At 39.9% G+C, this 127,113-nt stretch overlaps 1 protein-coding gene and 1 long non-coding RNA gene across 2 annotated transcripts; both read right to left on the reverse strand.

The window, feature by feature from the left end:
• Positions 1 to 33,723: 33,723 nt before the first annotated feature.
• THOC3 (THO complex subunit 3) lies at positions 33,724 to 43,451 on the reverse strand. Its single transcript, XM_059919654.1, has 6 exons — positions 43,128 to 43,451; positions 42,173 to 42,329; positions 40,558 to 40,762; positions 36,958 to 37,119; positions 36,738 to 36,838; positions 33,724 to 34,312 (listed from the first exon to the last, which is right to left on the reverse strand). Exons 1-6 carry the CDS (start codon positions 43,392 to 43,394, stop codon positions 34,149 to 34,151), a joined length of 1,056 nt encoding a protein of 351 aa, XP_059775637.1. The 5' UTR covers positions 43,395 to 43,451; the 3' UTR covers positions 33,724 to 34,148.
• An 11,486-nt stretch (positions 43,452 to 54,937) lies between these two features.
• LOC132363936 (uncharacterized) lies at positions 54,938 to 101,186 on the reverse strand. Its single transcript, XR_009502676.1, has 5 exons — positions 101,098 to 101,186; positions 57,981 to 58,089; positions 57,377 to 57,650; positions 55,850 to 55,902; positions 54,938 to 55,191 (listed from the first exon to the last, which is right to left on the reverse strand). It is a non-coding gene; the product is annotated as an uncharacterized LOC132363936 (long non-coding RNA).
• Positions 101,187 to 127,113: the final 25,927 nt, after the last annotated feature.

Here is a 127,113-nt window from a genome sequence, read left to right on the forward strand (position 1 = left end):
ATGAAAAGATGTTCAATATCACTAATCAGTAGGGAAATGAAAATTAAAACCACAATGAGATACCACCTCATACCTCTTAGGATGACTACTATAAAAAAATATAGAAAATTACAAATGTTGGTGAGAATATGGAGAAATTGGAACCCCTGTGCACTGTTGGTGGGAGTATAAAGTGGTATAGTTGCTATGGAAAACAGCATTGTGGTTTCTTAAAAATTAAAAATAGAACTACCATATGATCCAGCAATTTCACTTCTGGGTATATACCCAAAAGAATTGAAAGCAGTGTCTCGAGGAGATATTTGTATACTCATGTTCACAGTAACATTATTCGCAATAGCCAAAAGGTGGAAACAACCCAAGTGTCCATTGACAGATGAATGGATAAAGAAAATGTACTGTAGACATAAAATGGAATATTATTTTGCCTTAAATAGGAGAGAAATTCTGACACTTGCTACAACATGATGAACCTAGAGGACATTATGCTAAATGAAATAAGCCAGTCACAAAAGGACAAATACTGTATGATTCTACTTATATGGGGAGCTTAGAGTAGTCAAATTCATAGAGATGGGAAGTAGAACAATGGTTACCAGGGGCTGGGAGAAGGGGAGAACGAAGAGTTATTTTTTAACGAATATCAAGTTTATGTTTGGCAACATATAAATAGTTCTGGAGATCTGTTGCACAATGATGTGAATGTCCTTAACATTACTGTACTATACACTTAAAAATAGTTCAGATGGCAAATTTTATGTTATACATTTTATTACAATTAAAAATTTTAACTTAAATACAAATTTTGAAAAAAATATATAAAACAACAGTTTTTAAGGCACTGGATATCAGGCGGCAAAGGACAGTGATTTCTGAGAGACTGGAAATAAACAAGATGAGCCCTATGAGTGTCCCAGCATATTGTATTTTGAATAGACAGAGACTCCAGGCCATGGCACAGGGAGGGGTAACTAAAGCCAACCCCAGCTGACTCTCTGAGTTGAGGAGATAGAACTATCAGTCCAGGGAGACCAAGGCAGCTAGAGCTGCTAGACTAAAGTATCAGAGAAGAGAGAGCTTCCCAGAGAAAGAACACCACAAATATGCAGAGGATCCCCCTCAAGTACACAACAGAGTAGTGATCAGCTCATACATACAAGGAAAATACCTGCGGCTGTGGAAAGAACCATTTAAAATGATGGGAATGAACAGGGCCTGGCAATCATGAAAGGCTGGGAACAATGCCTCTTGGCTAAATATTCACATGGAGCATTAGGTAGAGCAATCATAATGGTCTTCCCTCAGTTATGGAGAACAACTCATCCTAGATTAAGCATTGCTGTAGACCTTCCTAATAAATCATAAAAGCAAGAACCAAAAAGATCAAGCTGTTTCTGAGTAAGTTAACTGCATTCTATATCAAAGATTAAGAAGATTTATAGGTATACAAAAATATCCAGCACCCAACATTCAAAGAGGCAGGAAAACACAAACCATAATGAGGAGAACAGTTAATATATCAAAACTGACCAAGAATTGACACTAACGCAAAGAAATACATTAAAAGTTATATAAAAGAAATACATAAAAGTATTAGCAAAGAAATACAATAGAAGTTATTATAACTGTACTTCACATTTCAAAATGTAGAGATACAGAAGACATAAAAAAAAATACCTAAGTCAAACTTCTAGAAATAAAAATTACAATGTTTGAGATTTTAAAAACACACAGGATAGGATTAACAGCAAATAAAATATTTCAGAAGAAAAGATTAGTAAACTTGAAGACATTGCAATAGAAACTACTCGAAAGAAAAGGGGAAAAAATTAAGAGTATCAGCAAATCTGTGCCCACAAATCTGATAACCCAGATGAAATGCACCAATTCCTTGAAAGACACAATCAACCTTAACTCACTCAAACAGAAGTAGATAACCTGAATAGGTCCAGGGGGCTAATATGCATATAATTTAAGTCACCAAAGGACTGCAAGGTGAGAGGAAACAGAAAAAAATTTTTGAAGAAACAACAATCACTTTTTTCCAAACTTGATAAAAACTGTAAAACCACAGATCCAAGAGGCTCAAAGAGCTCAAACACATACACACACACACACACACACACACACACACACACACACTTACCACCTCTGAAGAAAACTGCACCAATGCATATTATAATAAAATTTATCAAAACCAGTAAACAAGAGAACTATTTAAAGCAACTAGAGAAAAAAAGGCATGTCACGTTGAGAGGAACAAAGATAAGATGACATAGATTTCTAATCAAAATTAAGGCAATTAAGAAGACAGCAGAGCAACATCATTAAAGCAATTGCAGAAAACCCTGTCTATACCCAGTGAAAATATTTTTCAAAACCTAAGATGAATTAAAGACAAAGGCTGAAGGAATTCATCCCAGCAGACCTACACTACAAGAAAAGTTAAAGGAAGGCTTTTAGGCAGGGAGAAATAATACCAGATGGAAATCTGAATTTACACAAAGGAATGAAGAGCAACAGAAATGATAATTATATGGGTAAGTACAAATGATTTTTTTCTTATTTTTTGAAAATCCTTAATAGATATTTTACTATTTAAACAATAATACTAATATACTCTGGAGTTTAAAACATAAGCAAAAGTAAGATGCATGATACTAATAACATAAAAAATAGGAGAGAAAAAATGGAAGAACATTATTGTAAACTTTTTATACTATACATGAAGTGGTGTAATAGTACTTGAAGATAGACTGTGATAAGTTAAAGATGTGTATTATACACCCTAAAACAACTACTAAAGTAACAAAACAAAATGTATAGCTAATAGCCAACTAATGTGAATGATATAATTCATTCATTCACATTAGTGAATTATTTAAAAATTTATCCAAAACAAGTCAGAAAAAAAACAAAAAAGGAAAAAAAGAACAGATGAAAAACAGAACACAAAGAGCAAGATGATGAACTCACATGTAACCACATTAATAAACACATTAAATGTAAGTGGTCTAACATTAACATTCAGGGATTGTCAGATTGCATTTTGTAAAAAGGCAGACTAGACTATATATACTATTTACAAAAAACACACTTTAAACATGAAGACAAGGCCACCATCACCCTGATACCAAACCCAGACAAAGATGTCACAAAGAAAGAAAACTACAGGCCAATATCACTGATGAACATAGATGCAAAAATCCTCAACAAAATACTAGCAAACAGAATCCAACAGCACATTAAAAGGATCATACACCATGATCAAGTGGGGTTTATCCCAGGAATGCAAGGATTCTTCAATATATGCAAATCAATCAATGTGATACACCATATTAACATATTGAAGGAGAAAAACCATATGATCATCTCAATAGATGCAGAGAAAGCTTTTGACAAAATTCAACACCAATTTACGATAAAAACCCTCCAGAAAGTAGGCATACAGGGAACTTTCCTCAACATAATAAAGGCCAAATATGACAAACCCACAGCCAACATCGTCCTCAATGGTGAAAAACTGAAACCATTTCCACTAAGATCAGGAACAAGACAAGTTTGCCCACTCTCACCACTATTATTCAACACAGTTTTGGAAGTTTTAGCCACAGCAATCAGAGAAGAAAAAGAAATAAGAGGAATCCAAATTGGAAAAGAAGAAGTAAAGCTGTCACTGTTTGCAGATGACATGACACTATACATAGAGAATCCTAAAGATGCTACCAGAAAACTACTAGAGCTAATCAATGAATTTGGTAAAGTAGCAGGATACAAAATTAATGCACAGAAATCTCTTGCATTCCTATACACTAATGATGAAAACTCTGAAAGTGAAATTAAGGAAACACTCTCATTTACCATTGCAACAAAAAGAATACAATATCTAGGAATAAACCTACCTAAGGAGACAAAAGACCTGTGTGCAGAAAATTATAAGACACTGATGAAAAAAATTAAAGATGATACAAGTACATGGAGAGATATACCATATTCTTGGATTGGAAGAATCAACATTGTGAAAATGACTATACTACCCAAAGCAATCTACAGATTCAATGCACTCCCTATCAAACTACCACTGGCATTTTTCACAGAACTAGAACAAAAAATTTCACAATTTGTATGGAAACACAAAAGACCCCGAATAGCCAAAGCAATCTTGAGAAAGAAAAATGGAGTTGGAGAAATCAGGTTCCCTGACTTCAGACTATACTATAAAGCTACAGTAATCAAGACAGTATGGTACTGGCACAAAAACAGAAACATAGATCAATGGAACAAGATAGAAAGCCCAGAGATAAACCCACGCACCTATGGTCAACTAATCTATGACAAAGGAGGCAAAGATATACAATGGAGAAAAGACAGTCTCTTCAATAAGTGGTGCTGGGAAAACTGGACAGCTACATGTAAAAGAATGAAATTAGAACACTCCCTAACACCATACACAAAAATAAACGCAAAATGGATTAAAGACCTAAATGTAAGACCGGACACTATAAAACTCTTAGAGGAAAACATAGGAAGAACACTCTTTGACATAAATCACAGCAAGATCTTTTTTGATCCACCTCCTAGAGTAATGGAAATAAAAACAAAAATAAACAAATGGGACCTAATGAAACTTCAAAGCTTTTGCACAGCAAAGGAAACCATAAACAAGACGAAAAGACAACCCTCAGAATGGGAGAAAATATTCGCAAACGAATCAACGGACAAAGGATTAATCTCCAAAATATATAAACAGCTCATGCAGCTCAATATTAAAGAAACTAACAACCCAATCCAAAAATAGGCAGAAGACCTAAAAAGACATTTCTCCAAAGAAGACATACAGATGGCCAAGAAACACATGAAAAGCTGCTCAACATCACTAATTATTAGAGAAATGCAAATCAAAACTACAATGAGGTATCACCTCACACCAGTTAGAATGGGCATCATCAGAAAATCTACAAACAACAAATGCTGGAGAGGGTGCGGAGAAAAGGGAACCCTCCTGAACTGTTGGTGGGAATGTAAATTGATACAGCCACGATGGAGAACAGTATGGAGGTTCCTTTAAAAACTAAAAATAGAATTACCATATGATCCAGCAATCCCACTACTGGGCATATACCCAAGAAAACCATAATTCAAAAAGATACATGTACCCCAATGTTCATTGCAGCACTATTTACAATAGCCAGGTCATGGAAGCAACCTAAATGCCCATCGACAGACTAATGGATAAAGAAGTTGTGGTACATATATACGATGGAATATTACTCAGCCATAGAAAGGAATGAAATTTAGTCATTTGTTGAAGACGTGGATGGATCTAGAGACTGTCATACAGAGTGAAGTAAGTCAGAAAGAGAAAAACAAATATCGTATATTAACGCATGTATGTGGAACCTAGAAAAATGGTACAGATGAACTGGTTTGCAGGGCAGAAGCTGAGACAGAGATGTAGAGAACAAACGTATGGACACCAAGGGGGGAAAACTGCAGTTGGGTGGGGATGGTGGTGTGCTGAATTGGGCGATTGGGATTGACATGTATACACTGATGTGTATAAAATTGATGACTAATAAGAACCTGCATTATAAAAAAACAAACAAACAAACAAAAAACAACTAATACTAAACTTTCTTTGGGTTATTTGTATGGAAATATGTTAATATAAATGTTTCAGACATTACATGAAATTTCTAAAAATCTTATATGTTCTGGTATAATGTTATAAGTCATAATTCTAGTTATTACTTTAAAATGTATATCTCAGAAATATCTAAATTTCCTTGTCAATTGCATTATTATGAACTTTCATCAAATCTTTAACTGTGGTCATTTTTAAGTCTTTTGTCATTTACAGACAGTTCTGGGTGTACTCTGATGCTTTCGCAAAAATGTTCCTATACAAGGGTTTCATCTTCAAGGAATTCATGGAAAAGACTGACAAGTACAGGTTTCTGGTAACTGACTATACTGCTGAACTGAATGAATAAGCATTTTCAGAACTCTAATGGAAAACTGATGAATTCATAAAAGTGCTAACAAAAGATCAAGATGGAAAAAAAAATTAATTACATGGGACTGAGTGAACTGATGAGGATGATTTTAATTTTTGTGACTTTCTGTTTGAATAAAAAAAAAAAAGAAATTCCCACAAGGACTCAGAGGCAAAAAATATACAAAGCAATATTCACTGCAAAGTAAAGGAGCTGTTACAGTGGAGGATTACTGGACTGAATGTCAATATTATGACATAGTATGAGTGTGTTTCGTGTTTGGTAATTGCAATCTTTGTTGCTTTTGTTGTGGTCATCCCTTTACAGTGCTTGGTGTCAGTTTACTTATCTCTTGTAAAAATAAAATACAGTCTGTGAGTGTGAGTTGTGAAAAAAAAATGCAAAATGCAAAAAAAAAAAAAAAAGACAGTATGGTACTGGCACAAAAACAGAAACATAGATCAATGGAACAGGATAGAAAGCCCAGAGATGAACCCACGCACATATGGTCACCTTATCTTTCATAAAGGATGCAAGAATATACAGTGGAGAAAAGACAGCCTCTTCAATAAGTGGTGCTGGGAAAACTGGACAGCTACATGTAAAAGAATGAAATTAGAACACTCCGTAACACCATACACAAAAATAAACTCAAAATGGATTGGAGACCTAAATGTAAGGCCAGACACTATAAAACTCTTAGAGGAAAACATAGGCAGAACACTCTATGACATAAATCACAGCAAGATCCTTTTTGACCCACTTCTTAGAGAAATGGAAATAAAAACAAAAATAAACAAATGGGACCTAATGAAACTTAAAAGCTTTTGCACAGCAAAGGAAACCATAAACATGACGAAAAAACAACCCTCAGAATGGGAGAAAATATTTGCAAATGAAGCAACTGACAAAGGATGAATCTCCAAAATTTACAAGCAGCTCATGCAGCTCAATATCAAAAAAACAAAAAACCCAATCCAAAAATGGGCAGAAGACCTAAATAGACATTTCTCCAAAGAAGATATACAGATTGCCAACAAACACAGAATGCTCAACATCAGTAATCATTAGAGAAATGCAAATCAAAACTACAATGAGATATCATCTCACACCAGTCAGAATGGCCATCATCAAAAAATCTACAAACAATAATGCTGGAGAGGGTGTGGAGAAAAGGGAACCCTCTTGCTCTGTTGGTGGGAATGTAAATTGATACAGCCACTATGGAGAACAGTATGGAGGTTCCTTAAAAAACTACAAATAGAACTACCATATGACCCAGCAATCCCACTACTGGGCATATACCCTGAGAAAACCATAATTCAAAAAGAGTCATGTACCAAAATGTTCATTGCAGCTCTATTTACAAAAGCCAGGACATGGAAGCAACCTAAGTGTCAATCAACAGATGAATGGATAAAGAAGATGTGGCACATATATACAATGGAATATTACTCAGCCATAAAAAGAAACGAAATTGAGTTATTTGTAGTGAGGTGGATGGACCTAGAGTCTGTCATACAGAGTGAAGTAAGTCAGAAAGAGAAAAACAAATACCATATGCTAACACATATATATGGAATCTAAAAAAAAAAAAAAATGGTCTTGAAGAACCTAGGGGCAAGACAGGAATAAAGACGCAGACCTACTAGAGAATGGACTTGAGGATACGGGGAGGGGGAAGGGTAAGCTGGGACAAAGTGAGAGAGTGGCATGGACATATATACACTACCAAACATAAAATAGATAGCTAGTGGGAAGCAGCTGCATAGCACAGGGAGATCAGCTCGGTGTTTTGTGACCACCTAGAGGGGTGAGATAGGGAGGGTGGGAGGGAGGGAGATGCAAGAGGGAAGAGATATGGGGACATATGTATATGCATAACTGATTCACTTTGTTATAAAGCAGAAACTGACACACCATTGTAAAGCAATTATACTCCAATAAAGATGTTTTAAAAAATAAATAAATGAATAAATATGAAGACACCAATTAATTAAGAGTAAAAAGATAGGGAAAGATATAGCATGCTAACACATGGTCAAAAGATAGCTGAAGTGGCTATATTAATATTAGACTATATTTAATATTAGACAAAGTGGACTTCATAGCAAAGAATATTACAAGAGCAAAATACCATTTCATAATAAAGGAGCCAATTAATCAAAAGAACATAACCACCTCAAACAGTTATGCACCTAATATCAGAGTTTTAAAATACATAAAATGAAAACTGATAGCACTGCAAGGAGAAATAAACAAATGTACAATCTTAGTCAGAAATTGTAAATCCCTCAATAATTAATGGAACAGCTAGATTGAAAATCAGCAAGAATATAGAAGACTTGAACAACACTAACAACTTGACCTGATTGATATTTACAGAACATTCCATCCAAAAAACAGGAGAATACACATTCTTCTTAAGTGCACATGGAACATTTACCAAGATAGACCACATTCTGGGCCATAAAACAAGTCTCAATAAATTTAAAAGGAATCAAGCTATAAAAAGTGTGTCTTGTCACCAAAATAGAATTAAATTAAAAATCAGTTATAAAAAGATCTCTGGAAAAACCCCAAATATTTGGAAACTAAATATCCCACTTCTAAGTAACCCAAGGATCAAAGAAGAAATTGAAAAGACTTTAGAAAGTATTTTGAACTGAATGAAAATGAAAATACAACATATCAAAATCTGTGCAAGTCTGCTAAAGCAATATTTAAGCAATATTTGGTGGGAAATTTATAGCACTAAATGACTATGTTAGGAAATAAAAAAGGCTTTAAATCAGTGAGTTCAACTTCCCCTAGTATAAAATTAGAATAAGAAGAGAAATTAAACCCAAAATAAGCAGAAGAAATGAAATAATAAAGAGTGGAAATCAATGAACTACAAAATGGAAAAAGAATAGAGAAAAATGATAAAAGAAAAAACTAGTTGTTTGAGATCAACAAAATTGATAACTTCTAGCCAGATGGATTAGGGAAAAAATAAATTTAAAAAATTACCAAAGTCAAAAAAGAGAAAGGTGAGATTATTATAGATTCTATAAATATTGAAATGATAGGAGAATATTATGAACATTTTACGGCAATAAATCTGAAAACTTAAATGAAATAGACAAATTCACTGAAGAACACAACCACAAAAACTCAAAAAAACAGTTAAGAGACTAGCTCCCAATATAGTTTAGAAATTGAAACTGTAGTTAAAAACTTCCCACAAAGAAAACCCTAGGTCCACAGGGCTTCACTTGTGAATGTTATCAAACATTTAAGGGGAAAAAAATACAGTTCTATACAAACTTTTCCAAAAATTGAAGAAGATCAATGTTTTCCAATTCATTCCATGAAGCAAGCATTACCAGACACCAAGACCAGAAAAAGACATTATGAGAAAAGAAAACTATAGACTGATAACACTCATAAACACAGGTTTTTTAAAAGTCTAAACAAATTTTAGCAATTTTAATCTAACAATATACTAAATGGATAATATATTATAACCAAATGGATTTTATGCCAGGAGTTCAAGGTTGGTTTAATGCTTGAAAAACCAATCAATGTAATTCACAATATTAACAAACTAAAAAAGGGAAACCATGGGTCATTTACATAGATACAAAAAGCATTCGAAAATATTCAATACCCATTTCTTATTTTTAAAAAACTCTCAGAGGGCTTCCCTGGTGGCGCAGTGGTTGAGAATCTGACTGCCAATGCAGGGGACATGGGTTCGAGCCCTGGTCTGGGAAGATCCCACATGCCGCGGAGCAACTAGGCCCGTGCTCTACAACTACTGAGCCTGCGCATCTGGAGTCTGTGCTCTGCAACAAGAGAGGCCGCAATAATGAGAGGCCCGTGCACTGTGATGAAGAATGGCCCCCACTTGCTGCAACTAGAGAAAGCCCTCGCACAGAAACAAAGACCCAACACAGCCATAAATAAATAAATATATATATATATATAAATAAACCCAAAGTTTAAAAAAAAAGAGTAGATCTGAGAAGAGTTTTAGAATTACAATGGTCATTTAAAAAAAAAAACTCTCAGAAAAGTAGGAATGTAAAGAAATTTACTCAATCTAATAAAAAGCATCTGCAAGAAACTACAACTAACATCACACTTAATTGTGAAAGACTGAATGCTTTCCTCCCAAGATCAGGAATAAAAGAAGGGTATCTGCTCTCACTACATCTATTAAACACTGTTGTGGAGCTTGTAGCCAGTGCAATAAAGCAAGAAAAATACATAAAGAACATCCAGATTGGAGAGGAAGAAGTAAAACTGTCTTTATTTATCTATGTGGAAAATTCAAGGAAATCTGCAAAAAATGTACTAGAACTAATGAGTGGTCTAGGCAAAGTTGCAGGATACTAAATTAATATACTAAAGCAATTGTATTTCTATATACCAGAAACAATCAAAAATTTTAAATACCATTTAAAATAGCTTATGTGGAGTTATTATTTAATGAGTAAATAATTCCTATCTGGGATAATGAATAAGTTCTTGAAATCAATAGTGGTGATGGTTACACAACATTGTGAATGTACATAATCCCACATAAAAAGTTTAAAATGGTAGATTCTATATTATGTGTATGTTACCACAATAAAAAAATCAAATCTAAGAAAATAAAAAATAAAATAGCATAAAAATGTGAGATACTTAGGGGAAATTCTGACCAAAGGTGTACAAGACCTGTACACCAAAAACTGAAACATTGCTGAAGAACCTTTAAAAGACCATAGTAAATGGAATGGTACACCTTGTTACTGGGTCAGAACACTCAATATTTTAACATGTCAATTCTCCCCAGTTTGATCCACATATTCAACACAATCCAAGTAAAAACATCAGGAAGGTTTTTGTACAAATTTGGTTAAGGTAATTCTAAAAGTCATATGGAAATATAAAGGAGCTAGAATTCACATACACACATACACACACACACACACACACACACACACACACACACCTGAAAAGGAAGAACAAAGTTGGAGAGCTAAGACCACCTGATTTCAAGAATTGTTATAAAGCTACATTAATCAAGACTGTGGGGTATCAGCATGTAGGTAGCCACAAAGATCAATAAAACAGAGGATAGAGTTGAGAAATTGACCCACACATATATGGGTTTTTGACAAAGATGCAAAGAACGCAGTGGAGAAAAGACAGCCTTCTCAACAAATGGTGCTGGAGCAACTTGATATCCATATGCAAAAAAACAAACTTGTATCTATGCTTGTCACCATCTACAAAAATTAACTCAGGCCTCTCACCTCTGAGATGGCCCACACTCTGTCTGTGGAGTGTATTTCTCCCTTGGCCGCTCTCACTTTCCCAGATGAGCCCAGGCCCTGAGGCCACTCCTGCCTTTTGAGATGGACTGCATTCTTCTATGGAATGTGTATCTCTCTAAATAAATCCACTTCTTACCTATCAAAAAAAATTAACAAAAATGGATCATAAATCTAAATGTAAACCCTGAAACTGAAAAACATCTAGAAGAAAACATAGGAAAAAATTCTTGTGGCCTTGAGTTACACAAAGACTTCTTAGATCTGACATCAAAAGCATGATCTATAAAATAACAAATTGGTAAATTGAACTGCATCAAAAGTAAACATTTCTGCTCTTTGAAAGACACTTTTAAGAAAATGAAACAACAAGCCATACATACTCAGGGAGAAAATATTTGTAAAGATATATTTAATAAAGGACCCTCAAAACTCAACAATAAGAAAACAGCTCAATTTTTAAAAACATGGGCAAGACATTTGAACAGACTCTTCACCAAAGAAGATACACAGATGACAAGTAAGCACATGAAGAGATGCTCTACATCATAAGTCATTAGAGAAATGCTAATTAAAACCACAATGAGACACGCTTTAGAATGGCTTAAACTAAAAAGACTGACTATAACAAGTGTTGATGGAGATGTGGAGGAACTGGAACTCTCAAGCTGGCGAAGTTAAACATACACTTACCATATGATCCAGCCATTCCACTCAAAGTTGTTTCCACTCAAGAGAAAAAGAAATATATATATATCCATACAAAGGCATATACACAAATGTTCACAGCAGCTTTGCTTGTCATAGCCAATAACTGGAAACAATGCAAATGGCCATTAACAAGCCATCCACAAACAAATAGTGATATACCCATGTAATGGCACACTATTCAACAATAAAAGGAAATGAACCTTCTATATAAGCAACAACATATATGAATCTCAAAATAACTATGTTGTGTGAAAGAAGCCAGACAAAAGAGTACATACTATATGATTCTATCTATCTAAAGCTCTAGAATGTACAAGCTAAATTACAGAGACATAAATCAGAATGGTATTGCTTGGGAGAGGGAGACATCTAAGAGGGAGTGATTACAAAGGGTCAAGAGGACATATATATGTTCCCATATATCCTTTGGGGACAATGGACATATGTTCACTATCTTGATTGTGATAATAGTTTCAAGGGTATATACATATGTCAAAGCTTACAGAATTACATACATTAAATTGTGCAGTTTACTATATAAAAAACATACCTCAAACTGATTAACAAATTAAGTCACAGTGGAACATATTAAATGACACCAGAAGAACACAATCCACAAAATCCAGATTGTGAAAAACTCTATAAGTAAATTGCCCAGTTTCTTCAACTAATAAATTGCAAGAAAAAAGAAAGAGAACCACAAGGAACTTTATGTTAAATAAACCAAAGAGATCTACCAACTAATTATAATAATCCTGATTTGGACCTGATGCAGATATCCAATTAGAAATGTGAACACTGACTGGATATCTCATGATATTAAGAAAGTATTTTTAATTTTTAAAGTATAATAATAATGTGGTTACATTTTTTAGAGTCTCTTGGAGATTCATACTGAAATACTTATGGATAAAATCACATGATGTCTGAGATTTGTTTCAAAATATTACAGGAGGGGAATAATTGAAACAAGATTAGCCATGAGTTGACAACTATCAAAGCCAAATAATGGTTCATTATGCCTGTGTTTATCAACCTAGTTTTTCATTATCATCCCCCTAAAAGCCTTTTTAGACATTATTTTCTAATCACTCCTCCACCCCTGAAATTTCAGTATCAAGGATATACTGTGTATCTGTTTATGTGCATGGCCCTTTGGAGGACCACACATTGCAATAGTTCAGATTTATTCATCCCCTCCCTAAGAACGAATTTTTGCCACCTTTTGACCCTCCTCTTCATCCTGGTTGAGAATACATGCATTATACTATTCTGTCTACTTTTGTATATGTTTTTAAGTTTCTATTTAAAATGTTTTTAAATAATTTAATTTTTTAAGAAAGAAGCAAAATAAGAAGTATAATTGTTCATCTAAGAAGACAGTGGCCAGGGAAGAATCCATGGAACAAGCTTCTGAGTTGACTGGAACCAGGATTCAAGTAGCACCAAGAGTAACTTGTCAGTTGAGAATCTTGTGGTGACACCTTAAACCACTGAGGAGACTTATGGCTCCCCAATCTATAGAATCCATAGGGAGGGTTGGCTTCAGGGAGGAACTGATCCACTAACTAGATCCAGAGTCTTTGCTCATACCTCCTCCATAATTGTCAACCTCATCCCAGGACTGGCTTACTTGCTGAGCCCAAGATGGACACTCACTAGGAAGCTATATGCTTCCTAGTTCTTATCCAACAGGAAAGAGAAACTGTGCCCCAGCATTTAGTTAAGGTCCTTAATTCATTCTGACTGAACCAGCTTTGGTACTGCCCATCTCTGGCAATTTCTATAGTGGGGGAATGGAATGTGCTGAGTGGCCTAACCCAGGCCAAGTGGCCCCCTCTGGAGTCATGGGGTGGGGGCACTCGGTGTTTCCAGAACCACATAGCTCTGTAAATGAAAATCAGGGCTTTGGGAACAGAGAAAGGGAGAAATGTCATTAGGACCTCCTATTTTCCTTTGTTTCTATCTGCATGTCTGTCTAATTCTTTCAGTTCTCAGGGTGAAGAATGTGTCTTTCAGATAATAGTTACACTATGCTAAGGGGGTAAACAGGACTGTCAGCTCCAGTTTTTTTAAATCCCAGGAAAAGAAGTTATTGCCCCGGTTTGGGTCACATACTCATGCCTGGCACAATCACTGTGGGCAGAGAGATGGGATACATGCCTGGCAACAAACACCCACCCCAGCCAGGGAGGGTGCTAGATTTACGGCACCTGCTTGAGTAGACAAGATGATAGGAGTCCTCTCAATGGTAATTACAAGGCAGGGTTGTTGTGACAACGTACATGAGGTTTCCTTTCCTCTTTGGCAGTGTGTCTGTAATAGCTTATTTCTTTCCCAACCCCCATCCCTATCCTGCTCCAAATTTGCCAAACTGAAGAGCAGATCTCGGAAAAAAATAAAACAAAAACCCTTGGGTGAGTTCTGTCTAAGCAGGTTCTGGCTCCCCATGTACATCTCTCTCTTTTAGAATAAACAGATCAGAGCAGAAGGTGTTTTGGGTGTGCCACCACGTCCCTGAGACTCAGATTTCTCACCTGCCAGCTGGGGTTAGTAATAGTCCCTATCTCAGAAAGTAACTGTGTATGATATGAACTGAGTTGATGCATGTAAAACACTTCTGAGCATACAATAGGCACTTAATAAATGGTAACTATTACGTTCCATTCCATACTTTTAAAAAAAACAGTCAAAAGGGAATCTCACTAAAAATAAATTGTCCAAGAATGTTCCAAAGCCTCCCCCATGGCCAGGAAAAGACCGTATCACTTTTTTCCCAGGAAGCACCTGTCGCTGGGGTGTCACCCTCCAGTGTCCCCACCTGCAACTCTGCACACCCAGGCTGAGTCCCCTCCACCCAGTTTCTCAGAGCTCGGATTTGCACATTTGCCTCCCACCACCTCCCTCCCCACCCTCCAGTCATCTGTGCTGCCCACCCTGGCAAGCTGTCTCCCTAACACCTCACCTACTCACGGCTTCATTATTTTATTCCCCACCTTTATTTCTCACTCAGTTAGGAAGGTGGGAGCAGGGGTAATCACACAAGGCAGGAGACCTTAGGAACTGGCTGGAACTAGCCCCTGCCCCCTGGTGCCCTGTCCTCTACCCACAGCTCCCATAAGCCCACCCTCTGGCCCTCTGGTGCCCCCCTCTTTCTCCCCACCCCTCTCCCATCACCCTCACACCGAGTAACAAGTATTCTCCAGTCCCCACCTCTTTCCCCTCCCCCTCCACTTCCCAAGGTTGCTCATAAAGTCAGGCTAAATTCCAGACCCTCAACTCCAGCAAAAAGCCCAATTCTGTCTGGCAGGATGCATTAGCTGGAAGACACATTCCCATTCTCTGAAGTGGGTTGGGGGAGGGTGCAGTAGGAAAACCACACACTGAAACCCGTGACCCCCTCCTGCTCCAGGCTCTTCAGTCCTGTGACCTTGAGACCACCTATTTATTCCCTCTTCCCCCAAAATACTTTTAAAAATATAACAATATCAAGCCTTACTTCATGTGTCTCTTTCCCCTCCTGGGAACTACAAGGGCAGCACAGTGTAGTGGGGATGTGGCTTAATCCTTTATAGACTGCGTGACTTTGGACAAGTTTCTTCACCTCTCTGAGGCTCGGTTCCCTTATCTGTAAAATGGGGATGATCTGACACCCACCTCACAGGCTTGCTTTGAGGAGCAAAGCAATCATAGGATGATGGGAACACACTTTGTCAAGCTGTTGGTTGTTACAAAGGAAGGTTGCTTCAAAGGAGGGTTTTGAAAGAAACATAATAGAATAAAAAGGTAAAGGACACTTCTGCTTCCAGTAAGATGAAGAACGGAACAGATTTACTATCGCATCTGACACAACCAAAAAATAAAACCCCCTGAAAAACAAAAAACATGGAACAACAGTTTTCAAGACAGTGGGCGTAAGGCAACAAGGGATAATGATTCCTGTGAGAGGTAGAAAACAAATGAAGTGAGCCTTACAATTGCCCTACCTCACTGCCTGGAGAGAGAATCCAGGCTCTGGTGCGGAGAGTGGGAAGGAAGGCAGAGGTTGGTAAACAACTTGAGTTGAGGAGACAAAGCTGGGAGCTGGGAGAGACTAGGGTGTCTTCAGTATGCAGTGCAGAATACCCGAGAGGAGAGAGAACCCAGAAAGAGAACTCTGGGCGTCTCTGGAGCCTTTAGTAGAGTACAGAGCAGTGCATGCAAGACCATGAGGAAACTACCTGAGGCCCAGGAAAGCACATCCAGAGGATTAGAGGGACAGGTCCTCGTCCTCACATGGGGCTGGGAGGACCTGTTCCTACCAGCCAGACTACAGAGCTTGGGTAGAACACTCACAGTCTTGCCTTCATAATGAGGAACGATGAACCCTTCACTCTACACGCTCTGCTCCCATTCGCAAATCTTGAAAGCAAGATAACAAAAAATAAACTACTAATTTAGCTGCTTTCCAAAGTAAAGCTCAAGAATATTTTTAGAAATACTAATATAGCCAGCAACCAACAAGGTAAACTTCACAGTGTTGGACATCTAACAAGAGGTTAATAGGCATGAAAAGAGGCAGGAAAATATGACCCAAAATAAGGAGAAGAATCAATTAAAACCAACCTAGAATTGACACAGCTGTTAGAATTAGCAAAGACATTAAAACAATTAATATATTTTAATATATTATATTATAATATATTGCATTATAATACATATTTTAATATAATACTACATTATAATATATTATATTATATATTTAAAACATTCCATATTCCAAAAAGTTAACTGGAGCCATGGAAGATATATTTTTTAAACAACCCCAATTTTTAGGGAATTTTTAGAGATGAAAATTACAACGTCTGAGATGAAAAATATACTGGGTGGGATTAACAGCGAATTAGTTATCGCAGAAGCAAATATGCCTGAAATTAAACACACAGAGAAAAAATAAATTTCAATAATTAAAAAAGTACTAGTAAACTATGGAACAACTGAAAAGGCCCTAATATATATGCAGTTGGAGTTTGTGAAGAAGGGGGTGGACAGACAAATAGTTAAAGAAATGACATCCAAAATGTTCTAAATTTGATGAGAATATAAGCCCACAGATTCAAGAAGCTCAACAAACGCCAAGAACTAGAAACAGCAAGAAAAGTACACCAGGACACATCATAATAAAATTGCTCAAAACCAGTAAACAAGAGAAAATCTGAAAACAGAGAGAGAAAAAGCATGTTGCATATAGAAAAACAAAGATAAGAATAATGCAGACTTCTCATCAGTAACAATGCAGGCATGAAGACAGACTACGGGGCAACATATTTAAAGTACTAAAGGGAAAAATAGTAAACCTAGCCGTATACCTTGTTGTTGGGTCAGAGTACTCAATATTATTAACATGTCAATTCTCCCCAAATTGATCCATATATTCAACACAATCCACATCAAAATATCAGAAAGCTTTTTGTACAAACAGGCTAGCTGGTTCTGAAATTCATATGGGAAATGAAAAGGAGCTAGAATACACACACACAACTCTGAAAAAGAAGAACAAAGCTGGAGGGCTAAGACCACCTGATTTCAAGAATGATTATAAACCTATATTAATCAGGACAGTGTAGTATCAGCATCAAAGTAGCCACATAGATCAGAGGAACAGAAGAGAGAGCTGAGAAATTGGCCCACGCATATATGGGTTTTTGACAAATGTGCAAAGGAAATGCAGTGGAGAAAATATAGCCTTCTCAACAAGTGGTGCTGTAACTACTGGATATCCGTATGCAAAAAACAAAACAAAAAACAAAACTGCAGTGGTCTCCAAATGCCCAAAGGGTGACATTCTGGCTCCAGGTATGGTATTCAAGGTCCTTTTAAAAGAAGCTTTGACATCCTCTCTTGACTGTTAGTCAGCCAGTTCACTCCTAGAAGGAGTCATCAAATGAAATGGAATTCCTCTCCCTCCTAAACCCTCCAGGCATCCCCATGCCTTTGCCACTGTTGTTCCCTCGGCCCAGAAGCTTCTTTCCTGTCTTCCCTACTGGAGACTCCTATCCAAAGTGCAGCTCTGTTTTCACCCTCAGAATGATGCCTTCTCAGAAATAAGAGGCAGAACAGAAAGTCTCCTTTTGTGTACAAACAGAGCCCTTTAAACATACCTTAGAGGCGGCTTTCTATGTATCTTCCTCCACAATAGGTGAAAGCCTCAAGAGCAAAATTTTTACTTATTTTGGTCCCTAGCACCTGCCCAGGACTTGGGGCTTTATAGAGGCATTGATGGCTAAATGAATGGATAAAGAAATAAGAAGATGTATTCATGGATGGATGGAGAGAGAAGTAGACTGATGGAAAGATAAATAGAGGATGGATGGATGGATGGATGGATGGATGAAGAGATCATAAGCAGTTCAAGAGCAGAGATTGTTTCTTATTCAACTCATTTTCACAGTGTCCAGAATATAGGGTCTGGAATATAGTAATAGATACTCAATATATGTTACTGAAGGAGAGAATGAATGATTGAAGGACCAGGTTATTGTGGCAAAAGTTTTGGACTAAGAGTCAGAAGACCTGATTTCCATCTGTATTCTTAGCTTGAAGTTACCTATGTGAAGATGAGCAACTCAACATCTTCAATTTACTCTCCTGTAAAATGGGTAGACTGGATTAAATGATTTCTAAGGTCTTTTCCAAACACTCTTGTGTTCCCTGATTTGAAGCTGCGCAAATATAAGATAAGCCTATGGGATGCGAGGAGGGGCCCCATTAGAGCAAATGTGTGTTTACTTACAACTTGTCCTAATGCAGAGCTGATCCCAGATCTCTGCCAGCAACGGGGGAGAAGAGTTAACACACTCCAGATGAGATTCTGTTCAAGCTATCTGGCTGAAAGCCTGTGGTGGAAATGAAAGACCGGCTGAGAGGAGAACCTGAGGCTAATTAAAAGAGAAACATGAACCTCCGTGAGGCTGTACCCAGCCCAAGTTGAAAGGAAGGCAGGAAGGGCCAGGCTACACAAAGCCTCCCAGTGCCCTTGGCTGCCGGCCAAATGCACCCTTTATCCAGCAGGATGGTTGTTTGTTCACAGAGCATGTGGTCTGTCCTGCCAGAGTCTCTCCTGGACTCCTGGTGTGCTCTGGGGTAATAATTGTACTGAGAACGCATCTATCATTAGTTACAGAACAATATGTGCCAGGCACTGTCTATATATCACCTCATCATTTCTCCCAGTAACACTGGGAGGCAGGAACGCTAATCTTCACTTCATGGAGGAGAATAACGTAGTTAGTAAGTGGCAGATTGAAGACTTGAACCCAGGGCAGTTTGGCTGCCTGTCTGTGGACAGGTGTCCTGGAACTGGTCAGGTAACAATCCAGAGACTTCAGATTTCATTTACTTTTTTAATTAAGGTATAATTGACATATAACATTGTATTGATTTCAGGTGTAAAACATAATGATTCAATATTTGTATACATTGCAAATTGATCTTCACAATAAGTCTAGTTAACATCTGCCACCATACATAGTTATAATTTTTTTCTTCTGATGAACTTTTGAGATCCACTCTCTTAGAAACATTCAAATATGCAATACACTGTTGCTAAGTATAGTCACCATGCTGTACATTACATTCCAGGACTCACTTATTTTATAACTGAAAGTTTGTACATTTTGACTTTCAACCATCTCTCCCACTCCCCCACCCCCTACCTCTGGCAACCACCAATTTGTTCTCTGTATCTATAAGCTTGGTTTCGGGTTTATTTTTTAGATTCCTCATATAAGTGAGATCATACAGTGTTTGTCTTCCTCTATCTGACTTATTTCATTTAGCATAATGCCCTCAAGGTCCATCCATGTTGTGGAAATGGCAATATTTCATTCTTTTCTATGGCTGAATTATATTATATATATGGTGTATATATACACCACATTTCTTTATCCATCCATCAGTGAACACTTAGGTTGTTTCCATATCTTGGCTATTGTAAAAAATGCTGCAATGAACATTGGGGTACAGGTGCCTTTTTGAGTTAGCATTTTCATTTCCTTATATTAAATACCCAGAAGCTGATTTGCTGGATCACAGACTTCAGACTTCATGCCACACCAAGTTGCAGTGACACGTGCTGGTGCCTGCCTGGTGCCTTTGCAGTGTGCTTTCCCACTGGTTCAAGCCCACAATGCTGGACCATCACTCCCATTTTGTAGATGGGGACATTGAGACTCAGACTGACAAGTGAAGTGACACAGTCATGGTCACACAACTTGTAAATGGTGGAACTGGGATTCCATCCCTGGGAACAGGAGTGTCAAGCCAGGACTGTTAACTGGTGGATTATTCTGTTCCCATGCGGTAGCTGTACTGGACATCTGTGCATTTTGCATAAACATCGATTCTTCCTCCCTCTGTTGACTTCATCTGAATTTTCTTTGGGGAATCACACCCACCACAGCCCACCATCACCACCTCAGTCCACATGATTTGGGCAGCACTGATATGCCCTGTACCCTCTCCACCCCATGCAGGGTGGACAGATGATCCCCCTGGCCACAGTGAATACATATGACCAAAGATGTCCAATGAGACTTTCTTTTCTACTTAAAGCAGAGCCGAGTGTCTTTCACTCACGCCTAAGAGTCTCCAAGTCAATACTGGTCCGTCATCAGACTAAATTTTCATCACTTGTTTCCTTGGCTGTTCACCCATTAGACCCAGGTCACTTGAGGGCAGAGACTGTCTGAAAGCCATCACTGTATCTCAGTGCCCGATTCCAACCATGCCTGATGAATACTTGTTGGATGAATGAAACTCCAACTTGATTCAATGGTCCTTTGTTGAAGTTGGAGGCATATTGGGCCCAAGAAGCCTGAATTCTCCAGCCAACCCCACCCTTCCATACTTCTCCTCCACCATCTTTCAAGGCCTAAGTCAAAGCCTGACTCCTCTGAAACTGGCCCCCAGCCTCCTCACCACTCCGAAGATGCTCTCAGCTCCATCAGGACTTCCATGGAATATATCTGCCTTGTGCAGTAAATTAGCACCCTGACCTCTCCTATTCCACTGAGAAGTCCAGAGGACAGGGTTCAAAATGGAGTCATTTACGTATCAAGCCAGCACCTGGCACCCTCCAGGGCTCAGAAAATATTTTTCTCAATCCAAGGGCTCATTTCGTTCAATAAACATTTGCCGACCCCTAGTATATGCCAGGCACTGAGAATACAGAGGTGACTACAGCATGATGGTTAAAAATGATGATGATAATAAAGAGCCAACACTTACTGAGCTGTTACTTTGTGCCAGGCAATGATCTAAGCACTTACATGTATTAATTCATTTAACCCTCAGAGCAAGCTAGTATGGTAGCTATTATTATTATACCCATTTTACAAATGAGGAAACTAAGACTCAGATGTCAAAGAACTTGCCCAATCAAGGTCACAGGGGTGGTAGGTGGCAGAGCCAGGATCTGAACTCAGGCAATCTGGTCCCAAATCCATGCTCCTAACTGGTCCACTATGCTGTGGGGACATGAGTACTTAAAAGGCTGTTTTGTCATAAGCCTGGCCTTCTCCTTCCTAAGGTCTACATACCCCACTTCTGGAAAGAGCTGGGTTAAAAGTGGAATTGACAATGCCCGATACTGCTGACAGAAAGAGCTTGGATTTTGGAGTTAGACACACTGGTTTCAATTTCCACCAGCACCAATCTTTGGCCCCATGTACCCTATTGTAAGCTCTCCAAGTCTCAGTTTCTTCAGAATGAATAACACCTCATGGGCGGTTATTAGGGTTGAAAGAGCTAATACGTGAAAATCGGTTAGCACAGGGCCTGGCTCACAGTCAGTAAGTGCAGGCTGCTGTCACTGGTACCTTTTGTGATCCTCGTGGAATAAAGCAATTCATCAATGGACAGGGCTTGGCACAAAGTACACCTTCAAATATTATAAATGTGCTTCCAGTATTTTTCCTTCCCTCGCTACATTCTATGACCTTGAAAGAGCACCCACACTTCTCTGAAATGATTCAACCAGTGCTGTTTACCAGCCTTCAAAATGGATTAAAGATTTGGAATTCCCTTTATTTCTCCACCCACAGGATCAAAGGGTGCAGGCAAGGGCTGGGGAGCAGGGGAGGAAAGCAAGATGGAACAGGCCCCAAGTTTTGAACCGGCAGAAGAGCAGCGGTGGTTCAAACTAGGCTCTGCTGAGCTGCAGGGCACAGCCCTCCATGTTCTGCTCTGCCTGTGCCCTTGAGAAATAAACACAGCTGCCAGAATGTGGGATGCTTCAGCCATGGCTAATCCCAGGCCACAAGACGAGCAGCCTCTGAGAGGTGCCCTGCGATGCAAAGTGTTTTCCAAAAACGTCAGCAAGTACACAGAGCAAGGAGGCAGGAGACGGTGCAGTGCAAATACACAATTAGGCTTCAGGATAGGAATAAAGGCTGCATGCACAGATCCACGCCACCCTTCTGCCGTCCTTGTGCAGCCTTGGCTCCACTGCCCTCTAGTGGCCAGACTGGGACCAGCAGGCAGGTTTTAACCTAGAGCCAAGTCCTAGAACACAGGGCTTGGAGCCTCTGAAAGAACTCCTCCTCTCCACCCTTCAGCCACTGGCCTGGTCTAGCCCCTCCTTCAGCTCTCCCCTGTGCTTCTGCAACAGCCTCCTCACTGGTATTAATAAAAATAATAAAACAACCTCCTGAACGCTGACTGCAGGCGCCGTGCTAAGTACTTGCATACATTGTCTCACTCAATTCTTACAACCACCTTTGGAATTGGGTAGCATCCCATTTACAGATGAGGAAATTGAGGCTCACACGGGTTAGAGAACTTGGGCAAGGCCATATGGCCAACTACATGTGGAAGATCTAAAGTTTAAACTCAGCAGCACCCTGGGCCAGACCCTACATATATAGATTATATATAATGGCTTCAATAGCAGCAGCAGTATCCCCTAGAAATGTTAGAAGCTCAAATTCTCAGAACCCTGACCCCTTATAGGGAACTAAAAACTCTGGAGATGGGAGCTAGGAATGTGTGTTTTAACAGGCTGTACCCTCAGCGCCAAGCCCAGGCGTGGCACAGGGTGGGTGTTGAGTGTCTCAGTGAATGAATCTTCTTGTCCTTCATGTGTTATTCCCTTCAGTTCATTAAGCCAAACCTTGTCTTCTCTGGTTTCTGCCCATCAGCATCATGACAACTATGCGACGAAGCTCTAGACGGATCCCAATGTTGATAACAATCTTCAAAGAATCTCAAACTTTACATCTGTGTTGTTGTGAAGGTACATCTAGACTGGGCTGAACCTAAACACTTGGGATTCTGGACCCATATGCAGGGTATAACACAGTGGAAGAATATGGGCTTCAAATTAAGATACTGACCGAGTGACCCTGGGCAAGTTCCCTAACCTCCCTGAACCTCAGTTTTCTTCTGTAAAAATGGGTCCAAGGTACAGTTGTCTGATTTTTCCTACTCCCTTGTACAAGGCCCAGCACTCAGAGGAAGCTCAGACATTTGGTCAATCCAACAAAGATTCCTTTCTACAAAGTGAACAAGAGGGCCTCCCCTCTACTACATGTTGAACACAGCACCTCAGCTGCCATTTTGGAGACACAGTCTATCATAAACATCCAGTAAATCATCATAGGCCTGGTCATCTTCAACCCGAACACCATGGTGATATCTCATTTCAGGAGAGAAACTTTTCTCCAAGTTGACTTTAATCCCCACTCTGGGTACAGTTGATGACCAGGTACAAATTGGCCTGTGCCCTGCCCCGTCTCCTTTGGTCCTCAAGGACATCCTGAGATATTTTGACAGATTCTTTGCTGTATCTGTGCCATTGCCTGACTTGTACTGTGGTAACTTTACCAAGAAGGAAAAGGGAAACAAGATGAGTTTAGCAACTTGTTCCTGGCAAATCCATGGCGACCCCAGTGATGTCCGACTGCATTCCAGTCAGGGCAAGTTCTACTCAGTGACTTTGTGCTATGACACTGCTGGTCAGATGAGCATGCTTTCACGCTCTGCCTGCTTCTCCCTAAAGGATGAAAGACAAAAATGCTGGATTCCTTGAAGTTCAACAGCTTGTGGTTCCACGTCAGCAACAATTTCAAACATGTGAACTGCTAGTAAGTTTGCAATCACTGGCTGAATACTTCTCAGTTTAGTGTCCCTAAACATTAACAAAGGGTCTTAGTTCAAAATGGGTATTTTTTTTTCCTTTGGTTGTGGGTCTTAGTTGTGGCAGGCGGGCTCCCCAGTTGCGGCTCACAAGCTCCTTAGTTTTGGCATGCAAACTCTTAGTTGTGGCATGCACGTGGGATCTAGTTCCCATACCAGGGATCGAACCCAGGCCCCCTGCATTGGGAGCACGGAGTCTTAACCACTGCACCACCAGGGAAGTCCCCCAAAATGGGTATTTTAAAATGTGTTAAATATTCATTTTCTCCAAATTCCAGCCCATCCAACCTCCACTTTTTTGCACAAAATGTGACAAGCTTAGGAGACAAGGAAAGCTTTGATAGGTACGAGGGTTTATACAGCACACAGATGTGGCATTAACACCTACATAACAACAGTAGCTACTTACTGAACATCCACAATGTGCCAGGCATTTGACACATGCTAATTCATTTACCCCTTCATAAGCTGTACTGCCATTATGGACATTACAAAGATAAGCAAACCGAAGCTATGGAGGTGAAGCAATTTGACCAAAGTCTCCCAGTTAGTGGTGGCAGAACAAGGATTTCCACCCAGGTCTATCAGAGTCTCCCCTACACACCAAGACCACACTACCAACCGGTCCAAACTGACATCACCCAGAGCGTCACACCCTTCCTCCCTTTTCTCCCCAAGCCCATCTCACATTCCACCTGACCTTCTCCACATCCCAGGACCCTGCCGCCACCTTGGCTTTGCTCCAACCCCCAGCACGCCTTCTCCCACGCCCTCTGCCCGATATTCACACCCTCCATATTCAAGACTTGCGCTGCGCCCACCTCCTCTCCATCCAATCCCTTCCCAGAAACCTCAGCTAACAAGAGCTTTACCGGCTTCCTGCTCTTCCTTCCCCCGTTCGTACACACAGTCCTGGCTTCTGCTCCACTTGTTCACAGGTGCACATATCCATCATGGGCCCCAACAGATGCCACAGATAGCAGATCTAACATTTCTCCTCTGGACCTCCCACCACGCCCAGGCTGTGATGGATAAGTCTCCTCCCTGCACAGCACCTACTCCTGGAATGATGAACTGGCTCGCTCAGCTGTGGCATTTAAAGCTGAGAAAGCTGGTGGACTCCACGGCCTGTCTCTGCAGGCAGCCCATGTTCTCATTAGAAGCTGCTCCTCCTCACGGGGCAGGGGTGTATGAAGCATCTCCATGTGCCAGGTGCCGTGCTAGACACTTCACAAACCCTTTATCTCTTTAATTCTCCTAAAGACCCAAGGAGAAGAGGATTAATCATCCCCACTTTATGGATAAGGAAAGTGAGTTCAGATCAATCACTGCTGGAGCCGGGATTCAAATCCCGTGCTGCTCAAGTGTGAAGCCGCCTTATTTCCAGTGCAGCACAGTGTCAGAGGGAGGAAAGAAGGTGCAACGTTACCTACATATGGGATTCCTGAGGGCGCACCGCACTTCCATGTCTACGCCCTCTACTCCTTCTAAAGATAGGGCTTGCCTCTTAATTCCACCTGTGGGCTTTTCTCCTTCCAACCAAGGTAGACATTTCATGGTCCCTTTCGTGACTAAAATCCTTGGAGAGTAGAAGACAAACACCTCTGAAGAGAAAAGGGCTTAAGGGTGTAAGGGGAATGACCAGGAAGCCATTCCTGGTCTTTCTCAACTAAGCCCCCCACCACATATCACATCCCAACCAGCCCATCTCACACACACACACACACCTCTGGGAACTCCTAGAATCAGCCTCTTCCTGATCCACCCTCTGGTACTCCACACCTCAGTCTCCTGAGCATGGAAAGCACAGCCTGTTCCTGCCTTCGCCTGCCTGCTCCTTGGGTCTAACCAGGACTCCCTGCTCTAGCCTCCCAACACTCTGCCAGGAACCTCCCCATTCCCCCCCCCCCACCACACACACACAGCCCATCACACAACCCACCACTTCTGCACAGCCTTACCCTAACATATTAGGGTGGAGGGAACAACCCTCAAGGCACACACATACACCTCACGCAAGCTTAACACTTGGTAGGTTTCATCCTTCCCTGCATCTCATGCTGTACGGAATCCAGGATCTCAGCAGAGACACCATAATCTTAACCTGATCTGTCATTCTAGTCAACTCAGCAATGGGTCATCAGCACAGCAAATCCGACTTTCCCTGCCAACCAAAGTCTAGCTCTGAGCTGATGTCACACTTCACTTCTGGCTTGCTAGTGTAGTAAATATATCACATGCCTGGACTGACTGAATCATCACATAAGATTCTGTGTGGCATTCTTCCTTCACTAACTAGAAAATTCACTCGAACCATAGGGATCCCAGATCTGGGACAATATGTCATTTTTCCAAGAGGCACCAGACTTCTGAGGCCCTCCACAGCTCTGAAGCCGAGGCACAGAGATGTCAGCTAGGCCATGACAGTCAGTGATGTCTGCCATAAGCTGAAGTTCTTCCCTCACGGAGATGCATCTTCCTGTTGCCACAAGTGTCCCACTAGCTGAAAGCATCAAACCTTTTCGTGTACAAGTGGTAAGTTGAGTGGATCATTACTTTACACAAACCCAGAGGGAAAATTCCACATGGGTGGAAGAGAGAACTGATCAAATACCAAGGATCTAGACCAAACCCGTATCACGTGGTTCCAGCGCTAAGTGGGGATACACAGAGAAACACAGCAGCAACCACAGGAATGACAGATAATTGCAAAAACAAGAAACAATGCGCTAAAGTTTACTCCCAGTGACATGAACAACACTGAACTTCTTACGTAATGAGGTGGCAAGTTGGTTTGCAACTAAAAAGACCGTTCTACAGGGAAGGTGGAAGCAGAGGCTGTTCTGGGCTGCAGGAAACACTACTGAGCCTGCTGATGGGGCTCAATCGATCACTCACTAACCTGGGCCAAGAGTTAACTGCTTAGAGCCAAGGTTTACTCATCTGTAAAATGGGAAGGGCAAATGGAAATAGAATAGCCATTGCAATTGAAGGCATATAGGCCTTTAAGCAAACCTAGATCTCAATATGGTCACTTAATGAGTAACACTGAGTTTTACTCCCTGAGGTAGTAAAAGGGTAATAATACCCAACCTCAGAAGGCTATTGCAAAAATTGAGTGAAGTGCTCATTATAGTACCAAACACACAGGGAATATCCAATAATTAAAAACACCTATTGATTTAGTGTTTTATATACTGCCAAACATGGTGCTGAGTACCTTGTATGCTTTATCTAGTCATACTTTTTTTTTTTTTTTGATGTGGACCATTTTTAAAGTCTTTATTGAATTTGTTACAATATTGCTTCTGTTTTTTTTATGTTTTGGTTTTTTGGCCTTGAGGCATGTGGGATCTTGGCTCCCGGACCAGGGATCAAACCCGCACCCCCTACATTGGAAGGAGAAGTCTTAACCACTGGACTGCCAGGGAAGTCCCTATCTTGTCATACTTGATTTGTCTACCCTTCAAGACTTTTATAAAGATAAACATGTTTTTATATAAAAATAAGAGCACAGGAAAATTTCTAGAAAGATATACACAAAAATGCTTATTAGCACAAAAATGATTACCTCCTGGTGTTAGGAATTTGAGCTCTTTTTGCTTAACTGCTTTTTCCAAAATTTTCTACAAATATCACTTACTGAGGTATATTTTGATTCGGTTTTTCCTTTTTAATGCCGAAATACATTAAAATACAATGAAATTAAGATATTGCTCACAGGTAACAACCCCCTATATGAGCCATTTCTTTTGGAGGTCAGAGCTAATAAAAGCTTTGCCTTCCCTGAGGAACTGCCATGTGCTTATTTTAATAAGAATTACCTGACTTAGCCCCTTCTCCACTTAGCCACTAGGGAGTACAGAGCCAGAATTTTAGTTCACTCATTCAATTAGGTCCTTATTCTTTCCATATTTCTATTTTAATTCCCCGTCTTGACTTCCTATTCTAATTTATATGTCCTATCCTGATTTTGTATTTATTTATATTTTACTACTTTTCTCAATGTTTATTATAAAGTTGTGGCCTACAAATCTTTGTAGAATGAGGCCAGGCACATGTAACATAAACAACTGATGACTTAGAGTCATCAAAGTGCTACTGTCCATGCATTTCATGCTGCATTTCACAGAGTTCTTGGTTAGGACATTAAATGATAGAATTACAACCTTTAAATTCTATCTGAAATTTTTTTTAAAATGCAGAACTACAACACCTCCTTATAATAACATAAGAAAGATCCACCAGAGGGCAGACAGCAGAAGCAAGAAGAACTACAATCATGCAGGCTATGGAACAAAAACCACATTCACAGCAAGATAAGACAATATGAAAAGGCAGAGGGCTATGTACCAGATGAAGGAACAAAAGAAAACCCCAGAAAAACAACTAAATGAAGTGGAGATAGGCAACCCTCCAGAAAAAGAACTCAGAATAATGATAGTGAAGATGATCCAGGACCTCGGAAAAAGAATGGAGGCAAAGATCGAGAAGAGGCAAGAAATGCTTAACAAAGACCTAGAAGAATTAAAGAACAAACAAACAGAGATGAACAATACAATAACTTGAAATGAAAACTACACTAGAAGTAATCAATAGCAGAATAACTGAGGCACAAGAACGGATAAGTGACCTGGAAGACAGAATGGTGGAATTCACTGCTGTGGAACAGAATAAAGAAAAAAGAATGAAAAGAAATGAAGACACCCGAAGAGACCTCTGGGACAATATTAAATGCAACAACATTCGCATTATAGGGGTCCCAGAAGGAGAAGAGATAAAGGATCCGAGAAAATATTTGAAGACATTATAGTCGAAAACATCCCTAACATGGGAAAGGAAATAGCCACCCAAGTCCAGAAAGCGCAGAGAGTCCCATACAGGATAAACCCAAGGAGAAACACGCCAAGACGCATAGTAATCAAACTGGCAAAAATTAAAGACAAAGAAAAATTACTGAAAGCAGCAAGGGAAAAACGACAAATAACATACAAGGGAACTCCCAAAAGGTTAACAGCTGATTTCTCAGCAGAAACTCTACAAGCCAGAAGGGAGTGGTATGACATATTTAAAGTGATGAAAGGGAAGAAACTACAACCAAGATTACTCTACCTGGCAAGGATCTCATTCAGATTCGATGGAGAAATCAAAAGCTTTACAGACAAGCAAAAGCTAGATAATTCAGCACCACCAAACCAGCTCTACAACAAATGCTAAAGGAACTTCTCTAAGTGGGAAACACAAGAGAAGAAAAGGACCTACAAAAACAAACTCAAAACAATTAAGAAAATGGTCATAGGAACATACGTATCGATAATTACCTTAAACGTGAATAGATTAAATGCTACAACCAAAAGACACAGGCTCGCTGAATGGATACAAAAACAAGACCCATATATATGCTGTCTACAAGAGACCCACTTCAGACCTAGGGACACATAAAGACTGAAAGTGAGGGGATGGAAAAAGATATTCCACGCAAATGCAAATAAAAAGAAAGCTGGAGTAGCAATACTCATATCAGATAAAATAGACTTTAAAATAAAGAATGTCACAAGAGACAAGGAAAGACACTACATAATGAACAAGGGATCAATCCAAGAAGAATATATAACAATTATAAATATATATGCACCCAACATAGGAGCATCTCAATACATAAGGAAACTGCTAACAGCTATAAAAGAGGAAATCGACAGTAACACGATAACAGTGGGGAACTTTAACACCTCACTTACACCAATGGACAGATCATCCAAACAGAAAATTAATAAGGAAACACAACCTTAAAATGACACAACAGACCAGATAGGTTTAATTGATATTTATAGGACATTCCACCCAAAAACAGCAGATTACACTTTCTTCTCAAGTGTGCATGCAACATTCTCCAGGACAGATCACATCTTGGGTCACAAATCAAGCCTCAGTAAATTTAAGAAAATTGAAATCATATCAAGCATCTTTTCTGACCACAACGCCATGAGATTAGAAATCAATTACAGGGAAAAAAACATAAAAAACACAAACACATGGAGGCTAAACAATACGTTACTAAATAGCTAACAGATCACTGAAGAAATCAAAGAGGAAATCAAAATATACCGAGAGACAAATGACAATGAAAACACAACAATCCAAAACCTATGGGATGCAGCAAAAGCAGTTCTAAGAAGGAACTTTATAGCTATACAAGCCTACCTCAAGAAACAACAAAAACCTCAAATAAACAATCTAACTTTACACCTAAAAGAACTAGAGAACGAAGAACAAACAAAGCCCAAAGTTAGTAGAAGGAAAGAAATCATAAAGATCAGAGCGGAAATAAATGAAATAGAAACAAAGAAAACAATAGCAAAGATCAATAAAACTAAAAGCTGGTTCTTTGAGAAGATAAACAAAACTGATAATCCATTAGCCAGACTCATCAAGAAAAAGAGGGAGAGGACTCAAATCAATAAAATTAGAAATGAAAAAGGAGAAGTTACAACAGACACCGCAGAAATCCAAAGCATCCTAAGAGACTACTACAAGCAACTCTATGTCAATAAAATGGACAACCTGGAAGAAATGGACAAATTCTTAGAAAGGTATAACCTTCCAAGACTGAACCAGGAAGAAATAGAAAATATGAACAGACCAATCACAAGTAATGAAATTGAAACTGTGATTAAAAATCTTCCAACAAACAAAAGTCCAGGACCAGATGGCTTCACAGGTGAATTCTATCAAACATTTAGAGAAGAGCTAACACCCATCCTTCTCAAACTCTTCCAAAAAATTGCAGAGGAAGGAACACTCCCAAACTCATTCTGAGGCCACCATCACCCTGATACCAAAACCAGACAAAGATACTACAAAAAAAGAAAATTACAGACCAATATCACTGATGAATATAGATGCAAAAATCCTCAACAAAATACTAGCAAACAGAATCCAACAACACATTAAAAGGATCATACACCATGATCAAGTGGGATTTGATACACCATTATCCCAGGGATGCAAGGATTCTTCAATATACGCAAATCAGTTTGATAGACCATATTAACAAATTGAAGAAGAAAAACCATATGATCATCTCAATAGATGCAGAAAAAGCTTTTGACAAAATTCAACACCCATTTATGATAAAAACTCTCCAGAAAGTGGGCATAGAGGGAACCTACCTCAACATAATAAAGGCCATATACGAGAAGCCCACAGCAAACATTCTCAATGGTGAAAAACTGAAAGCATTTCCTCTAAGATCAGGAACAAGACAAGGATGTCCACTCTCACCACTATTATTCAACATAGTTTTGGAAGTCCTAGCCATGGCAGTCAGAGAAGAAAAAGAAATAAAAGGAATACAAATCTGAGGGGGGGGGGGTGGTGGTGGTGTGATGAATTGGGCGATTGGGGTTGACATGCATACACTGATGTGTATAAAATTGATGACTAATAAGAACCTGCTGTATAAAAAAATAAATAAAATAAAATTAAAAAAAAAAAGGAATACAAACTGGAAAAGAAGTAAAACAACTGTCACTGTTTGCAGATGACATGATACTATACATAGAGCATCCTAAATATGCCACCAGAAAACTACTAGAGCTAATCAATGATTTTGGTAAATTTGCAGGATACAAAATTAATGCACAGAAATCTCTTGCACTCCTATACACTAATGATGAAAATTCTGAAAGAGAAATTAAGGAAACACTCCCATTCACCATTGCAACAAAAAGAATAAAATACCTAGGAATAAACCTACCTAAGGAGAAAAAAGATCTGTATGCAGAAAACTATAAGACACTGATGAAAGAAATTAAAGATGATACCAACAGATGGAGAGATATACCATGTTCTTGGATTGGAAGAATCAATATTGTGAAAATGACTATACTACACAAAGCAATCTACAGATTCAATGCAATCCCTATCAAATTACCAATGGCATTTTTTATGGAGCTAGAACAAATCATCTTAAAATCTGTATGGAGACACAAAAGACCCCGAATAGCTAAAGCGGTCTTGAGGGAAAAAAAACGGAGCTGGAGGAATCAGACTCCCTGCCTTCAGACGATACTACAAAGCTACAGTAATCAAGACAATATGGTAGTGGCACAAAAAGAGAAATATAGATCAATGGAACAGGATAGAAAGCCCAGAGATAAACCCACGCACTTATGGTCAACTAATCTATGACAAAGGAGGCAAGGATATACAATGGAGAAAAGACAGTCTCTTCAATAAGTGGTGCTGGGAAAACTGGACAGCTACACGTAAAAGAATGAAATTAGAACACTCCCTAACACCATACACAAAAATAAACTCAAAATGGATTCGAGACCTAAATGTAAGACCGGACACTAAAAAACTCTTAGAGGAAAACATCAGGAAGAACTCTCTTTGACATAAATCACAGCAAGATCTTTTTTGATCCACCTCCTAGAGTAATGGAAATAAAAACAAAGATAAACAAATGGGACTTAATGAAACTTAAAAGCTTTTGCAAAGCAAAGGAAACAACAAACAAGACGAAGACAACCCTCAGAATGGGAGAAAATATTTGCAAACGAATCAACGGACAAAGGATTAATCTCCAAAATATATAAACAGCCCATGCAGCTCAATACTAAAAAAACAAACAACCCAATCCAAAAATGGGCAGAAGACCTAAACAGACATTTCTCCAAAGAAGATATACAGATGGCCAAGAAGCACATGAAAAGATGCTCAACATCACTAATTACTGGAGAAATGCAAATCAAAACTACAATGAGGTATCACCTCACATCAGTTAGAATGGGCATCATCCGAAAATCTAAAAACCACAAATGCTGGAGAGGGTGTGGAGAAAAGGGAACCCTCTTGCACTGTTGGTGGGAATGTAAATGGATACAGCCACTATGGAGAACAGTATGGAGGTTCCTTAAAAAACTAAAAATAGAATTATCATACAACCCAGTAATCCCACTACTGGGCATATAGCCAGAGAAAACCATAATTCAAAAAGACACATGCACCCCAATGTTCATTGCAGCACTATTTACAATAGCCAGGACATGGAAGCAACCTAAATGCCCATCGACAGATGAATGGATAAGGAAGATGTGGTACATATATACAATGGAATATTACTCAGCCATAACAAGGAATGAAATTGGGTGATTTGTAGAGACCTGGATGGATCTAGAGACTGTCATACAGAGTGAAGTAAGTCAGAAAGAGAAAAACAAATATCGTATATTAACGCATATATGTGGAACCTAGAAAAATGGTACAGATGAACCAGTTTGCAGGGTAGAAATTGAGACACAGATGTAGAGAACAAACGTATGGACACCAAGGGGGGAAAGTGGCGGGGGGTGGTCTTGTGATGAAGTGGAGATTGGGATTGACATGTATACACTAATATGTATAAAATGGATAACTAATAAGAACCTGCTGCATAAAAAATTAAATAAAATTAAATTTTAAAAAAAACATAAGAAAATAATAATAAGAAAATAATAATGATAATGTTACCATAATTTTTAAAGTCCTAGAAGTCCCATAATTAAAAAGTCAGTTTTATTAAATGCTCAATTCTCAACAGTAAATGTATTTCTTTTTTATTATAAAAAATCTCCATCCCCATCTCACCCTTCCTCACCCACCCCTTCAAACGAGGTGGCAAGCAGAAGCAAGCCCAACAAAGTCCACCATACCCCCAAAAGCAGAAAGACAGGAGGTCCCCACAGGACAAGGTATGCTGGTGTCATCACTGCAGAGCCCTCCTGCAGGGCGCAAGGAACGGGAACAGCTACCATAACAAATACGAAGGAAACCGGAATGGGCAGCCTGACAAAAGACTTGTATAGTTTATACCAATTTATAAATACTTTAGGTGCCCACCAACTCCAAGAGAACAGACCAAATTAACTATACAATGGAAGCCTCTGCCTGGGCCTTCTCCATACATCAGGTCCTCCTATCAGGAATCATTAGGAAGCCCAAAAAGTTTCACAGTTCCAGCTTCCCGACTGCTGTCATATTTGCCATCTTTGTCATCACAGGCAAATGCCAGCAGAGGCCTTTTGGGGTGCCAAGCCACGGTGAAGGTGGGGGACTCACACTGTACCTCCCACATCTTGTCTCCTATAAAAATCAATATAGAGAAACCAATCAATACATTAATAATAAGAGACCATACTCATTAAGTACTTACCTACATTAAATCATTTAATCTGCTTAATAACCCTATAGGATAAGTACAATTACTACCCCATTTTGCAGAGAACACTGAGGCGCAGAGGGGTCACAAGGCAGTGGGTGGCAGAGCAGGATGGTGAACGCAGGCCAGTTAATTTAAGAGCCTGTGCTCTGAACCCGATTCTACCCTTCCTGAAAAAACAGCAACAGCAGCTGTTTGTTCAGCACCCCTTATGAATCAGATGGATTATACTTTATCTTAATAAAGTATAATGACAATCCAGCAAGGCAAGTAATGATTTTAAACCCCATTTTATAAAGAAACAGGTGACTGAACAGCTAAGTCACACCTCAAGGAAGCAGCAGGGAAAAAAAAAAGGGAAACAGCAGAGCCAGCACAGGAAGTCAGCCTGTTTCCAAAGCCACAGATCTTTCTACTACACCACAATGACTTGCGAATAGATTTCTTTTTCCAAAACTTTTTCCTTACTACTTGTGGAAATTAAACATAATTTTTCCAAAGCCATTTTTTTTAGTCCTGCTTAACTTTTTTTCAACCTTAGAGTTAAGATTAATGTAGTAAAATGTTCACAGGGTAGTGCTGATTTAAAAATGCATGATACACTGAATTATACACTTCAAACTGGTCAACTATATGGTATGTGAACTGTATTTGAATAAAGCTGTTTTTATATATATATATATATATATATATATACACACACACATATGCATATATACATGTGTGTGTATGTGTATAAAGAAAAAGTTTTTTTATTGAAGTATAGTTGATTTACAATACTGTGTTAGTTTCAGGTGTACAGCATGTACAGCAAAGTGATTTGGTTTTGTTTTTTTTTTTCTTTTTTTTTCAGATCACTTTCCATTACAGGTTATTACGAGATATTGAATATAGTTCCCTGCAGTATACAGTGAATCCTTGTTGCTTATTTATTTTACAGAGTAGTTTGTATCTGTTAATCCCGTACTCCTAATTTATCCCTCCCCTGACTCCCATTCCCCTTTAGTAAACCATAAGATTGTTTTCTATGTCTGTGAGTCTGTTTCTGCTTTGTATATAGTTTTTTTTTTTTTAAAGTAATCTATTTCAGGGATAGTTAACCGCTCTTCATAATGCTAGGATCTGGCAATCTATAGCTACCTGTCTGAGCAAATTTCTGTGTTACACAGACATAAAAAATGGTGTTGGAGGCTGCTACTCCCCTTCCATTTCCCTTTCGGCCTTTAACTCCATGCATGCGTTGCTGCTGAGAGTAAACGCTGCAATAACCCTCCTGTAAGGAAGTTTGGTTCCTGACAAGATGTGAGCGGTTTGGACTCAGCAATCCCAATTCAATGGTTTACCCAAAAGGATGACTAAGATGATACTCATCACAGTATCATTTATAATGGTGTAAAGACCAGAAGCCATCTAAGAGTGGGGCAGCTTAGGTATATACTGGTATAGCCAATGGAATTCTAAACCCCATTAAAAACAGCAGTAGAGCTCAACAGCCATCGCCATGTAAGAAGCTGTAAGATCCTGCAGGTGAGGAGGGAGGGCCCCGGAGCAGCAGGAGAGCATGCCTGCATCACATGAACACGAGGGGACATGAAGGAGCTGCATGTCTGGATGGCTGACAATGCTCACCAAAATGCTATCAAGGGTGGCACTCTTTAAATCGTGGAATGCCAAGCTTTTTACTTTCTTTGAAGTTTTCTATATAGTTTGAATTCTTTTAATAAAGTATCATGTATTTCCAAAAACAATAAAGCTACGTTAAAAAATAAATCTGGAGAAGTTCTTTTGTAAAATGAATACTCACCTCTCATTTTTCTATTTTCAAGTTCTGTTTTGTTGCTTTTTAAAACAAATCACATCTATTTTGATAATTTCTTAAATTATAAAATGTATATATGTATTTTTTAAGTCCACATACAGGCAAAAGATAGAAATATCCCATAATGCTAAAAGAGGTTGTATTTAAATGGTGGGATCATTCATTCATTCTTTCATCCATCCATCCATCCATTTATTCATTCTTCTCCCTTTCTGTATTTTAAAAATTTTGTTATAATGGAAGAATTAAAACTGAATAAAATGCAAAATATTTCCTTTAATCACTCTCTTTCAGACCTGCCCCTTTCTTTCCTAACTCTTTGCTCCCTCCATTACCTGACTATAATAGTCATAATAAACAAACTTGCCTTAAGGAGTTTGTGCTAATGCTGGCATTTATGCTAATACCCATTTATGCTAATGATGGCAAAGTAGTAATGAGCAGAGATGAAAAACACATGACAGGAGAAGTCCTGATGGCCAGAAATGAAAGACAGAGGAGTCTCATTAAGGTAGTGAGGGTGTAGTTACCTGTCTCTACTTCAGCAATGTCGATGAAATGATCTTCCGATGCAGATGCCAGCATTTTCCCATCATGGCTAAAACTGAGGGTCCTCACAGGCCAATCCAGCCTATAAAAGAGTAGACAGAGGAGACATTAAAATAACCCAGTGAGAGGAGGGCCCAGTTTCACCCAACATGACATAAAATGAATTTATCCAACAAGGAAAGTGCTGGCAGAGTTGCTTACCTGGAAAAGCACCGAACACACACTAACTCATCTACATCCCAGAGGCTGACCAAAGCATCTGCGCTTCCTGTAGCAAAGTACTTCCCCATGGGGTCAAACTTGATACAGATGCAGTTGGATGGATGGGCGTTGATAGACTGCACAGGCTTCAGCTCTGGGTAGCTGAGAAACAAGACAGACAGCAATCAAACTGGGGGGAAGAGGACTGTGGTACTAAGACGGTAAGAGGAGACACTAAAGAAGAAAATGAAAGTAAGACAACAGAACAAATATCAAAGACTGGAATTTCAAAACAACTTTCCTGAAAGAAAAAGATGTCAAACAATATACTGAAACACCACATACTTGAGAATATGAACCCAGACTAACCAACATGAAGACGTATGGTAGTAAAATTACTGGACTTTAAATTAGATTGTCATCAGACTTTTGACAGTAACACTTTATGCGAAAAGAAAATGGAGTAACATACTTAAGATACACCAGCAAGAATATATGAATTGAAATTTTTATATCTAGCAAAACTATTAATTATAAAAAGTTCAAATAATAAGCACAATATAATAAAGTATCTTAAAGTTTTAGAAGTATATAAGCTATAATAAGTATGAACTCAGGGAATCTTGTTCCCCTGAACTCTTCCTAAGGAATCAAAACTGGAAAGTGAGTTTTGACAATCAGTGACTAGAGATGTACCAGACTTACCAGGCTGGTAATGAGCAATAAATAATGTAGTTTCTTGTAGAAACTATATATGTTTAAGGTATAATATGTAATAGCTGTATAATCTGACAATATATAGTATTAACTATTTTTTTTTAATGGAGGAAGAATGAGGAAAGCATATTCAAAAAGCAAAATTTACTATTTTAAGCAATCAGATTGGTGGTGGTGGTGGTAGTATTGTTACTCTGAAATATCTGTATGTGTAACAAGGGATGAAGGTAATAAGCAACCACGGGATATTCAAATTCTATAATCCCCTGCATCTCTGAGAACCAGAACACTCAGTTTGGAAGGAAAGAGATTTTAACTGGAAGTTATCAGTATGAATTCACAAAGTATTTTATCTTTAAGGTATATACAATACATATACTTCTTAGCTCTGTCCACTGGAAAGGTCTAGAAACGGTCAACCCAACAATATGGACATTCCTAGCTCCAATATTATTTTCCAGTAAAAGAATCCAGGAATTCTCAGAGAATTTTCTGATTAAAGATTTGAGGCAGGAAAAACACAAGATGAACCTGGCATATCTTGTCATACCAGAGAGCAGGAAACTGAAGACTAATAGGACTATGTCAAAAAAAAAAAAAAAAAAGAGGGTTTCCCAGGTGGCGCAGTGGTTGAGAATCTGCCTGCCAATGCAGGGGACATGGGTTCAAGCCCTGGTCTGGGAAGATCCCACATGCCGCGGAGCAACTAGGCCCGTGAGCCACAACTACTGAGCCTGCGCGTCTGGAGCCTGTGCTCCGCAACAAGAGAGGCCGCGATAGTGGGAGGCCCGCGCACCGCGATGAAGAGTGGACCCCGCTTGCCACAACTGGAGAAAGCGCTCGCACAGAAACGAAGACCCAACACAGCCATAAATAAATAAATAAATAAATAAATAAACCCAAAGTTTAAAAAAAAAAAAAGACTCAGGGACCAACTTGAAGAGGATCCCAGTTGCCAAAAATAAGATAATTTGAGCTTCAATAAGGAATGATTACGATAGACTGAAACACTTCTACCATGCTTAAATCCATGAGTCCATAATGATTCTTTTTTATTTAAAAAACCCTAGCTGATCATCTTTGGAGGTGATAGAGAACTAATTCATTACCTAATGACAAAGGGAAAGAATCAAGCATTTATCCTGCCTTCTCTAAATGAACTATATTCCTGGGTAACCAAACAGATGAGAGGAAATGTCTCTTAAATTCCAACAAATAAGCAAGCATTTGGAATCAGCAAAACCCAGACTGGGACAAGCTCCACAGGTTAACAGCCTGCTTTTTCAACAGCTAAGTTCTAAGTAAAAGAGAGGGATGGAGGGGGACACTGTAGTTTAGCTGACTTAAAAGGCATATCAAACTTTTTTAAGTGGGCAAAATTAGAGTATCTAGAGATGCACACTTGGTAGCTAAAACTACAAAGAAATATTATAAAAATCAAGACAGTGTTTTTGGGGGAGGGAGTTTTGATTAGGAAGGACAAAGCCCATGGCAAGACTTCTGAGGTGGCCAGCAAAGTACTATGTCTTGACCTGGTGGGGTTACACAGGTGTTAAGCATATAATAGTTCATTAAGCTATACATTTATATTTCGTGGTTTTCTATATCTGTTTTATTTTCTAATAAAAAAGCTTAAAAACAAAAAACAAAATAACACTGCCTACAGAATAAAGTTCAAGTGCTATGCATAGAATTCCAGACCCAAATAACCTGGTCTCAAATTATACTTCAACTTTATCTTCCCGTTTCAGGATGTCTCTCTTCAGACACCTTATCTGCCACCACTCCCAGCAACCCTGATCTACCAACTACTCTCTAAATAAATCATGCTCATTCTCACTTGTTTTGTCCATTGTGCAGTTCCCTTTTGCTGATTCTTAAAATTCAACTAATCTTTCAAGGTCAAGCTCAGAAGCTGCCTCCTTCAACCCCCAACTCCCACAATCAATATAAGTTTCTTTCCTTGGGATTCTACAGCAAACTCCCAGCCTCTCACACAGAGCCTATTTCACTCTGCCTTGCATTGCTCACCCAAGATAACAGAAAGAACAGAATCAGACAGATCTCAATTTCAATTCCACAGTTTCATTCATTTAGAGAATATTCACTGAGATCCTAATTTTGTGTAGCAGATACTGGGCTAGGCACTAGGGATTCAACAGTAAACAAGTTAAATACAGTCCCTACCTTCATGGAATTTACAGTCTAATAGAAGATACAGAGAAGTAAACATGCAATTATAATGTAGAATGAGAAATGCTTCCAACAGGAAGTACACAAAATAAGCTTCTAACCTTGGGGGTGAAGATGGCTTCCCTGGAGGGGAAGTGATATTTAAGTGGAGACTTTAAGGGTACGAATTAGCTATAATTCCAAATGCATCCATTTCTAGTGCTCACCAGCTGACTAGTGACTCTGAGTCCCTGATCCTCATCTGTGAAATGGGAAGCACACCATCGACTCCCTAGGATTTCTCTGAGGACTCAGTAGAACATAAGGTGCCTAGCTCAAAGGTGCTCAAGAGAGGTTAGAATTCTTTATTACTACAGTTGAACCTTGAACAAGAAGGTTAGGGATGCCAATTCTCTGCACAGTCAAGAATCTACATATAACTTAGTTGGTCCTCCGTATCCACGGTTCCTCTGTATCCGAGGTTCCACAACCCAGATTCAACCAACCCCGGATCAGGCAGGACTGTAATATTTACTCTTGAAAAAATCCACATATAAGTGGACCTGAGCAGTTCAAATCCGTGTTGTTCAAAGGTCAACTGTATTAGTACTTTTGGGTCCTTCAGGACAGACTCACATCTAATTCACCTTGGTATCCACCACAACACCCAGTGCAAAAATATGACAGTCCCTTAAGCTAGAACCCCCTCACCTGAGTATGTTGATACAACCATTGCCATTTGTCAGGAAGAACATGTTATTGTCATTGTTCCAGGAGATTTCATTGACCTCAAACTTGAACTGCTCCTCCGCTTTGGAACGGTGTGTCTTGGCATCAATGAACGTCACCACATCATCCTTGTTGCCTACAGCAATGGTCTGCCCATCGGGACTCCAGCAGATATTGATGTTCTCCCCTGGGAACCCACATATAATCAGCAAGATACCGTTAGCCCATAATCCTCCAGAAGTTTATTTTGTTATCATAGAAAAACTAGAGCTATCGCCAGAGCTCATTCACTAAGGTCCTCGTCAACAGAAGGGAACTACCACTTACAGATCAACTGGGAGTCCAGCACATTCATCTACAAATTTCCCCCTTTAGTTTTCACGTTTCTTTAAGGGACACTTTTTAACCCCATTTTAGATGAAAAAATGGAAAAGAAATGAGCCAAAGTGTCAAAGCTGTGAAGTAACAGAGCCAAGATCTAAACCCAGACTTGACACCAAAGCCTCTAACTCTCTTACACAAGCACTTCCCAAACGCCAGTCATTCACATGCCATTTTCACAATTTTTGTACTATCCATGTAACAGCTATACTTTTCTTCATTCAAGATTTTTATTAAAATTGACCCCCCCAAAATTTTTACTTAAATAGCTTCACTTTAGCGATAAATCCTATGGGCTAGTTCTTTTTTTCTAGTAGGCATTAAAATATATACACAATCAGTTTTTAATGTTCATCCATATACCACCCAAATCACTCACATATCACCAGTTGTCTAGTTGGGGAAACCACATCATTCCACCTCCAGGTACAAGTCTTGCCAACAAAGTCCAGTAGCCCACATTGAAAACATCAATTAAAAATTTCATCAACTTTATTGATTCTAAGATGCATATTTTTTCACACTTTATTACCTATAATGTATCTTAGAATGCATGAGGATACATCTCAAAATTTTCGGTGTATCATGACTATATGATAAATAAAACTTTATTTTCTTTCCTAATGGTGCATAAAATACTGATGCATCTTATAATCAATAACATCTTAGTCAATAAAATTTAATAAAGGGCCTCAAGGTTTATAAGGTAATACATGGTGAAGAACACTGTAAATGTACTGCACAACTTCCAGGTCACTTTCTCCCAGACCATCGAAGCCATTTATTCCAAGATCAGCCATTCTAGCCTATCAGCAGTTTCCCAAATTCTCCATTCCTTTGCACATGCTGTTCCCTGCTAGAGCTGCCCACCCAATGCACCCTGACCACTAAATCTATATGGCTACCCTAAGAGTTTGCTCAAATTCTGTGAGGCCCTCCCTATCTCCCCCAGGCAGACTTAAGCATTTCCATTCTGGGTATCTATTTTGTAGACCTCTCTGTTACAGGATGACCATGTCATATTACGTTAGTTTTTTTTTATACATATGTCTCTCTCCTTGCACTAAACCCTAAGATCCTTGGAGCTGGAAACTGTCTTATTCAGCTCAGGATGTCCCATACCTACAGGGTCATGCACAGAGAAGATACTTGAAAAATGCTTGTTGCATGACTATAAGTAGCTTATCTTCCTCCTGCCCACTCTCTGAATAGTCACCTTTAGTGTTCACAGTGGCAATGCATTTTGTAGTCCTCACATCCCAGATGCGAATGGTTTTGTCTCCAGATGCAGTGACAAAGAGATCAGGATTACTTGGATGCCAACAGAGCTGGTCCACACTATCCCCATGCCCCCGATAATTGTTTTCTTTGACCTGAAAGAACAGAATACAGATGTCACTTCACCCATATGTACCTGCCTCCCCATGTAACTTCTTAACCTTATTTAAACCGAGCTATCTTGTGACCAACAAAAGTTTGGGTAATTAGAGAGTCGAGTCCTTCCAAGCCTCTTCCCCCAAACTGTTTCCAATATCCTCCCTCCCTTCCTCCCCAATCAGTCTGAACTGTTCTGAGGATGGGTTCCACATCAATGCCCTTACTCTTTTGCTCTCCCTGGCCTTCCTCCTTCTTTCTGGTTTTCTACCCTTACTCTGCCACCAAGGGGTCCCAACCCACCTGCTCATTGCCACGGAGGCCCTATCATTTTCAGAGAGGCCCTCCTTACCACCACAGTGAGCCCACCACCACTGCTCCTAGCCACCCCTCACCACCACACAATTCCTCCTACCACTCTCCCACACCCCCACCACCCTCCTCACCGCCCATCCATCCATCCTCCTCACCCCCGGTCTTCACTATCCCCGCACCAACACTCCCCGCTTATCTTCACACCTCCTTACTACTACACTCCCTACACACCGCCACCTCCCCTAACCACCAGTCCTCCTCTCCACCACCCCCATCTTCACCCCCTACCACCCCAGCCCGTTCACCCCCTCCTCACCCTCACACTCCTCTGTCTCGCATCACACACGCCCCTCATCTCCACACCCCTTCACCCTCCTCCCCTCTCCTCACCTCCACACTCTCACCCCCGTTCTCTCCTTGCCACCACACCTCGCTTTACCAAAGCCCTTCTCCCTAGCCTGGGCCGGGTCCTAGCGGCTCACCAACCGGTCCTTCTCCAGCAGGAAGACGCTGGCCGTCTTGTCGAAGGACCCCGAGGCCAGGCGACGCCCGTCGCAGCTCCAGGCCACCGAGTGCACCTTGGCGCTGTGCGCCGGGAACTCGCGCGTCTTGCTGTGGCCGCGGAACAGCTCCTGCATCCCGAGCACGTAGCGCGTCGGGCCGCTGGTCACTGAGCACCAGGGAGCCATCGAGCCAGGACCGCTCTGGCCCAGCGCCGAGGGCCCCATGGACGCCGCGGGGATCGCCATGCCGAGCTCCCGGACACCGGCTGGGCTGACTCTGCGGAGCTGCAGTCCCCCTTGCCGCCGCCGCCGCACGCATGCGCGCGGGAGAGCGCCCCACTCTTCCGCGCAGCCGCACTGTGGACCACCCAGAAGGGACTACAAGTCCCAGCCTGCAGCGCGCGCCCGCCTTTGCCTTTTCAAATTGTCATGGTTCCACTTTAAGTTTCCTTTACAAATAACGGTTAGGAGGTTTTTAGGGTCTTTATTTTCCCCTTACCTACTACTTGGTATATATATTTGTATCCCTGTTTAATCGAAGAAATAAACCAACGCAATTCTTCTAAACCTCAGTTCGCCGTCAGAAACACCTTTTTTCTAGGGTTGCTCCCCACCTGTCAGCCACCTCTCTTAGAGCTGAAGGCTCTCAATTTCTTGCTGGAGAAGGACCAGCTGGTGAACTTGTCCCGGGTAAAGGGCTAGGATTTTGTGGGGGCGGGAGGAAGAAGGAGGGGGGGAGGAGGAGGTGGGTGGAAGAGAAGGTGGGGGAGGGGAGGGGGAAGGGGAGGGGAGGGAAGGAGGGGAGGGGAGGAAAGAGAGGTGGAGGTGTTGAGAAGGGGTTTGGGGATGTTTTTAAATATACAAATTCTTTGTTTTTAGAAGGGGCTATATTCACATGATTATATATGCAAAAATAGATACAGAGTGAAAAGTAAATGTCTGCCTGTGTCATGCCCTTTAGACTATTCCCCACCCTTCACACCCATACCTTCCAAAAAATATTATTAAATTTCTTTTGTGGCCTTCCAGAGATAGTTTAAGTGTAAATAAGCACCTTGGGAGAGGTAGATAGGTGTGTGTGTATCCTACCCCACCCCTCAAAATGGTAGCATTCCTTACATAACTTGTTTTCTATGGTAGACACCTGTAAGAAATCATTTCTTATCAGTATATGCATATGTCTCATTCTTTTCATGGATGCAGTCTTTAATGATATAGATAGATGCATAATAGTTTATTTGACTGATTCCTTTGGTGGACATTTTGTGTCCATGATTTGCTTTTAGGACAATACTGCAGTGAACATCCCTATACAAACTTCATTGTGCACATATGCACTTTTTTATTTGAATAAATATTGCCAAAACACCTGAAGAAGTTCTAACAATCTACATTTCCACCAGCTGCATGGGAGAGTGTCATGAAGTCCTAAATACTAAGTGAGTCCACATATAAAGCACAAGGTTCTGAGAGGGGCCTTAGGAAATGAGGCCCTTTTCTTTCCCCAATTCACTTCCCTACCCCTTTAAAACTAGAAATTCTTGGAGACTTCAAAGCTTTTTAGACTCCAAAGAATATTGATGACATCACTAAGATCTTGGGGTGGGAGATTATTTGGTTTCTAGTTTTCCCTCCTTAGCTTTCATTTTCAGGAATCTTCTTCATATGCTCGCATATTTTTTTTCCTACATACACTGAGAATTTATATCTCTTGGTCCCAGATAAGGACACTGAAGAACGAAGAGGTAAAATGTCCTGCTCCAGGTCACATGGCTGGTATTAGAGGTACTGACTTCAAATTCTACACTCTGATTCTTAGTATCTGACACCTCTAGGTTATAAATGTAATTCTTTGAACTTCTGTATTAATTCTGTATTTTTGTATGTTATGTGTTTTTTATTTCATTTTCCCTGAGTTCTTTTTCTATATTCTGTAAACACAAATGTTAGAACCTCAGTTGTGATAAGTGTATCCCACTGCTCTTCACTGAGACAGTTGTAATAGCACATTTCTGGGGACTATGAGACTGAAGTCAGAGAGTCTCAAAGAGATAAAATTCAGGGGAACAGAGACATGGGCCATTTTTTTAAAAACTTTTTGTTTGGAAAAACTAACAAATTTACAGAAAAGTTGCAAGAGTAGTAAGAGAGCTGTTATTCCCGTGGCCCAGGTTCACCTGGTTTTAGCATTTTGTTCCATTTGCTGTGTCTATACATACACGTATTACTCTTCTGCCTAAATGTTTGAGTAAGTTGCATACATCATTATTATTTACACCTAAATATTTCAGTAAGTGTTTCCGAAGAATAAGGATATTCTGTTTCCTATCCCTAGCATAGTTATAAGCTTTGATAATTTGAACAGTAACATAGAATTTAATCTACTGTCTGTATTTCAATTGTGTCAGTTTACCCTCTAATATCCTTAGAGCATTTTTCTTCCTCCAGTACAAGATCTAGTCTAGGATTTTATACTGTATCATGTCTCCTTAGTCTCCTTGAATCTTTAAAAATTCCCCAGCATTTCCATGCTATTATGATCTTCACATTTTTTGAAAAATGTAGTCAATGGACCATTGTTATAGTCCCTTCTGCAACCCAGAAATTCTCTTTGGGAGCTGATCTTTGCTCAGACTCTGCAGGATGTTTTTATATATGGGTGTCGTAGGAACTTGAGTCATTCAGGGCAGAATCAGGTGAAAAATAATAATTCCAGAAATGCCAGGATGTGTAGAGGGAATTTTCAGGGGCCTAGGGAGACATCCTACAGTGAAGGAACAGTAGATAAGGAAGGAGTGGGGCTTGAAGTATAAGTCCTTTGTTGGTGCGGGACTTTGAAGAAGCTGCTGTTGCAAAAGAAAACAGGAAGGAGCATGTCACTTCTGGCAAATCTTCAACGTATAGGTGTGTATCAGTTTAACCAGAGAAGCAAACTAGTGAAAAATATATATTACAGAGATTCATTGCAAGGAATTATTTTATACCACTGTGGGGGTTAGGTAGGCAAGTCTGAAATCCATAGAGCAGGTCATCAGAATGGACAGGCTGGAACTCTCAGGCACTGGCTGAAGGTACTTTCCACAGGTGGGATTTGTTCCCTCAGGGAAGTCTGAGTGCTGCCTTAAAGGCCTTTCAAACTGGACAGCTACATGTAAAAGAAAGAAGTTAGAACACTCCCTAACACCATACACAAAAATAAACTCAAAATGGATTAAAGACCTAAATGTAAGGCCAGACACTATAAAACTCTTAGAGGAAAACATACACAGAACACTCTATGACATAAATCACAGCAAGATCCTTTTTGACCCACCTCCTAGAGAAATGGAAATAAAAACAAAAATAAACAAATGGGACCTAATGAAACTTCAAAGCTTTTGCACAGCAAAGGAAACCATAAACAAGACGAAAAGACAACCCTCAGAATGGGAGAAAATATTTGCAAACACAGCAACTGACAAAGGATGAATCTCCAAAATATACAAGCAGCTCATGCAGCACAATATCAAAAAAACGAACAACCCAATCCAAAAATGGGCAGAAGACCTAAACAGACATTTCTCCAAAGAAGATATACAGATTGCCAACAAACACATGAAAGGATGCTCAACATCACTAATCATTAGAGAAATGCAAATCAAAACTACAATGAGGTATCACCTCACACCAGTCAGAATGGCCATCATCAAAAAATCTACAAACAGGGCTTCCCTGGTGGCACAGTGGTTGAGAGTCTGCCTGCCAATGCAGGGGACATGGGTTTGAGCCCTGGTCTGGGAGGATCCCACATGCCACGGAGCGACTGGGCCCATGAGCCACAACTGCTGAGCCTGCGTGTCTGGAGCCTGTGCTCTACAACGAGAGAGGCCGCGATGGTGAGGGGCCCGTGCACCGCGATGAAGAGTGGCCCCCGCTCGCCGCAACTAGAGAGGGCCCTCGCGCAGAAATGAAGACCCAACACAGCCAAAAATAAATAAATAAATAAATAAATAAATTATTTAATTAATTTTTTTAAAAAGCAAATCATGAAGGACTCTCCTAATTTCTAAAAAAAAAAAAAAAAAAATCTACAAACAATAAATGCTGGAGAGGGTGTGGAGAAAAGGGAACCCTCTTGTGCTGTTGGTGGGAATGTAAATTGATACAGCCACTATGGAGAACAGTATGGAGGTTCTTAAAAAACTAAAAATAGAACTACCATATGACCCAGCAATCCCACTACTGGGCATATACCCAGAGAAAATGATAATTCCAAATGATACATGCACCCCAATGTTCACTGCAGCACTATTTACAATAGCCAGGACATGGAAGCAACCTAAATGTTCATCAACAGAGGAATGGATAAAGAAGATGTGGTACATATATACAATGGAATATTACTCAGCCATAAAAAGAAATGAAATTGAGTTATTTGTAGTGAGGTGGATGGACCTAGAGTCTGTCATACAGAGTGAAGTAAGTCAGAAAGCGAAAAGCAAATACCATATGCTAACACATATATATGGAATCTAAAAAAAAAAAAAAAGAAAAGTGGTTCTGATGAACCTAGGTGCAGGAGAGTAATAAAGACACAGACGTAGAGAATGGACTTGAGGACATGGGGAGGGGGAAGGGTAAGCTGGGATGAAGTGAGAGAGTGGCACGGACATATATACACTACCAAATGTAAAATAGATAGCTAGTGGGAAGCAACTGCATAGCACAGGAAGATCAGCTCAGTGCTTTGTGAGCACCTAGACGGGTGGGATAGGGAGGGTGGGAGGGAGACGCAAGAGGGAGGGGATATGGGGATATATGTGTACATATAGCTGATTCACTTTGTTATACAGCAGAAACTAACACACCATTGTAAAGCAATTATACTCCAATAAAGATGTTAAAAAAAAAGTAAATAAACAAAAATGTTTCCAGGGCCCATCCCAGAACAACTGATTTAAAATCTCAGAGAGGGGGACTTAGAATATTTAAAACTCCCTCAGGAAATCTAATGTACCACCTAGATTGAGGACCACTGGCCCAGCTGTGCAGGAAACTTCCTGCTTAGCTTTGAAGGTCTTTCCTCAGAAGGATAGGCAAAGCTGGAGGCAGCCCACTACACGGGGAAGGTGCCAGATCAGGGGTTAGAGGATCTATGTTAGTTCCAGCTCTGATGCCAACTAGTCAGGTGAACTTGGCCTTTTGGGGCATCAGTTTCAGGACCAGAACAAGGGTGAGGCAAGTGAGGTGTCTAGGACACAAAATTTAAGGAGGCATGCTCAGGGATGAGTGTACTTACCCCATCTTGAGAATAGTGCCTCCTTAAGTTTTGCACCCCCAGAGTCTCCTTCAGATGAGGTGGGCTTGACTGCTTACTGACTTTCCCAGTGCCAACATTTCACATCCCAAACCTAAAACTTAGGCCAATATAGGACTAGTCAAAGGAAGACTTGTATAATTATCCATTTGAGTTTCGTCAATAGCCAAGCTGAATAATTCAGACCAAAAGTACTCTCTTTTAAAACAAATATCGTATATTAACGCATATATGTGGAATCTGGAAAAATTGGTGTAGACAATCTTATTTACAAAGCAGAAATAGAGACACAGACATAGAGAACAAATGTATGGATACCAAGGGGGAAAGGGCAGTGGGTGGGATGATTTGGGAGATTGGGATTGACATATATACACTACTATGTATAAAATAGATAACTAATGAGAACCTACTGCATAGCACAGGGAACTCTACTCAGTGCTCTGTGGTGACCTAAATGAGAAGGAAATCTGAAAAAGAGGGGATATATGTATACATATAGCTGATTCACTTTGCTGTACATTGTAAACTAACACAATATTGTAAAGCAACTATACTCCAATAAAATTTTTTTAAAAACAAAAAAAAAGAAAGAAAATTAGAAAGGAATTTAAAATTTTCATTGCAAAAATCATCTAAACACAAAAGAAGACAGTAATCCAGGAACTGAGAGATTAAAAAGGCATAAGGCATATAGAAAATAAATAGCACAATGACAGAAGTAATCCCTCCTTCTAAGTAATTGCTTTAAATACAAATGGATTAAACCCTCCAATCAAAAGAAAAAGATTGGCAAAATGGATAAAAATACATGAGCCAACTGTATGCTGTCTATAAGATACTTTAGATCCAAAGACAAAAATAGATTGAAAATGAAAGGATGTGAAAAGATAGTCCATGCAAATAATAACCAGAAGAAAGCAAGGGTGGTTGTATTAATATCAGACAAAATAGACTTTAAATTTTTTTAAAAAGGTTATAAGAGACAAAGAACGACATTATATTAATAAAAGATAGATAGCTAGAATACAGCTAGAAGATATAACAATTAAACATTTATGCACCTAATGGCAGACCATCAAAATATATAAAGAAAAAAACTGAAGGAACTGAAGGGAGAAATGGACAGTTTTCCATGAATAGTTGGAGACTTCAATACCACACTCTCAATAATGAAATGAACAACCAGACACAAAATAAGGAAACAGAAGATTTAAACAACACAATTGACCAACTAAATATACCAGACATACACAGAACACTACTCAACAAGAACACCGTTCACTTTCTTCTCAAGTACACATGGGACATCTTCCAGGACAGACCATATATTAGACCACAAATTAAGTCACAACTGATTTTTAAAGATAGATGTCATACAAAGTGACTCCTCTAACCACAATGGGATTAAGTTAGAAATCAATAACAAAAGTAAAACTGGAGGGACTTTGCTGGTGGTGCAGTGGTTAAGAATCTGCCTGCCAACGCAGGGGACACAGGTTCGAGCCCTGGTCCAGGAAGATCCCACATGCTGCAGAGCAACTAAGCCTGTGTGCCACAACTACTGAGCATGCACTCTGGAGCCCGTGAGCCACAACTACTGAGCCCACGTGCCACAACTACTGAAGCCTGCACACCTAGAGCCTGTGCGCCACCACAAGAGAAGCCACCGCAATGAGAAGCCCACGCACTGCAACAAAGAGTAGCCTCCGCTGGCCGCAAGTAGAGAAAGCCCACGCACAGTAACAAAGATCCAACACAGCCAGAAACAAATAAAGATTAAAAAAAATTTTTTTAATTATAGAAAAAAAAAGTAAAACTGGAGAATTTACAAATTTGTGGAAATTAACAGCACACTCTTAGACAACTAATGGGTCAAAGAAATCACAGGGACATTAAAAAATACATAGAGACCAATGAAAACAAAAATACAACATACCAAAACTTACAGCTGCAGCAAAAGCAGTGCTACAGGGGAAATGATAACTATAAACCCTTACAATAAAAACCAAGATCTCAAGTCCAAAACCTGACTTTACAATTTAAGGAACTGGAAAAAGAAGAAGAAACTGAACCCAAAGCTAGTAGAATGAATTAAATAATAAATATTAGTGCAGGGATAAATGAAATCGAGAATAGAAAAATAATAGAGAAAACCAGCGAAAGCAAAAGTTGGTTCTTTGAAAAGATCCACAAAATTAACAAACTATCAGCTAGATTAATTAAGAAAAAGGAAAGAAGACTCAAATTATTAAATCAGAAATGAAAGTAGGCATATTACTACCACTTTTATGGAAATAAAAAAGATTATAAAAGAGTACTATGAGCAATTGTACACCAACAAATTGAATAACCTAGATGAAATGGACAAATTCCTAGAAACACAAAACCTACCAAGACTAAATTGCAAAGATATAGAAAATCTGAACAGACCTATAACTAATAAGGAGATTAAATCCATAATCAAAAATCTCCCAAAAACAACAACAAAAAAAGCCCTGGACCTGGTGACTTCACTAAAATAAATTCTACCAATTATTTAAAGAATAATATCAATCTTCACAAAATTTTTCCAAAAACTGAAGAGGAGTGAACACTTCCTAACTCATTCTATGAGGCCAATATTACTCTGCTACCAAACCAGAAAAAGACACTACAAGAAAAGAAAACTATAGACAAACATCCTATGAACACTGACAAAAAGTCTTCAACAAAATACTAGCAAACCAAATTCCACAACACACAGGCTTATATACCATGATGAAGTGGGACTTATTCATTTCAACATATGAAAAGCAATCAAGTAATACACCAGATTAACAGAATGAAAGACAAGAATCATCTCAGTTGATGCAGAAAAAACATTCCACAAAATGTAACCCCTCTTAAAAATGCTCAACAATTAAGAATAAAAGGAAACCCACCTCAAAATAATAAAATCCACCTATGAAAAACCCACAGCAAACATCATATTCAATGGTGAAAGACTGAAAGCTTCCAAGACAAGGATGCCCACCTTTACCATTTCTATTCAAGATATAGCGCTGGAAGTTCTAGCCAGAGCACTTAGGCAAGGAAAGGAAATAAAAGGCATCCAAATTGGAAAGAAAGAAGTAAAATTATCTCTGTTCGCAGATGACATAATCTTATATGTAGAAGACCCTCAAGGTTACACACGCACACACACACACTCACACACACAAACACACAAGCTGTTAGAATTAATAAGTGAACTCAGCAAAGTTTCAGGATACAAAATCAACACACAAAAATCAGATGCATTTTTATGTGCTAACAATGAACAATCTGAAAATGAAATTACCAAAAAAAATTCCATTTACAATAGCTTCAAAAAGATTAAATGCTGAGGAATTAACCAAGGCAAAAGACTTGTACAATGAAAACTACAAATCATTGTTGAAAGAAATTGAAGAAGACATAAATAAATGGAAACATCCCATGCTCATGGAATAAAAAGATTTGATATTTTTAAGATGTCAGTACTACCCAAAGTGATCTACGAATTCAATGAAATCCCTATGAAAATCCCAATAATGTTTTTTGCAGAAATGGAAAATCCCATCCTAAAATTCATATGGAATATCAAGGGACCCCAAATAGCCAAAACAATCTTGAAAAAGGAAGAACAAAACTGGAGAGCTCACACTTCCTGATTTCAAAACTTACTACAAGCCTACAGAAATCAAAACATTGTAGTATTGGCATAAAGACAGACTTGTAGACCAATGGAATAGACTAGAGGGGCCAGAAATAAACCCTCACATGTATGGTCAAATGATTTTTGATAAGGGTGCCAAGACCATTCAGTAGGGAAAGGACAGTCATTTCAACAAATGGTGCTGGGAAAACTGGACATTTACGTGCAAAAGAATGAGGTTGTACCCTTACCTAACACCATGTACAAAAATTAATTCAAAATAGATCAAGGGTCTATATGTAAGACCTAAAACCATAACTCTGAAGAAAATATAGGACAAAGTCTTCATAACATTAAACTTGGAAATGATTTCTTAGATATGACACCAAAGGCACCAGTAACATAAGACAGACAAATTGGACCTCATGAAAATTTTTAAATTTTGTACCTCAAAAGACACATTATCAACAGAGTAAAAAGGCAACACACAGAATAGGAGAAATTTTGCACACTGTATATCTTATGAAGGATTAATATTCAGAACATAAGGAGAACACCTAAAACTCAACAACAACAAAATAAACAACTAAATTCAAAAATGAGCAAAGGACTTGAATAGACATTTCTCCAAAGAAGATTTACAAATGGCCAATACGTGCAACATCACTAATCATTAGAGAAATGCAAATCAAACCTACAATGAGATACCACCTCACACTCATTAGGATGGCTACTACCACGAAAAACAGAAAACAACATTATTCTTGAGGATATAGAGAAATTGGAAACCTTGTGCATTGTTGGTAGGAATGTAAAATGGTACAACCACTGTGAAAAAGAGTATGGCATTTCTTCAAAAAGTTAAAAATAGAACTACCATATTATCCAGCAATTCTACTTCTGGGTATATACCCCAAAGAATTGAAAGCAGGGTCTCAAAGATATATTTGTACTCCTATGTTCATAGTAGCATTATTCACAGTAGCCGAAAAGTGGAAGCAACCCAGTGTCCATCAAAGGATAAATGGCTAAACAGAATGTGGTATATACATACAATGGAATATTATTCTGCCTTAAAAAGGAAATTCTACATGCTACAAGCTGGGTTAACATTGAAGACATATACTAAGTGAAATAAGCCAGTCACAGAAAGACAAATATTGTATGATTCTACTGATATAAAATACCTAGAGTCGTGAAATTCATACAGACAGACATAGAATGGCAGTTGCCAGGGGCTGAGGGAAGGGGAGAATTGGGATGTTATTGTTTAATGGATGCAGAGTTTCAGCTGTGCAAGATGAAAAGAGTTTTAGAGATGGGTGCTGGTGATGCGTGCACAACAATGTGACTAAAGGCCACTTAAGTGAACACTTACAAATGGGTAAGATGGTAAATATATATTTTACCACAATTTTTTAAATTAAAAAAATTTTTTTGCCATGGCACCACACTCCCTTTTTGCCACCCATGAAGTATCTTTAGTAGAGACTACATTGCTTACTTAAGCTTTCTTGTGAGAGTCTATGTTTTGGGGGAAATCTGAAGGAGGAAACTGAGTTCCATGGCTTTATGCAAAGCAAAACCAGAGCCAGAGTTGAAAATAGAAGAGATTCTGAGAATGTAAATCCCTGAGAATTAACAAAAACTTCTGGGAAAACTCCAGACTTTTGAGGCTAATGGAAATGGTAAGATCAAAGCTGAACCTAGCTTTGGTGATATGGGGAATAAATGGAAAATTGTACTAAGGTAATTATTATTATTATACACAGAAAGGTTGGAAGTGGAAAACAACAAAGCCCAGAGGAGGGTGAGGGGATGCAGTTGGTCCAGGATGGGTGGTGGGATCTGCTAGACTGGAGTGTGAGGAGAGGTACTAAGGGTTCTTCCTCCTCTTGTGCTCTCACCCCCAGCCTCAAGAACCCATTGTGTCTGTCCCATACAGAGCTCTGTGATGCAGGTCTGGAACTCTACTGATAAGCATGCTCAGTGCCCAGTCGCCTGAGGCAGACGTGTGCTTCAGATGATGAAGACATCGCTCTTTTTTCTGAGGAAATTTAGTGCCCCAGGATTGAGCTCAAGATTAACTTTTGAGACATTTTTCTAGATCATCTATGATGTGGGATCCTCTTTCTGTTTCTCCACTCTCTCCAGAGGAATCCATTTTTATTATTTGTGAAAAATAGAGAAATGTATCCGGTTATGGATTCCTAGACCTAGCCTCCTGAACAGACTGATCTTGTTTTGCCTGTTCTTCCCATATTATTAAATCATTTACAGAGACAGATACCTCAGGTGGAAATTCTCCAGAAATATTAGAACATCATTCTTCTAGGGGAACAGGATAGATTGTCCAGGGGGTAGAGTGGCAACTAGGGCTTCTATTCAAAGCCCACAGTCAAATCTAGAGGGCTGTATAGAGAGCTCCAGAGAAAAACCTGATAATTAAAGTTCAGGATACCTGCAGCAGAGCAGAGCCCTACAATACTTGTTTTTCAGTTACCTTCCCACATGGATTCTTGGTCTCTGGGCCAAGCCTTTGGGTTGGGGCAAATCTGCAGAGCCATGCCGATCCTATAAAAGTCTCTGAGAAGATGCCAAAAACTCAGCTCTGGCCTCAGAGATAAGAATCCTACCTGATGGAGCAAACTGCATCTTTAGGACTAAAATAAGCACCTTTCTTTTTTTTTTTTTTTTTTTTAAAGGAAATGAAATGTGATAAGAGTTACGATGATCACTGGAGGGGAATGTAGATTGAGAAAGCATTTCTTGTTTTTTAAATGTATTTATTTATTTTTGGCTGTGTTGGGTCTTCGTTTCTGTGCGAGGGCTTTCTCTAGTTGCGGCGAGCGGGGGCTACTCTTCATCGCGGTGCGCGAGCCTCTCACTATCGCGGCCTCTCTTGTTGCGGAGCACAGGCTCCAGACGCTCAGGCTCAGTAGATGTGGCTCACGGGCCCAGTTGCTCCGCGGCATGTGGGATCTTCCCAGACCAGGGCTCGAACCCGTGTCCCCTGCATTAGCAGGCAGACTCTCAACCACTGTGCCACCAGGGAAGCCCAGCACCTTTCTTAAACAGAAGATACCTGACTGAAAGATCATTGAGGAACACATATCAAAAATACTTTTTAATTTGAATTTTTCAAAGAAGCATCAATAGAAAATATTTTTATCCACTGTAAAAATGAATAACAGGGAAAGAACACAGCGATACATGAATTCAATGCAGAAGACACATTATTCGTGAATATCCCCTCTTGCCTGGAGAGGGCATAGTGTGATTCCCAGCTGTTCATTCTGTTTTTGTTTTTCCGCGTAAACAGGGCAAAGAAAAGAATGGCTTCACCTGACCCCACACGCATCATGATAGCAATCTCACCAAATTTGACCCACCCCTTGAATCCCACTGAATCATTCACTTGGCATCCTCCACTTCTAAAGTGCCCTACTCTTACCACTGCCAGAGTCCACCCAACCCTCAGTCTGATTTGATTTCCATCCTACTGAACATTTCAGAGAGCTTATCTCCAGCTAGCACCTACTGGTTGGCCTCTTTATGTCAACATTCTCAAGAATGAGCCGCTGACACCTGCCGTTTTGCCTTCCCATGGTGACCAGCATCTGCCAAGGACTTGTTTCTCCCCACCTCCTCACACTGTTCTCCAGCAAGAACCTCTTTCACTTCAACTTCCTCTGGGTAGACCTGATAATCAATTATCTGGAGACTCGCAGCATCTTTTTTCCCCACCTTTTCTGTCTTCAGGAGCATCTGAAGATCCAAGTTTTAAAGATAGCGGATTTCTAAATTTGGGAGGAGAAAGAAAAAAAGAGGAATTACTTGTAAAGTCTGGAAATAGCTTCGAATCACTTGCTAATGAACAAGAACCACAGCCCTCCAGCTATTCTGGAGCACTGGAGGCAAACCTGAGCTCAGTCATCACAAGCTCCCATTTCTCAAAGGTTTAGGGAACCATGTGCAACAGAAATGGGGCCTGGGTCTTCTGGAATCTCCTCGCTAGGCACAAGTCCCTGATGGCTACAGTCCCAATCTTTGGTAGCTGTTTCCCATTAGCATCTCTGTTCTATCCAATGGAATATCTAATACCCCTGCCCCTCAAAACCAAATGCAGTTTAAAGAATACCCACAATTTCCCCAGAATCAGCCCCTACCCCACCCCAAGGCCCAGCATCTGCCCCTGCCTGGAACCTTGTCTCATCAACACTCAACGCCCTCTGTTTTTAAGGGCTAAAGCAACACGTACTTCAGGAAGATTGGATTAGGGAATCCAGGAAGTTTCTATGTGAGGAGCCCAGATAAGGAAGAAACTAGTGATGGGAACTAGAGTATATTCTGAGGAAGGGTCCAAAAGATCATCTATCAAGGGGCTCACAAAGCTATCCAACACACTGTTTGGGGACTGACTTTGAGAGAGAAGAAAGAAGGAGTTGGTGAGTGACTCAGAGAGTGACTTATCAAGGCACCCAAGGGAGAACCTAGAAAAGAAGCAACTGGAAAACACCCTGAACAGGCACTTGGGCAAGATCAGTCAGTGTAGGATCCCCATGGGTATGCATGATGCAGGGCTTACTGCCCACTTTATTCTGCTCCCTCCAGGGATGTCCCACACCTGTTCAGAAGCCAGAAACTTGTACCCAGAAAAAGGGTAGTTGCTACTCAAGGATCGTTAATGTCTTTAGTGTTTTATTTGGGAACAAATATTCAACTCATGAGATCTCCATGAAGGATGACCCAGACAGATATCAGTGGTGGGAATGTTCACGGTGAAGCCACAATATGCCTGGGGATAAATGAGAGAATGAGGAAAACAGTAGAAGAGTGAGTGGGAAACAAGGAAAATTACTGGCGGGGAGACAGAATGAACCAGGAGCAGGAGGAATGAGAATGTTCTCATCATCTCCACCATGATACCCACACCCCCACACACACAACCAGACCCAGTTCCACCACTTTGTGGCAGCTGAGGGCAAGGTGCTTTTCCCACAGAAGTGTGTATAGGATTTATCTTTGAGCACAAAGTCAATATCTGCGTGAATATTTTCAGAAATGGCATTGCTCTCTTTGAGGAAGGTGATCTTGGGGCCTCCTAAAGCTGTATTTCATGACAAGGCAGCTGTGTTTTATGTAGGACCCTGTATTAGTTTCCGAGATCTGCCATAACAAACTGCCACAAATTTTATGGCTTAAAACAAATTTATCTTCTCACAGTCCTAGAGGCCAGAAGTTCGAAATCAAGGTGTCAGCAGGGCCACGTACCTGTCAAGCTCTAGGTGAGAATATTTCCTTGCCTCTCCCAGTTTCTGGTAGCTTCTAAATTTCCTTGGCTTGTAGTAGCATAACTCCAATCTTTGTCTACATCTTCACAGGGACTTTCTCTCTGAGTGTCTCTGTGTCCTATTCCCACTTGATCTCAAACTATCCTTGGTGTAGTATATTCTGCTTCTAGACAAGCCCTGCCTGGAATATCTGATGAACTTCAGCACAGGCTCCAACACTCAGGAGTTGAGACAATCTGGAGAGTAGAGACAATCTGGGGAGTAGAGAATAAAGAGAGAAAATGTCCCTGAGAGCTTCTGACCAGAAAATGTTATGAAAAAGTTGCTTTATTGATGCATTATTAATCTATGTCAAAATATTTGCAGCAGGGACTTCCCTGGTGGGCCAGTGGGTGAGACTCCACGCTCCCAATATAGGGGGCCTGGGTTCAATCCCTGTTCAGGGAACTAGATCCCACATGCATGCCACGACTAAGAAGTCTGTATGCCACAGCGAAGATCCCGCATGCCGCAACTAAGACCCGGCACAGCCTAAATAAATAAATAAGTAAATTGCAGCAGATATGAAGTTTCCTCACCCATACCTTCTCACACAGGTTAAAACTACAGATGTCCTTATGCTGGATTCTAGCCCTGCCATGGCATGTGACTGTAGAAAAGTCATTTCTCCTATTTGGTCCTTGAGTTCCCCACCTGTAAGATTCAGACACGAGGTTCCATTACTGATTTTGAAATCTTTTAGATTAGGAGAGCTGTTTTTCTTTGAAATAAATAATGTATGGAACCCTTATAGAACAGATAAGACCTATGTTTTATTAGAAATTTTATTTCAAAAGTTTGATTCTGATTCAGTCAGGGTAGACCAGGATTTGCTATGATAACAAATACACCCCAATATTACAGTGGCTTAACACACAAAGGTTTGTTTCTTGCTCATGTCACAGTTAGTGCAGGTCAAGGAACTCTTCTTAGCAGATTTCCATTCCCCCCAGTGACTCACCCCCCCCAACAATCTTGTGATTCAGCCATGATAAAGCCCTGGCCTCTATGGTAGGGGAAGAAAGAGCATACACCACTTCCATCCATATCCCAATGGTCCTCAGCATCCAGTCACCTGCTCAATTCAGATGCAAAGGACTCTGGGAAATGTAGTTGTCCTCTTCCAGTAAAAGGAGAATGACACAAATTTGGTGCCTCTGTGGCAAACTCTATAACATGTACTTATTATAAGGTCAATCATTGAGAACAGTGATATTGTTTGGATAGATCAAAAAGAAAAAGAAATTAGATATTATGGATGACAGATGCAGTCATGTTTCAACCTCAGCACTGCATTTAGTCCTTTTTTTTTTTTTTTTTTCTTTTGGAAATACTAAGAAAATTCCAGGTCACGAAGAATAGCAGTTGGAAATGCTACTGGTATTTTAAGACTTGCTTCGGAATTTGAGGATTTTCTCTAAGTACACAGAGATAGGAGGAGAAACTTTAGTGTCAAGCCTACACACAACTGAGTTAACAACATAAAAAATATGCTGGCCATCTCCAGATTTTAACATTGAGCATGCAACATATCTGAGGATTCATGTTGCATTTATTACAATGTTTAAATAGTTAAACATACTTAAAATGTGAAGTTCAAGTATAATGTTTATGGAAACCTCTGCTTTGGAGAACACAGTGCAAGGTAAACTTTGCACACTGTTGCATGTTACATTTTCCAAAGAAGGTCATATCTCCCATCCCTCATGCTCTTCTTGCAATGTGTCTTGGATACTTTCCCTATTGTGAGGTAGTCTGTTCCCTTTCCTTGAATCTTCAGAGGGCTTGTGACTACAGTAGCAGTGATCATAAAGATGGTACAGCTCCCACCTTGCTGGCTAGAACACTCACAATGTGGCCCTGAGCTGCCAGGTAAGTAATCCAACTGCCTTGAACAATCTGCTATGAAGAATGAGGCTGATCTCACAGGGTTGAGGGAAGATCCAATCAGATCAGTATGAACACCCAGTGTTCAAATAACATCAGTCCCCATCCCCTGTCTCTATCTGAGCCACCGTGTAGCAAGGGGGAAACAGACTCATGAGCCCTGGGTCCCAGGCCAGTTCATGTGACTCTCAGACCCTTATTTCCTATAAGCCTTGGTTGCCCCACCCGGAAAGTGGGATTATTGCTCATTTAACAGAATGGATCAAATGAGATAGTGAAAGCCCCTCAGGAAACACTAAAGTCCTAGAAACATTTCCCAAGTTTCTGAGTGCCACAAATTATGCCATTAATTGCTTTATTGTTTCCATTTCCAAACAAAAAGCATTCTGCAGGTCAGGCCAAGGGGTTTGAGAATAATGCAGATCTAATCCCAGTACAACAAACTGCAACCAGGCTGCCCTGGGAGAACTGAGGCCAGGCTGACTTGTCCTCAGCTCCCTCTGGCCCAGCACAGAGCCTGGCACACCATAGGAGCTATATTACCAAAAACTCCTTTCACCTGCAGTCAAGAACATTTTTGGGGCTCACATGGTTTTTTTAATTAGATGCCAACATTTAAAAATTGGAAATGTTCACATAAAAATCGAAGCTCCAGCTTCCCATGGAAGGGAAGTTGCTATTGGGTAGTCAAAACATCCAGAATATATATGATATAGTACCTAATACCGTATTTGGTGTCAGTCTTCAATACTTTGTTTTCTTCTCTCATCCCTCTCCAAATCTGTCAAGCTGAGGGAAGCCCCCTCACATTAGTTCTGTTCAGTGAGGCTCTAGCACCTCACATCTCTCTCATTAAAAAAACAGAGTATAGGGTACTTGAGTGAGCCACCACCTGCCTGAGCCTCGAATTCTGTACCTGTGAAAGGGAATAAATAATAGGACCTACCTCATAGGATAATTGTGATATGAAATGGGTTGATGCATGTGAAATGGGTTCTGAGCCTAAAATAGCACTGAATACATGAAAACTATCATGTTCCTTTCCATTCCATGCTTTAAAAGATTCTAAGAAGAATCTCACTTTAAAGAAATTCTCCGAGAACATTCCAAAGCCTCCCCCATGGCCAAGAAAAGACCATATCACCTTTTTCCCAGGAAGCACCTGTCGCTGGGGTGTCACCCTCCAGTGTCCCCACCTGCAACTCTGCACACCCAGGCTGAGCCCCCTCCACCCAGCTTCTCAGAGCTCGGATCTGCACATTTGCCTCCCACCACCTCCCTCCCCACCCTGCAGTCATCTGTGCTGCCCACCCTGGCAAGCTGTCTCCCTAACACCTCACCTACTCATGGCTTAATAATTTTATTTCCCACCTTTATTTCTCACTCAGAAGAGGGGGAGGAGTAGGGAGAATCATACAAGCCAGGAGATGGGTGGAGAGGGGTGGAGAGCCGGCTGCACCTACAACCCCCACTTCAGTGCCCTCAGCCCACAGCTTCCACAGGTCCACCCCCAGCTGTCTGGTGCTCCTGCCTCCCCTTCACCCACACACACCCTGCCACTGAGTGGCCAGTAACCTTCTCTTTTCCCTGAGGGTTTTAGATCCCCAATTCCACAGCTCTGGGAAAAAGCCCAATTCTCCTCTCTGGCCAGACGTGTTACACAGAAGACATACTCCCTTCCTTAGAAGTGAGTCAGGGGTAGGTGCAATAGGAAGACCACTCACTGAGACCCCTGACCCTCTCTAAGCACCAGGCTCATTAGCACTGTGACCTGGAAAATATTACTCTCTGAGTCCACCTATTTATCTCCCTCCCCACCCAAAATACTTTAAAATATATAACAAGGCCAACCCTTTCTTCATGTGGCCCTATTTCCCCTCCTGGGAATGACAAGGGCAGCACAGTGCAGTAGGGACATAGGCTTAATTCTTTATAGACCATGTGACTTTGGACAAGGCCCTTCACCTCTCTGAGGCTCGGTTCCCATACCAGTAAAGTGGGGATGATCTGACGCCACCTCATAGCCTTGCTTTGAGAAGCAAAGCAGTCATAGGATGATGGAACACACTTTCTGGAGCTATCAGTTGTTACAGAGGAAGATTGCTTCTAAGGTGAGTTTTAAAAGAAAAATAACGGAATAAAAAGGTAATGGACACTTCTGCTTCCAGCCAGATGGAGTAATGGAACAGAGTTAACCTCCTATCTGACACAACTGAAAAGAAAAACAGAAAAAGTATGAAACAGCAGTTTTCAAAAGAGTGGACCTCAGGCAATAAGGGTAATGAGCCATGGAAGACCAAAAACAGTCAAGCTGAGCTCTATGACTGCCCCAGGTTACTGCCTTGAGCACTGTCCAGGTACAGGGAGAAGAAAACAAGGAGAAGTAGTAGGCTCCTGGAGGTGGGGAGACAGAGTTGAGAAGCTGGGGGGACCCAGGCAGCTAGTGTTCACAAGACAGAATAACAGAAAGGACAAAGCTGGAAAGAAAACTCCAGCTATCTGTGGAGTGTCTGCCTTGGGTATTCAGCAGAGAACTGATCAGTTTACCTGTGTAAGGAAACTACCAGAGATGAGAGAGAAATTATCTAAAAGGAAGAGTGAGGACAGTGCCTGAGTTCACAGAGGGCTAAGAAGAGTACCTGATCCTACCAACCAGACCAGAAAACCTAATAATTCATGGGGCCCTGGGTAGTGTGAGCAAAACAGTCTTGCCTCAGTAATGGAGAATGATTAGCCCTAGGAAAAAAAAAATGCTGCTCTGATCCAAACTAACAAACTTGAAAGTAAGACCTAAAAGGATCAATGTTTTTCTAAGTAACTTAGCTTCATCCCCAAACAAAGCTTAATATTTATAGGAGAACTAAAATATCTAGCAACGAACAAGATAGAATTCACAATATCTGGCATCTAATCTGATTAACAGCATAGAAAGCAGCAGGAAAATATGGCCAATAATGAGGAGAAAAATTGATCAACCTACACTGACCCTGAAATGACAGAATAAGCTGACAAGAACATCAAATAGTTGTTATAACTATAACTACTCCATAGACCCAAAAAGTTAAGAAAAGACATGGATGATATTTTTTAATTGAACTTCTAAAGATGAAACTTCTAAAGATGAAAACTATGTCTAAGACAAAAAAATACAATAGATAGGATTAACTGCAGATTAGACACTACAGAAGAAAAGATTAGTGAACTTGAAGACATAGGAACATTTAATATCCAAAATGAAACAAAAAGAGGTAAAAAAAATTTAAGAGCATCGGTAAGCTCTGTGACAACTTCAAGGAGCCTAATACAGTCACCCTTTAGTATCCTCGGGATTGGTTCCAGAACCACCTGCAGGATGCTTGAGTCCCTTTTGATTGGCCCTCCATTGCCACAGATTCAGCATCTGCATATTCAACCAACCACAGTTGAACAGTCAATCCATGGTTGGTTGAATCCATAGACACAGAACCTAAAGATATGGAGGCCAACTGTATATATGTAAATGGAGTACCTGTAGGAAGTATCAAGGAGGACAGAAAAATAATAACTAAAAAATTTTCAAATTCGATGAAATTTATAGATCCAGAAAGATCAACAAAACCCAAGCATAAGTAATGAAGAAAACTAAACCAAGATACATGATAATAAAAAATGCAAAATCAGTAATTAAGAGAAAAACATTAAAGTAGCCAGAGGGGAAAAAGGACACTATATAGAGAGAAACAAAGAAAAAGGTGACAGCAGATTGGTCATCATAAACAATGCAAGTGAGAAGAGAATGACACTTATCCTTGGGTACTGAAAGAAATAAAACCTGTCAATGTAGAATTCTATACCCATTATAAATACTTTTCCAAATCCAAAGAGAAATAAAGACTTTATCATACTAAGAAATGCTGAAATAATTTAGTACCAGCAGATCTGTACTATAAGAAATGCTAAAGGAAGTCCTTCAGACAGAAGCAAAATGACACTATATGGAAATGCAGATCTTAACAAAGGAATGAAGAGCCCCAGAAGTGACAACTGCATAGGTAAATATATTATTTTCTTATTATTTAAATATCTTTAAGAGATAGTTGACTATGTAAACAAAAATGACAACATACTGTGGGGATTATAATATGTGTATAAGTAAAATATATGGCAATAATAGCATACCATCTGAGAATGAAGAAAGGGAACTATAATACAGTAAGATTCTTATACTATACACGAAATGGTATAATGTCACTTGCAGGTAGACTGTGATAAGTTAAAAATGTATACTATAAACCTTAAAGCAACTATTTAAAAAAAACGAGACCAACAGATGGAACAAATAGGGAAAAAAAGTAGCAAGATGGTAGACTCAGTCCTAACCATATGAATAATCGCATTAAATGTAAATAGTCTAAGCATCCCAATTAAAAGGCAGAGACTGTCAGATTGGATAAAAAAAAAACTCAATTTTATACTGCTTATAAGAAATGTACTTCAAATATACATACCAAAATAAAAAGATGGAGAAAGATATATTGTGCTAACACTAGTCCAAAAGAGTCATTATTTTAATATCACACAACATAGTTTTTAGAGCAAAGAACATTACCAGGAATAAAGAAGGTCATTTGACTATGATAAAGGGGTCAATTAATCAATAGAATGTAGTAATCTTAAATATATACACATCTAATAACTGAGCTTCAAAATATATAAGAAGGGGACTTCCCTGGTGGCACAGTGGTTAAGAATCCGCCTGCCAATGCAGGGGACACAGGTTCAATCCCTGGTCCAGAAAGATCTGACATGCCATGGAGCAACTAAGCCCACGTGCCACAACTACTGAGCCTGTGCTCTAGAGCCCATGAGCCACAACTACTGAAGCCCACATGCCTATAGCCTGTGCTCCACAACAAGAGAAGCCACATCAATGAGAAGCCTGTGCATCGCAAAGAAGAGTAGCCCGGCTCGCTGCAACTAGAGAAAGCCCATGTGCAGCAACAAAGATGCAACTCAGCCAAAAATTAATTAATTAATTATATATATATATATATATATATATATATGTATGTATATATATGAAAAACCTGATGGAACAGCCCAGAGAAACAGCCAAAATCACAATTATAACTGAATATTTCAATATCCCTCTCTCAATAATTGATAAAACAGGTATAAAGAAAATGATCAAAATATAGAATACTGAAACAGCACTATCAACCAACTTGACCTAATTGAAATTTCTAGAACACTCCACCCAAAAACAGAAGAATGCATGAGAAACATTACCAAATGTACCAAATTCTGGGCCACAAAACAAATCTCAATAGATTTAAAAGGATTCAAATATATAAAGTATGCTCTCTGACCACAATGGAATCAAATTAGAAATAAATTATCAAAACAATATAGGGAGGGACTTCCTTGGCAGTCCAGTGGGTAAGACTCCACACTCCCAATGCAGGGGACCCAGGTTCAATCCCCTGGTCAGGGAACTAGATCCCACGTGCATGCCACAACTAAGAGTTCACATGCTGCAACTGAGAGTTTGCATGCCACAACTAAGAAGCCCACATGCTGCAACTAGGAGTCCACATGCCACAACTAAGAAGTCCACAGGCTGCAACGAAGAAGTCCACATGCCACAACTAAAAAGAGTCTGCATGCCACAACTAAAGATCCCACATGCTGCAACGAAGATCCTGATGCCACAACTAAGACCCAGCATAAATAAATAAATAAATAGGGGAATTCCCCAAATATTAGAAAAATAAATAACATACTTCTAAATAATCCACGTGGTTAATAAAGGAATAGAAATGGAAATTAGATAGTTTTTAAATTGAATGAAAATACAATATATCCAAATTTGTGGGATGCTACTAAAGCAATATTTAAGGAGTAATTTATAGCACCAAAAGCCTGTAGTAAGAAAAGATGCAAGGCCTCAAATGAGTGACCTCAAATTCTACCTAAGAGACTAGAAAAAATAAGCGCTTACCCAAAATAAGCAGGAGAAAATAAATACTAAATATCAAAGCAGAAATTGCTAAAATAGAAAACAGAAAGGCAATAGAGAAAATCAATGAAACCAAGAGCTGTTTGAGAAGATCCATTAAACTGATAAACCTCTAGAAATTCTAATTAGAAAAAAAGAGAAGATACACACTGCTAATATCAGGAATACTGGAGATGATACCCCTAAAGACTCTATATATATTAAAAGGATAAGGAATTTTGTGAACAACTTTATGCCAAAAAAATCGACAACTTAGATGAAATAATCAAATTCACTGAAAGACAAAACCTACCCAGGCTCACCTAAGAAGGATTAGTTAACGAGAATAGCCCCCATCTATTAAAGAAATTGAGTTTTTGGCTAAAAGTCTTCCCACAAAGAAAACTCCTGGCCCAGATGGTTTCCCCAGTGAATTCTACCAAACATCTAAGGAAGAGATAATATTAATTCTACATAAACTTTTCTAGAAAATTAAAGAGGAAGAAATATTTCCAAACTCATTCTTTGAGGCAAGCATTACTCCAACAGCAAATCACGCAAAGATATTAAAGGAGCAGTGCAGACCAGTGTCCCTTATGAATACAAATGCAAGAACTTCTAAATAAAATTTCAGCAAATCCAACAATATTTTAAAACAATAATACTTCATGACCAAGTGAGATATATCCAAGGAATGCAGGGTTGCTTTAACATTTTAAATTAGTCAGTATAATTCACCATATTAAAAAACTAAAAAAAAAAGCCATATAGTCAGCTCAATAAACACAGAAAAATCATTCAACAAAATACAAAATTTATTCCTAATAAAAACTTTTAGCAAACTAGAAATTGAAGAGAACTTCCTGAACCTGACAAAGGGCTTCTAAGGATACCTACAGTTAATGTCACACTTAATGGTGAAAGACTAGATACTTTACCCCTAAAATCAGGAACAAGACAAAAATGTCTGCTCTCCCTATATCCAATGTTGTACTGGAGTTCTAGGTGGTACAGTAAGACTAGGAAAACAAAGAAAAGGCATACAGATTGGAAAGGAAAGAGTAAAACTGTCTTTATTCACAGACAATATGATTGTCTATGTAGAAAATCTACTGGAACCTACAAAAAAGCTACTAGAACTAATAAGTGAGTTTAGCAAGGTTGCAGGACACCAGATCAATATACAAAACTCAGCTGCATTTCTATATACTAGCAATGAACAACCAGAAATTGAAATTAAAATACTCTTTATAGAGCATTAAAAATGCTGAATTCTTAGGGATAAACCTGACAAAAGATGGGAAAGATATGTATGCTGAAAACTACAAAATATTGCTGAGAAAAATTAAAGAGCTAAATAAATAAAGAGATAGTGCAAGGGGACTTCCCTGGTGGTGCAGTGGTTAAGAATCCACCTGCCAATGCAGGGGACATGGGTTCGATCCCTGGTCCACGAAGATCCTACATGCCACGGAGCAACTAAGTCCATGTGCCACAACTACTGAGCCTGTGCTCTAGAGCCTGCAAGCCACAACTACTGAGCCCACGAGCCACAACTACTGAGCCCACGTGCCACGACTACTGAAGCTGATGCACCTAGAGCCTGTGCTCCTCAACAAGAGAAGCCACCACAATGAGAAGCCCAGCCGCAAAGAAGAGTAGCCCCCGCTCACCACAACTAGAGAAAGCCCGCATGCAGCAATGAAGACCCAACACAACCAAAAATAAATAAATAAATAAAATTGATTCTAAAAAAATGAGACAGTGCAGGGATTTGAAAACCCAATATTGATAAAATGTTAATTCTCCCCAATTTGATCAGTGCAATAGCAATGAAGATCCAGCAGGCTTTTTTGCAAAAATTGACAAACTTATTCTACAGTGCATATGAAATGGAAAAAAAAAAAAGACTAGAATAGCCAAAACAACTATGAAAAAGAACAAAATTGGAAAGCTAATGCTATCTGATTTCAAGACTTGTTATAGAGCTGTAGTAATCAAAACTATGTGGTATCACTATAAAAATAGCAAATGGAGCAATAAAGCAGAATAGAGAGATCCATGCATATATAAACAATGGATTTTTAAATATAGACTTCATTATTAGAAGAAAAATTGAGAAGATGTACATAGAGTTCTCATATGCCCCTCATCAAGTTTCCCCTACTATTAACATTGTACATTAGTATATTTGTTATAATCAATGAACCAATATTGATACATTGTTATTAACTAAAGTCCATAGTTTATTCAGACTTTCTTAGTGTTAACCAACATCTTTTTGTGCTCCAGTATCCTATGCACATTACATTTAGTTGTTATGTCTCCATAGACTCCTCTTAGCTGTGACACTCTCTCAGACTGTTTTTGACGACCTTGACAATTTTGAGGAGTACTGGTTGAGTATTTTGTAGAATATCCCTCAATTAGGATTCATCTGACGTTTTTATAATTAGACTGGAGTATGTGTTTGGAGAAGGAAGACTTTAGAGATACAGTGCCATTCTCATCATAGCCTAACAAAGGTATATACTATCAACATGATTTATCTGTTCAAGTTAACTTTGATCACACAGCTGAGATAGTGTCTGTCACTTTTTTCCACTGTAAAATTATTCTTCCCCCCCCCAACAACTTTCTATACTCTTCAGAAAGATGTCACTCTACACAGCCCACACTTAATAAGTGGGGAGTTATGCTCCACTTCCTTAAAGGTGGAATAGATACATAAATTATTTGGAATTCTTCTGCAAGAGGGATTTTTCTCTTCTCCCCCATTTATTTATTCAGTCATTTATATCAGTATAGGCTCATGGATATTTATTTTATATTTTGGGTTATAATCCAATACTACTTTATTTATATACTGTTGCTTAAATTTTTCAAGTTGGCCATTGGGAGCTCTGTCAGTTGGCTGTTATGTTCTTTGGACAAACCCCCATCAATACAGGATTGTCTCTTTTCAGTACTTCCTTACTTTCTGGTGCTACAAAATGCTCTAAGTTCATCTTGTATATTACCTGCCACAGTCCTAAAACCAGCCCAGGAGCCCTGGGTCCTTTTATTTAAGAATGATATTAAAAACCAAGATCTGGGCGCTAGGTGTGCTCACTGCTATAGGCATTAACAAGTAATTTCAACAAAGGTACAAAGGCAATTCAGTGGAGAAAGCAGTCTTTCAGCAAATGGTGGTAAAACAACTGGATATTCATATGCAAAAAAACGATGTTGGATCCATGCCTTGCACCATATACAATAATTACCTTGGGGGTTTTCAAGATGGCAGAGGAGTAGGAGGACGTGGAGTTCATCTCTCTCCACAAACGCATCAAGAATACACCTACAGATAGAACAAATCTCACAGAACACCAGCTGAACACTAGCAGAAGACCTTGGGCACTGGAAAGGACAATAAAGATCCCCACATGACCAGGTAGGATGAAAGAAAGAAGGAAGAAAGAAGAGGAGAGGAAGCGGGACAGGACCTGTGCCCCTGGGGGGAGCTGAAGCAGGGAGAGGGTCCCGCATCCGGGGAAACCCCCTCACCGATGGGGAAATCAGGTGGGACAGAAGGGAAGCATCTGAAGCTATTGGTGGAGGGTGAAATGGCCGGTCTGTGGCAGACAGGATAGAGTGAGAACTACACAGACAGTCCGTGCCACGGCCCTGCATGCCCTGGACTGGGATGTGTGTCTGCTGGTGTGCACAGGAGCTGGAGCATGGGGATTGGAGAGCAAACCTGGGAGGAGAACTGCTGTTGGGTGAGAAGAAGACAGCCTGAGGGGATGGGGGGGAGGAAATCTACAACCGGGAATGCCTGTGGAGGAAACCTGGACTGCATGGAAGCAAGGCGCCACTGTTGTATGATGTGCAGAGGGTGGAGCCGCCATTACAGCCTCTCTTCCCTCACACACCAGCCCCTGCCCCCCCAGGTGCTAGGAAAGGGTCCCGCCAGGGTTGGCCCTCACATGCCTGCTGCCAGGCACTAGAATAGGCTCCCACTAGGGCTGGATCTCTCATGCCCACAGCCACTGGCTTCCCCACGCACTTGTTGCTGCTGGGGCTCCCATAACCCAGGCAGCTGTGCTGCCTCCGTGCCCTGTCTTCACCTGGGCAGACCTGAGTGCTCCAGGGCAGCCTCCAGAGCAGACTCCTGGGGGTGGCCCACACTCAGAGGTGGGGCTAAAACCACAGCTGAGCCCCAGGAGTGGGGCGACTAAGGAAGAGGAACGAAAATCTTTCCATCAGCTGCACAAGCCTCAGATTAAATCCCCGCGATCAGCTTGGTAGACCCTGTGTCTATGGAATATCTGAATGGACAAGTGTTCCCACAAATGAAACCAGTCTAGCTGTGGCAGCTGTGGACTTCAGGGGCAAGCACATGCAGGAGTTGGGCCAGATCAGAGTCTGAGCTGTCCCCACAGTACCCACAGCTGGTCCAGGGACCAACTAGAGGCATTAGAGGGCCTCCTGGAGAGGTGGAGGTGGGCTGTGGCTCACAGTGGGGGCAAGAACACTGACAGTTGAGACTCCAGGAAAATATTATTATTACTATTATTTTTATTATGTTCTGATTCGTTCTGTTGTTGGGTTTGGTTTTTTTTAATTATTTTTATTTTTAATTTTAATTTTATTTAGTTTTGGGGGTTTTTTGTTTGTTTGGGTTTCTTCTTTTTGTTTTATTTTCTTTTTTAAAATTTTTTCAATATATTTTTTATTTTTTTATATTTCTATTTGTACTTTGCTTTTTCGTTGTTCTGTGTTTTTTCCTTTTTTTAAAACCGTTTTTGTGTGTTTGTTTTGTTTTCTTTGCTTTATTCTTTAGTTTGCATTTGCTTTGGTTTTGTGTTTTGTATTTTGTTAGTTTTGTTTTTAATCTTTTTATTTCATTTCTGGGTTCTTTTGTTTGTCTGGTTGTTCTCTTGCTTTTTGTTTTCTTTGGTTTTGTTTTTGTTTCTTTTGGGATTCTGTGTGTGTTTCTTTGTTTTCTCTTTTGTTTGGTTGGTTTTGCTTTTACCATTTGGGGTTTTGTTTCTCTGGGTTTTTTTGCTGTTGTTGCTATTTGTTTCTGTCTTTGCTATTTGTCTTGGGATTTGTTTCTCTGTTTGTTTTCATTTGTTTTCTTCCCCGCCCCTTTTTTATCCCTTTATTGCCATGACATGCGGTTTGTGGGGTCTTGGATCCCCAGCCAGGGGTCAGGCCTGAGCCTCTGGAGTGGGAGCGACGAGTCCAGGATGCTGGATCGCCAGAGAATTCCCAGCCCCTGGGAATATTAATCAGTGACAGCTCTCCCGAAGGTCTCCATCTCAAATCCAAGACCCAGCTCCACCCACCTGCCACACCTCATGCCAAACAAGTGAGACAGGAACACAAATGCACCCGTCAGCAGACAGTCTGCCTAAAGCTGTACTAAGCTCACAGACACCCCAAAACACAACACCTGACACGGCCCTGCCCATCAGAGGGACAAGTACCAGCTCCACCCACCAGAATGCAGGCACCAGTCCCTCCCACCAGGAAGCCTACACAAGCCACTGGACCAACCTCACCCACTGGGAGCAGACCACCAGAAGCAAGAGGAAAAACGACCCTGCAGCCTGCAGAAAGGAGACCTCAAACACAGTAAGTGAGACAAAAAGAAGACAGAGAAGTATGTTGCAGATGAAGGAGCAAGGTAAAAACCCACAAGACCAAATAAATGACGAGGAAATAGGTAGTCTACCTGAAAAAGAATTCAGAGTAATGATAGTAAAGATGATCCAAAATTTTGGAAAGAGAATGGAGGCACAGATCAAGAAAATACAAGAAATGTTTAATGAGGACCTAGAAGAACTACAGAACAAACAAACAGTGATGAACAACACAATAACTGAAATTAAAAATTGACTAGTAGAAATCAATAGCAGAATAACTGAGACAGAAGAACAGATAAGTGACTTGGAAGATAGAATGTTAGAAATAACTTCCACAGAGCAGAATAAAAAATTTTTAAAAAATGAAAAGAAATGAGGACAGTCTCAGAGACCTCTGGGACAACATTAAATGCACCAACATTCAAATTATAGGGGTCCCAGAAGAAGAAGAGAAAGAGAAAGGGTCTGAGAAAATATTTGAAGAGATTATAGTCAAAAACTTCCCTAAGAGGGGAAAGGAAATAGTCAATCAAGTCCAGGAAGTGCAGAGAGTCCCACACAGGATAAACCCAAGGAGAAACATGCTGAGACACATATTAATCAAACTAATAAAAATTAAATACAAAGAAAAAATATGAAAAGCAGCAAGGGAAAAGCAACAAATGACATACAAGGGAATCCCCATGATGTTATCAGCTGATATTTCAGCAGAAACTCTACAAGCCAGAAGGGAGTGGCAGGATATATTTAAAGTGATGACAGGGGAAAACCTACAACCAAGATTACACTACCCAGCAAGGATCTCATTCAGATTTGATGGAGAAATCAAAAGCTTTACAGACAAGCAAAAGCTAAGACAATTCAGCACCACCAAACCAGCTTTACAACAAATGCTAAAGGAATTTCTCTAGGCAGGAAACACAAGAGAAGAAAAAGATCGACAAAAACAAACCGAAAATAATTAAGAAAATGGTAATAGGAACATATATATCTATAAGTACTTTAAAGGTAAATGGATTAAATGCTCCAACTGAAAGACACAAACGGGCTTTACAAAAACAAGACTCATATATATGCTGTCTACAAGAGACCCACTTCAGATCTAGGAACACATACAGACTGAAAGTGCGGGGAAGGAAAATGTATTCCATGCAAATGGAAATCAAAAGATAGCTGGAGTAGCAATACTCATATCTGACAAAATAGACTTTAAAATAAAGACTATTACAAGAGACAAGGAAGGACACTACATAATGATCAAGGGATCAATCCAAGAAGAAGATATAACAATTGTAAATGTTTATGCACCCAACATAGGAGCACCTCAATACATAAGGGAAATGCTAACAGCCATAAAAGGGGAAATCTACAGTAACACAATAATAGTGGGGGACTTTAACATTCCACTTACACCAATGGATAGATCATCCAGACAGAAAATTAATAAGGAAACATAAGGCTTAAATGACACATTAGACCAGATAGACATAATTGATATTATAAGACATTCCATCAGAAAGCAGCAGAATACACTTTCTTCTCAAGTGCACACGGAACATTCTCCAGGATAGATCACATCTTGGGTCATGAATCAAGCCTCAATAAATTTAAGAAAATTGCAATCATATCAAGCATCTTTCCCAACCACAACGCTATGAGATTAGAAATAAATTACAGGGAAAAAACTGTAAAAAACACAAACATATGGAGTCTAAACAATATGCTACTAAATAACCAAGAGATCACTGAAGAAACTAAAGAGGACATCAAAAAATACCTAGAAACAAATGACAATGAAAACACAACAACCCAAAACCTATGGGATACAACAAAAGCAGTTCTAAGAGGGAAGTTTATAGCAATACAATCCTACATCAAGAAATAAGAGAAATTGCAAATAAACAACCTAACCTTACACCTAAAGCAACTAGAAAAAGAACAAAAAAAAATTAGTAGAAGGAAAGAAATCATAAAGATCAGATCAGAAATAAATGAAATAGAAACGAAGAAAACAATAGCAAAGATCAATAAAACTAAAAGCTGGTTCTTCGAGAGGATAAACAAAATTGATAAACCTTTAGCCAGACTCATCAAGAAAAAAAGGGAGAGCACTCAAATCAATAAAATTAGAAATGAAAAAGGAGAAGTTACAACTGACACTGCAGAAATACAAAGGATCATAAGAGACTACTACAAGCAACTATATGCCAATAAAATGGACAACCTGGAAGAAATGGACAAATTCATAGAAAGGTACAACATTCCAAGACTGAACCAGGAAGAAATAGAAAATATGAACAGGCCAATCACAAGTAATGAAATTAAAACTGTGATTAAAAATCTTCCAACAAACAGAAGTCCAGGACCAGATGGCTTCACAGGTGAATTCTATCAAACATTTAGAGAAGAGCTAACACCTATCCTTCTCAAACTCTTCCAAAAATTGCAGAGGGAGGAACACTCCCAAACTTATTCTATGAAGCTACCATCACCCTGATACCAAAACCAGACAAAGATATCACAAAAAAGAAAAATACAGGCCAGTATCACTGATGAACATAGACACAAATATCCTCAACAAAATACTAGCAAACCTAATCCAACAACACATTAAAAGGATCATACACCATGATCCAGTGGGATTTATCCCAGGGATGCAAGGATTCTTCTATATATGCAAATCAATCAATGTGATACACCATATTAACAAATTGAAAGATAAAAACCATATGATAATCTCAATAGATGCAGAAAAAGCTTTCAATAAAATTCAACACCCATTTATGATAAGAACTCTACAGCCAGTGGGTATAGAGGGAAGATACCTCAACATAATAAGGCCATATATGACAAACCCACAGCCAACATCGTTCTCAATGGTGAAAAACTGAAACCATTTCCTCTAAGATCAGGAACAAGACAAGGATGTCCACTCTGGCCACTATTATTCAACGTAGTTTTGGAAGTCCTAGCCATAGCAATCAGAGAAGAAAAAAGAAAAAAAGGAATCCAAATTGAGAAGGAAGAAGTAAAACTGTCACTGTTCACAGATGACATGATACTATACATAAAAAATTCTAAAGATGCCACCAGAAAATTACTAGAGCTAATTAATGAATTTGGTAAATTTGCAGGATACAAAATTAATGCACAGAAATCTCTTGCATTCCTACACACTAACAATGAAAGATGAGAAAGAGAAATTAAGGAAACAATCCCATTTACCACTACAACAAAAAGAATAAAATACCTAGGAATAAATCTCCCTAAGGAGGCAAAAGACCTGTATGCAGAAAACAATAAGACACCAAAGAAAGAAATCAATGATGACACAAACAGATGGAGAGATATACCATGTTCTTGGATTGGAAGAATCAATATTGTGGAAATGACTCTACTACCCAAAGCAATCTACAGATTCAATGCAATTCCTATCAAATTACCAGTGGCATTTTTCACAGAAGTAGAACAAAAAACTTTACAATTTGTATGGAATCACAAAAGACCACAAATAGCCAAAGCAATTTGGAAAAAGAAAAACTGGGGACTTCCCTGGTGGTCCAGTGGGTAAGACTCCATGCTCCCAATGCAGGGTTCCCAGGTTCGATCCCTGGTTGGGGAACTAGATCCAGCATGCATGCCACAACTAAAAGTTCGCATGCCGCAACTAAGAGTCTGCATGCTGCAACTAAGAAGTCCGCATGCCTCAACTAAGAGTCCTCATGCCACAATGAAGAAATCCGCATGCCTCAACTAAGATCCCACATGCTGCAACTAAAGATAGCACATGCCACAACTAAAGATCTCGCATGCCGCAACGAAGATCCCACATGCCATGACTAAGACCTGGCACAGCCAAAAATAAATAATAAGTAAATAAATAATTTTTTTTTAAAAAAAGAAAAACAGAGCTGGAGGAATCAGGCTCCCTGACTTCAGACTATACTACAAAGCTACAGTAATCAAGATAGTATGGTACTGGCACAAAAACAGAAATATAGATCAATGGTACAGGACAGAAAGCCCAGAGATAAACCCAGACACCTATGGTCACCTAATCTATGACAAAGGAGGCAAGAATATACAATGGAGAAAAGACAGTCTCTTCAATAAGTGGTGCTGGGAAAACTGGACAGCTACATGTAAAAGAGTGAAATTAGAATACTCCCTAACACCATACACAAAAATAAACTCAAAATGGATTAAAAACCTAAATGTAATGCCAGACATTATAAAACTCTTAGAGGAAAACATAGGCAGAACACTCTGACATAAATTGCAGCAAGATCCTTTTTGACCCACCTCCTAGAGTAATGGAAATAAAAACAAAAATAAACAAATGGGACCTAATGAAACTTCAAAGCTTTTGCACAGCAAAGGAAACCATAAACAAGACGAAAAGACAACCCTCAGAATGGGAGAAAATTTTGCAAATGAAGCAACTGACAAAGGATTAATCTCCAAAATATACAAACAACTCATGCAGCTCAATATCATAAAAACAAAAACCCCAATTGAAAAATGGGCAGAAGGCCTAAATAGACATTTCTCCAAAGAAGACATACAGATGGCCAAGAGGCACATGAAAAGATGCTCATCATCACTAATCATTAGAGAAATGCAAATCAAAACTACAGTGAGGTATCACCTCACACCAGTCAGAATGGCCATCATCAAAAAGTCTACAAACAATCAATGCTGGAGAGGGTGTGGAGAAAAGGGAACCCTCTTGCACTGTTGGTGGGAATGTAAATTGATACAGCCACTATGGAGAACAGTGTGGAGGTTCCTTACAAAACTAAAAATAGAACTACCATATGACCCAGCAATCCCACTACTGGGCATATAGCCAGAGAAAACCATAATTCAAAAAGACACATGCACCCCATTGTTCGCTGCAGCGCTATTTACAACAGCCAGGACATGGAAGCACCCTAAATGTCTATCAACAGAGGAATGGATAAAGAAGATGTGGTACATATATACAATGGAATATTACTCAGCCATTGAAAGGAATGAAATTGGATCATTTGTAGAGACGTGGATGGACCTAGAGACTGCCATACAGAGTGAAGTAAGTCAGAAAGAGAAAAACAAATATCATATACTATTGCATATATGTGGAATCTAAAAGAAATGGTATAGATTGTCTTATTTGCAAAGCAGAAATAAAGACACAGACATAGAGAACAAACATATGGATACCAGGGGGGAAGGGAGGGGTGGGATGAACTGGGAGATGGGGATTGACATATATACACTATTGATACTATGTACAAAATAGGTAAGTAATGAGAACGTATAGCACAGGGAACTCTACTCAATGCTCTGTGGTGACCTAAATGGGAAAGAAATCCAAAAAACAGGGGATATATGTATATGTATAGCTGATTCACTTTGCTGTACATTATAAACTAACACAATATTGTAAAGCAACTATACTCCAATAAAAAAAAGAAATTAAAAAAAAATTACCTCAGAATCTATCATACACCTAGTAAAACATGAAACAATAAGACATATAGAAAAAAAAATAGTAGAAAATCTTTGTGACCTTATGCTAGGCAAAAAATTATTACATTACACATAAAGATCCATATGAGAATAAATTAATAAAATGGAGTTCACCCAAATTAATGTACTCTGCTCTTTTAACACTACTATTAAGAGAATGAAAAGACAAACCACAGCTGGAGAAAAAAATATTTGCGAAGTTTATATCTGATAAAGGACTTCAATGCAGAATATATGTACATTTTTAAAATACCACTCAATAATAAGAAAACAAACAATTTAATTTTTTAAATGGGCAAAGTATTTGCACACACTTTGCCAAAATGATATATGGATAGCTAATAAGCACATGAAAAGGAGCTCACCAGCATCTGTCATTAGGGGAATAACAAAATTAAAACCATACCTATTACAATGGATAAAATTTAAAGGGTGACCATGCAAAAAGTTGGGAAGGGTGTGGAGGAACTGGTAGAAATGTAAAAGAGTAAAAACTAATTGAAAAACATTTTAGCAATTTCTTAAAAAGTTAAACCAATGTCTACCCTATGATCTAGCTATTCTACTCCTAGGTATCTAACCAAGAGACAAGAAGGTATATGTTCATACAAAGACTCGAATACAAATGCTTCTTACTTATCTAAGTCCTGAGCACCAGCCAAAAACCTAGAGCCATATAGACACAAGAAACTGTGAATGGATGAAGAGACCAATGTGTGGGCGGAAAGAGAAACAGACTCATGGAAACAGGAACAGATGATGGATGGGTAGGGGATAAATGAACAGATGAATAGATTAGCCAATAAATTGATAGTGAGATGAATGGCAAAATGAATGGACAGAAACAAATGTACAAAAGGATGAAGATGAAGGGATGAATGAGAGATGGACAGGAAAAAAGGGAGATGGATGGATGAACAAATAGAAGCACTGGATGAATGGATGGATGGATGGATGGATGGATGGATGGACAAATAGACGAAGAGTTCATAAGCATAAGAGCAGATCATTTCTTATTTATCGCTGTTGCTCCAGTGCCCACAAAAGGACCAGGCATAAGATGTTAGTTGCTCAATACATATTTTTTGAAGGAATGAGTGAAAGATTGAGGTACGGTGTTACTGTGGAGCTTAGAACTAAGAGTCAGAAGACCTGATTTCCATCTCTATTCGTATCCTCAAGTTATCTATGTGAACATGAGCAACTCAACATCTTCAATTTACTCTCCTGTAAAATGGGTAGACTGGATTAAATGATTTCTAAGGTCTTTTCCAAACACTCTTGTGTTCCCTGATTTGAAGCTGCGCAAATATAAGATAAGCCTATGGGATGCGAGGAGGGGCCCCATTAGAGCAAATGTGTGTTTACTTACAACTTGTCCTGATGCAGAGCTGATCCCAGATCTCTGCCAGCAACGGGGGAGAAGAGTTAACACACTCCAGATGAGATTCTGTTCAAGCTATCTGGCTGAAAGCTTGTGGTGGAAATGAAAGATGGGCTGAGAGGAGAGCCTGAGGCTAATTAAAAGAGAAACATGAACCTCCGTGAGGCTGTACCCAGCCCAAGTTGAAAGGAAGGTGGGAAGTGTCAGGCTGCACAAAGCCTCCCAGTGCCCTTGGCTGCCGGCCAAATGCACCCTTTATCCAGCAGGATGGTTGTTTGTTCACAGAGCATGTGGTCTGTCCTGCCAGAGTCTCTCCTGGACTCCTGGTGTGCTCTGGGGTAATAATTGTACTGAGAACGCATCTATCATTAGTTACAGAACAATATGTGCCAGGCACTGTCTATATATCACCTCATCACTTCTCCCAATAACCCTGGGAGGCAGTAATGCTGATCTTCACTTCATGGAGGGGAATAACATAGTTAGGAAGTGGCAGATTGAGAACTTGAACCCAGGGCAGTTTGGCTGCCTGTCTGTGGACAGGTGCCCTGGAACTGGTCAGGTAACAATCCAGAGACTTCAGATTTCATTTACTTTTTTTATTTAGGTATAATTTTATAATATATATGTATTATTATGTTATAATATGTTATAACATTATATTGATTTCAGGTATACAATGTAATGATTCAATGTTTGTGTACATTGCAAAATAATCTCCACAATAAGTCTAATTAACATCTGTCACCATACATAGTTACAATTTTTTTTCTTGTGATGAACTTTTGAGATCCACTCTCTTAGAAACATTCAAATATGCAATACACTGTTGCTAAGTATAGTCACCATGCTGTACATTACATTCCAGGACTCACTTATTTTATAACTGAAAGTTTGTACATTTTGACCTTCAGCCATCTCGCCCGCTCCCCCACCCCCTACCTCTGGCAACCACCAATTTGTTCTCTGTATCTATAAGCTTGGTCTTGGGTTTATTTTTTAGATTCCTCATACAAGTGAGATCATATGGTGTTTGTCTTCCTCTATCTGACTTATTTCATTTAGCATAATGCCCTCAAGGTCCATCCATGTTGTGGAAATGGCAATATTTCTTTCTTTTCTACGGCTGAATTATATTGTATATATGGTGTATATATATACCACATTTCTTTATCTATTCATCCATCAATGAACACTTACGTTGTTTCCATATCCTAGCTATTGTAAATAATGCTGCAATGAACATGGGGGTACAGGTGCCTTTTCTGAGTTAGCTTTTTCATTTCCTTATATTAAATACCCAGAAGCTGATTTGCTGGATCACAGACTTCAGACTTCATGCCACACCAAGTTGCAGTGACACGTGCTGGTGCCTGCCTGGTGCCTTTGCAGTGTGCTTTCCCACTGGTTCAAGCCCACAATGCTGGACCATCACTCCCATTTTGTAGATGGGGACATTGAGACTCAGACTGACAAGTGAAGTGACACAGTCATGGTCACACAACTTGTTAACGGTGGAAATGGGATTCCATCCCTGGGAACTGGAGTGTCAAGCCAGGACTGTTAACTGGTGGATTATTCTGTTCCCATGCGGTAGCTGTACTGGACATCTGTGCATTTTGCATAAACATCAATTCTTCCTCCCTCTGGTGACCTCACTTGAATTTTCTTTAGGGAATCACACCCACCACAGCCCACCATCACCATCTCAGTCCGTGTGATTTGGCTGAAATTAATATGCCCTGGGTTGCAGAGGACGAATGCAAGATGGAACAGGCCCCAAGTTTTGAACTGGCAGAAGAGCAACTGTTGTTCATCCTAGGCTCTGCTGAGCTGCAGTGCACAGGCCCCCATATTCTGCAGCCACTTGGGCCCTTGAGAAATAAACACAGCTGTCAGAAAGTAAGAGGCTTCAGCCATGACTAATCCCAGGCCACAGATGGCATAGGGACTCAGAGGTGCCCTGAGATGTGAAGTGTTTGGAAAAAAAAATGTCCGCAAGTACACAGAGCAAGGAGGGAGGGAGGGGACAGTCCAAAGCAAATAACACAATTAGGCGTCAGAACAGGAATAAAGGCTGAACACACAGACCAGCGCCAACGCCGCCTTCCTTACGTGTCCTTGGCTCTACTGCCCTCTAGTGACCAGACAGGGACCAGCAGGCCGGCTTTAATGGAATTCCAAGTGCTAAAAGAAGGTAAAACTTAAAGATGTTAAAAAAAAATTAAAAAAAAAAAAAAGAAGGTAAAACTGTTCTCCAGTGAGGGAGGATCACAGAGCTTGGAGCATGTGAGAGAAAGCAGATCCCCTCCTCTCCACCCCTCAGCCACTGGCCTGGTCCAGCCCCTCCTTCAGCTCTCCCCTGTGCTTCTGCAACAGCCTCCTCACTGGTACTTACAAGAATAATAACACAACCTACTGAACACTGGCTGCAGGCACTGTGCTAAATGCTTACACACATGGTCTCACTGAATTCTTACAACATCCTTTGGAATTGGGTAGTATCCCATTTACAGATGAGAAAACAGGCTCATACAAGTAAGGAAACTTAACCAAAGCCACATGCCCAACTATAAGCCGAAAAGAGGAGTGACCACTAATGGGGATAAGCTTTTTTGAGGGGGAGGGTGATAAAATGTCCTAAAATTGATTGTGGTAATGGTTGTACAAGTTTGTGAGCATATGACGATCCAATGAATTGTGTGGCATGCACATTAGTTTCCTATTGCTATTTTGACAAATTACCACAACCAGGTGGCTTTAAACAACACCAATTTATTATTTTATGGTCTGGAGGTCAAAAGCTAAAATCAAGGTGTTGGCAGGGCTGTGTTCCTTCTGGAAGCCCAGGGAGGAATCCGTTTCCTTGCCTTTTCTAGCTTCTGGAGTCTGCCTGTATTCCCTGGCTCTTGACCCCTTACTGCATCTTCCAAGTGTGTCACTTAAACCTCTAGTTCCAACATCACATTTCCTTTCTCTCTCTCATCCTCCTGCCTCCCTCTTATGAGGACCCTTGTCATTACACTGGACCCACCTGAATAATCCAGGATAATCTTTCCATCTCCAGATCATTAATTTAATCACACACCCTAAGTCATTTTTACCAGACAGGGTAACATACAAGTTCCAGGGATCAGGATGTAGACATCTTTGGGGGCCATCATTCAGCATCACACAGTATGTGCATAATAAAGCTGTTATTTTTTTAAGGGAAGGGGAGTGCCTTCTGAACTAAGACCTGAATGCTGAGAAGGATATGGTCTGGGAAGATCAGATCTGGGGAAAGTTCTTCTGTGAAACCACTCACTGTATTGTCACCATCTCCACACCAGGCTGTGGGTTCCTGGGGCAGAGACTGGCTGATCTTCACATCTGTACCCTCAGCGCCAAGCCCAGGCCTGGCACAGGGTGGGTGATGAGTGACTCAATGAATGGATCTTCTTGCCCTTCATGTGTTATTTCCCTTCAGTTCACTAAGCCAAACCTTCTCTTCTCTGGTTTCTGCCCATCAGCATCATGACAACTTTGCCACGAAGCTCCAGACGGATTCCTGTGTTGATGGATAACAATCTTCAAAGACTCCCAAACCTTTATGTTTGTGTGGTTGTGAAGATACATCTAGACTGGGCTGAACCTAAACAGTTGGGATTGTGGACCCACATGCAGGGCATAACATGTGGAAGAACATAACCTTCAAACCAATATACTGACCGGGTAACCCTGGGCAAGTTCCCTAACCTTCCTGAACCTCGGTTTTCATCTATAAAATGGATCCAAAGTACAGCCATCTGACTTTCCCCTCTCTCTCTTGTACCAGGCCCAGCACTCAGAGGAATCTCAGACATTTGATCAAGGAACAAAGATTCCTTTATACAAAGAGGGCAGAAGGGCCTCCCCTCTACTGTGTGTTGAACACAGCACCTCCGCTGCCATTTTGGAGACACAGTCTATCATAAATGTCCAATAAATCATCATAGGCCTGGTCATCTTCAACCCGAACACCATGGTGATATCTCATTTCAGGAGAGAAATTTTTCTCCAAGTTGACTTTAATCCCCCCTCGGTACAGTTGATAACCAGGTACTAATTGGCCTGTGCCCTGCCCAGATCTCCTTTAGTCCTCAAGGACCTCCTGAGATGTTTTGACAGATTCTGTGCTGTATCTGCACCATTGCCTGACCTGTATTCTAGTAAGTTTACCAAGAAGGGAAAAGGTGAGTTTAGCAACTTGTTCTTAGCAAACTCAAGGTGGCTCCAATGACCACTGTTCCCTTTAGCTACAGCACCTCTCAAAAACAATTAATTACCAGAAGAGGAACCTGGTGATGTTTCAGCCAGGTAAATTCTACCCAGTGACTTTGTTGCTGTGACACTGCCGGTCAGGTGGGCATATGTTCACACTCTGCCTGCTTCTCCCACGGGCTGAAAGACTGAGGTGCTGGGTGCTATGGCACTTAAGCGTCATGGCTTATGGCTCCATTTGAGCAAAAATTCAAACATATGAACTGCTGGTAAATTTGTAATCATTGTCTGAATATTTTTCAAGTTAGTGTCCCTAAATGCTAACAATGGGTCTTAGCCCCATAAATGGGTATTAAAAAAAAATAAGTTTTAAATATTCTTTTGTCCAATTACCACCTCCTTTTTGTTGAAGGCTATCCTATCTTATTGACAACTCTACAACTCTCCCTTTTGTACACAGTGTGATTAACCCAGAGGACAACGAAAACCTCATAAAGTAAGAAAGTTTATAAAGCACACAAATATAATACTAACGCCTACATAACAATAACAGCTGCTATTTATTGAACATCCACGATGTGCCAGATCCCTTACATATGTCAACTCAGCCATCGTAAGTTGCACTATTATTATGTACATTTTATAAAGATAAGAAAAATAATGGTGGTGAAGTAATTTGGCCAAATTTTTCCAGAACCAGGATTTCAACCCAGGTCTATCAGACTCTGCCCTACTCATCCAGCCATACTACCAACCAGTCCAAACTGAAATTATCCAGACACCCTTCCTCCCTTTTCTCCCCAAGCCCATCTCACATTCCACCTGACCTTCTCCACATCCCAGAACCCTGCCGCCACCTTGGCTTTGCTCCAATCCACAGCACGCCTTCTCCCACGCCCTCTGCCCGATATTCACACCCTCCATATTCAAGACTTGCACTGCGTCCACCTCCTCTCCATCCAATCCCTTCCCAGAAACCTCAGCTAACAAGAGCTTTACCCGCCTCCTGCTCTTCCTTCCCCCATTCGTACACACAGTCCTGGCTTCTGCTTCACTTGTTCACAGGTGCACATATCCATCATGGGCCCCAACAGATGCCACAGATAGCAGATCTAACATTTCTCCTCTGGACCTCCCACCACGCCCAGGCTGTGATGGATTAGTCTCCTCCCTGCACAGCACCTACTCCTGGAATGATGAACTGGCTCGCTCAGCTGTGGCATTTAAAGCTGAGAAAGCTGGTGGACTCCATGGCCTGTCTCTGCAGGCAGCCCATGTTCTCATTAGAAGCTGCTCCTGGGAATTCCCTGGCAGTCCAGTGGTTAGGACGTGGTGCTTTCACTGCCAAGGGCCTGGGTTCAATCCCTGGTCAGGGAACTAAGATCCCACAAGCCATGTGGCATGGCCAAAAAAAAAAGAGTCTTGGTCCTTCTCACAGGGCAGGGATGTATGAAGCATCTCCATGTGCCAGGTGCTGTGCTATATGCTTCACAAACCCTTTATCTCTTTTAATTCTCCTAAAGACCCAAGAAGAGGATTAACCATCCCCATTTTATGGATGAGGAAAGTGAGTTCAGATAAATCACTGCTGGAGCCGGGATTCAAATCCCGTTCCGCTCGAGTGTGAAGCCGCCTTATTTCCAGTGCAGCACAGTGTCGGAGGGAGGGAAGAAGATGCAACGTTACCTACATATGGGATTTCTGAGGGTGCACCGCACTTCCATGTGTACACCCTCTACTCCTTCTAGAGATAGGGTTTACCTCTTAATTCCACCTGTGGGCTTTTCTCCTTCCAACCAAGGTAGACATTTCATGGTCCCTTTTGTGACTAAAATCCTTAGAGAGTAGAAAACAAACATCTTTGAACAGAAAAGAGCTTAAGGACTACCCCATTTAGTCATTCTAAACTGAGCCCACCCACACATCACGTCCCAACCAGCTCATCAAACACACACACACACACACACACACACACACACACTGCTCTGGGGACTCTCAGAATTGGCCAGTTCCTGATTCCTCTTCTGGTACTCCGTACTTCAGTCTCCTGCTGCAGAGAGTTCAGCCTGCTTTTGGTTGATCCTGCTCCTTGAAACTAACTGCTTCTTGCTTGTTGGATGTAACTGCCTCTGGCCAGGACTCTCTCCCATAGCCTTCCATTTGCCCACACAAGGCCCTCAGCCAGGACCTCCGCCACACAGCCTTATCCCCACACAGGTTAAGGTGAAGGAAATAACCCACAAGGTACACACATATACCTCACAACTTAATATTTGGTGTGATAAACAAGTTCATCCTTCCCAGATCCAAAGCTACAAACATACTTTGGGAATCAGCAAAAAACTAGGAACAAAGACAACCAAAAAGGAACAGGTTGCATTAGACCCCTTCTGTTCTTTGCATGATACTATAATCATAACTGTTTCTCAGCCCTGTGTTGCAATGCCAGTCAACACAGCCATGCAGAATCAGCACAGCCTTTCTCAGCCTTTCCAGGCCAACTCCAGTCTATCCCCTTGCTGACCTCACCACCCCTCCTAATTTACTGGTATTTAGAGGCGAAACTGCAGGATATGCCTGGACTGACCAATTAATAAATGGCCAGATGCGACCAGAAAAACTAGAGAACTAACCATACCATAAAGTTCTGCATCCGAGCCACTGGCAGAGCCCCAAGCTCAAAACCCTCTTTCTCAGCTGCTCTCTAGGGCTGGACAGCAAGCCATGTAGGACTGTGTAGCCAAGGAAAGATGGTGATGGAGCATGATTTTGCCCATCAGCTAAGCTGCCACAAGCCGGGCCTTCTTCACTGATGTGCGTATTAATAATTTTCCTATTGCTACGGTTGTTCTTTTAGCTAAAAGTAGTGAACCTCTTCCTGTTTAAGTGATCAGTGGCAAAGTTTGCTACTTTTTTTTTCACACATCTAGAGGAGAAAATAAAGGAACCCATATTGTTGGGGAGGGGATGTTAATAGGTCAAATAATACCTGAACCAAACCCTTTGCATTTGGTCACAATGCCAAGGGAATATTCACAGAAATGGAGCCACAAGCAAACATTAGAATGATGGATACTTGCAAATACTTCCAAGTTTATTCTCATTGACCTTTCTCAGAAACCTTGAGAATAAGTGCTCCCCAGGCATCTGAAGAGCAATATCCTGCCAACACAAAGTGGTAGCAAGCTGGTATGCAACATTCTTCAGGGAAGTTGGGAAGGGGCTGTTCCCCAGAAGGCACAAGTCAGGAATCTAACACTGAATGCCTGGGTCCATCTCTCGCTAACCTAGGCCAATAGTCAACTTGTCAGAGCCATGTAAAATGTAAATCTGTAAAATGAGAATGGCAAGACTTGCAGAGACAGAGTAGCTTGTTGCAATAGAAGGCATATAGGCTTTTAGACGAATCTGGATCTGAACACTGTCATTGAAAAACCTTGAGTTATTTAATTTCCTTGAAACCATAAAATGATGGTAATAACCCAGCTTGAGAGAAAGCTGCTGGGACAACTGGGTAGCAGCTTATATAAAGTACTTATTATACTACTTTATATAAAGTACCAGCCTAATAAATGAAAATGCTCTATTAACACTTACTGGCTTTTTGCTTACATTTTGCCTACAATATTGCTAACAACTGTATTGAGTACTTTGCATGATATCATGTCATACTTGCTTTGTCTATCCCTCAAAAGATTTTTATGAAGATAAAACTAATACATATTTTATACTCAAATATGTGTACAGAAAAAGTCCTGAAAAGATATACACCAAATGTATCTGATAGAGCTATGATTGTGAATGATTTTTGTTTTATATTTGCTTACCTGCCTTTTCAAACTTTTCTACAAGTTTCTCTTATGAAATGTTTCAGTTTTGTCTTCTTTTTTATACCAAAATACTTTTTTTGGTTTTTTTGGCTGCATTGGGTCTTCGTCGCTGCGTGCGGGTTTTCTCTAGTTGCAGTGACCTGGGGCTACTCTTCGTTGCAGTGTGCGGTCTTCTCATTGTGGTGGCTACTCTTGTTGCAGAGCACAGGCTCTAGGTGGGCTTCAGTAGTTGTGGCACATGGGCTCAGTAGTTGTGGCTCATGGGCTCTAGAGTGCAGGCTCAGTAGTTGTGTCACATGGGCTTAGTTACTCTGCGGCACATGGGATCTTCCCCGACCAGGGCTCAAACCCACGTCCCTGCACTGGCAGGTGGATTCTTAAACACTGCACCACCAGGGAAGCCCCTATACCAAAATACTTTTTAAAATGATGTTGTTCAACACTCACAGAAAGACAGACAAGATGAAAAGGCAGAGGGCTATGTACCAGATGAAGGAACAAGATAAAACCCCAGAAAAACAACTAAATGAAGTGGAGATAGACAACATTCCAGAAAAAGAATTCAGAATAATGATAGTGAAGATGATCCAGGACCTCGGAAAAAGATTGGAGGCAAAGATTGAGAAGAGACAAGAAATGTTTAACAAAGACCTAGAAGAATTGAAGAACAAACAAACAGAGATGAACAATACAATAACTGAAATGAAAACTACACTAGAAGTAATCAAGAGCAGAATAACTGAGGCAGAAGAACGGATAAGTGACCTGGAAAACAGAATGGTGGAATTCACTGCTGTGGAACAGAATAAAGAAAAAAGAATGAAAAGAAATGAATACAGCCTAAGAGACCTCTGGGACAACATTAAACACAACAACATTCACATTATAGGGGTCCCAGAAGGAGGAGAGAGAGAGAAAGGACCAGAGAAAATATCTGAAGAGATTATAGTAGAAAACTTCCCTAACATGGGAAAGGAAATACCCACCCGAGTCCAGGAAGCACAGAGAGTCCCATACAGGATAAACCCAAGGAGAAACATGCTGAGACACATAGTAATCACATTGGCAAAAATCAAAGACAAAGAAAAATTATTGAAAGCAGCAAGGGAAAAATGACAAATAACATACAAGGGAACCCCATAAGGTTAACAGCTGATTTCTCAGCAGAAACTCTACAAGCCAGAAGGGAGTGGCATGATACACTTAAAGTGATGAAAGGGAAGAACCTACAACCAAGATTACTCTACCCGGCAAGGATCTCATTCAGATTCGATGGAGAAATCAAAAGCTTTACAGACAAGCAAAAGCTAAGAGAATTCAGCACCACCAAACCAGCTCTACAACAAATGCTAAAGGAACTTCTCTAAGCGGGAAACACAAGAGAAGAAAAGGATCTACAAAAACAAACCCAAAACAATTAAGAAAATGGTCATAGGAACATACGTATAGATAATTACCTTAAACGTGAACGGATTAGATGCTCCAACCAAAAGACACAGGCTTGTTGAATGGATACAGAAACAAGACCCATATATATGCTGTCTACAAGAGACCCACTTCAGACCTAGGGACACATACAGACTGAAAGTGAGGGGAAGGAAAATGTATTCCATGCAAATGGAAATGAAAAGAAAGCTGGAGTAGCAAAACTCATATCAGATAAAATAGACTTTAAAATAAAGAATGTTATAAGAGACAAGGAAAGACACTACATAATGAACAAGGGATCAATCCAAGAAGAAGATATAACAATTATAAATATATATGCACCCAACATAGGAGCACCTCAATACATAAGGCAACTGCTAACAGCTATAAAAGAGGAAATTGACAGTAACACAATAATAGTGGGGAATTTTAACACCTCACTTACACCAATGGACAGATCATCCAAAATGAAAATAAATAAGGAAACAGAAGCTTTAAATGACACAATAGGCCAGATAGATTTAATTGATATTTATAGGACATTCCATCCAAAAACAGCAGATTACACTTTCTTCTCAAGTGCGCATGGAACATTCTCCAGGATAGATCACATCTTGGGTCACAAATCAAGCCTCAGTAAATTTAAGAAAATTGAAATCATATCAAGCATCTTTTCTGACCACAACGCTATGAGATTAGAAATCAATTACAGGGAAAAAAACGTAAAAAACACAAACACATGGAGGCTAAACAATATGTTACTAAATAACCAAGAGATCACTGAAGAAATCAAAGAGGAAATCAAAAAATACCTAGAGACAAATGACAATGAACACACGACTATCCAACACCTATGGGATGCAGCAAAAGCAGTTCTAAGAGGGAAGTTTCTAGCTATACAAGCCTACCTAAAGAAACAAGAAAAATCTCAAGTAAACAATCTAACCTTACACCTAAAGGAACTAGAGAAAGAAGAACAAACAAAACCCAAAGTTAACAGAAGGAAAGAAATTATAAAGATCAGAGCAGAAATAAATGAAATAGAAACAAAGAAAACAATAGCAAAGATCAATAAAACTAAAAGCTGGTTCTTTGAGAAGATAAACAAAATTGATAAGCCATTAGCCAGACTCATCAAGAAAAAGAGGGAGAGGACTCAAATCAATAAAATTAGAAATGAAAAAGGAGAAGTTACAACAGACACCACAGAAATCCAAAGCATCCTAAGAGACTACTACAAGCAACTCTATGCCAATAAAATGGACAACCTGGAAGAAATGGACAAATTCTTAGAAAGGTATAACCTTCCAAGACTGAACCAGGAAGAAATAGAAAATATGAACAGACCAATCACAAGGAATGAAATTGAAACTGTGATTAAAAATCTTCCAACAAACAAAAGTCCAGGACCAGATGGCTTCACAGGTGAATTCTATCAAACATTTAGAGAAGAGCTAACACCCATCCTTCTCAAACTCTTCCAAAAATTGCAGAGGAAGGAACACTCCCAAACTCATTCTATGAGGCCACCATCACCCTGATACCAAAACCAGACAAAGATACTACAAAAAAAGAAAATTACAGACCAATATCACTGATGAATATAGATGCAAAAATCCTCAACAAAATACTGGCAAACAGAATCCAACAACACATTAAAAAGATCATACACCACTATCAAGTGGGATTTATCCCAGGGATGCAAGGATTCTTCAATATATGCAAATCAATCAATGTGATACACCATATTAACAAATTGAAGAATAAAAACCATATGATCATCTCAATAGATGCAGATAAAGCTTTTGACAAAATTCAACACCCATTTATGATAAAAACTCTCCAGAAAGTGGGCATAGAGGGAACCTACCTCAACATAATAAAGGCCATATATGACAAACCCACAGCAAACATCATTCTCAATGGTGAAAAACTGAAAGCATTTCCTCTAAGATCAGGAACGAGACAAGGATGTCCACTCTCACCACTATTATTCAACATAGTTCTGGAAGTCCTAGCCACGGCAATCAGAGAAGAAAAAGAAATAAAAGGAATACAAATTGGAAAAGAAGAAGTAAAGCTGTCACTGTGTGCGGATGACATGATACTATACATAGAAAACCCTAAAAATGCCACCAGAAAACTACTAGAGCTAATCAATGAATTTGGTAAAGTTGCAGGATACAAAATTAATGCACAGAAATCTCTTGCATTCCTATACACCAATGATGAAAAATCTGAAAGAGAAATTATGGAAACACTCCCATTTACCACTGCAACAAAAAGAATAAAATACCTAGGAATAAACCTACCTAGGGAGACAAAAGACCTGTATGCAGAAAACTATAAGACACTGATGAAAGAAATTAAAGATGATACCAACAGGTGGAGAGATATACCATGTTCTTGGATTGGAAGAATCAACATTTTGAAAATGACTATACTACCCAAAGCAATCTACAGATTCAATGCAATCCCTATCAAATTACCAATGGCATTTTTTACAGAACTAGAACAAATCATCTTAAAATTTGTATGGAGACACAAAAGACCCCGAATAGCCAAAGCAGTCTTGAGGGAAGAAAATGGAGCTGGAGGAATCAGACTCCCTGACTTCAGACTATACTAAAAAGCTACAGTAATCAAGACAGTATGGTACTGGCACAAAAACAGAAACATAGATCAATGGAACAGGATAGAAAGCCCAGAGATAAACCCACGCACATATGGTCACCTTATCTTTGATAAAGGAGGCAAGCATATACGGTGGAGAAAAGACAGCCTCTTCAATAAGTGGTGCTGGGAAAACTGGACAGGTACATGTAAAAGTATGAAATTAGAACACTCCCTAACACCATATACAAAAATAAACTCAAATTGGATTAAAGACCTAAATGTAAGGCCAGACACTATCAAACTCTTAGAGGAAAACAGAGGCAGAACACTCTATGACATAAATCACAGCAACATCTTTTTTGACCCAGCTCCTAGAGAAATGGAAATAAAAACAAAAATAAACAAATGGGACCTAATGAAACTTAAAAGCTTTTGCACAGCAAAGGAAACCATAAACAAGACAAAAAGACAACCCTCAGAATGGGAGAAAATATTTGCAAATGAAGCAACTGACAAAGGATTAATCTGCAAGATTTACAAGCAGCTCATGCAGCTCAATAACAAAAAAACAAACAACCCAATCCAAAAATGGGCAGAAGACCTAAGTAGACATTTCTCCAAAGAAGATATACAGATTGCCAACAAACACATGAAAGAATGCTCAACATCGTTAATCATTAGAGAAATGCAACTCAAAACTACAATGAGATATCATCTCACACCGGTCAGAATGGCCATCATCAAAAAATCTAGAAACAATAAATGCTGGAGAGGCTGTGGAGAGAAGGGAACACTCTTGCACTGTTGGTGGGAATGTATATTGATACAGCCACTATGGAGAACAGTATGGAGGTTCCTTAAAAAACTAAAAATAGAAATACCATACGACCCAGCAATCCCACTACTGGGCATACACCCTGAGAAAACCATAATTCAAAAAGTGTCATGTACCAAAATGTTCACTGCAGCTCTATTTACAATAGACAGGACATGGAAGCAATCTAAGTGTCCATCATCGGATGAATGGATAAAGATGTGGCACATATATACAATGGAATATTACTCAGCCATAAAAAGAAACGAATTGGAGTTATTTGTAGTGAGGTGGATGGAGTTAGAGTCTGTCATACAGAGTGAAGTAAGTCAGAAAGAGAAAAACAAAAACAGTATGCTAACACGTATATATGGAATCTAAGGAAAAAAAAAAAAGGTCATGAAGAACCTAGTGGCAAGACGGGAATAAAGACACAGACCTACTAGAGAATGGACTTGAGGATATGGGGAGGGGGAAGGGTAGGATGTGACAAAGTGAGAGAGTGGCATGGACATATATACACTACCAACCGTAAAGTATATAGCCAGTGGGAAGCAACCGCATAGCACAGGGAGATCAGCTCGGTGCTTTGTGACCACCTAGAGGGGTGGGATAGGGAGGGTGGGAGGGAGGGAGACGCAAGAGGGAAGAGATATGGGAACCTATGTATATGTATAACTGATTCACTTTGTTATAAAGCAGAAACTAACACACCATTGTAAAGCAATTATACTCCAATAAATATGTTAAAAAATTTAAAAACTACAATGAGATATCATCTCACACCAGTCAGAATGGCCATCATCAAAAAATCTAGAAACAATAAATGCTGGAGAGGGTGTGGAGAGAAGGGAACACTCTTGCACTGTTGGTGGGAATGTAAATTGATACAGCCACTATGGAGAACAGTATGGAGGTTCCTTAAAAAACTAAAAATAGAACTACCATACGACCCAGCAATCCCACTACTGGGCATATACCCTGAGAAAACCATAATTCAAAAAGTGTCATGTACCAAAATGTTCACTGCAGCTCTATTTACAATAGCCAGGACATGGAAGAAATCTAAGTGTCCATCATCAGATGAAAGGATAAAGAAGAAGTGGCACATATATACAATGGAATATTACTCAGCCATAAAAAGAAACGAAATGGAGGTATTTGTAGTGAGGTGGATGGAGATAGAGTCTGTCATACAGAGTGAAGTAAGTCAGAAAGAGAAAAACAAATATAGTATGCTAACACATATATATGGAATCTAAGGAAAAAAAAAAAGGTCATGAAGAACCTAGTGGCAAGACGGGAATAAAGACACAGACCTACTAGAGAATGGACTTGAGGATATGGGGAGGGGGAAGGGTAAGATGTGATAAAGTGAGAGAGTGGCATGGACACATATACACTACCAAGCGTAAAATAGATAGCTAGTGGGAAGCAACTGCATAGCACAGGGAGATCAGCTCGGTGCTTTGTGACCACCTAGAGGGGTGGGATAGGGAGGGTGGGAGGGAGGGAGACACAAGAGGGAAGAGATATGGGAACATATGTATATGTATAACTGATTCACTTTGTTATAAAGCAGAAACTAACACACCATTGTAAAGCAATTATACTCCAATAAAGATGTTAAAAAAAAAAAAAAGGAATGATTTCAGTGAGCCCAGACTCTTGCATCTTCCCGTACATAGAAAAGCGCTAAATTCCTTAACTTGAGATACAGTAAGTCCCTGCAAACGACCCTTCAAGTTTCGAACTTTCAAAGATGCAAATGAGCGTTCCATCAACGTTAGGTGTGAGTGAAACTGCAGCTTGCTCTCCACCTCCTATTGCTGACGATCCTTCAGCTCTACCATCTCCCACCTCCTCTCCCTCCTCCAGTCAGTAACTCTTTTTGCCTGTTCACTCGATGCCAGCCCCTGTATGCCAGCTGTTGTACTGTACTACTGTACTTTTCAAGGTACTGTACTGTAAGATTAAAAATGTTTTATTTATTCTTTGTTTTTTTATGTATTATTTGTGTGAAAAGTATTATAAACCTATTACAGTACAGTACTATTATAGCCGATTGTGTTAGTTGGATACCTAGACTAACTTTGTTGGACTTACAAACAAGTTGGACTGATAAACGTGCTCTCAGAATCAGAACTCATTCTTATGTACAGGACTTACTGTACCTAGTTTTCTTTTATTAACAGTAATCTTTTGTTCCTACTACCTGCCCCTTGTTGCAAAACTCCTATATATCCTAGCTCCCCGCCTCGCCTCCTCAGAGCAGTTTTCTCAGGGTTACTTGAAATGCTGCCTCCCGGACTTGAAGTCCTCAGTATGTCCACTGAAGAAAACACAACTCTCAATTTTCAGGCTGTGAATATTTTTTTTCAGTTGACAATACCTTACCCCTTCTATAACTGTTATGGTAACCTACTGTGTTAGGTGGGTCCCTACCCTAGGTTTGATTGACAACACATTACTGCCAAGAACGTATGAAAGAGTTTATTACTTCCATAATGGAAGTGTCTGGGGAGGGCAGGGAAGGCCTCTTAAGTAGGTGGGAAGTGCCTTGACAGAACAAGGAAAGGAGCCTGGCCTGAGTTTTTTGTTTTTTGTTTTTTAAATTTTTATTGGAATATAGTTGATTTACAATGTGTGTTAGTTTCTGCTGTACAGCAAAGTGAATCAATTATACATAAATATATATCCACTCTTTTTTAGATTCTTTTCCCATATAGGTCATTACAGAGTCCTGAGTAGGGTTCCCTGTGCTATATAGTAGGTCCCTATTAGTTATCTATTTTATTTAATTTAAAAAAATTTTTTGGCCGCACCACACAGCACATGGGATCTTAGTTCCCAGACCAGGGATTGAACCTGTGCCTCCTGCATTGGAAGTGGAGAGTCTTCACCACTGGACCACCAGGGAAGTCCCCCTATTTTATATATGTTAGTGTGTATATGTCAATCCCAATCTCCCAATTTAACCTTCCCCACCCCCCTTTCCCCCCAGTAACTGTGTTTGTTTTTCACATCTGTGACTCTATTTCTATTTTATAAATAAGTTCATTTGTGCCATTTTTTTAGATTCCACATATAAGCGATATAATATATTTGTCTTTCTCTGTCTGACTTACTTCACTCAGTATGAGAATCTCTAGGTCCATCCATGTTGCTGCAAATTTTGGCCTGAGGTTTTTTGTTTGTTTGTTTGTTTGTTTTAATTGAGATTAGGAGGTGGGCTAGTGTGAGATTTTGCACACAAAGGCAGGGGCTACCAAGGATTTAATCTCTTACCAGCACCAAAGAAGTAAGCACCCAGGGCTTCTTGTCATCTTGTACAGATGTGGGGCACCAGGAGAAGGAAGGATGAGGCTTTAAAAGTTGTCAGCAGTCAAACATTAAAAAATGGAGTCAGACTTCTAGATTCTCATCTGGCATGTAAAGAGCTTAGAAGGGGACATTCCTATAATCCTCACCAGAAAAAAGCAAACAAACTTAAAATTAACGACTCGGATCTATCAAACCATTAATCACAGGGCCGACTGCTGTCTCCAAAATTGGAGAGACAGTAAAATAGAAATTTTGAAATATGCCCACAATATTCTGCTCTTAACAATGCCTGTCCTCAAAAGATTCTGTTTTACCAGTGCCTAACTGACATGGTGGGAGGGTGAACTAGGAGATAGATGGGCCCCTGGGCCAGACAGCTGGTGTTTGTCAAGTGGAGCAAAACTGAAGTTTTGTCCTCAGCCAGACAAGAATGATGCCCGTTTCCCTTCCTCCACTGATATGGAGGGAATGAACTGGCAGTGGGGAATTTGTTGCAGCAAAAATAGAAATGGAGTTTTTCCTCTCCTGAGAACAAGGAAAGTAAAGGGAACAGTGATCAGCCTAGAGAAGAAACCAACAGGCCTGAAAGAGTTAATCACTCCTAGCTATATTTTAACTGTTACTAATCTGTAGTGTCTGTAACTAGATTCATCCTTCACAAAGCTAACCTATCACTACCTGACACTATGTGAATTACATCCTGCACCTATCACCCCCTAACTCTGTGTGATGTAAATTACATCCTGCACCTGGTGTTTAAGCTCCCTGCACTCCCTTGTAACAAGTCACCCCTTGTCGCTTTTTGCATTTCAGAAAGAAGGTCACAGGCCAATAAGCCAGAGACAAACAGGCCCAGTTACCGGGTCGGGCCGCCTGACGCCAGATGTGACTGTTTTGAAATAATGCAAGAAGAAGAAAAATGCAAGACCTTCATGACTTCGATCCTTATCATACACCCCCAGACTTCGAGCCCCACCTATAAGATCTCCTCTGATTCCTCGGGAAGTGAGGGCACAGTTCTTGAGGCGCTAGCCTGCTGTGTTTTCCCCTTTGCCTGGCAAAGAATTAAAAGCTATCTTTCTTTTCCTCCAAAAACTCTGTCTCCATATTCTTGTTCAGCATCAGTGCACAGAGAGCCAAGGTTTTTTTGGCAACAGGGGAAATTGCTAACTTGAGTCTCCTCTAGCCTTTCTGCTTGACCTAAGTTGAGGGAGAGAGGGACCTCAGAAAGAGTTGTGAGGTTGAGAGTTTTGTTTTGTTTTGTTTAAACCCCAACAGCAAACACGTGGTGTGTTTTCCGAAACCACTTCACCAGCTCTCCAATTCCAACTGGGTGTCTTACAACTCAATTCTACCACTAACCAAAATTAACACCAGATTCCACAGTTGAAGGGCCCAGTCCTGTTGTTGGGGGAACCTCTGACCATAACTGCCCACCCTGGCCAGACACGATAGTAACCACTTGCAATGAGTTATCTTACAACAGGAGGTTCTGGTAAGGAATGCAGAACTAACAAGCTACCACCAACCGCAAGAATTTGGGAAAGGTCAAAAGGAGAGAAGAGATGCCAGTCCATATATCTTACCAACCTCCCAGAATCCTTCTCACTGGAATCCATCTTGGCTGAGCGATGGGCGTGCCACCAGGAAGGACCCTGAGTCAGAATGATCGGCCAGGGACAACCCAGAAACGAACCCCATTACTATAAAACGTGAGACTTTGAGCTATGTGGCAGAGCAGTTCTTCTGGGTTCCCTTACCCTGCTGCTCTCCACCTGGGTGCCCCTTCCCAATGAAATCTCTCGCTTTGTCAGCATGTGTGTCTCCTTGGACAATTCATTTCTGAGTGTTAGACAGGAGCCCATTCTCAGGCCCTGGAAGGGGTTACCCTTCCTGCAACACCACAAGACTGCCCCCATGTCAGATGCCAGCTGCAAATGCAAGGCCCAGGCCACACACATTTCTGGATGGCTGACTACAAATTCAGAAGTTCCCTATAACCCCTCATGTTTGTTCATTTGATAGAACGACTATTAGAACTAAGAAAAATGCTTTACTTATTATTATCAGTTTATTTTAAAAGATACATGTCAGGCACAGCCAAATGGAAAGGGTGCACAAGGCAAAGTAGGGGAACAGGGGTAGGAAGGTTCCATGCCCTCTCCTGGCATGACAGCCTCCCAGCACAGTGATGTGTTCACCAACCCAGATATCTCTGAATCCCAAAGTTTAGGGGTTTTGATGGAGTTTTCAACACTGGGGGCTTGAGGGTGGGCTGGGCTGGAAGTTCTAAGCCTCTAATCATAGCTTGTTCTTCCTGGTAACCATCCCCCATCATGAAATCATCTATGGGTCTGGCAACAGTTGCCTCATTAGAATGTAAGATGCTACTATCACATGGGAAATTCCAAGGGCTTTAGGTCTTTGCTAAGAACCATGGACAAAGACCAAATATCTTTCTTATACCATAGAAGGTCACAGTCTATGGTCACATACTGAGACCCAATCATGGGACTATAAAACATTTCCTTTCCACCCTCAACGTACCACCACATCAAGAAGACACCTAATAACAGTATAAAACACTGACAGAACTGTATGTTTCAGAACTTATTTACAAGTCTCTATAGTACTCCTAAAGATGACATGGGAGACAAAAGCAAGGACACCTGAAGATATTTTAGCCTCTGACAGCCACAGCAAATAATAAACAACTCCAAACCCTAGTCAGATAAACCTAAAATCTCATACTACAGGCCTAAAAACCTCAGTTCCTTTTCACGGTACGTCATGTCTGGTATTCAACAAAAGATTAAAAGGCACAATAAAAGACTTAAAAAACACATCTCCTAAAAAAATAACCAAAAAAGGAGGGGAAAAAAAGAGAGAGAAAAAAAAAACCCCAACACATCTCTGGGATTAGGACAAGCAAAAGAACCTGATTCAGATGTAGCAGATATATGCTGGAATTATCAGACCAGTCATTTAAAGCAACCATGATTCATATGCTAAGTGCTCTAATGGAAATAATGGATGACCTGCAAGAACAGATAGGTAACATGTGCAGAGCTGGAAACTCTAAAAAAGAACCAAAAGGAAAGCAAAGAAATTTTTAAGAAAACAAAAGAACAGAACAAAAATAAAGAATTCCTTTTGGGGGGGGACCTGACCATTACAGTGGAAATGTGTGAGAAAAAAGAATCAGCAACCTTGAGGAGCCATCACTAGAACTTTCTGAACTGAAATGCAAAGATAAGAAAAGGGTAAAAAGACAGAACAGAAATCCAAGAGCTTTGGGACAATTAAAAAAGGTGTAACATATACAAAATGGGAATACATGAAGCAGAAGAAATAAACAGGATACGTAAAACAATGATGAGTGAGATTTTCCCCCAGATTAATAATGGATACCAAAATAGAGATGTAGGCAGCTCAGAGGTCACCAAACAGGATAAAAACCCTAAAAATGCACACCTAGAAATATATATTCAAACTCAAGAAAAATCAAAAACAAAAAAAGTCTTGAAATGTCAGGGAAAAAAAAACCTTAGTTACAGAGAAACAAGGATAAGAAGTAAATTGGACTTTTCTTTTCAGAAACCATGCAAGCAGGAAGAGAGTTTTGTGAAACACAGTGTGTTGAAAGAGAAACCACCCAACTAGAATTTTGTGTCAAGCAAAATTATCTTTCAAGTGAGGGAGAAATAAAGACTTCCAAAAAAATTGAGGGAATTTGTCACCAATACCCCCGCTTTGCAAGAAATGTTAAAAGAAATTCATCAGGAAGAAGGTAAATGATAAAGGTTAAGTGTTAGAGAAGGAACAAATGAAGGTAATAATTAAATTGTTTTTATTATTCTTAATTAATCTGACATAACATTTTGTTGAAAATAATAATAGCAGCAACATATTCAGTAATTATAGCTTTTGGATGAGTGAAATGAATGACAGAAATGATACAAGGGGCAAGGGAGAGAATTTGCACATCCAGTGAAATGTTATGGTATTACTTCAGAGAAGAGTTGGGTTAGTTGTAAATGTATACTACAAACTCAAGGGCAATGACTAAAAATGTAAAAAAAAAAAAAAGTTATAATGATATGCTAAGAGAAGAGAAAAAATGGAATCAAGTAAAATGTCCCCTAAAAGGTAGAGAAGACAGAAGAAAAGTGGAAGACAAAAGAGAAACAAAGAACAAGGGCAACAAATAAAAAATGGTAAAAATATGGTAGATATTAATCGACCTATATCAATAATCACTTTAAACATCAGTGGTCTAAATACAATAAGTGAAACAAAAAAAACCTGTCACAGTGGATTAAAAAACAAAACAAAACTAAACTGGGCTTCCCTGGTGGCACAGTGGTTAAGAATCCACCTGCCAATGCAGGGGACATAGGTTCGATCCCTGGTCCGGGAAGATCCTACATGTCATGGAGCAACTAAGCCCATGCGCCACAACTACTGAGCCTGCGCTCTAGAGCCCGCGAGCCACAACTACTGAAGTCCGCGTGCCCTAGAGCCCGTGCTCCGCAACAAGAGAAGCCACCGCAATGAGAAGCTCACGCACCGCAATGAAGAGCAGCCCCCACTCGCCACAACTAGAGAAAGCCCGCGCGCAGCAAAGACCCAACGCAGCCAAAAATTAATTAATTAATTAATTTTAAAAAAAAAAAGAATACCAAGGGGGTCAGCATGGATGAGTGGCTGGAAGGCTGGTACCAGGAAGTCATGAGGACTCACACCAAGCAGGGCTTGGAAATCCAAAAAAGGGCTGCAGACCCTACTAATTGCTCGCTAAATGCATCAGGAGCCTTGCACACCAGCTGCTTGCGATACTCTGCCTGCAGACGCTTCCAACTGGCCCATGGGCACACCCAGTGCTCCATATACATCAACCCACACCCTATGTCTGGCTCCTCACGTGACCCCCAGATGAGGAGCGCAAGACTGCACAGTAAACACACACCTGTAGCTCATAAGCACACACATGTAGCCGGCTTGACTAGGTGGGATTGGGAAGACATACAAACGTGAGCATTTCAGGGGAAGCAAACACAGCACCCAGCCTGGATGTGAGGGATCAGGGAAAGGCATAGAATCTTAAGAATTCTGTCCAAAAGAGGGAACAAGAGGCATGAAGTGGGCATCCACAGAAAAAGCCTGAGAGAAGCTCAGAATATCCATCTGGGTTGAATGGTGAAGGTGTTTCTCTCCCAAAGCCAGTCAGTAAAAACTGGAAGAGGTGACTGTTTCTTCAAATGCAAAGACAGCAACACAACACTTCGTGGAAAATGAAGAAGGAAAAAAAATGAAGATTGTAAGGCATTCTGCTAGCTCAACAAGAAAAGCCACAACATGGACATATATACACTACCAAACGTAAAATAGATAGCTAGTGGAAAGCAGCCGCATAGCACAGGGAGATCGGCCCTGTGCTTTGTGACCGCCTGGCGGGGTGGGATGGGAAGGGTGGGAGGGAGGGAGACACAAGAGGGAAGAGATATGGGAACATATGTATATGTATAACTGATTCACTTTGTTATAAAGCAGAAACTAACATCATTGTAAAGCAATTATACTCCAATAAAGATGTTAAAAAAAAAAGAAGAAGAAAAGCCACAAGTATCTATTGATTCCAGAAAATAATGATGCTGGTTATTATTTCCATGGGAAGAAACTGTTTTGTAAACAATCATACTTGAGCACTTCTGCTCTGCAAGCCTAAGCCCTGGAATTATTGATACATTCGAAAGCACCCAAAAGTAAGCAATAGACTTCAGAAACACCCGCTAAGGGCAGGAAAAAAGGGAAACAAATTTTAACACAGGCAATGTACTAACGTTATATTTTACTTTTCTGAAATTCACCTTTCTTTAGTTTACAGTTACTGTAAAACGGTGACTAAAAAGTGAATAAAACTTTTTAGGGTGACAAACCCATGGAGGAGCAGGAACATTTCTCAAGGGGTAGCTACACCCAAGGGCTTCCCATAGGATACGGATGTCTGTGCCCAGGAAAGCCTCTGGGGGGAGACACCCAAGGATTTCATACAGCCTAGTTACAGGTGGTTATTCTCTGCTTTCCTCTCGTGGTAAAGTATCCACAAACCAAAAACTACACCTTTAAACATGAGCCATTCATTGGCTGTGGGAAAATGACAAAATTCCGCATCCCCCTCTGCCAAAGAGTAGCTGTGGGACCTTGTGTAAGAATTTAACTTCTTGGATCCTTCAATGTTTGCTTCTAAAAAGTGAGCTTAATATTTATTAGGTGTTAGGATTAAATGAGATCTGTGTAAGGTGTATGCACAGTCCCTGATATATGGTGAGCATTAAATAATTTTTATTTCCATTAATAATACTATTGATTTTATTACTAAATAAGTGAACGCATAAATTTTCCGCCCTGGAAAAAAAAAAAAAAACGCGTCTGTTTGACATGCACCACGGAGGACAAATATTTGATAATGATGCTGTGAATTAGAGACACAGTTGGCTTTGGGAAGGCGGGGAGGGACCTGGAATTTAATGGATTTAATGCCAGCCCTAGGAAGAGCTAGGCTAGGGCGACAGGTTCGTGGATTTGAGACTCTGCTTCCCCAAACATTTGGAAAACTCCGGAGAAAACGGGTCCTCTTGGGGAGAAAGGTGGCACTGGGGTCCCCACAGACTAAAGCTCCACCCACACTTAAAGACCAGACACAGAGTCTGAAGACTCTACCCGAGGTCAATGCACAATCTGAGGAGAGACGGGTTGCGGGCGCAGAGCTGCCCAGAGAGGCTCCGGGACCAAAGTCACCACGCACAGTGATGGGACAGGATGCCCGAAGTCTCGGCTGCTGGCCCAGCCCCCGCGCTGAGAGCTGGAGGGGGCTTAGGTCTGAGCTGAGCCCCGGGCGGACTTAGGTCTGCAGACTCCGGAGTTGACCGCAGCAGGGTTCGGGTCCCACAGTGGCAGGTTCCGACTCAACCCCTCCTCCCTGTCCTGGGACACCTGGCCCCTCAACTCACCATTTCCTGGCTTCTGGGGTCCCCCTGGGGTCCTCCCTTCCACTCCTGCCGCCTCTGCAGTTCACAGCATCATATACGCTGCAGAGAGACACCTGGGAACCGGGAGAACAGATGAAACGCGACACTGAGCACCTCCAGGAGCCCCTATGTGGTCGGCTAAGTGTTGCCCCACCCACCTTCCCATGCTGCGCCCCTGATTGGACAATTCATGAGAACCCACCCCCTTTCCCTGAGTGACAGCAGGGCAGAAGGTCACGTGGTTGAACATAATGAGTTTCAGCCAGTGGGCTGGAACTTGCCCCCTCCAGGGAAGTTTGCTTTTAAACAAGACTTTTTCATAGGTGTTCCTAACCAATATTACGCATAATCACACAGTGAAAGCCACAGGGCTTATGGGAAAAATGGGATTGGGTGGGGTTCAACACTCAAAACTTGTCACTGACACTGAAAAAGAAAAGGAATCTAATAAAACAGCATCTTACCTATATTGAATGGTTAAGAAATACAAAAGCACTACAAGAAACAGAGCACTTTACCTTGAAAGAGGCCTGTCCTTTGCTTGTAGAAGTGATCATTAGAAGTATTGACACTTGTGAGTTATAATGAAGAGGTGGAAGGAGAGTTACCTAAAATCACACAGAAAGTCAGAACCCAGATGGATATGGGGATCCTTCATAACACCTGAGAGGCACTGAATGAGCTGGCAGTGTCTTGAGCTGTGCGCATGTGTTCTGTGTATTTCTGAGCAGCTAGGTTCACCTGGGTGCAGTTTTCTGCAGTTAACTCCAGTTTCTCTTGTGTGCCTTGCAGATGAAATTGCACATAAGCAAACATAAAATTTACATTATGTTCAAATTGTTTCCAAATTTATCTATACCCAGAAAAATATCATGTTTTCAAAAAAGCATTATAGCAGAACTGACTGCATGTAGATGTAGATATAATTTTTTTCTGAACCATTTGAAAGTTGAAAATATCATGACACTTCACCATTAAATATATCAGCATGAATCACCCAGAATCAGGACATTGTCCTGTGTAACCATAATACCAATACCACGCTTCAAAAGTTGAGACTATTTTGGTATCATCTAATATTCAGTCCATATCAAACCAAGCAGAACCTGTGGGGACTTTACAGGGATACCCCTGTATCCCCCACCTGATGTTTATATTGTAGAAAATCTTTAGCCTCCTAGGCCTTCCCGGAGTTCCAAAGAGCAAATTTAATAAGAGAAGGGGGAGAATGCTGAAACAAAGGAAAAGGGTCAAGCAAGACAAAATAATAATAGTTTAGCCAGAAAACAAAGTCAAGGACCTGAGTTCCTCCTCAAGGGTATATTTAATAATCTGAGCTGTATCTTTGAGTTGTTTTTCTGATAATAAAACTCCCACCAGGTGGAAGAAGTTAACTGTATGCTGACCACAAACACATGGACCCCAGAGTGGCTGGAACCAGAAAGTTGATGCTGTTAACTCCTGAAATACCACCCTGTTACCTCACCATCCACCAATTAGAGAATTGTGCAGCATGACCCTCTTCCTCACTTTGTCTATAAAACATTTCCCTTAAAGCCACTGGGGAGTCCAATTTGTTCATAAGTCCAACAAAGTTAGCCTAAGTACCCAAGTAACACAATTGGCTATGTAGTACTGTACTGTAATAGATTTATAATACTTTTCACACAAATAATACATAAAAAACATTTTTTTGCCTCCACTTTCTCAATTATTTTCACTTTTTTTTTTCATTTTTATCCCTTGGTGCTTCTTTGCTGTACCAGCTACATCACCGCTGCTTTTACACTTGCTTCCAGACATCTGGGCTTGAAATAAAGATGCTGTGCTACTGTACTCGATACGGTACTGTACAGTAAAGTACACAAAAGCATAACCACTTGTAGAGGATGCACGCACGTGACAATGTATGCCAGACACGTGAACTAACTTACATGATTGGACATGCGAACCCATGTTCGTATCTTTGAAAGTACTCAACTTCAAGGTTTGTGTGTAGGGGACTTACCGTATTCCAACTGTCTTCAAATATTTCCTTTTTGTAGGTGGCTTTTTTCAAACTAGGATTCAATCCACCTTCCTATAACAATTAGGTTATTGACTTTTTAGTGTCTTTTGATTTAGTCCTACTCAGAACCTCACCTCCCCCCCCACCCGCCCCGCTGTTTTTTATTATGTCATTGACTCTTAAAGACGCCAGAACAGAATCTGGCTTTGTCCGCTTGCTTGAAATATACTCTTGAATAAAAGTATACTTGAAAGGAATTATTCATAGAGTAAGTTTTATTAAATGAGAAAATTGGGTAAATTGGAAAAAAATGTTAGTGGGCAAATTGCTCCTCAGGCAAGTTCTCAAATGAGGCATTGAAGGATAAACGTGCCCAGGAGTGTCCTCAAAGGTGCCCTGGTAGGAGGAAGAAACGGGCTCAAGCCAAGACTAGTTGTTCTTCCTGACTACCTATTTCTCACATGTTCCCACGCCAATCCAACCCAGCATAAGGGTTTTGAAATATTTCAGGGTTGAGCAAGAAAAAAGATATGACCACACACAAGGTGGCAGCAGCACACACAAGGTTTACTAGGCAATACTTGGACCAGTATGCATGCAGGGGAAGTACCTGGGAGCATGACATTTTGAAGAGGTTATGGCATGGAAATCACTACTCAGAAGGGTAGAAGGGCAAGGGAACTCTCACTAGAGAGAGGGGAGGTGGTCAGTGAGGAAACTTACATGTCTAGTTGATGTCACTCAGCAGCCTCGTGGGGATCTCTGGCTTAGACAGCTCTAAAGGACATCAGGGATTAAGGCATTTTACAGCCACGGGGTTTATCTTTTTTATGGAATCACATGTTGTGTGCAGTTTCACAGGGTATGCAAAGCAGGCAGATTCTAAACGAAATGGCAACTTTATCAAACAGTAAGCCTCTATATTAACAAGGGATTGATTCTAGAGCCTCTGTATTCTTATTCAGTATTTTGGTTTTTTCCTCTGATAATGAACTCTGGAGATTATTTTGGTATATTACTATTTTCCATATTCTCTCTCATGTTCCCCCACCTAAAATGTCTTAGTTCTCCTTGAAAAATTCCCTTCCTTGTGAATTTGAGAATCTACATCTTTACTTTCTAGAAATTACATTATGGTTTTAACTATATTACATTAAATCAAATATTTTGGGTGAAAATCAGCTCTTTCCAATATTGTAACCATTGATAAAGATGGTATGTCTCTACTTCATCAGGGATTTTATTTCCTGTCATATTACTTCATCATAATGTGTTCTCTTTTCTCTATTGTATTTGTTAATTTATTTAAAAATATTTATTTATTTGGTTGCTGGGTCTTAGTTGCAGCAGGTGGGCTCCTTAGTTGCAGCTCCAGGTCTCCTTAGTTGCAGCTCCAAGGCTCCTTAGTTGCAGCACATGGGCTCCCCAGTTGCAGCATGCAAACTCTTAGCTGTGGCATGCATGTGGGATCTAGTTCCCTGACCAGGGATTGAACCCGGGCTCCCTGCATTGGGAGCACGGAGTCTTTATCCATTGTGCCACCAGGGAAGTCCCTGTTGTATTTGTTTAGAATTCATTGATTTGTCATTATTTTTATGATTACCTTCCTTCCAATCCTCCAAATTTACTCTTCTCTTCTTTTTAAAATTTCCTAAGGCGGAGCTCAGATTATTGATTTCAGACATTTCTTCTCTTCTAACATAAGCATATAGTGCAATAAGTTTCCCTCTTGGCACTATTTTATTTCCATTCTACAAACTTTGAAGTGCTGTATTTTCATGTTCATTACTTTTGTCTATTTAAAAAAATTTTTTTGAGGGTTTCAATTTTTACCATAGGTTATTTATAAGTGTGTTGAATAATTTCCAATTATTTGGAGATTTTCTAGTCATTTTTACGTTATTGCTTTGAAATTGGTTCCATCATGGTCAGTGAACATCCTCTGTATGATTTCAATTCTTTTATATTTCTTGAGTGCTTTTTTAATGGCCCAGAATATGTTCTATTTTGGTGGATGTTTTATGGAGGCTTGACAGTAACGTGTATTCTGATGTTGTTGAATGGAGTGTACTATAAATTTCAACCCAGTGTTCTATAAATGTCAACATGATACTGATGTTTGATAGTTGCTCAGTTTTCCTATATTCTTGCTGACTTTTTGTTGAGTAACACTGTCACTTCCTGAGGGGGGGTACTGAAGTCCCTAGTTATAATTTTGGATTACTCTATTTTTACTTTCAGTTATGTCAGTTATTTTTTTAGATTTTGATTTTATCGTGAATATTTTCAAAAGTACAGAAAACCTCAAAGAATTTTAGGTGAACACCTGCATACTCACAACATAGATTTTACCATTTTTAATACTTGCTTTGTCTCATAGCTATGAACAATATATCAATGAAACCATGTTATGTTTTGATGTGTCTCACTCTTTTTTTCCAGCTTTATTAAGGTAGGATTGACAAATTCAAATTATGTTACTTAGGTTGTACAATGTGGTTCCTTTTCTTTTTAAGATACACAATATCATGATATATCTTTTTTTGTTTCGTGTATTGGGTTGGCCGTTCGTTCGGGTTTTTCTATAAGAGCTTACAGAAACCCAAAGGAACTTTTTGGCTAACCCAATATTTTGATTCTCTGTTGTAATCACTATGTTCTTGGTGGATTGACTTTTTATCATCAGGTAATGTGCTTTTTTGTCCCTAGTAATTTTTTTTGATACAAAATATACTTTATTTCACGGATACAGATACTCGGGATTTTATTATTACTATTGGGTTGACCAAAAAGTGACTTTGGTTTTTAAGTAAAAATAAAAGACACATTTTTCATTTTCACCAAGGACTTTATTGAACAATGTATTCACCTTTTTGTTCCACTACCCTCTGCCATCTTCAGGCAACTTCATAATTCCATCTTCCCAAAACTTTTTATCTTTTTGAGCAAAGAATGTTCCAGGTGCCTTTTACAGTCTTCCAGGGAATTGAAATTTTTTCCATTAAGAGAATTTTGTAAAGATCGAAATAAATGGAAATCCAAAGGTGTAATGTCTGGTGAATACGGTGGTTGAATCAGAACTTCCCAGCCAAGCTGTAACAGTTTTTGCCTGGTCATCAAAAAAACATGCGGTCTTGCGTTATCCTGATGGAAGATTATGCGTTTTCTGTTGACTAATTCTGGACGATTTTCGACAAGTGCTGCTTTAAGTTGGTCTACTTGGGAGCAGTACTTGTTGGAATTAATCATTTGGTTTTCCAGAAGGAGCTCATAATAGCGGACTCCCTTACAATCCCACCCTATGCACAACATCACCTTCTTTGGATGAAGACCGGCTTCTGGTGTGGTTGGTTCATTTCGCTTGCTCCATGATCTCTTCCATTCCATGTTATTGTACAGTATCCACTTTTCATCACCTGTCACAATTTGTTTTAAAAACGGAACATTTTCATTATGTTTAAGTAGAGAATCGCATGTGGAAATACGGTCAAGAAGGTTTTTTTCGATTAACTTATGTGGAACCCAAACATCAAAGTGATGAACATAACCAAGCTGGTGCAAATGATTTTCAACACGTAATTTGGATATTTTGAGTATGTCGGCTATCTCCTGCGTGGTATAACATTAATTGTTCTCAATTAATGTCTTGATTTGATCGCTATCAACTTCAACAGGTCTACCCAGCCGTGGAGCATCATCCAGCAAGAAATCTCCAGCACGAAACTTTGCAAACCACTTTTGACATGTTTGATCAGTCACAACACCTTCTCCATACACTGCACAAATCTTTTTTTTGCATTTCAGTTGCTTTTTTACCTTTCTTGAAATATTAAAGCATAATATGCCGAAAATGTTGTTTTCTTCCATCTTTAATATTAAAATGGCTACACAGAAATTCACCAATTTTGATAAGTTTTTTTTGAATGGACACTGATATAACAGCTGTCACAATACAATCTAACAAAACTGTTTCGAATGCAGTTAAAGACAACCAAGTGCTACTAGAGCCATCTTATGGAAAAAACAGAATGAATATACGGCCAATCCAATAGTATTATTGTTTACATGTTATAACTTTTCCAATACATACAGTAAATTTACACTTGTTAAAACTGAAATTAGATTTGAAGAAAACCACGTTCCATTTATTTTTGAGGGGTATCCCACTGTAGTAATGGGTCCTGTTGATTATCCATTCATGCAGTGAAGGATGTTGGAGTACCATCCAGGTTTTGGCAATTATAAATTGAGCTTCTAAGAAGCATTTCTACCTGCAGTTTTTCATGAATGTAAGTTTTTATTCCTGAAAAGCAACTATCTTGAGTGGGAAAGTTGCATCAATTGTTGTGTGATATAATAGTATAAAAGAAAATACTGCACCGATATCTCAAGTGATTGTACTATTTTGCACTCCCACCAGCAGTGGATGAGAGATCCAGTTGCTCCATGGCTTAAACAGCTTTTAGTATCGTCAGCAATTTTCATTGTGGCCATTTTTATGGGTATGTATTATGCAATTAATGTGCTTCTAATATGGAAGTTTGAAGGCATAAATAATATAATGATTCCATCCAGTAATCCCACTCCTGGGCATATATCTGGACAAAACTATAATTCAAAAAGACACATGTACCCAAATTATCATAGCAGCACTATTCACAATAGCCAAGTCATGGAAGTAACCTAAATGTCCATTCACAGACAAATGGATAAAGAAGATGTGGTACATATATACAATGGAATACTTCTCAACCATAAAAAGGAATGAAATAATGCCATTTGCAGCAACATGGATGGACCTAGAGATTATCATACTAAGTGAAGTCAGTCAGAAAGAGAAAGACAAATACCATATGATATCACTTATATGTGGAATCTAAAATATGACACAAATGAACTTATCTGGGAAACAGAAACAGGCTCACAGACATAGAAAACAGACTTGCAGACTTGTGGTTGCCAAGGGGAAGTGGATGTGGGGGAGAGATGGATTGGGAGTTGCGGATTAGCAGATACAAACTATCATATAGAGAATGGATAAACAATAAGGTCCTACTGTATAACACAGGGAACTATTGAATATATTCAATATCCTATAAAAAACCATAAGGAAAAGAATATGAAAAAGAATATATATATGTATAACTGAACCACTTTGCTTTACAGCAGAAATTAACACAATATTGTAAATCAAATGTACTTCAATAAAATAAATTAAAAAGAACATAATGATTCTACATTAAAAAGGAAGATAGGATAATATATTTTGAATGTTTCTATTTGTGAACAGCAAGGAACTGTAAAACTGTCAGAAATTCCTAAAATTTAAAAACTGCAATGAAGGTAGAAGGACATGCTCTCACTCCCTCTTGCGAGAACACCAGAATCACAAATAACTGCTGGACAATCATCAACAGGAAGACACTGGAACTCACCAAAAAAGATACCCCACATCCAAACACAAAGGAGAAGCTACAATGAGGCTGTAGGAGGGGCGCAATCACAGTAAAATCAAATCCCATAACTGGTGGGTGGGTGACTCACAGACTGGAGAACACTTATACCACAGAAGTCCACCCACTGGAGTGAAGGTTCTGAGACCCACGTCAAGCTTCCCAACTTGGGGGTCCGGCAACGGGAGGAGGAATTCCTAGAGAATCAGACTTTGAAGCCTAGTGGGAATTGATTGCAGGACTTCGACAGGACTGGGGGAAACAGAGACTCCACTCTTGGAGGGCACACACAAAGTAGTGTGTGCATCGGGAACCAGGGGAAGGAGCACTGACCCCGGGGAGACTGAACCAGACCTACCTGCTAGTGTTGGAGGGTCTCCTGCAGAGGCGGGGGGTGGCTGTGGCTCACCATGGGGACAAGGACACTGGCAGCAGAAGTTCTAGGAAGTAATCCTTGGCGTGAGCCCTCCCAGAGTCTGTCATTAGCCCCACCAAAGAGCCCAGGTAGGCTCCAGTGTTGGGTTGCCTCAGGCAAAACAACAAACAGGGAGGGAACCCACCCCACCCATCAACAGTCAAGTGGATTAAAGTTTTACTAAGCTCTGACCACCACAACAACAGCCAGCTCTACCCACCACCAGTCCCTCCCATCAAGCCTCTTAGATAGCCTCCTCCACCAGAGGGCAGAGAGCAAAAGCAAGAAGAACTACAATCCTGCAGCCTGTGGAACAAAAACCACATTCACAGAAAGATAGACAAGACAAAAAGGCAGAGGGCTATATACCAGATGAAGGAACAAGATAAAACCCCAGAAAAACAACTAAATGAAGTGGAGATAGGCAACCTTCCAGAAAAAAAATTCAGAATAATGATAGTGAAGATGATCCAGGACCTTGGTAAAAGAATGAAGGCAAAGATCGAGAAGATGCAAGAAATGTTTAACAAAGACCTAGAAGAATTAAAGAACAAACAAACAGAGATGAACAATACAATAACTGAAATGAAAACTACACTAGAAGGACTCAATAGCAGAATAACTGAGGCAGAAGAATGCATAAGTGACCTGGAAGACAGAATGCTGGAATTCACTGCTGCGGAACAGACTAAAGAAAAAAGAATGAAAAGAAATGAAGACAGCCTAAGAGACCTCTGGGACAACATTAAACGCAACAACATTCGCATTATAGGGGTCTCAGAAGGAGAAGAGAGAGAGAAAGGACCAGAGAAAATATTTGAGGAGATTATAGTCGAAAACTTCCCTAACATGGGAACGGAAACAGCCACCCAAGTCCAGAAAGCGCAGTGAGTCCCATACAGGAGAACCCAAGGAGAAACACGTTGAGACACATAGTAATCAAATTGGCAAAAATTAAAGACAAAAATTCTTGAAAGCAGCAAGGGAAAAATGACAAATAATATACAAGGGGACTCCCATAAGGTTAACAGCTGACTTTTCAGCAGAAACGGTACAAGCCAGAAGGAAGTGGCATGATATACTTAAAGTGATGAAAGGGAAGAACCTACAACCAAAATTACTCCAACCAGCAAGGATCTCATTCAGATTCGATGGAGAAATCAAAAGCTTTACAGACAAGCAAAAGCTAAGAGAATTCAGCACCACCAAACCAGCTCTACAACAAATGCTAAAGGAACTTCTCTAAGTGGGAAACACAAGAGAAGAAAAGGACCTACAAAAACAAACCCAAAACAATTAAGAAAATGGTCATAGGAACATACATATCGATAATTACCTTAAACATGAATGGATTAAATGCTCCAACCAAAAGACACAGGCTTGTTGAATGGATACAGAAACAAGACTCATATATATGCTCTCTACAAGAGACCCACTTCAGACCTAGGGACACATACAGACTGAAAGTGAGGGGATGGAAAAAGATATTCCATGCAAATGAAAATCAAAAGAAAGCTGGAGTAGCTATACTCATATCAGATAAAATAGACTTTAAAATAAAGAATGTTACAAGAGACAAGGAAGGACACTACATAATGATCAAGGGATCAATCCAAGAAGATATAACAATTATAAATATATATGCACCCAACATAGGAGCACCTCAATACATAAGGCAACTGCTAACAGCTATAAGAGAGGAAATCGACAGTAACACAATAATACTGGGGGACTTTAACACCTCACTTACACCAATGGACAGATCATCCAAAATGAAAATAAATAAGGAAACAGAAGCTTTAAATGACACAATAGACCAGATAGATTTAATTGATATTTATAGGACATTCCATCCAAAAACAGCAGATTACACTTTCTTCTCAAGTGTGCATGGAACATTCTCGAAGATAGATCACATCTTAGGTCACAAATCAAGCCTCACTAAATTTAAGAAAATTGAAATCATATCAAGCATCTTTTCTGACCACAACCCTATGAGATTAGAAATGAATTACAAGGAAAAAACCGTAAAAAAAACAAACACATGGAGGCTAAACAATACGTTACTAAATAACCAAGACATCACTGAAGAAATCAAAGAGGAAATTAAAAAATACCTAGAGACAAATGACAATGAAAACACGATGGCCCAAAACCTATGGGATGCTGCAAAAGCAGTTCTAAGAGGGAAGTTTATAGCTATACAAGCCTACCTCAAGAAACAAGAAAAATCTCAAATAAACAATGTAACCTTACACCTAAAGGAACTAGAGAAAGAAGAACAAACAAAACCCAAAGTTAGCAGAAGGAAAGAAATCATAAAGATCAGAGCAGAAATAAATGAAATAGAAACAAAGAAAACAATAGCAAAGATCAATAAAACTAAAAGCTGGTTCTTTGAGAAGATAAACAAAATTGATAAGCCATTAGCCAGACTCATCAAGAAAAAGAGGGAGAGGACTCAAATCAATAAAATTAGAAATGAAAAAGGAGAAGTTACAACAGACACCGCAGAAATCCAAAGCATCCTAAGAGACTACTACAAGCAACTCTATGCCAATAAAATGGACAACCTGGAAGAAATGGACACATTCTTAGAAAAGGTATAACCTTCCAAGACTGAACCAGGAAGAAACGGAAGATATGAACAGACCAATCACAAGTAATGAAATTGAAACTGTGATTAAAAATCTTCCAACAAACCAAAGCCCAGAACCAGATGGCTTCACAGGCGAATTCGATCAAACTTTTAGAGAAGAGTTAACACGTATCCTTCTCAAACTCTTCCAAAATATAGCAGAGGGAGGAACACTCCCAACTCATTCTATGAGGCCACCATCACCCTGATACCAAAGATAAAGATTTATTCCTCAGATAAAGATTTAACAAAAAAAGAAAACTACAGGACAATATCACTGATGAACATAGATGCAAAAATACCTCAACAAAATACTAGCAAACAGAATCCAACAGCACATTAAAAGGATTGTACATCATGATCAAGTGGGGTTTATCCCAGGAATGCAAGGATTCTTCAATATACGCAAATCAATCCGTGTGATACACCATATTAACAAATTGAAGGATAAAAACCATATGGTCATCTCAATAGGTGCAGAAAAAGCCTTCAACAAAATCCAACGCCCATTTATGATAAAAACTCTCTAGAAAGTAGGCATAGAGGGAACCTACCTCAACAGAATAAAAGCCATATATGACAAACCCACAGCCAACATCGTTCTCAATGGTGAAAAACTGAAACCATTTCCTCTAAGATCAGGAACAAGGCAAGCTTGCCCACTCTCACTACTATTATTCAACATAGTTTTGGAGGTTTTAGCCACAGCAATCAGAGAGGAAAAAGAAACAAAAGGAATCCAAATCGGAAGACAAGTAAAGCTGTCACTGTTTGCAGATAACATGATACTATACACAGAGAAGCCTAAAGATGCTACCAGAAAACTACTAGAGCTAATCAATGAATTTGGTAAAGTAGAAGGATACAAAATTAAGGCACAGAAATCTCTTGCATACATATACACTAATGATGAAAAATCTGAAAGAGAAATTAAGGAAACACTCTCATTTACCACTGTAACAAAAAGAATAAAATACCTAGGAATAAACCTAACTAAGGAGACCAAAGACCTGTATGCAGAAAACTATAAGACACTGAAGAAAGAAATTAAGGATGATACAAACAGATGGAGAGATATACCATGTTCTTGGATTGGAAGAATCAACATTGTGAAGATGACTATACTACCCAAAGCAATCTACAGATTCAATGCAATCCCTATCAAACTACCACTGGCATTTTTCCCAGAACTAGAACAAAAAGTTTCACAATTTGTATTGAGACACAAAAGACCCCAAACAGCCAAAGCAATCTTGAGAAAAAAAAAAAAAAAAAAAAAAAACGGAGCTGGCAGAATCAGTGCCCTGACTTCAGACTCTACTAGAAAGCTCCAATTAAGACAATAAGTCATTAAGACAACATGGTACTGGCACAGAAATAGAAATATAGATCAATGTAAAAGGATAGCAAGCCCAGAGATAAACCCACACACATATGGTCAACTTATCTTTGATAAAGGAGGCAAGCATATACAATAGAGAAAAGACAGTCTCTTCAATAAGAGATGCTGGGAAAACTGGACAGCTACATGTAAAAGTATGAAATTAGAACACTCCCTAACACCATATACAAAAATAAACTCAAAATGGATTAAAGACCTAAAATGTAAGGCCAGACACTCTATAAACCTCTTAGAGGAAAACATAGGCAGAACAATCAATGAAATAAATCACAGCAAGATCTTTTTGACCCACCTCCTAGAGAAATGGAAAGAAAAACAAAAATAAACAAATGGGACCTAATGAAACTTCAAAGCTCTTGCACAGCAAAGGAAACCATAAACAAGACAAAAAGACAACCCTCAGAATGGGAGAAAATATTTGCAAAGGAAGCAACTGACAAAAGATTAATCTCCAAAATATACAAGCAAGTCATGCAGCTCAATATCAAAAAAACAACCCAATCCAAAATATGGGCAGAAGACCTAAATAGACATTTCTCCAAGAAGATATACAGATTGCCAATAAACACATGAAAGGATGCTCAACATCACTAATCATCAGAGAAATGCAAATCAAAACTGCAATGTGGTATCACCTCACACCAGTCAGAATGGCCATTATCAAATTTTACTTAATTTTTAACTACTACAAAACTATATATTTTTTTTAAAAGGCATATTCAAGGGTGTCACATACAAATGTTACTACAGAAGAGGCCAACAACATGCTTACTGGCCTCGCCAGGTTAACTCTCTTGGTACAGCCCTGAGAACAAATGAAGCTCCCCCTTGTTACTTAGAAATGGAATGGTATCCTTAGATCACAAGGCAACTTGTTTAAAAACTCTATTTTTTACCATTTCCAACAGTTTATCATTGTAATCAAGAAAAATCTTGATAATATGCAAGAAGTAAGAAATCACAGAAATCAATTGGTTGCTGAAGCTCACGTAAGATAATTGTCATTAATCCCCTAATTTTAATTTTTGGCGTTCATCAAAACAGGCTTGTTTTTTCATTGAATTTGAATAAATATGATAAATCTGAACTAATACAATGTTTACTAAAAATATTCTTCCTATCTGTTTTATATATTTGTGATTCTTCATAAGATTCCTTCTGAAAAGAGGGTTCTACTTGTAAAAAAAGTCTTTTAAAAAACTGAATGTAAAGTGTTATACTCCTTCTTTTTCTACTGACTTTCGTTTCTGAGATTGTTAAGCAAATCTTCAATTTATTGGACTCATTTAAGATTCTAAACCATCTTTTCTCTCTTCTCACACACATCCATATTTTTCTCCCTGCTCCCCACTTCTCCCTCTGAGCTTGGTGTTTGTGTAAGACAATAACAGGAACAATCTGATTTGGCAGGATAATAATCAACCAAAATGTGTCTCTTCTGTTTCTCATTTTGCTTGATTACAACATCAAAATGCTAGAATGGGTGAACTATTTTGAAGTCTGGGCTTTGAAAACACCTGTTTTGTGATGTGGATGTGTGAATTTTTCTATTGAACAATAATAGCAGCTTACTCTGTCACTTTCACACTTTGATTACAAAAACAGTGGTCTGGACATATTCTGGCAAAATATATTCGGAGGTTATGGTAGCAGTTGAAATTCTCATGGAAGAATAAAAATGTGCATTAGGACAATTTACACTTATTTTATTTGTTATACAATCTTACATAAGCAATGATCAACTCCTCTGTCCTAAGTAACTTTTTAATGTGTTATGTGAACTTCATCAGCAGCCTCTTGATTGGGTCTCAAGTACTAATCAGGCCCCTCACAAGTACATTGGATGCTTAGACGTCTTGCCTCCATCATGAAGAGTAAGTAGGATCATAGTGACTAATCACATTAGCATGATTTAAAAATGCAGAGCGTGAATAGCTTTTCCCCCCAAGATTTGTAGTAAAAACATACGCACAATAAGACTGCAATAATTCATTACACCATTGGCTTGTTTATATTATAACATATTTATGTGCCCAGAAGAATGAAACCAGAAAACCACCATTAACAAGCAGAGGAAAGAGATTGTTTTTTTAACTGAACTCAGGATGAACACGTAAAAAACAATATTTCAAAGAAGGGAAACTGCTATCTTGTTATGTCCTCTAAGACATTACAAAACCCAGTCTCACTAAACATGTTTTTAGTAACCTATATTTTGTACTTCCCACTAAGAACCACTTTCTGCCCATAAAGCCAAACAGTGAGTTCCAGGTGAAGTCACTGCAGATCACAGAAGCATGTCACTAAGGGAAAATTCATTCCCGTGAATTTTCATGGGAAAATTCCCATGTTTCCTATGAAAGCAAAAACCCTTACCTTCGGGGGAAGATATCCCATTTACAAATAGTATATTGCCACCCAAATGGATGTAAATTCATTGACTCCCTCTCAGGACTTGGGGTGTCTGCTTTAGGGCTGAATTGGTCTGCTAAATATTAGATAGGTACTGAGCAAGGTGCCTTAGATGCAACTATGAAAAATCACAAACGGTTCTTGCCTTCTACAAGCTTACCATCTAGTGAGGAAGGCACTAGATACTAATGATAGTATCAAGAGTTCTGTCCTGGAGGGTGTAATGACAGTGTTGATACCTGGAAGGTAACAGGAGTTCAGGGGAAAGGACATAATGATGTAAAGTATTCCAGGCAAAGTATTCCATTACAAGGAATGTTGAAGGAAATGAGAATAGTTTGTGATCAAATGATTATTGAATATTTGTTGAGTGCATACAGCTAAACTACAGATTACAAGGGAGAAAGTGGTGAAAAACAAAGCCAAAAGGGATTCAGGGGCCAGATTTATCAACTTAAACATTCAGGGGCCAGGGGCCTATCAGTGAAAAAGATAGACATGGTATCTGCCCTCAGGGAGCTAATAGTTTAGTAGGAGAAAAAGATTTTTAAAAATCAACACTAACGTCAAATTGTGATCAATACAATGAAGAAAACAAATGGGTGTGAGGAGAGAGTAACAGGAAGAATCTGCTTAAGATGGGCTCAGAGGAGACATCTCTGAGGAGGTGAGATTTGCAGGATGAAAAAGGGTCAGATCATGAAGGGCCTGGTGAACCTTATTAGTGAGTTGTGGGTTTTGTGGGGGTTTTTTTGAATTTTTTATTCTTTTATACAGCAGGTTCTTATTGGTTATCTATTTTATACCTGTTAGTGTATATATGTCAATCCCAGCCTCCCAATTCATCCAACCACCCCCTCCCACTTTCCCCCGTGTGTCCATACGTTTGTTCTCTACCTCTGTGTCTATTTTTGCCTTGAAGACTGGTTCATCTGTACCATTTTTCTAGGTTCCACATATATGCGTCAATTTACGATCTTTGCTTTTCTCTTTCTGACATACTTCACTCTGTATGACAGTCTCTAGGTCCATCCACGTCTCTACAAATGACCCAGTTTCATTCCTTTTTATGGCTGAGTAATACCCATTGTATATATGTAGCACATCTTCTTTATCCGTTAGTCTGTTGATGGGCATTTAGGTTGCTTCCATGACCCGGCTATTGTAACTAGTGCTGCAATGAACATTGGGGTGCATGTGTCTTTTTGAATTACGGTTTTCTCTGGGTATATGCCCAGTAGAGGGATTGCTGGGCCATATGGTAATTCTATTTTTAGTTTTTTAAGGAACCTCCATACTCCTCTCCATAGTGGCTCTACCAATTTACATTCCCACCAACAGTGCAAGAGGGTTCCCTTTTCTCCACACCATCTCCAGCATTTGTTGTTTGTAGATTTTCTGATGATGCGCCCTTTCTGACTGGTGTGAAGTGATAGCTCATTGTAGTTTTGATTTGCATTTCTCTAATAACTAGTGATGCTGAACAGCTTTTCCCGTGCCTCTTGGCCATCTGCATGTCTTCTTTGGAGAGATGTCTATTTAGGTCTGGGAGTTGGGGTTTTATCTTGATGGTTATCCATGTTTAAAGGTTTTAAGTAGAGGAGAGATGCAATCAACTTGTATTTTAGACAAATCATTCTGGCTTCTATGCAGAGTCTGGAGATGAACAAGGCAGAAGGAAGAGGTAGGGAGATCAGCTGGATGGCTTTTCCAGTGAACTGGGTGAGAAAGAATTTCCTAGTGCCAGAATATTTTAGTAACAGTGTTATTAGGTAGAGGTAATATTAAACTATTTAACAATCAGTTTGGCATGAGCACTAACTCATCAGGATGGATGGTAGCTTCAGCACTGAGCAGGGTCTGCAGACGTCTCTCTGCTGGGCCAGGCTGGATAGACAGGTGGAACCCAGAGGTGAGGCCAACACAACTGGGGCTTAGACTAGCAGCTCTTTGCAACCAGTATGGAAGTATTTCAATATTTCAGCGCCAGACGCAACTGTAGTAGTCTGGGAATTTGGTATAGAGAGCCAGGGAAAGATTCAGGAGATGGTCAGGGAAGAGAAGGCTTACATGTGGGGAATGCGTGAGGTGAGCAAAAGGGAGGGGTTAGCGATTAGGCTCTGGGCTCTGCTTGGGCAACCAGGGAAACTCATTTATTTATTCAGCACTTTATGTTTAAAACACCTGAGAGATCTGAAATGTCAAGAGGGCCGTTGGATATGTGAGGCAGGAACGCGGGAAAGATGTGGGCTGCAGAAATAAATGTGGGAGTTTTCAGTACATCATTTGAAGCTAAAGAGTGGATGAATCCCCAAAGGAGAGACAATAGAACCCAGGATGGAGGCCTGAGCAACTCTGCCATTTAGAGTTTGTCAAGAGGAAAAGGAGCCTTTGATGGCAGAAAGAGTGGCTACTATTGTACAAGGAAAACGAATCCTGTGAGGTTTCGGAAGCTAAGAGCGGAGAGTGTTTCCAGGAGGAGGGAGTGGCCGGCTGTGTTCTAAGCTGCGGAGAGAGTGAGTAAGAAAGAGAGGACTGGAGACTCTCAGGGATTTAGCAGCACGAGATTGTTGGTGACCTTGATAAGAGCAATTTCAGTGGGCGGTGAGCACAGAGGTCAGACTGTCTAGCACTGGAGGTGAATGAGAGGTGGGGAGGTAGAGATGGTGTGTCCAAGACAACTACTTGCAGTGATGTGGGACTTGGATTTTTTTTTTTTTAAAGGGAAGAGGCTTAAGCAAGTTTAATTGCTAGTAGGAGAAGCAGTAACGTATTTTAATAGATTCCAGGGGTCAGCAAACTAGGGCTACTGCCTGATTTTATAAATAAAATTGTATTGGAACCCAGCCACTCCCATTCATGTATGTATTATCGATGACTGTTTTTATGCTGTCACAGCTTACTTACTTTAGTACTTGTGAAAGACACCCTGTGACACAAAACCAAAAATATCTACTCTCTGACCCCCTTACAGAAAAAGTTTGTTAGCCCCTGGTTTAAACTAAAGTATTACATGCCCTTTTAATTTCCACAGAAATGCAAATAAATACAGACCATATATAAATGCATACATAATGACATACACTAACAATTTCCCAAGTCAAAAGTGCTACGGAAATTCTCCTTCATTCGTTTACAAATTTATCAATTAAAAAAAAAAGACAAAAAGACGTAGCTACTGCTCTTCTGCCCATACTACAGTTCTGTTGTTGACAATATAAAGTAAACACATTTTATTCACTACAGCACACCTAGTACCTGGCGCTGAGCCTGACATGTGGTAGGTGCCCAATAAACACTGGTTAAAGCAAAGAATTGAAGGAACCAGGTGCTGTACTAGGGAATTGCCTGGGGCAAGTGGTAGGGGAGCTTTTGAGATTGGGGTAAATAGCAGAGGATTCCCTGTGTACATGAACTTAGAACCATCCCAGTGAGGTTTGTGGGGGCTGGAATAGATCACATTCCTCTAGAATTAATCTGGAAAGTGAGGGGGAAATGGCCTGGGGAGATCTGGCTAAAGCTGAAGAGTATCCTTGATGTGAAAACAAAATCACAAAGTGGCAGTTTGTAGTTTGGCAGCAGGAAAGGGCAGTCTGCACAGTTCTTTATTTGTTGTGATGAAACAGAAAGTAGAGATGAGCTGAATTTATGTACAGTTCAAGCCAACTTATTCCTCAGGAGCATGTGTTGCTCTGTTAAAAAGTAGGTTAAAGTAACAAGTCAAAAAATGAAAATTTCCAAAAACATTTTGTTTCACTGAAAACAAGCATATATAAGTTGCCCAATCTTTTGACACAGGAGCAAGGCTTTTGAGCACAGGGCATCACTCTTGAATAAAGAACACCCATAACATTAACTGAGATTTAAAGTATGGGTGTCTTTAAAGGAGAATGAAAACTTATAGATAAAGGGGAAGCGTTCTGAGTGCAGAATTCTTCTAGAGTTTTTCCCACAATCTTTTGCAGCTATATCGCTCACACTTTAGGAAGCTTTTGACTTGTTCACTAGAAAAAACTCTTTTCTTTGTCTTCATATTTCATCTATTTATGTAATATTTAATGATATCACATCATTAAAATAACAAAATGCAAGTGTCCTAAACAGACGTAGGAAACAACTGCTTCACAGGGAGGATACAATTCATATCAGAAGGTAACCTACTAACCTTGTTCTGTGGTGCGAACGCTGGGGTCCAAAGGGAATAGGCGGTGATTCTGGTGACTCCAGGAAAAAGAGGCAAGTTAAGAGGGTTTCTCAGGACTTCCCTGGTGGCGCAGTTGTTGAGAATCCGCCTACCAATGCAGGGGACACGGGTTTGAGCGCTAGTCTGGGAAGATCCCACATGCCGCAGAGCAACTAAACCCATGTGCCACAACTACTGAGCCCATGTGCCACAACTACTGAGCCCATGTGCCACAACTACTGAAGCCTGCATGGCTAAAGCCTGGGCTCCACAACAAGAGAAACCACCACAATGAGAAGCCCATGCACCGCAACGAAGAGTAGCACCCGCTCTCCACAGCTAGAGAAAGCTCATGCGTAGCAACGAAGACCCCACGCAGCCAAAAATAAATAATAAATAAATAAATTTATTTTAATAAAAAAGACTGTTTCTCTGTAAGTGTGGTACAAGCATGTTACAGGGCCCCAGCTGGTGCTCCTTGAGTTACTGACAAGCTGCCAGCATGGCTGGGTCCCCTGAATATTGACTTGGGGCAGCTGTCCCAAGTCATCACACTCTAGGGACTGTGCAGTATTGTGCCCTGGAAAGCATGCATTAAACACTTGCTTTAGCTTCTTCTGGAATGTAGTATGTGGAATAATAGATGACTCCTCTTAACAATGCAACTACCAGAGAATTACAACTGATGAGAGACCAGCCTTATACATCCCATAGCAGATTTAGCTTTGCAAGGCACATTTAACGTTCTCAAACTGCTGAATCTAGAGAGAGACAGTAAAATCTCTGTAAGCATATTCTGGCAGCAAGTCACCGGGTAACTAACAAAGAACACCCTAAATAGCAGGCAAAGATGACTGAACAATATAAAAGTCGAGAATCTAAGCAGTGGTTAATATATTACCATGAACTGAGACTCGGGAGCCCACGTTTTGCAGCAAAGGCCCAGCCAGCTTTCTAATTTATTTTATGCTAAAATTGGGTTGATAAAAAATGACCCTATTCTCTGCTGTCAATACTTTGGAAAAATTTCCCCATAGTTTGGAAATGAGGGAAATAAGATTTCCCTGAGAGAGTTAACTGTAAAACCAAGAATGTCATTGATTACATATAGATATGCAGTCACTCAAGAGATCGAGTATTTCCAATATGAAACCTTTTCATATTGTTCTCTATCAAGGCCTTAATTAATGGTAGAACTTGAAGGGGCCTAAAAGGTTCAAATGTTAGGACTCAGAAAGGTTACATGATATGTTCAAGGTCCTAAGGTCAATTATGAGTTAATCCAGCCTATGACCTAGGTCTCCCAGGTCGTAGTCTCATGTTTTTCTCATTATAACACCCACCTTCTAGTTGGAATTTTCTGATTAGCTGGGGTCACTGTATCCTTAGAGATATGGTTACTATAGCTGAGGACCAAATTACCCTACAAATCAATGAGGTAAAACAACTGTTTATAATGCTTATTGGGTCTGTGGGTCACAATTCAGACAGGGGCTGTGGAGATGACTTGGGGCTAAGATCCCCTGAAGACTCACTCACTCGCTCACTCACATGTCTGCTGACTGATGGTGGCTATTGCTGGGACCTCAACACCTACAAGCAGCCTCTCTATGTAGCCTGAGCTTCCTCACAACATGGTGACTGGCTTCCAAGAGTGGGCATCACGAGACAGTCAGGCAGAGGCTGTATTGCCATTTATGACCCAGCTGGGAAGTCATGCAACATGACATCCACCCCATCCTCTTTTTGTTGGGGCAGTCATAAAGTTCTACTCCAGTTCAAGGGGAAGGGAATAGACTTCACCTCTTGACGGGAAGTGGCAAGGTCCTGGAACAGCGTGTGGGGTCAGAAATATTGCTGTGGCCACTTATGGAAATGACAATCTGCTACAACTAGAATTAAATGCCTTCTTTACAAGAAAAAAATTAGAGGGAGAAAAGAGGCAGCAGAAGAACAACTAACCAATCACACCTGAAGTCTGAGTATGCCTGCTCCCATTTTTCTCCATCTGGGGAACTTTGCAATGTGTGCTTACTGCAAATTGAATGGGAATAAAGCATGTTAACTCAACATGATTGACGCTTTTATTTCATTTAAATGTCTAGTTTGGTGTGTTGGAAAGTATGTTTCCAGCTTTTATGCTAGGGATAAGATGTATCCTTCACAATGAGGAAAAGGGGAAAAACTATTTTAATTGAAGAACTTATTTTTTAAAATAGATCATGTACTAGACTATAAAGAAAACATCAACAAATCTCCTAAAGCACAAAGTGCACAGACATTCTCTGACCACAGAGCAATAAAACTATAAATTAGGAACATTTAAACAAAAATTTCCCACCCACTTGGAAATTCAAAAATACCCTTCTGTATATCTCTTGGGCATAAAAGGGGAAATATGATTGCAATCATAGAATATTTAGAAAATAAAAATAATGAAAACACTACAAATCAAAACTCATGGGATACGGCTAAAGCTATATTTTAAGAGGCACATAAATCAGTAAGGAATGAATAATGACAAAGCCAGCAGGAGCAGCAATGGCTAACACTTTCTATTCTAGGAGCTTTATATGTATGGACTCATTTAATCCTCACAGCAACCTACAGGTAGATGCTATTATTTTCATTCTCATTTTACACAGGAACAAATTGCGACACCGAAGGGATGAGTGATTTGAGCGAGATCATGCAACTAGCCCCTCTCATTCCAGGCACTGGGGTTACACAGTGACCTAGAAGGCAAAGTCTGTGCTCTCTTACAGCTGTGAGCTCCTCATTACTGCTGGGCAGGTGTGGGAGTGCCAGCTTCTCACGAGGCCTTCACAGATGCCTTCCTGGATGGGAGGGGCAGAAGTGCCTCGTTACCGCCAGGTGGTGGCAAAAGCCCTGAAGCTCCCCTAGGCCTCCTCTGGCAGTACCCCATCTGGGATGGGGAGAGAGGCCTTGTTACTGCCAGTGGGGGTGGAAGTCCAGGCTCCCCGTGTGGTCTCCACTGGTACTGTGGAGAGGGGAGGGAGGAGAGTGTGCATCATTCATGCCTGGTGGGGATGAAACTCCCAGCTCCCTATGTATCCTTCTCTGCCGCCACCTTGGCAGGTGTGTTGGGGTGCCTTGGTACAGCCTAGCGGAAGGCTGAAGTCTAGTCTCCCCTGTAGGACTTGGCTGGCATGGGTGGGAGTGGGGCCACAGTTTTGTTTTGTTTTTTTTCTGTGGTTTTTGGCTGGAGTAGAGCTGCTTAGATAATTCTAAAAGTTTTCTATTTCACTAGGCTGACCTATTCCTGGTTCTCTGGCTAAGCAGAGCACACTTTGGTTGAAGGTTTTTTTTTTTTGTCTGTGCCTGTTGGCGTTTGCAGGTTGCTAGCTTCTTCAGCTCCAAGTCTGGCATATATGAGGTAAACAAACAAACAAGGTAGGAACTAACCATGTGTCATTCCTCAGGTCTCAAAGTCCCTAGCTGATCTGCCTTCCTCTCTCTACCTTTCAGCCTTCTTATGTTTCTTTTATATGTAATGTCCAAGGGTGTTAGTTTCACTTAGCTGGAGGAATATGGGAAAGTACATCAACTTCATCTTCCCAGAAGAAGTTGTCTCTTATGTTAAGAAAAAAAAAAAATCTGACAGGATGTGTTCATTCTCAGAGCAGGAGGAGAGTCAGAATGACAGAGAACCACTCATAGGGGTGGAGGGGAGAAAAAGGGAGTGGGATACTGTGCACAAGTGGAAAGGATGGCCCTAGATGTGAACATGGAGAGTTCATCTGAACTCACAAGAGGAAAAGAGGAGCATCTATTAAACGTGCAGGGAGTTTGGTGGTGAGTGGATGAGGATGTCTCCATGGAATAAGGGAAGCCATCAACTGAGAAAGGGGGCCGGGGTCAGGGAAGGCTGGGGATTTGCAGAGAGAAGCTGCTTTGAAAGGTGGTGGAGAGAACTGACTAGAGGAATACAGAAGGATTTCTCTACATCCTGAAGCCACATAAATTTAGAAGGAAACCAGTTAGCCTAGTTGCTTGTTTTCCTCCAGAACTAGGTACAGAGTAGGCAGATAAATGTGGGTTTAATCAATAACTGTGCCAGATCAGATGAGAGAAGCAGGAAGAAAAAAAAAAAAAAAAAAGACATGGAGGGTGAGAGGGCAGACAGCAGAAGCAAGAAAAACTACAATCCTGCAGCCTGTGGAACAAAAACCACATTTACAGAAAGATAGACAAGATGAAAAGGCAGAGGGCTATATACCAGATGAAGGAACAAGAAAAAACCCCAGAAAAACAATTCAGTGAAGTGGAGATAGGCAACCTTCCAGAAAAAGAATTCAGAATAATGATAGTGAAGATGATCCAGGACCTCGGAATAAGAATGGAGACAAAGACCGAGAAGATGCAAGAAATGTTTAACAAAGACCTAGAAGAATTAAAGAACAAACAAACAGAGATGACCAATACAATAACTGAAATGAAAACTACACTAGAAGGAATCAATAGCAGAATAACTGAAGCAGAAGAACGGATAAGTGACCTGGAAGACAGAATGGTGGAATTCACTGCTGTGGAACAGACTAAAGAAAAAAGAATGAAAAGAAATGAAGACAGCCTAAGAGACCTCTGGGACAACATTAAAAGCAACAACATTTGCATTATAGGGGTCCCAGAAGGAGAAGAGAGAGAGAAAAGACCAGAGAAAATATTTGAAGAGATTATAGTCGAAAACTTCCCTACAATGGGAAAGGAAATAGCCACCCAAGTTCAGGAAGCACAGAGAGTCCCATACAGGATAATCCCAAGGAGAAACACGCCAAGACACATAGTAATCAAAGTGGCAAAAATTAAAGACAAAGAAAAATTATTGAAAGCAGCAAGGGAAAAACGACAAATAACATACAAGGGAACTCCCATAAGCTTAACAGCTGATTTCTCAGCAGAAACTCTACAAGCCAGAAGGGAGTGGCATGATATACTTAAAGTGATGAAAGGGAAGAACCTACAACCAAGATTACTCTACCCGGCAAGGATCTCATTTAGATTTGATGGAGAAATCAAAAGCTTGACAGACAAGCAAAAGCTAAGAGAATTCAGCACCACCAAACCAGCTCTACAACAAGTGCTAAAGGAACCTCTCTAAGTGGGAAACACAAGAGAAGAAAAGGACCTACAAAAACAAACCCAAAACAATTAAGAAAATGGTCATAGGAACATACATATCGATAATTACCATAAACGTGAATGGATTAAATGCTCCAACCAAAAGACACAGGCTTGCTGAATGGATACAAAAACAAGACCCATATATATGCTGTCAACAAGAGACCCACTTCAGACCTAGGGACACATACAGACTGAAAGTGAGGGGATGGAAAAAGATATTCCATGCAAATGGAAATTAAAAGAAAGCTGGAGTAGCTATACTCATATCAGATAAAATAGACTTTAAAATAAAGAATGTTACAAGAGACAAGGAAGGACACTACATAATGATCAAGGGATCAATCCAAGAAGAAGATATAACAATTATAAATATATATGCACCCAACATAGGAGCACCTCAGTACATAAGGCGACTGCTAACAGCTATAAAAGAGGAAATTGACAGTAACACAATCATAGTGGGGGACTTTAAATATATTTATTTATTTATTTATTTGGGCTGTGTTGGGTCTTCGTTTCTGTGCGAGGGCTTTCTCCAGTTGCGGCGAGCGGGGGCCACTGTTCATCGCGGTGCGTGGGCCTCTCACTGTCGCGGCCTCTCTTGTTGCGGAGCACAGGCTCCAGACGCGCAGGCTCAGTAATTGTGGCTCACGGGACTAGCTGCTCCACGGCATGTGGGATCTTCCCGGACCGGGACACAAACCCGTGTCCCCTGCATTGGCAGCCGGACTCCCAACCACTGCGCCACCAGGGAAGCCCAATAGTGGGGGACTTTAACACCTCACTTACACCAATGGACAGATCATCCAAAATGAAAATAAATAAGGAAACAGAAGCTTTAAATGACACAATAGACCAGATAGATTTAATTGATATTTATAGGACATTCCATCCAAAAACAGCAGATTACACGTTCTTCTCAAGTGCACACGGAACATTCTCCAGGATAGATCACATCTTGGGTCACAAATCAAGCCTCAGTAAATTTAGGAAAATTGAAATCATATCAAACATCTTTTCTGACCACAATGCTATGAGATTAGAAATGAATTACAGGGAAAAAAACGTAAAACACACAAAGACATGGAGGCTAAACAATACGTTACTAAATAACCAAGACATCACTGAAGAAATCAAAGAGGAAATCAAAAAATACCTAGAGGCAAATGCCAATGAAAACACGACGACCCAAGACCTATGGGATGCAGCAAAAGCAGTTCTAAGAGGGAAGTTTATAGCTATACAAGCCTAACAAAAGAAACAAGAAAAATCTCAAGGAAACAATCTAACCTTACACCTAAAGAAACTAGAGAAAGAAGAACAAACAAAACCCAAAGTTAGCAGAAGGAAAGAAATCATAAAGATCAGAGCGGAAATAAATGAAATAGAAACAAAACAATAGCAAAGATCAATAAAACTAAAAGATGGTTCTTTGAGAAGATAAACAAAATTGATAAGCCATTAGCCAGACTCATCAAGAAAAAGAGGGAGAGGACTCAAATCAATAAGATCAGAAATGAAAAAGGAGAAGTTACAACAGACACCGCAGAAATACAAAGCATCCTAAGAAACTACTACAAGCAACTTTATGCCAATAAAATGGACAACCTGGAAGAAATGGACAAATTCTTAGAAAGGTATAACCTTCCAAGACTGAACCAGGAAGAAACAGAAAATATGAACAGACCAATCACAAGGAATGAAATTGAAACTGTGATTAAAAATCTTCCAACAAACAAAAGTCCAGGACCAGATGGCTTCACAGGTGAATTCTATCAAACATTTAGAGAAGAGCTAACACCTATCCTTCTCAAACTCTTCCAAAAAATTGCAGAGGAAGGAACACTCCCAAACTCATTCTATGAGGCCACCATCACCCTGATCCCAAAACCAGACAAAGACACTACAAAAAAAGAAAATTACAGACCAATAGCACTGATGAATATAGATGCAAAAATCCTCAACAAAATACTAGCAAACAGAATCCAACAACACATTAAAAGGATCATACACCACGATCAAGTGGGATTTATCCCAGGGATGCAAGGATTCTTCAATATACGCAAAATGTGATACACCATATTAACAAGTTGAAGAAGAAAAACCATATGATCATCTCAATAGATGCAGAAAAAGCTTTTGACAAAATTCAACACCCATTTATGATAAAAACTCTCCAGAAAGTGGGCATAGAGGGAACCTACCTCAACATAATAAAGGCCATATATGACAAACCCACAGCAAACATCATTCTCAATGGTGAAACACTGAAAGCATTTCCTCTAAGATCAGGAACGAGACAAGGATGTCCACTCTCACCACTATTATTCAACATAGTTCTG

This window comes from Balaenoptera ricei, chromosome 3 (assembly GCF_028023285.1).
Source record: "Balaenoptera ricei isolate mBalRic1 chromosome 3, mBalRic1.hap2, whole genome shotgun sequence".
Taxonomy (NCBI): Eukaryota; Metazoa; Chordata; class Mammalia; order Artiodactyla; family Balaenopteridae; genus Balaenoptera; species Balaenoptera ricei.

Bases quoted from the DNA above. Each gene is read 5' to 3' on its own strand.
- THOC3 (XM_059919654.1), bottom strand. From the start codon at position 43,394: ATGGCGATCCCCGCGGCGTCCATGGGGCCCTCGGCGCTGGGCCAGAGC. The intron at 40,763-42,172 runs GTGACTATTCAG...GTGGGTTCCCAG, and splicing joins TGCCACTGTGAACACTAAAG to GGGAGAACATCAATATCTGC. The intron at 34,313-36,737 runs GTAACTACACCC...TGATTTTTATAG, and splicing joins CATTGCTGAAGTAGAGACAG to GAGACAAGATGTGGGAGGTA.